Here is a 142,916-nt window from a genome sequence, read left to right on the forward strand (position 1 = left end):
AACCCACCCCGGTTACCAAAAACAGGAAAAACAAAACAATAATAATTACTTCCTTACACAATATCGTAATACTCGATAGCAATTCTGAATATAAGTACATAAATGAAAACATGAGAAGGGAAGGAAGGGAAACCCTTTCTCCCTCATCAAAGGCAAAACAATACCAAAACAAAACAAAACATATCCTAAATACGCACCATGATCATGAACTCAGGTAACAATTATAATAATACCAACAATGGTAATCAATTACCTACGAGGTAAAATAAAACAGAGTATAAACACATGGATACATCTAGGAAAATACCAACAATGGTAATCAGAATACCTACAGGGTAATATTAACAAAATACAATGAATACAACTCACAAAATTAAACCATTTCCGACATATATTGCGATAAAACCTTCTGTTTATAATGTACTTTAAATTGATGAATATTTTTGCTTTGTTTCAGTTCCAGCCCCTATCTGCAGTCTATCTGCACTCTGTGAGTAGCGCCAGTTATGTTGTTGAACCCTCATCTTTATCTCTCTGTCTGCCTGAGCCCTGTGAAGAGAGCCAGCTTCGCTGTTGAATCCTTACTCCTCCCTGTTCATCTGGACTCTGTGAGTAGCGCCAGTTATACTGTTGAACCCTCCCATTTATCTCTCTGTCTGCCTGAGCCCTGTGAAGAGAGCCAGCTTTGCTGTTGAATCCTTACTCCTCCATGTTCTGCTGGATCCTGTGAGTAGAACCAGTTACACTGTTGAATTCTCACCTGTACTCTCTGTCTGCCTGAGCCCTGTGAAGACCGCCAGCTTTGCTGTTGAATCCTTACTCCTCCATGTTCAGTTGGATCCTGTGAGTAGAATCAGTTACACTGTTGAATTCTCACCTGTACTCTCTGTCTGCCTGAGCCCTGTGAAGAGAGCCAGCTTTGCTGTTGAATCCTTACTCCTCCATGTTCTGCTGGATCCTGTGAGTAGAACCAGTTACACTGTTGAATTCTCACATGTACTCTCTGTCTGCATGAGCCCTGTGAAGACCGCCAGCTTTGCTGTTGAATCCTTACTCCTCCATGTTCAGTTGGATCCTGTGAGTAGAACCAGTTACACTGTTGAATTCTCACATGTACTCTCTGTCTGCCTGAGCCCTGTGAAGAGAGCCAGCTTCGCTGTTGAATCCTTACTCCGCCATGTTCATCTGGACTCTGTGAGTAGCGCCAGTTATGCTGTTGAACCCTCATCTTTATCTCTCTGTCTGCCTGAGCCCTGTGACGAGAGCCAGCTTCGCTGTTGAATCCTTACTCCTCCATGTTCAACTGGATCCTGAGACTAGAACCAGTTATGCTGTTGAATCCTCACCTGTCTTCTGTCGGCCTGGGTCCTGAGAAGAGGGCCAGCGTTGCTGTGCATTCCGTTTTCCTCGCCGTCCCTCCGAATCCTGTGAAAAGAGAAACTGTGAATTCGAGAGAACCAGCCCAGCTGTGAACCCTCAACTGCTCTGCCTACCCGAGTCTTGAGAAGAGCCAGCTATACTGCTGAAACTTCACCTTCCTTCAGCTGGCTGGAGGCCGTTTTAATTTAATGTATTCAATAAAGATTCTGCATTTTCTCTAACTGACTTGGCCTCTGTGTCCTCTGTGGTGTTGGCTCCTTGCGGTGGCACGTGTGTCGGGGGTTGGGACGGCCGGTCATCTGGCGTCCGGTTCCCCGCCGACCCCCCGTGACATTATTGACGATCACTGAGAAATGGTCTAGTATTTAAAATGCAAAAAAAAAAAAAAAAACATTATTATTTTCAAGGTGAAAAGGATTATTTTGCCTCGGTCCACGCCGAAGAAAACGTCTAAATGTCACATTTTTAATGAAGCAGCCTAATGAGTAAAATGTCTATTTTCTTGGGTGTCCCCCAGCTCCTCGTTTAAGCAAAAGGTACGCTAAAACAACGTATTACATCGACATTAAACCACGTTAACGGTGTTAACCATAACCTTTTAAATACTCGACCTAGTTCCGTTGCGGGAAGAAACTCCTGTAACTTCAGTGCCCAACCCGTATCACGACAAGACGTGAAATAATCATGTTGGTCCACTTTGGAAAATGTGTAGATGTCACGGTTTAGTTTAAACTCAAAACCATAAATAGGGCTATACTGCACTCTTGTGTCAAATTATATTTCTATATTTATTTTTCCAACAAATAAAACCAAACCCGCAATAAAACCCCATCCAATTCACCCTTGAACTCAACAGATTCAGTGGCTCAGTTGATAAAGCGTTGGGCTTTAATCAAGAAGACCTGAGTTCAATTCCCATTCTTGCTTGTGTTCAATTGTTGTGATTATATCAAAAAAAGTGGCCAAAACAACATTTCTTCAACCCGGGGTGTATTCCAGAAAGCAAGGTTAACTTACCGTCAGATAAACCTTGAACTCTTGGTTGATTAACCCCAAACTTGCTTACTCTGGGTATGTCGGTTCCAAAACACCTGTGAGGAGTTCGTTTAATCAACCTCCTATTGGTAACCCAGAGTTAATGTGCGTGCACGGCGAGTTCATAAAGACATTTTCAATGGATCGCAGATTTCAGGAGTCACCATGGAAACCAAGGGACAAAAAACCGAGCTACATACTTCGGTGAAACTGAGTTGGAGGTTTTAATGCTTGCTTATGAAGACTACAAGCCCATTATAACAAAAAAAAACAAAACAAAAAAAAAACAAAAACAATATTGCTGCATCAGCAAAAGAAAGAGAGTTGGCTTGGCAAAAAATAACGGACAGAGTAAATGCATGAGTTTTATAAATTATTTTAAAAAAAAATTATAAATGGGATATTTCCCCCTGTCATTAGGCAACAATTATCTGGGCATTTAAAAATAGACAAGTAGCCTATTTACTTGTTGGCCTCCATACATTTCTTAATATTACAGTAGTAATGCACATAATTGGCTAGTTATATGTTAGGTTCTTATAAGGTGAAACGTTAATCCTTCTGGAACCAGAAGAAGTGTGAACCAAGTCAAAATGAAACAAAAACATTCCCCAGCAAGGTAATATTTTCTAAACTTACTAAACTAGTTACTGATGCCATGTAATTTAGTATCTAATGTAATTTAGTTTTCTAATAGAAAGAAGGCTGAGGCCTGTAAAACAGGTGTGGTCCCCCTCCACCTCCCCTCACCCCAGCCGAGGAGCTGGCACTGTCCCTGAATAAAGGGCGACCTGTGGGCAATGGGGTACCAGGGGGCAGTTCATTAGACTTATTATTGCCTTATTTTCACTGAAGGATGACGATGAAGAGACCACTTCTGCTGTGACAGAAACACAAAATGTGAAGAGGCCCATAGAGGTATGATGAATACAATGCATTCCCCTTTTTTACAAAAGAGAATAAATAAATTGTCATTTTACAGAAAATGGCAGGAGATTTTATTATCTACCTCCACACAGAATCTTAGCAGTCTAAGAAATGTTCTGCAGTTCTCCTTCCTCATTTAAATATTTGGTCTGTGTTTATATTACAGACTTTTTCAGTCATGTTTAATTATTCTGTCTTTCTAGTTGCCTAAGAGCTGTATAAGGCCCACCTTCAAAAGCAAATCAGAAAAAGTGATTCTCCTCTCAGTGGCAATGTTGTGAAGAACAAGACAAGCAGCAATGATGTCACATGACCTTTCTGGGCCTTCAGGATGCCTATGGTCATTTCCACTTGACCCGTGTTCTGCTGTGGGCCAGGTTGAATTGTGCCTGCGGTCCAGGCTCAGGTTCAGGGTAGGGTGTCATCAAATAGGGCAGACAAAGGTACCCTCTGTACCCCAGCAAGTAACCATTGAAGTGTCCTATAAAGGTAGTTAAAGTGTATAATTGCATTATGTAAGGCAAAACATACCCTGTTGAAATTTGTGGCACTGGCAACATGTACAGACCCTGGCCATTTGGCTTCAACATTAGTGATGAGGTGGGTTGCATCACATATAACCTAGTTAGTGGGGACCAGTAATGAGGGTGATTTAATGGTTTAAACACCCAAAAAATCTATTGTCACCTGCACATTGATGCTATGGATTGACTTCCTATTATCATAGTCTCCTTTATTGACTGAAGGACCTTTAATGCATGAATGTGGGTTCCATCAATGCACCCAATCACATTTGGGAACCCTTAAATTGAGTTATATAATTAGAAACATTTAAAATGATTGTGACTGTAAGTAACCAGTATGAATAGATTAACCCTTTCATGCATAGTGGTCACTACAGTGGACAGCTATTTAAAAAGCATTTTCTTGAATTTGCAAGGGTTTTGATGGGAAAGTTGCACATCAATCTCTTCAGTGGACCCTGGTGCATCATCCTATGCATTGCAACAAAGCTATAAGCCATTGAGTTTTGATTTTTTCCCCCTCCAAACCAAGATGGCCAATGGCCAGTCAAACATGCCAAGGTGCTCCGGAATATCCACCCACTCCTTCTATCCTAGGACACTCTTGTAGGTAAAAAAATATTGCAGCATCAAGTAGTATCTAATGAGTCATATCACAGTAAAATTTTCCAAGTTTTGATTTTAGATTGGGAGAAAAATCTGATAAATCACCTGTCCACTATAGTGGACCTCATGCATCAATGGCTATATTTTAGCTACAATTTATACTTATACTGTGAATATTGTTTTTGAAAATACTTAATCTGCATTAACTTTTTTTGACTGTAAATACATGTAGTTGTATTATTAGAATGTAATTTTCATTGACGTCTAAAAAAGTCATGTAATTACATAATTTGTGACTTGTAATGCATTACTTTACTCATTTCATCAAAAAGTAATCTAATTACGTAATGCATTACTTCTTAGATCAAAAAATATCTGTTTACCTATAATGTTTCTTTACTCGTAACATCAAAAAAAATCTGATAACACAATGCATGTTACTTGTAATGCATTACTTGTTAGATCAAAATTAATCTGATTATGTAATGCATTTTACTTGTAATGCATTATTAGATCAAAAAGTAATCTGATTATGTAATGCATGTTACTTGTTATGCGTTTCTTTATTCGTGACAACAAAATGTAATCTGATTACGTAATGCACATTACTTGTAATTAATTGTTAGATCAAAAAGTAATCTGATTAGGTAATGCATGTTACTTGTAATACATTACTTTACTCGAAACATTAAAACAAATCTGATTATGTAATGCATGTTACTTCTAACACATTACTTTACTTGTAACATCAACCAAGTAATCTGAATGCGTTATGTCTGGCCCAACACTGCTCATTTCAGATGAGATTTAAAAAAATGTATCACTAGGTTTTCTCAGAAGAGGGGCTATGCTAGAAATGTGTCCATCTCTAACATAATCAGAATTATCAGCTAATAAGGGTAAATTGACATACTCTGGCACACTGGAGGGAGCATTCGAGTGTTTCCACAGTTGTACATTGACAGGCTGTAGACATTTCTGATGGAATCACATCATCATGTTCTGATATCCAAGATACAAGAAGTTCAACTTGTATGCAGGTCAATTGCCTTTGCAATATTTCGGATATATATTTTCATATATTTTATAGTTTTCACATGATTTGATGTAATTGTATTGATTAGTTTGTTAAATACACATAAGTTATCTGTTTGATTATTGTATTATGTTTAATACAGTATCTCTTCAATTTAAACTATAAATGCATGCTGTCCACTCAAGTGGACATCTGAAAATCTCTTTGAAAAATTTGTTTAAAAAAAAAAATCAAATCAAATCTTGTTTTTCATGCCCTAAGAGCAATAAAAACACAAAGGAAAAAAAATCCTGACTGAGGATATCATAATTCATGCATGAAAGGGTTAAGTAAATGGTCTGTCATAGAATATCATAGAATGGACAAACCATTATATATATATATATATATATATATATATATATATATATATATACTCTAAAAATGCTGAGTTGTTTAAACCCGATTTTGGGTAAAATATGGATGATCCCAGCCATTGGGTTACATTTTTAAATTGCATTTTTTAACCCAATGGCTGGGCTTGTCCATATTTTACCCAAAATAGGGTTAAAACAAAACAGTTTCGATATCTCAGCTCTGGAAGGGGCTAGAGCCTCCATTTTTGCACTCAGTTCTAAGTCTCATGGCTCTCTATCAGAATCCAGAGTTTTGGGAAGATTGGAGAAACTTAATTTTTTGCCCCCCAAAAAAAAAAAACGTAAGGGGTACCACTGTCGGTTTTTTTTCGGGCCGAATTTTTGAGTTTCGATATCTCAGCTCTGGAAGGGGCTAGAGCCTCCATTTTTGCACTCAGGTCTAAGTCCCATGGCCCTCTATCAGAATCCAGAGTTTTGAGAAGATTGGGGATACTTAATTTTTTGCCCAAAAAAAAAACGTAAGGGGTAACACTGTCGTTTTTTTTTTCGGGTCGAAATTTTGATTTTCGATATCTCAGCTCTGGAAGGGTCTAGAGCCTCCATTGTTGCACTCAGGTCTAAGTCTCATGGCCCTCTATCAGAATCCACAGTTTTGAGAAGATTGGGGATACTAAATTTTTCGCCCAAAAAAAAAAAACGTAAGGGGTAACTGTCGTTTTTTTTTTTCGGGTCGAAATTTTGAATTTTCGATATCTCAGCTCTGGAAGGGTCTAGAGCCTCCATTGTTGCACTCAGGTCTAAGTATCATGGCCCTCTATCAGAATCCAGAGTTTTGAGAAGATTGGGGATACTAAATTTTTCGCCCCAAAAAAAAACGTAAGGGGTAACACTGTCGTTTTTTTTTCTGGTCGAAATTTTGATTTTCGATATCTCAGCTCTGGAAGGGTCTAGAGCCTCCATTTTTGAACTCAGGTTTAAGTCTCATGGCCCTCTATCAGAATCCAGAGTTTTGAGAAGATTGGAGAAACTACATTTCTCGCCCGAAAAAAAAAAACGAAAGGGGTACGTACCACTGTCGTTTTTTTTTCGGGTCGAAATTTTGAGTTTCGATATCTCAGCTCTGGAAGGGTCTAGAGCCTCCATTGTCGCACTCAGGTCTAAGTCTCATGGCCCTCTATCAGACTCCAGAGTTTTGAGAAGATTGGGGATACTAAATTTTTCGCCCAAAAAAAAACAAAAAAACGTAAGGGGTAACACTGTCGTTTTTTTTTCTGGTCGAAATTTTGATTTTCGATATTTCAGCTCTGGAAGGGTCTAGAGCCTCCATTTTTGCACTCAGGTTTAAGTCTCATGGCCCTCTATCAGAATCCAGAGTTTTGAGAAGATTGGGGATACTTAATTTTTCGCCCAAAAAAAAAAAAACGTAAGGGGTAACACTGTCGTTTTTTTTTTTCGGGTCGAAATTTTGATTTTCGATATCTCAGCTCTGGAAGGGTCTAGAGCCTCCATTGATGCACTCAGGTCTAAGTCTCATGGCCCTCTATCAGACTCCAGAGTTTTGAGAAGATTGGGGATACTAAATTTTTCGCCCAAAAAAAAAAACGTGAGGGGTAACACTGTCGTTTTTTTTTTCTGGTCGAAATTTTGATTTTCGATATCTCAGCTCTGGAAGGGTCTAGAGCCTCCATTTTTGCACTCAGGTTTAAGTCTCATGGCCCTCTATCAGAATCCAGAGTTTTGAGAAGATTGGAGAAACTTCATTTTTCGCCCAAAAAAACAACAACGAAAGGGTACCACTGTCGTTTTTTTTTTCGGGTCGAAATTTTGAGTTTCGATATCTCAGCTCTGGAAGGGTCTAGAGCCTCCATTGTTGCACTCAGGTCTAAGTCTCATGGCCCTCTATCAGAATCCAGAGTTTTGAGAAGATTGGGGATACTTAATTTTTCGCCCCAAAAAAAAAAAACGTAAGGGGTAACACTGTCGTTTTTTTTTTTCGAGTCGAAATTTTGATTTTCGATATCTCAGCTCTGGAAGGGTCTAGAGCCTCCATTGTTGCACTCAGGTCTAAGTCTCATGGCCCTCTATCAGAATCCAGAGTTTTGAGAAGATTGGGGATACTAAATTTTTAGCCCCAAAAAAAAAAACGTAAGGGGTAACACTGTCGTTTTTTTTTTCGGGTCGAAATTTTGATTTTCGATATCTCAGGTCTGGAAGGGTCTAGAGCCTCCATTGTTGCACTCAGTTCTAAGTCTCATGGCCCTCTATCAGAATCCAGAGTTTTGGGAAGATTGGAGAAACTTAATTTTTCGCCCCAAAAAAAAAACGGAAGGGGTACCACTGTCGTTTTTTTTTCGGCCGAATTTTTGAGTTTCGATATCTCAGCTCTGGAAGGGGCTAGAGCCTCCATTTTTGCACTCAGGTCTAAGTCTCATGGCCCTCTATCAGAATTTGGGAAGATTGGAGAAACTTAATTTTTCGCCCCCCAAAAAAAAAACGTAAGGGGTACCACTGTCGTTTTTTTTTCGGGCCGAATTTTTGAGTTTCAATATCTCAGCTCTGGAAGGGGCTAGAGCCTCCATTTTTGCACTCAGGTCTAAGTCTCATGGCCCTCTATCAGAATTTGGGGAGATTGGAGAAACTTAATTTTTCGCCCAAAAAAAAAAATGTAAGGGGTACCAATGTCGTTTTTTTTCTGAGTTTCGATATCTCAGCTCTGGAAGGGGCTAGAGCCTCCATTTTTGCACTCAGGTCTAAGTCTCATGGCCCTCTATCAGAATTTGGGAAGATTGGAGAAACTTAATTTTTCGCGGAAAAAAAAAAACGTAAGCGGTACCACTGTCGTTTTTTTTTTCGGGCCGAATTTTTGAGTTTCGATATCTCAGCTCTGGAAGGGGCTAGAGCCTCCATTTTTGCACTCAGGTCTAAGTCTCATGGCCCTCTATCAGAATTTGGGAAGATTGGAGAAACTTAATTTTTCGCCCACCCAAAAAAAAAAACGTAAGGGGTACCACTGTCGTTTTTTTTTCGGGCCGAATTTTTTAGTTTCGATATCTCAGCTCTGGAAGGGGCTAGAGCCTCCATTTTTGCACTCAGGTCTAAGTCTCATGGCCCTCTATCAGAATCCAGAGTTTTGGGAAGATTGGAGAAACTTAATTTTTCGCCCAAAAAAAAAAAACGTAAGGGGTACCACTGTTGTTGTTTTTTTCGGGCCGAATTTTTGAGTTTCGATATCTCAGCTCTGGAAGGGGCTAGAGCCTCCATTTTTGCACTCAGGTCTAAGTCTCATGGCCCTCTATCAGAATTTGGGAAGATTGGAGAAACTTAATTTTTCGCCCAAAAAAAAAAAAACGTAAGGGGTACCACTGTCGTTTTTTTTTCGGGCCAAATTTTTGAGTTTCGATATCTCAGCTCTGGAAGGGGCTAGAGCCTCCATTTTTGCACTCAGGTCTAAGTCTCATGGCCCTCTATCAGAATTTGGGAAGATTGGAGAAACTTAATTTTTCGCCCAAAAAAAAAAAACGTAAGGGGTACCACTGTTGTTTTTTTTTTCGGGCCGAATTTTTGAGTTTCGATATCTCAGCTCTGGAAGGGGCTAGAGCCTCCATTTTTGCACTCAGGTCTAAGTCTCATGGCCCTCTATCAGAATTTGGGAAGATTGGAGAAACTTAATTTTTCGCCCCCCAAAAAAAAACGTAAGGGGTACCACTGTCGTTTTTTTTTCGGGCCGAATTTTTGAGTTTCGATATCTCAGCTCTGGAAGGGGCTAGAGCCTCCATTTTTGCACTCAGGTCTAAGTCTCATGGCCCTCTATCAGAATTTGGGAAGATTGGAGAAACTTAATTTTTCGCCCAAAAAAAAAAAACCGTAAGGGGTACCACTGTCGTTTTTTTTTCGGGCCAAATTTTTGAGTTTCGATATCTCAGCTCTGGAAGGGGCTAGAGCCTCCATTTTTGCACTCAGGTCTAAGTCTCATGGCCCTCTATCAGAATTTGGGAAGATTGGAGAAACTTAATTTTTCGCCCCAAAAAAAAAAAACGTAAGGGGTACCACTGTCGTTTTTTTTAGGGCCGAATTTTTGAGTTTCGATATCTCAGCTCTGGAAGGGGCTAGAGCCTCCATTTTTGCACTCAGGTCTAAGTCTCATGGTCCTCTATCAGAATTTGGGAAGATTGGAGAAACTTAATTTTTCGCCCAAAAAAAAAAACGTAAGGGGTACCACTGTCGTTTTTTTTCGGGCCAAATTTTTGAGTTTCGATATCTCAGCTCTGGAAGGGGCTAGAGCCTCCATTTTTGCACTCAGGTCTAAGTCTCATGGTCCTCTATCAGAAGTTGGGAAGATTGGAGAAACTTAATTTTTCGCCCAAAAAAACAAAACGTAAGGGGTACCACTGTCGTTTTTTTTCGGGCCGAATTTTTGAGATTCGATATCTCAGCTCTGGAAGGGGCTAGAGCCTCCATTTTTGCACTCAGGTCTAAGTCTCATGGCCCTCTATCAGAATTTGGGAAGATTGGAGAAACTTAATTTTTCGCCCAAAAAAAAAAACGTAAGGGGTACCACTGTCGTTTTTTTTTTCGGGCCGAATTTTTGAGTTTCGATATCTCAGCTCTGGAAGGGCCTAGAGCCTCCATTTTTGCACTCAGGTCTAAGTCTCATGGCCCTCTATCAGAATTTGGGAAGATTGGAGAAACTTAATTTTTCTCCCAAAAAAAAAAACGTAAGGGGTACCACTGTCGTTTTTTTTTTTCGGGCCGAATTTTTGAGTTTCGATATCTCAGCTCTGGAAGGGGCTAGAGCCTCCATTTTTGCACTCAGGTCTAAGTCTCATGGCCCTCTATCAGAATCCAGAGTTTTGGGAAGATTGGAGAAACTTAATTTTTCACCCAAAAAAAAAAAAAAAACGTAAGGGGTACCACTGTCGTTTTTTTTTTCGGGCCGAATTTTTGAGTTTCGATATCTAAGCTCTGGAAGGGGCTAGAGCCTCCATTTTTGCACTCAGGTCTAAGTCTCATGGCCCTCTATCAGAATCCAGAGTTTTGGGAAGATTGGAGAAACTTAATTTTTCACCCCCCCAAAAAAAACGTAAGGGGTACCACTGTCGTTTTTTTTTTTCGGGCCAAATTTTTGAGTTTCGATATCTCAGCTCTGGAAGGGGCTAGAGCCTCCATTTTTGCACTCAGGTCTAAGTCTCATGGCCCTCTATCAGAATTTGGGAAGATTGGAGAAACTTAATTTTTCTCTCAAAAAAAAAACGTAAGGGGTACCACTGTCGTTTTTTTTTCGGGCCGAATTTTTGAGTTTCGATATCTCAGCTCTGGAAGGGGCTAGAGCCTCCATTTTTGCACTCAGGTCTAAGTCTCATGGCCCTCTACCAGAATTTGGGAAGATTGGAGAAACTTAATTTTTCGCCCAAAAAAACAAAACGTAAGGCGTACCACTGTCGTTTTTTTTTTCGGGCCGAATTTTTGAGTTTCGATATCTCAGCTCTGGAAGGGGCTAGAGCCTCCATTTTTGCACTCAGGTCTAAGTCTCATGGCCCTCTATCAGAATCCAGAGTTTTGGGAAGATTGGAGAAACTTAATTTTTCACCCAAAAAAAAAAAAACGTAAGGGGTACCACTGTCGTTTTTTTTTTCGGGCCGAATTTTTGAGTTTCGATATCTCAGCTCTGGAAGGGGCTAGAGCCTCCATTTTTGCACTCAGGTCTAAGTCTCATGGCCCTCTACCAGAATTTGGGAAGATTGGAGAAACTTAATTTTTCGCCCAAAAAAAAAAACGTAAGGGGTACCTCTGTCGTTTTTTTTTTCGGGTCGAATTTTTGAGTTTCGATATCTCAGCTCTGGAAGGGGCTAGAGCCTCCATTTTTGCACTCAGGTCTAAGTCTCATGGCCCTCTATCAGAATCCAGAGTTTTGGGAAGATTGGAGAAACTTAATTTTTCACCCAAAAAAAAAAACGTAAGGGGTACCACTGTCGTTTTTTTTTTCGGGCCGAATATTTGAGTTTCGATATCTCAGCTCTGGAAGGGGCTAGAGCCTCCATTTTTGCACTCAGGTCTAAGTCTCATGGCCCTCTATCGGAATCCAGAGTTTTGGGAAGATTGGAGAAACCTAATTTTTCACCCCAAAAAAAAAACGTAAGGGGTACCACTGTCGTTTTTTTTTCGGGCCAAATTTTTGAGTTTCGATATCTCAGCTCTGGAAGGGGCTAGAGCCTCCATTTTTGCACTCAGGTCTAAGTCTCATGGCCCTCTATCAGAATTTGGGAAGATTGGAGAAACTTAATTTTTCGCCCAAAAAAAAAAACGTAAGGGGTACCACTGTCGTTTTTTTTTTTCGGGCCGAATTTTTGAGTTTCGATATCTCAGCTCTGGAAGGGGCTAGAGCCTCCATTTTTGCACTCAGGTCTAAGTCTCATGGCCCTCTATCAGAATTTGGGAAGATTGGAGAAACTTAATTTTTCGCCCAAAAAAAAAAAACGTAAGGGGTACCACTGTCGTTTTTTTTTCGGGCCGAATTTTTGAGTTTCGATATCTCAGCTCTGGAAGGGGCTAGAGCCTCCATTTTTGCACTCAGGTCTAAGTCTCATGGCCCTCTATCAGAATTTGGGAAGATTGGAGAAACTTAATTTTTCTCCCAAAAAAAAAACACGTAAGGGGTACCACTGTCGTTTTTTTTTCGGGCCGAATTTTTGAGTTTCGATATCTCAGCTCTGGAAGGGGCTAGAGCCTCCATTTTTGCACTCAGGTATAAGTCTCATGGCCCTCTATCAGAATTTGGGAAGATTGGAGAAACTTAATTTTTCGCCTAAAAAAAAAACGTAAGGGGTACCACTGTCGGTTTTTTTTCGGGCCGAATTTTTGAGTTTCGATATCTCAGCTCTGGAAGGGGCTAGAGCCTCCATTTTTGCACTCAGGTCTAAGTCTCATGGCCCTCTATCAGAATTTGGGAAGATTGGAGAAACTTAATTTTTCGCCCAAAAAAAAAAACGTAAGGGGTACCACTGTCGTTTTTTTTTTCGGGCCGAATTTTTGAGTTTCGATATCTCAGCTCTGGAAGGGGCTAGAGCCTCCATTTTTGCACTCAGGTCTAAGTCTCATGGTCCTCTATCAGAATTTGGGAAGAATGGAGAAACTTAATTTTTCTCCCAAAAAAAAAACGTAAGGGGTACCACTGTCGTTTTTTTTCGGGCCGAATTTTTGAGTTTCGATATCTCAGCTCTGGAAGGGGCTAGAGCCTCCATTTTTGCACTCAGGTCTAAATCTCATGGCCCTCTACCAGAATTTGGGAAGATTGGAGAAACTTAATTTTTCGCCCAAAAAAAAAAAACGTAAGGGGTACCACTGTCGTTTTTTTTTCGGGCCGAATTTTTGAGTTTCGATATCTCAGCTCTGGAAGGGGCTAGAGCCTCCATTTTTGCACTCAGGTCTAAGTCTCATGGCCCTCTATCAGAATCCAGAGTTTTGGGAAGATTGGAGAAACTTAATTTTTCACCCAAAAAAAAAAAAAACGTAAGGGGTACCACTGTCGTTTTTTTTTTCGGGCCGAATTTTTGAGTTTCGATGTCTCAGCTCTGGAAGGGGCTAGAGCCTCCATTTTTGCACTCAGGTCTAAGTCTCATGGCCCTCTATCAGAATTTGGGAAGATTGGAGAAACTTAATTTTTCGCCTGAAAAAAAAACGTAAGGGGTACCACTGTCGGTTTTTTTTTTCGGGCCGAATTTTTGAGTTTCGATATCTCAGCTCTGGAAGGGGCTAGAGCCTCCATTTTTGCACTCAGGTCTAAGTCTCATGGCCCTCTATCGGAATTTGGGAAGATTGGAGAAACTTAATTTTTCGCCCAAAAAAAAAAACGTAAGGGGTACCACTGTCGTTTTTTTTTTCGGGCCGAATTTTTGAGTTTCGATATCTCAGCTCTGGAAGGGGCTAGAGCCTCCATTTTTGCACTCAGGTCTAAGTCTCATGGCCCTCTACCAGAATTTGGGAAGATTGGAGAAACTTAATTTTTCGCCCAAAAAAAAACCCGTAAGGGGTACCACTGTCGTTTTTTTTTTCGGGCCGAATTTTTGAGTTTCGATATCTCAGCTCTGGAAGGGGCTAGAGCCTCCATTTTTGCACTCAGGTCTAAGTCTCATGGCCCTCTATCAGAATCCAAAGTTTTGGGAAGATTGGAGAAACTTAATTTTTCACCCCTCAAAAAAAAACGTAAGGGGTACCACTGTCGTTTTTTTTTCGGGCCAAATTTTTGAGTTTCGATATCTCAGCTCTGGAAGGGGCTAGAGCCTCCATTTTTGCACTCAGGTCTAAGTCTCATGGCCCTCTATCAGAATTTGGGAAGATTGGAGAAACTTAATTTTTCGCCCAAAAAAAAAACCTAAGGGGTACCACTGTCGTTTTTTTTTTCGGGCCGAATTTTTGAGTTTCGATATCTCAGCTCTGGAAGGGGCTAGAGCCTCCATTTTTGCACTCAGGTCTAAGTCTCATGGCCCTCTATCAGAATTTGGGAAGATTGGAGAAACTTAATTTTTCGCCCAAAAAAAAAAACGTAAGGGGTACCACTGTCGTTTTTTTTTCGGGCCGAAATTTTGAGTTTCGATATCTCAGCTCTGGAAGGGGCTAGAGCCTCCATTTTTCACTCAGGTCTAAGTCTCATGGTCCTCTATCAGAATTTGGGAAGATTGGAGAAACTTAATTTTTCGCCCAAAAAAAAAAACGTAAGGGGTACCACTGTCGTTTTTTTTTTCGGGCCGAATTTTTGAGTTTCGATATCTCAGCTCTGGAAGGGGCTAGAGCCTCCATTTTTGCACTCAGGTCTAAGTCTCAAGGCCCTCTATCAGAATTTGGGAAGATTGGAGAAACTTAATTTTTCGCCCAAAAAAAAAAACGTAAGGGGTACCACTGTCGTTTTTTTTTCGGGCCGAATTTTTGAGTTTCGATATCTCAGCTCTGGAAGGGGCTAGAGCCTCCATTTTTGCACTCAGGTCTAAGTCTCATGGTCCTCTATCAGAATTTGGGAAGAATGGAGAAACTTAATTTTTCGCCCAAAAAAAAACGTAAGGGGTACCACTGTCGTTTTTTTTTTCGGGCCGAATTTTTGAGTTTCGATATCTCAGCTCTGGAAGGGGCTAGAGCCTCCATTTTTGCACTCAGGTCTAAGTCTCATGGCCCTCTATCAGAATTTGGGAAGATTGGAGAAACTTAATTTTTCGCCCAAAAAAAAAACGTAAGGGGTACCACTGTCGTTTTTTTTTCGGGCCGAAATTTTGAGTTTCGATATCTCAGCTCTGGACGGGGCTAGAGCCTCCATTTTTCACTCAGGTCTAAGTCTCATGGTCCTCTATCAGAATTTGGGAAGATTGGAGAAACTTAATTTTTCGCCCAAAAAAAAAATGTAAGGGGTACCACTGTCGTTTTTTTTTTCGGGCCGAATTTTTGAGTTTCGATATCTCAGCTCTGGAAGGGGCTAGAGCCTCCATTTTTGCACTCAGGTCTAAGTCTCATGGCCCTCTATCAGAATTTGGGAAGATTGGAGAAACTTAATTTTTCGCCCCAAAAAAAAAACGTAAGGGGTACCACTGTCGTTTTTTTTTCGGGCCGAATTTTTGAGTTTCGAAATCTCAGCTCTGGAAGGGGCTAGAGCCTCCATTTTTGCACTCAGGTCTAAGTCTCATGGCCCTCTATCAGAATTTGGGAAGATTGGAGAAACTTAATTTTTCGCCCAAAAAAAAAAAACGTAAGGGGTACCACTGTCGTTTTTTTTTTCGGGCCAAATTTTTGAGTTTCGATATCTCAGCTCTGGAAGGGGCTAGAGCCTCCATTTTTGCACTCAGGTCTAAGTCTCATGGCCCTCTATCAGAATTTGGGAAGATTGGAGAAACTTAATTTTTCGCCCAAAAAAAAAACGTAAGGGGTACCACTGTCGTTTTTTTTTTCGGGCCGAATTTTTGAGTTTCGATATCTCAGCTCTGGAAGGGGCTAGAGCCTCCATTTTTGCACTCAGGTCTAAGTCTCATGTCCCTCTATCAGAATTTGGGAAGATTGGAGAAACTTAATTTTTCGCCCAAAAAAAAAAACGTAAGGGGTACCACTGTCGGTTTTTTTTCGGGCCGAATTTTTGAGTTTCGATATCTCAGCTCTGGAAGGGGCTAGAGCCTCCATTTTTGCACTCAGGTCTAAGTCTCATGGCCCTCTATCAGAATCTGGGAAGATTGGAGAAACTTAATTTTTCGCCCAAAAAAAAAACGTAAGGGGTACCACTGTCGTTTTTTTTTTTCGGGCCGAATTTTTGAGTTTCGATATCTCAGCTCTGGAAGGGGCTAGAGCCTCCATTTTTGCACTCAGGTCTAAGTCTCATGGCCCTCTACCAGAATTTGGGAAGATTGGAGAAACTTAATTTTTCGCCCAAAAAAAAAAAAAACGTAAGGGGTACCACTGTCGTTTTTTTTTCGGGCCGAATTTTTGAGTTTCGATATCTCAGCTCTGGAAGGGGCTAGAGCCTCCATTTTTGCACTCAGGTCTAAGTCTCATGGCCCTCTATCAGAATTTGGGAAGATTGGAGAAACTTAATTTTTTCTCCCAAAAAAAAACGTAAGGGGTACCACTGTCGTTTTTTTTTCGGGCCGAATTTTTGAGTTTCGATATCTCAGCTCTGGAAGGGGCTAGAGCCTCCATTTTTGCACTCAGGTCTAAGTCTCATGGCCCTCTACCAGAATTTGGGAAGATTGGAGAAACTTAATTTTTCGCCCAAAAAAAAAAAAACGTAAGGGGTACCAGTGTCGTTTTTTTTTCGGGCCGAATTTTTGAGTTTCGATATCTCAGCTCTGGAAGGGGCTAGAGCCTCCATTTTTGCACTCAGGTCTAAGTCTCATGGCCCTCTATCAGAATCCAGAGTTTTGGGAAGATTGGAGAAACTTAATTTTTCACCCAAAAAAAAAAAACGTAAGGGGTACCACTGTCGTTTTTTTTTTCGGGCCGAATTTTTGAGTTTCGATATCTCAGCTCTGGAAGGGGCTAGAGCCTCCATTTTTGCACTCAGGTCTAAGTCTCATGGCCCTCTACCAGAATTTGGGAAGATTGGAGAAACTTAATTTTTCGCCCAAAAAAAAAACGTAAGGGGTACCTCTGTCGTTTTTTTTTTCGGGCCGAATTTTTGAGTTTCGATATCTCAGCTCTGGAAGGGGCTAGAGCCTCCATTTTTGCACTCAGGTCTAAGTCTCATGGCCCTCTATCAGAATCCAGAGTTTTGGGAAGATTGGAGAAACTTAATTTTTCACCCAAAAAAAAAAAACGTAAGGGGTACCACTGTCGTTTTTTTTTTCGGGCCGAATTTTTGAGTTTCGATATCTCAGCTCTGGAAGGGGCTAGAGCCTCCATTTTTGCACTCAGGTCTAAGTCTCATGGCCCTCTATCAGAATCCAGAGTTTTGGGAAGATTGGAGAAACTTACTTTTTCACCCCCCAAAAAAAAACGTAAGGGGTACCACTGTCGTTTTTTTTTCGGGCCAAATTTTTGAGTTTCGATATCTCAGCTCTGGAAGGGGCTAGAGCCTCCATTTTTGCACTCAGGTCTAAGTCTCATGGCCCTCTATCAGAATTTGGGAAGATTGGAGAAACTTAATTTTTCGCCCAAAAAAAAAAACGTAAGGGGTACCACTGTCGTTTTTTTTTTTCGGGCCAAATTTTTGAGTTTCGATATCTCAGCTCTGGAAGGGGCTAGAGCCTCCATTTTTGCACTCAGGTCTAAGTCTCATGGCCCTCTATCAGAATTTGGGAAGATTGGAGAAACTTAATTTTTCGCCCAAAAAAAAAAAACGTAAGGGGTACCACTGTCGTTTTTTTTTCGGGCCGAATTTTTGAGTTTCGATATCTCAGCTCTGGAAGGGGCTAGAGCCTCCATTTTTGCACTCAGGTCTAAGTCTCATGGCCCTATATCAGAATTTGGGAAGATTGGAGAAACTTAATTTTTCTCCCAAAAAAAAAACGTAAGGGGTACCACTGTCGTTTTTTTTTCGGGCCGAATTTTTGAGTTTTGATATCTCAGCTCTGGAAGGGGCTAGAGCCTCCATTTTTGCACTCAGGTCTAAGTCTCATGGCCCTCTACCAGAATTTGGGAAGATTGGAGAAACTTAATTTTTGGCCGAAAAAAAAAAACCGTAAGGGGTACCACTGTCGTTTTTTTTTCGGGCCGAATTTTTGAGTTTCGATATCTCAGCTCTGGAAGGGCCTAGAGCCTCCATTTTTGCACTCAGGTCTAAGTCTCATGGCCCTCTATCAGAATTTGGGAAGATTGGAGAAACTTATTTTTTCGCCCAAAAAAAAAACGTAAGGGGTACCACTGTCGTTTTTTTTTTCGGGCCGAATATTTGAGTTTCGATATCTCAGCTCTGGAAGGGGCTAGAGCCTCCATTTTTGCACTCAGGTCTAAGTCTCATGGCCCTCTATCAGAATTTGGGAAGATTGGAGAAACTTAATTTTTCGCCCAAAAAAAAAAACGTAAGGGGTACCACTGTCGGTTTTTTTTCGGGCCGAATTTTTGAGTTTCGATATCTCAGCTCTGGAAGGGGCTAGAGCCTCCATTTTTGCACTCAGGTCTAAGTCTCATGGCCCTCTACCAGAATTTGGGAAGATTGGAGAAACTTAATTTTTCGCCCAAAAAAAAAAAACGTAAGGGGTACCACTGTCGTTTTTTTTTTCGGGCCGAATTTTTGAGTTTCGATATCTCAGCTCTGGAAGGGGCTAGAGCCTCCATTTTTGCACTCAGGTCTAAGTCTCATGGCCCTCTATCAGAATTTGGGAAGATTGGAGAAACTTAATTTTTCGCCCAAAAAAAAAAACGTAAGGGGTACCACTGTCGGTTTTTTTTCGGGCCGAATTTTTGAGTTTCGATATCTCAGCTCTGGAAGGGGCTAGAGCCTCCATTTTTGCACTCAGGTCTAAGTCTCATGGCCCTCTACCAGAATTTGGGAAGATTGGAGAAACTTAATTTTTCGCCCAAAAAAAAAAACGTAAGGGGTACCACTGTCGTTTTTTTTTTCGGGCCGAATTTTTGAGTTTCGATATCTCAGCTCTGGAAGGGGCTAGAGCCTCCATTTTTGCACTCAGGTCTAAGTCTCATGGCCCTCTATCAGAATCCAGAGTTTTGGGAAGATTGGAGAAACTTAATTTTTCACCCCCCAAAAAAAAAACGTAAGGGGTACCACTGTCGTTTTTTTTTCGGGCCAAATTTTTGAGTTTCGATATCTCAGCTCTGGAAGGGGCTAGAGCCTCCATTTTTGCACTCAGGTCTAAGTCTCATGGCCCTCTATCAGAATTTGGGAAGATTGGAGAAACTTAATTTTTCGCCCAAAAAAAAAAACGTAAGGGGTACCACTGTCGTTTTTTTTTCGGGCCGAATTTTTGAGTTTCGATATCTCAGCTCTGGAAGGGGCTAGAGCCTCCATTTTTGCACTCAGGTCTAAGTCTCATGGCCCTCTATCAGAATTTGGGAAGATTGGAGAAACTTAATTTTTCGCCCAAAAAAAAAAACGTAAGGGGTACCACTGTCGTTTTTTTTTTCGGGCCGAATTTTTGAGTTTCGATATCTCAGCTCTGGAAGGGGCTAGAGCCTCCATTTTTGCACTCAGGTCTAAGTCTCATGGCCCTCTATCAGAATTTGGGAAGATTGGAGAAACTTAATTTTTCGCCCAAAAAAAAACGTAAGGGGTACCACTGTCGTTTTTTTTTCGGGCCGAAATTTTGAGTTTCGATATCTCAGCTCTGGAAGGGGCTAGAGCAGTGCTATTCAATTGGCGGCCCGCGGGCCAAGTGCGGCCCGCCAATCATCTCCATGCGGCCCGAGAGCACTCCAACCTCCCCCTCCTATTTTCTGGTGGTGCGGCTAAATTTGGTTTGAAACGCGCGTGGCTGCAGTGGCGCGTGCAGCTGGATGACTATACGCACTGTGTGTATGAGCGCTCCGACTGACCTGAGAGAAACGTTTTCAGTCCGAATATTTCAGCAGTTATTATGTGTGTCCCGTATTTCTGTCGACTGAACCAACGATATTAATCATTCGTTGGTTCGATTCCTATTTCCTTTTCATGAATTGGCCAAACGCGCGTGTATAACAGTCAGAAACGATTCGGATTCGTTCGGACCGTTTTGTCACTGAATCATCTGAAGCGGTTTCTCGGTCAGTAAGAACACATAGAGAACAAAATAGCGCTGGGTTCAGTTGTTTCACTAGTTTACTTTGAACTAAGCAGCACGGGCCAGTGGATAACGGAACGCAAGCTTAAAGGAGTTGCGTTTACTCCCGCTCCCGGACACTATTATTAAACAGCGTTGCGACATCCATTGAGAAGCGTTTCAATCGGACACTCCTCTCTGTTACAAACCACAAATCACTCAATGATTTTATCTAGTTTTAAATCGGATGAAACAGCCTTAACATTCCCAACACTACTGATGAGGTAAATAGCAGAAACATGAACAAAGTTAGAATACTATAAATGCCCTAATCACCACCCTTACAAACATTTACCATGAATGTAATAATTTACCATGGTTTGGGCAGAAATGTGTAATATTTATATTGAATACTATGTTATAGTCATTTATTTTGCATTAGATTTATTAGGGGGGTAGAGGAATATATAATTCATTGTGTGTATAATTGTTTACCTGTTTAGGCATTTTTTATACAGTGGTTGTGAGCCACAAGTCTCACTGTCAGAATATTTTAATTTATAATAATTATTAATAAAATAATTCTTACCAATAGCTATGATATTGTATAATTCAATATATTTGTATATAGCTGTAAAAAAAGTTAGGCTATTTATTATGGTCTGCATACTGTTGGGTCCCACATTTCCAAATAAATGCAAAACCTTTTTTTTTTTTTAGCTTACTTATTGATACTGTTATGTGTAAATAAATGAGCTAAACCCATCGGCCCAGCTCAACTTTTCGATTTAATAATGCGGCCCTCGAATGAAGCTAATTGAATAGCCCTGGGCTAGAGCCTCCATTTTTCACTCAGGTCTAAGTCTCATGGTCCTCTATCAGAATTTGGGAAGATTGGAGAAACTTAATTTTTCGCCCCCAAAAAAAACGTAAGGGGTACCACTGTCGTTTTTTTTTTTCGGGCCGAATTTTTGAGTTTCGATATCTCAGCTCTGGAAGGGGCTAGAGCCTCCATTTTTGCACTCAGGTCTAAGTCTCATGGCCCTCTATCAGAATTTGGGAAGATTGGAGAAACTTAATTTTTCGCCCAAAAAAAAAACGTAAGGGGTACCACTGTCGTTTTTTTTTTCGGGCCGAATTTTTGAGATTCGATATCTCAGCTCTGGAAGGGGCTAGAGCCTCCATTTTTGCACTCAGGTCTAAGTCTCATGGCCCTCTACCAGAATTTGGGAAGATTGGAGAAACTTAATTTTTCACCCAAAAAAAAAAAAACGTAAGGGGTACCACTGTCGTTTTTTTTTTCGGGCCGAATTTTTGAGTTTCTATATCTCAGCTCTGGAAGGGGCTAGAGCCTCCATTTTTGCACTCAGGTCTAAGTCTCATGGCCCTCTACCAGAATTTGGGAAGATTGGAGAAACTTAATTTTTCGCCCAAAAAAAAAAAACGTAAGGGGTACCTCTGTCGTTTTTTTTTTCGGGCCGAATTTTTGAGTTTCGATATCTCAGCTCTGGAAGGGGCTAGAGCCTCCATTTTTGCACTCAGGTCTAAGTCTCATGGCCCTCTATCAGAATCCAGAGTTTTGGGAAGATTGGAGAAACTTAATTTTTCACCCAAAAAAAAAAAACGTAAGGGGTACCACTGTCGTTTTTTTTTTCGGGCCGAATTTTTGAGTTTCGATATCTCAGCTCTGGAAGGGGCTAGAGCCTCCATTTTTGCACTCAGGTCTAAGTCTCATGGCCCTCTATCAGAATCCAGAGTTTTGGGAAGATTGGAGAAACTTACTTTTTCACCCCAAAAAAAAAAACGTAAGGGGTACCACTGTCGTTTTTTTTTCGGGCCAAATTTTTGAGTTTCGATATCTCAGCTCTGGAAGGGGCTAGAGCCTCCATTTTTGCACTCAGGTCTAAGTCTCATGGCCCTCTATCAGAATTTGGGAAGATTGGAGAAACTTAATTTTTCGCCCAAAAAAAAAAACGTAAGGGGTACCACTGTCGTTTTTTTTTCGGGCCGAATTTTTGAGTTTCGATATCTCAGCTCTGGAAGGGGCTAGAGCCTCCATTTTTGCACTCAGGTCTAAGTCTCATGGTCCTCTATCAGAATTTGGGAAGAATGGAGAAACTTAATTTTTCGCCCAAAAAAAAACGTAAGGGGTACCACTGTCGTTTTTTTTTTCGGGCCGAATTTTTGAGTTTCGATATCTCAGCTCTGGAAGGGCCTAGAGCCTCCATTTTTGCACTCAGGTCTAAGTTTCATGGCCCTCTATCAGAATTTGGGAAGATTTGAGAAACTTAATTTTTCTCCCAAAAAAAAAACGTAAGGGGTACCACTGTCGTTTTTTTTTCGGGCCGAATTTTTGAGTTTCGATATCTCAGCTCTGGAAGGGGCTAGAGCCTCCATTTTTGCACTCAGGTCTAAGTCTCATGGCCCTCTATCAGAATCCAGAGTTTTGGGAAGATTGGAGAAACTTAATTTTTCACCCAAAAAAAAAAAAAACGTAAGGGGTACCACTGTCGTTTTTTTTTTCGGGCCGAATTTTTGAGTTTCGATATCTCAGCTCTGGAAGGGGCTAGAGCCTCCATTTTTGCACTCAGGTCTAAGTCTCATGGCCCTCTATCAGAATTTGGGAAGATTGGAGAAACTTAATTTTTCGCCTGAAAAAAAAACGTAAGGGGTACCACTGTCGTTTTTTTTTTCGGGCCGAATTTTTGAGTTTCGATATCTCAGCTCTGGAAGGGGCTAGAGCCTCCATTTTTGCACTCAGGTCTAAGTCTCATGGCCCTCTATCAGAATTTGGGAAGATTGGAGAAACTTAATTTTTCGCCCAAAAAAAAAAACGTAAGGGGTACCACTGTCGTTTTTTTTTTCGGGCCGAATTTTTGAGTTTCGATATCTCAGCTCTGGAAGGGGCTAGAGCCTCCATTTTTGCACTCAGGTCTAAGTCTCATGGCCCTCTACCAGAATTTGGGAAGATTGGAGAAACTTAATTTTTCGCCTGAAAAAAAAACGTAAGGGGTACCACTGTCGTTTTTTTTTTTCGGGCCGAATTTTTGAGTTTCGATATCTCAGCTCTGGAAGGGGCTAGAGCCTCCATTTTTGCACTCAGGTCTAAGTCTCATGGCCCTCTATCAGAATTTGGGAAGATTGGAGAAACTTAATTTTTCGCCCAAAAAAAAAAACGTAAGGGGTACCACTGTCGTTTTTTTTTTCGGGCCGAATTTTTGAGTTTCGATATCTCAGCTCTGGAAGGGGCTAGAGCCTCCATTTTTGCACTCAGGTCTAAGTCTCATGGCCCTCTATCAGAATCCAGAGTTTTGGGAAGATTGGAGAAACTTAATTTTTCACCCCCCCAAAAAAAACGTAAGGGGTACCACTGTCGTTTTTTTTTCGGGCCAAATTTTTGAGTTTCGATATCTCAGCTCTGGAAGGGGCTAGAGCCTCCATTTTTGCACTCAGGTCTAAGTCTCATGGCCCTCTATCAGAATTTGGGAAGATTGGAGAAACTTAATTTTTCGCCCAAAAAAAAAAACCTAAGGGGTACCACTGTCGTTTTTTTTTTCGGGCCGAATTTTTGAGTTTCGATATCTCAGCTCTGGAAGGGGCTAGAGCCTCCATTTTTGCACTCAGGTCTAAGTCTCATGGCCCTCTATCAGAATTTGGGAAGATTGGAGAAACTTAATTTTTCGCCCAAAAAAAAAAACGTAAGGGGTACCACTGTCGTTTTTTTTTTCGGGCCGAAATTTTGAGTTTCGATATCTCAGCTCTGGAAGGGGCTAGAGCCTCCATTTTTCACTCAGGTCTAAGTCTCATGGTCCTCTATCAGAATTTGGGAAGATTGGAGAAACTTAATTTTTCGCCCAAAAAAAAAAACGTAAGGGGTACCACTGTCGTTTTTTTTTTCGGGCCGAATTTTTGAGTTTCGATATCTCAGCTCTGGAAGGGGCTAGAGCCTCCATTTTTGCACTCAGGTCTAAGTCTCATGGCCCTCTATCAGAATTTGGGAAGATTGGAGAAACTTAATTTTTCGCCCAAAAAAAAAAACGTAAGGGGTACCACTGTCGTTTTTTTTTCGGGCCGAATTTTTGAGATTCGATATCTCAGCTCTGGAAGGGGCTAGAGCCTCCATTTTTGCACTCAGGTCTAAGTCTCATGGTCCTCTATCAGAATTTGGGAAGAATGGAGAAACTTAATTTTTCGCCCAAAAAAAAACGTAAGGGGTACCACTGTCGTTTTTTTTTTCGGGCCGAATTTTTGAGTTTTGATATCTCAGCTCTGGAAGGGCCTAGAGCCTCCATTTTTGCACTCAGGTCTAAGTCTCATGGCCCTCTACCAGAATTTGGGAAGATTGGAGAAACTTAATTTTTCGCCCCAAAAAAAAAAACGTAAGGGGTACCACTGTCGTTTTTTTTTTCGGGCCGAATTTTTGAGTTTCGATATCTCAGCTCTGGAAGGGGCTAGAGCCTCCATTTTTGCACTCAGGTCTAAGTCTCATGGCCCTCTATCAGAATCCAGAGTTTTGGGAAGATTGGAGAAACTTAATTTTTCGCCCAAAAAAAAAATGTAAGGGGTACCACTGTCGTTTTTTTTTTCGGGCCGAATTTTTGAGTTTCGATATCTCAGCTCTGGAAGGGGCTAGAGCCTCCATTTTTGCACTCAGGTCTAAGTCTCATGGCCCTCTATCAGAATTTGGGAAGATTGGAGAAACTTAATTTTTCGCCCCAAAAAAAAAACGTAAGGGGTACCACTGTCGTTTTTTTTTCGGGCCGAATTTTTGAGTTTCGAAATCTCAGCTCTGGAAGGGGCTAGAGCCTCCATTTTTGCACTCAGGTCTAAGTCTCATGGCCCTCTATCAGAATTTGGGAAGATTGGAGAAACTTAATTTTTCGCCAAAAAAAAAAAACGTAAGGGGTACCACTGTCGTTTTTTTTTTCGGGCCAAATTTTTGAGTTTCGATATCTCAGCTCTGGAAGGGGCTAGAGCCTCCATTTTTGCACTCAGGTCTAAGTCTCATGGCCCTCTATCAGAATTTGGGAAGATTGGAGAAACTTAATTTTTCGCCCAAAAAAAAAACGTAAGGGGTACCACTGTCGTTTTTTTTTTCGGGCCGAATTTTTGAGTTTCGATATCTCAGCTCTGGAAGGGGCTAGAGCCTCCATTTTTGCACTCAGGTCTAAGTCTCATGGCCCTCTATCAGAATTTGGGAAGATTGGAGAAACTTAATTTTTCGCCCCAAAAAAAAAACGTAAGGGGTACCACTGTCGTTTTTTTTTCGGGCCGAATTTTTGAGTTTCGAAATCTCAGCTCTGGAAGGGGCTAGAGCCTCCATTTTTGCACTCAGGTCTAAGTCTCATGGCCCTCTATCAGAATTTGGGAAGATTGGAGAAACTTAATTTTTCGCCAAAAAAAAAAAAACGTAAGGGGTACCACTGTCGTTTTTTTTTTCGGGCCAAATTTTTGAGTTTCGATATCTCAGCTCTGGAAGGGGCTAGAGCCTCCATTTTTGCACTCAGGTCTAAGTCTCATGGCCCTCTATCAGAATTTGGGAAGATTGGAGAAACTTAATTTTTCGCCCAAAAAAAAAACGTAAGGGGTACCACTGTCGTTTTTTTTTTTTTTCGGGCCGAATTTTTGAGTTTCGATATCTCAGCTCTGGAAGGGGCTAGAGCCTCCATTTTTGCACTCAGGTCTAAGTCTCATGTCCCTCTATCAGAATTTGGGAAGATTGGAGAAACTTAATTTTTCGCCCAAAAAAAAAAACGTAAGGGGTACCACTGTCGGTTTTTTTTCGGGCCGAATTTTTGAGTTTCGATATCTCAGCTCTGGAAGGGGCTAGAGCCTCCATTTTTGCACTCAGGTCTAAGTCTCATGGCCCTCTATCAGAATCTGGGAAGATTGGAGAAACTTAATTTTTCGCCCAAAAAAAAAACGTAAGGGGTACCACTGTCGTTTTTTTTTTCGGGCCGAATTTTTGAGTTTCGATATCTCAGCTCTGGAAGGGGCTAGAGCCTCCATTTTTGCACTCAGGTCTAAGTCTCATGGCCCTCTATCAGAATTTGGGAAGATTGGAGAAACTTAATTTTTCACCCCCCAAAAAAAAAACGTAAGGGGTACCACTGTCGTTTTTTTTTCGGGCCAAATTTTTGAGTTTCGATATCTCAGCTCTGGAAGGGGCTAGAGCCTCCATTTTTGCACTCAGGTCTAAGTGTCATGGCCCTCTATCAGAATTTGGGAAGATTGGAGAAACTTAATTTTTCGCCCAAAAAAAAAACGTAAGGGGTACCACTGTCGTTTTTTTTTTTCGGGCCGAATTTTTGAGTTTCGATATCTCAGCTCTGGAAGGGGCTAGAGCCTCCATTTTTGCACTCAGGTCTAAGTCTCATGGCCCTCTACCAGAATTTGGGAAGATTGGAGAAACTTAATTTTTCGCCCAAAAAAAAACAAAACGTAAGGGGTACCACTGTCGTTTTTTTTTCGGGCCGAATTTTTGAGTTTCGATATCTCAGCTCTGGAAGGGGCTAGAGCCTCCATTTTTGCACTCAGGTCTAAGTCTCATGGCCCTCTATCAGAATTTGGGAAGATTGGAGAAACTTAATTTTTTCTCCCAAAAAAAAACGTAAGGGGTACCACTGTCGTTTTTTTTTCGGGCCGAATTTTTGAGTTTCGATATCTCAGCTCTGGAAGGGGCTAGAGCCTCCATTTTTGCACTCAGGTCTAAGTCTCATGGCCCTCTACCAGAATTTGGGAAGATTGGAGAAACTTAATTTTTCGCCCAAAAAAAAAAAACGTAAGGGGTACCACTGTCGTTTTTTTTTTCGGGCCGAATTTTTGAGTTTCGATATCTCAGCTCTGGAAGGGGCTAGAGCCTCCATTTTTGCACTCAGGTCTAAGTCTCATGGCCCTCTATCAGAATCCAGAGTTTTGGGAAGATTGGAGAAACTTAATTTTTCACCCAAAAAAAAAAAACGTAAGGGGTACCACTGTCGTTTTTTTTTTTCGGGCCGAATTTTTGAGTTTCGATATCTCAGCCCTGGAAGGGGCTAGAGCCTCCATTTTTGCACTCAGGTCTAAGTCTCATGGCCCTCTACCAGAATTTGGGAAGATTGGAGAAACTTAATTTTTCGCCCAAAAAAAAACGTAAGGGGTACCTCTGTCGTATTTTTTCGGGCCGAATTTTTGAGTTTCGATATCTCAGCTCTGGAAGGGGCTAGAGCCTCCATTTTTGCACTCAGGTCTAAGTCTCATGGCCCTCTATCAGAATCCAGAGTTTTGGGAAGATTGGAGAAACTTAATTTTTCACCCAAAAAAAAAAAACGTAAGGGGTACCACTGTCGTTTTTTTTTTCGGGCCGAATTTTTGAGTTTCGATATCTCAGCTCTGGAAGGGGCTAGAGCCTCCATTTTTGCACTCAGGTCTAAGTCTCATGGCCCTCTATCAGAATCCAGAGTTTTGGGAAGATTGGAGAAACTTACTTTTTCACCCCCCCAAAAAAAACGTAAGGGGTACCACTGTCGTTTTTTTTTCGGGCCAAATTTTTGAGTTTCGATATCTCAGCTCTGGAAGGGGCTAGAGCCTCCATTTTTGCACTCAGGTCTAAGTCTCATGGCCCTCTATCAGAATTTGGGAAGATTGGAGAAACTTAATTTTTCGCCCAAAAAAAAAAAACGTAAGGGGTACCACTGTCGTTTTTTTTTTCGGGCCGAATTTTTGAGTTTCGATATCTCAGCTCTGGAAGGGGCTAGAGCCTCCATTTTTGCACTCAGGTCTAAGTCTCATGGCCCTCTATCAGAATTTGGGAAGATTGGAGAAACTTAATTTTTCGCCCAAAAAAAAAAACGTAAGGGGTACCACTGTCGTTTTTTTTTCGGGCCGAATTTTTGAGTTTCGATATCTCAGCTCTGGAAGGGGCTAGAGCCTCCATTTTTGCACTCAGGTCTAAGTCTCATGGCCCTATATCAGAATTTGGGAAGATTGGAGAAACTTAATTTTTCTCCCAAAAAAAAAAACGTAAGGGGTACCACTGTCGTTTTTTTTTCGGGCCGAATTTTTGAGTTTTGATATCTCAGCTCTGGAAGGGGCTAGAGCCTCCATTTTTGCACTCAGGTCTAAGTCTCATGGCCCTCTACCAGAATTTGGGAAGATTGGAGAAACTTAATTTTTGGCCGAAAAAAAAAAAACGTAAGGGGTACCACTGTCGTTTTTTTTTTCGGGCCGAATTTTTGAGTTTCGATATCTCAGCTCTGGAAGGGCCTAGAGCCTCCATTTTTGCACTCAGGTCTAAGTCTCATGGCCCTCTATCAGAATTTGGGAAGATTGGAGAAACTTATTTTTTCGCCCAAAAAAAAAACGTAAGGGGTACCACTGTCGTTTTTTTTTTCGGGCCGAATATTTGAGTTTCGATATCTCAGCTCTGGAAGGGGCTAGAGCCTCCATTTTTGCACTCAGGTCTAAGTCTCATGGCCCTCTATCAGAATTTGGGAAGATTGGAGAAACTTAATTTTTCGCCCAAAAAAAAAAACGTAAGGGGTACCACTGTCGGTTTTTTTTCGGGCCGAATTTTTGAGTTTCGATATCTCAGCTCTGGAAGGGGCTAGAGCCTCCATTTTTGCACTCAGGTCTAAGTCTCATGGCCCTCTACCAGAATTTGGGAAGATTGGAGAAACTTAATTTTTCGCCCAAAAAAAAAAAACGTAAGGGGTACCACTGTCGTTTTTTTTTTCGGGCCGAATTTTTGAGTTTCGATATCTCAGCTCTGGAAGGGGCTAGAGCCTCCATTTTTGCACTCAGGTCTAAGTCTCATGGCCCTCTATCAGAATCCAGAGTTTTGGGAAGATTGGAGAAACTTAATTTTTCACCCCCCAAAAAAAAACGTAAGGGGTACCACTGTCGTTTTTTTTTCGGGCCAAATTTTTGAGTTTCGATATCTCAGCTCTGGAAGGGGCTAGAGCCTCCATTTTTGCACTCAGGTCTAAGTCTCATGGCCCTCTATCAGAATTTGGGATGATTGGAGAAACTTAATTTTTCGCCCAAAAAAAAAAAACGTAAGGGGTACCACTGTCGTTTTTTTTTCGGGCCGAATTTTTGAGTTTCGATATCTCAGCTCTGGAAGGGGCTAGAGCCTCCATTTTTGCACTCAGGTCTAAGTCTCATGGCCCTCTATCAGAATTTGGGAAGATTGGAGAAACTTAATTTTTCGCCAAAAAAAAAAAAACGTAAGGGGTACCACTGTCGTTTTTTTTTTCGGGACGAATTTTTGAGTTTCGATATCTCAGCTCTGGAAGGGGCTAGAGCCTCCATTTTTGCACTCAGGTCTAAGTCTCATGGCCCTCTATCAGAATTTGGGAAGATTGGAGAAACTTAATTTTTCGCCCAAAAAAAAAAACGGAAGGGGTACCACTGTCGTTTTTTTTTTCGGGCCGAATTTTTGAGATTCGATATCTCAGCTCTGGAAGGGGCTAGAGCCTCCATTTTTGCACTCAGGTCTAAGTCTCATGGCCCTCTACCAGAATTTGGGAAGATTGGAGAAACTTAATTTTTCACCCCAAAAAAAAAAAACGTAAGGGGTACCACTGTCGTTTTTTTTTTCGGGCCGAATTTTTGAGTTTCGATATCTCAGCTCTGGAAGGGGCTAGAGCCTCCATTTTTGCACTCAGGTCTAAGTCTCATGGCCCTCTACCAGAATTTGGGAAGATTGGAGAAACTTAATTTTTCGCCCAAAAAAAAAAACGTAAGGGGTACCTCTGTCGTTTTTTTTTTCGGGCCGAATTTTTGAGTTTCGATATCTCAGCTCTGGAAGGGGCTAGAGCCTCCATTTTTGCACTCAGGTCTAAGTCTCATGGCCCTCTATCAGAATCCAGAGTTTTGGGAAGATTGGAGAAACTTAATTTTTCACCCAAAAAAAAAAAACGTAAGGGGTACCACTGTCGTTTTTTTTTCGGGCCAAATTTTTGAGTTTCGATATCTCAGCTCTGGAAGGGGCTAGAGCCTCCATTTTTGCACTCAGGTCTAAGTCTCATGGCCCTCTATCAGAATTTGGGAAGATTGGAGAAACTTAATTTTTCGCCCAAAAAAAAAAACGTAAGGGGTACCACTGTCGTTTTTTTTTTTCGGGCCGAATTTTTGAGTTTCGATATCTCAGCTCTGGAAGGGGCTAGAGCCTCCATTTTTGCACTCAGGTCTAAGTCTCATGGCCCTCTATCAGAATTTGGGAAGATTGGAGAAACTTAATTTTTCGCCCCCAAAAAAAAACGTAAGGGGTACCACTGTCGTTTTTTTTTCGTGCCGAATTTTTGAGTTTCGATATCTCAGCTCTGGAAGGGGCTAGAGCCTCCATTTTTGCACTCAGGTCTAAGTCTCATGGCCCTATATCAGAATTTGGGAAGATTGGAGAAACTTAATTTTTCTCCCAAAAAAAAAACGTAAGGGGTACCACTGTCGTTTTTTTTTCGGGCCGAATTTTTGAGTTTTGATATCTCAGCTCTGGAAGGGGCTAGAGCCTCCATTTTTGCACTCAGGTCTAAGTCTCATGGCCCTCTACCAGAATTTGGGAAGATTGGAGAAACTTAATTTTTCGCCCAAAAAAAAAAAAACGTAAGGGGTACCACTGTCGTTTTTTTTTTCGGGCCGAATTTTTGAGTTTCGATATCTCAGCTCTGGAAGGGGCTAGAGCCTCCATTTTTGCACTCAGGTCTAAGTCTCATGGCCCTCTATCAGAATTTGGGAAGATTGGAGAAACTTATTTTTTCGCCCAAAAAAAAAACGTAAGGGGTACCACTGTCGTTTTTTTTTTCGGGCCGAATATTTGAGTTTCGATATCTCAGCTCTGGAAGGGGCTAGAGCCTCCATTTTTGCACTCAGGTCTAAGTCTCATGGCCCTCTATCAGAATTTGGGAAGATTGGAGAAACTTAATTTTTCGCCCAAAAAAAAAAAAACGTAAGGGGTACCACTGTCGTTTTTTTTTTCGGGCCGAATTTTTGAGTTTCGATATCTCAGCTCTGGAAGGGGCTAGAGCCTCCATTTTTGCACTCAGGTCTAAGTCTCATGGCCCTCTACCAGAATTTGGGAAGATTGGAGAAACTTAATTTTTCGCCCAAAAAAAAAAAAACGTAAGGGGTACCACTGTCGTTTTTTTTTTCGGGCCGAATTTTTGAGTTTCGATATCTCAGCTCTGGAAGGGGCTAGAGCCTCCATTTTTGCACTCAGGTCTAAGTATCATGGCCCTCTATCAGAATCCAGAGTTTTGGGAAGATTAGAGAAACTTAATTTTTCACCCAAAAAAAAAAAAAACGTAAGGGGTACCACTGTCGTTTTTTTTTTCGGGCCGAATTTTTGAGTTTCGATATCTCAGCTCTGGAAGGGGCTAGAGCCTCCATTTTTGCACTCAGGTCTAAGTCTCATGGCCCTCTATCAGAATCCAGAGTTTTGGGAAGATTGGAGAAACTTAATTTTTCACCCCCCCAAAAAAAACGTAAGGGGTACCACTGTCGTTTTTTTTTTCGGGCCAAATTTTTGAGTTTCGATATCTCAGCTCTGGAAGGGGCTAGAGCCTCCATTTTTGCACTCAGGTCTAAGTCTCATGGCCCTCTATCAGAATTTGGGAAGATTGGAGAAACTTAATTTTTCACCCAAAAAAAAAACGTAAGTGGTACCACTGTCGTTTTTTTTTTTCGGGACGAATTTTTGAGTTTCGATATCTCAGCTCTGGAAGGGGCTAGAGCCTCCATTTTTGCACTCAGGTCTAAGTCTCTTGGCCCTCTATCAGAATTTGGGAAGATTGGAGAAACTTAATTTTTCGCCCAAAAAAAAAACGTAAGGGGTACCACTGTCGGTTTTTTTTCGGGCCGAATTTTTGAGTTTCGATATCTCAGCTCTGGAAGGGGCTAGAGCCTCCATTTTTGCACTCAGGTCTAAGTCTCATGGCCCTCTATCAGAATTTGGGAAGATTGGAGAAACTTAATTTTTCGCCCAAAAAAAACCGTAAGGGGTACCACTGTCGTTTTTTTTTCGGGCCGAAATTTTGAGTTTCGATATCTCAGCTCTGGAAGGGGCTAGAGCCTCCATTTTTCACTCAGGTCTAAGTCTCATGGTCCTCTATCAGAATTTGGGAAGATTGGAGAAACTTAATTTTTCGCCCAAAAAAAAAAAACGTAAGGGGTACCACTGTCGTTTTTTTTTTCGGGCCGAATTTTTGAGTTTCGATATCTCAGCTCTGGAAGGGGCTAGAGCCTCCATTTTTGCACTCAGGTCTAAGTCTCATGGCCCTCTATCAGAATTTGGGAAGATTGGAGAAACTTAATTTTTCGCCCAAAAAAAAAAACGTAAGGGGTACCACTGTCGTTTTTTTTTTCGGGCCGAATTTTTGAGATTCGATATCTCAGCTCTGGAAGGGGCTAGAGCCTCCATTTTTGCACTCAGGTCTAAGTCTCATGGCCCTCTACCAGAATTTGGGAAGATTGGAGAAACTTAATTTTTCACCCAAAAAAAAAACCGTAAGGGATTCTGATAGAGGGCCATGAGACTTAGACCTGAGTGCAAAAATGGAGGCTCTAGCCCCTTCCAGAGCTGAGATATCGAAACTCAAAAATTCGGCCCGAAAAAAAAAACGACAGTGGTACCCCTTACGTTTTTTTTGGGGGGGCGAAAAATTAAGTTTCTCCAATCTTCCCAAATTCTGATAGAGGGCCATGAGACTTAGACCTGAGTGCAAAAATGGAGGCTCTAGCCCCTTCCAGAGCTGAGATATCGAAACTCAAAAATTCGGCCCGAAAAAAAAAACGACAGTGGTACCCCTTACGTTTTTTTTTTTTGGGCGAAAAATTAAGTTTCTCCAATCTTCCCAAATTCTGATAGAGGGCCATGAGACTTAGACCTGAGTGCAAAAATGGAGGCTCTAGCCCCTTCCAGAGCTGAGATATCGAAACTCAAAAATTTGGCCCGAAAAAAAAAACGACAGTGGTACCCCTTACGTTTTTTTTTTGGGGGTGAAAAATTAAGTTTCTCCAATCTTCCCAAAACTCTGGATTCTGATAGAGGGCCATGAGACTTAGACCTGAGTGCAAAAATGGAGGCTCTAGCCCCTTCCAGAGCTGAGATATCGAAACTCAAAAATTCGGCCCGCAAAAAAAAACGACAGTGGTACCCCTTACGTTTTTTTGGGGGGGGCGAAAAATTAAGTTTCTCCAATCTTCCCAAATTCTGATAGAGGGCGATGAGACTTAGACCTGAGTGCAAAAATGGAGGCTCTAGCCCCTTCCAGAGCTGAGATATCGAAACTCAAAAATTCGGCCCGAAAAAAAACGACAGTGGTACCCCTTACGTTTTTTTTTTTTTGGGCGAAAAATTAAGTTTCTCCAATCTTCCCAAATTCTGATAGAGGGCCATGAGACTTAGACCTGAGTGCAAAAATGGAGGCTCTAGCCCCTTCCAGAGCTGAGATATCGAAACTCAAAAATTTGGCCCGAAAAAAAAACGACAGTGGTACCCCTTCCTTTTTTTTTTTGGGCGAAAAATTAAGTTTCTCCAATCTTCCCAAATTCTGATAGAGGGCCATGAGACTTAGACCTGAGTGCAAAAATGGAGGCTCTAGCCCCTTCCAGAGCTGAGATATCGAAACTCAAAAATTTGGCCCGAAAAAAAAAAACGACAGTGGTACCCCTTACGTTTTTTTTTTTTGGGCGAAAAATTAAGTTTCTCCAATCTTCCCAAATTCTGATAGAGGGCCATGAGACTTAGACCTGAGTGCAAAAATTGAGGCTCTAGCCCCTTCCAGAGCTGAGATATCGAAACTCAAAAATTCGGCCCGAAAAAAAAAACGACAGTCGTACCCCTTATGTTTTTTTTGGGGGGGCGAAAAATTAAGTTTCTCCAATCTTCCCAAATTCTGATAGAGGGCCATGAGACTTAGACCTGAGTGCAAAAATGGAGGCTCTAGCCCCTTCCAGAGCTGAGATATCGAAACTCAAAAATTCGGCCCGAAAAAAAAAACGACAGTGGTACCCCTTACGTTTTTTTTTTTGGGCGAAAAATTAAGTTTCTCCAATCTTCCCAAATTCTGATAGAGGGCCATGAGACTTAGACCTGAGTGCAAAAATGGAGGCTCTAGCCCCTTCCAGAGCTGAGATATCGAAACTCAAAAATTTGGCCCGAAAAAAAAACGACAGTGGTACCCCTTAGGTTTTTTTTTTGGGCGAAAAATTAAGTTTCTCCAATCTTCCCAAATTCTGATAGAGGGCCATGAGACTTAGACCTGAGTGCAAAAATGGAGGCTCTAGCCCCTTCCAGAGCTGAGATATCGAAACTCAAAAATTTGGCCCGAAAAAAAAAAACGACAGTGGTACCCCTTACGTTTTTTTTTTTGGGCGAAAAATTAAGTTTCTCCAATCTTCCCAAATTCTGATAGAGGGCCATGAGACTTAGACCTGAGTGCAAAAATGGAGGCTCTAGCCCCTTCCAGAGCTGAGATATCGAAACTCAAAAATTCGGCCCGAAAAAAAAACGACAATGGTACCCCTTACGATTTTTTTTTTGGGCGAAAAATTAAGTTTCTCCAATCTTCCCAAATTCTGATAGAGGGCCATGAGACTTAGACCTGAGTGCAAAAATGGAGGCTCTAGCCCCTTCCAGAGCTGAGATATCGAAACTCAAAAATTTGGCCCGAAAAAAAAACGACAGTGGTACCCCTTACGTTTTTTTGGGGGGGGTGAAAAATTAAGTTTCTCCAATCTTCCCAAAACTCTGGATTCTGATAGAGGGCCATGAGACTTAGACCTGAGTGCAAAAATGGAGGCTCTAGCCCCTTCCAGAGCTGAGATATCGAAACTCAAAAATTCGGCCCGAAAAAAAAAAACGACAGTGGTACCCCTTACGTTTTTTTTTTTTTGGGTGAAAAATTAAGTTTCTCCAATCTTCCCAAAACTCTGGATTCTGATAGAGGGCCATGAGACTTAGACCTGAGTGCAAAAATGGAGGCTCTAGCCCCTTCCAGAGCTGAGATATCGAAACTCAAAAATTCGGCCCGAAAAAAAAAAAACGACAGTGGTACCCCTTACGTTTTTTTTTTTTGGGAGAAAAATTAAGTTTCTCCAATCTTCCCAAATTCTGATAGAGGGCCATGAGACTTAGACCTGAGTGCAAAAATGGAGGCTCTAGCCCCTTCCAGAGCTGAGATATCGAAACTCAAAAATTCGGCGCGAAAAAAAAACGACAGTGGTACCCCTTACGTTTTTTTTTTTGGGCGAAAAATTAAGTTTCTCCAATCTTCCCAAATTCTGGTAGAGGGCCATGAGACTTAGACCTGAGTGCAAAAATGGAGGCTCTAGCCCCTTCCAGAGCTGAGATATCGAAACTCAAAAATTCGGCCCGAAAAAAAAAACGACAGTGGTACCCCTTACGTTTTTTTTTTGGGAGAAAAATTAAGTTTCTCCAATCTTCCCAAATTCTGATAGAGGGCCATGAGACTTAGACCTGAGTGCAAAAATGGAGGCTCTAGCCCCTTCCAGAGCTGAGATATCGAAACTCAAAAATTCGGCGCGAAAAAAAAACGACAGTGGTACCCCTTACGTTTTTTTTTTGGGCGAAAAATTAAGTTTCTCCAATCTTCCCAAATTCTGATAGAGGGCCATGAGACTTAGACCTGAGTGCAAAAATGGAGGCTCTAGCCCCTTCCAGAGCTGAGATATCGAAACTCAAAAATTCGGCCCGAAAAAAAACCGACAGTGGTACCCCTTATGTTTTTTTTTTGGGCGAAAAATTAAGTTTCTCCAATCTTCCCAAATTCTGATAGAGGGCCATGAGACTTAGACCTGAGTGCAAAAATGGAGGCTCTAGCCCCTTCCAGAGCTGAGATATCGAAACTCAAAAATTCGGCCCGAAAAAAAAACGACAGTGGTACCCCTTACGTTTTTTTTTTGGGCGAAAAATTAAGTTTCTCCAATCTTCTCAAATTCTGATAGAGGGCCATGAGACTTAGACCTGAGTGCAAAAATGGAGGCTCTAGCCCCTTCCAGAGCTGAGATATCGAAACTCAAAAATTCGGCCCGAAAAAAAAAACGACAGTGGTACCCCATACGTTTTTTTTTTGGGGCGAAAAATTAAGTTTCTCCAATCTTCCCAAATTCTGATAGAGGGCCATGAGACTTAGACCTGAGTGCAAAAATGGAGGCTCTAGCCCCTTCCAGAGCTGAGATATCGAAACTCAAAAATTCGGCCCGAAAAAAAAACGACAGTGGTACCCCTTACGTTTTTTTTTTTGGGCGAAAAATTAAGTTTCTCCAATCTTCCCAAATTCTGATAGAGGGCCATGAGACTTAGACCTGAGTGCAAAAATGGAGGCTCTAGCCCCTTCCAGAGCTGAGATATCGAAACTCAAAAATTTGGCCCGAAAAAAAAAAAACGACAGTGGTACCCCTTACGTTTTTTTTTTTTGGGCGAAAAATTAAGTTTCTCCAATCTTCCCAAATTCTGATAGAGGGCCATGAGACTTAGACCTGAGTGCAAAAATGGAGGCTCTAGCCCCTTCCAGAGCTGAGATATCGAAACTCAAAAATTCGGCCCGAAAAAAAACCGACAGTGGTACCCCTTACGTTTTTTTTTTGGGCGAAAAATTAAGTTTCTCCAATCTTCCCAAATTCTGATAGAGGGCCATGAGACTTAGACCTGAGTGCAAAAATGGAGGCTCTAGCCCCTTCCAGAGCTGAGATATCGAAACTCAAAAATTCGGCCCGAAAAAAAAAACGACAGTGGTACCCCTTACGGTTTTTTTTTGGGCGAAAAATTAAGTTTCTCCAATCTTCCCAAATTCTGATAGAGGGCCATGAGACTTAGACCTGAGTGCAAAAATGGAGGCTCTAGCCCCTTCCAGAGCTGAGATATCGAAACTCAAAAATTTGGCCCGAAAAAAAAACGACAGTGGTACCCCTTACGTTTTTTTTGGGGGGTGAAAAATTAAGTTTCTCCAATCTTCCCAAAACTCTGGATTCTGATAGAGGGCCATGAGACTTAGACCTGAGTGCAAAAATGGAGGCTCTAGCCCCTTCCAGAGCTGAGATATCGAAACTCAAAAATTTGGCCCGAAAAAAAAAACGACAGTGGTACCCCTTAGGTTTTTTTTTTGGGCGAAAAATTAAGTTTCTCCAATCTTCCCAAATTCTGATAGAGGGCCATGAGACTTAGACCTGAGTGCAAAAATGGAGGCTCTAGCCCCTTCCAGAGCTGAGATATCGAAACTCAAAAATTTGGCCCGAAAAAAAAAAACGACAGTGGTACCCCTTACGTTTTTTTTTTTTGGGCGAAAAATTAAGTTTCTCCAATCTTCCCAAATTCTGATAGAGGGCCATGAGACTTAGACCTGAGTGCAAAAATGGAGGCTCTAGCCCCTTCCAGAGCTGAGATATCGAAACTCAAAAATTCGGCCCGAAAAAAAACCGACAGTGGTACCCCTTACGTTTTTTTTTTGGGCGAAAAATTAAGTTTCTCCAATCTTCCCAAATTCTGATAGAGGGCCATGAGACTTAGACCTGAGTGCAAAAATGGAGGCTCTAGCCCCTTCCAGAGCTGAGATATCGAAACTCAAAAATTCGGCCCGAAAAAAAAAACGACAGTGGTACCCCTTACGGTTTTTTTTTGGGCGAAAAATTAAGTTTCTCCAATCTTCCCAAATTCTGATAGAGGGCCATGAGACTTAGACCTGAGTGCAAAAATGGAGGCTCTAGTCCCTTCCAGAGCTGAGATATCGAAACTCAAAAATTTGGCCCGAAAAAAAAACGACAGTGGTACCCCTTACGTTTTTTTTGGGGGGTGAAAAATTAAGTTTCTCCAATCTTCCCAAAACTCTGGATTCTGATAGAGGGCCATGAGACTTAGACCTAAGTGCAAAAATGGAGGCTCTAGCCCCTTCCAGAGCTGAGATATCGAAACTCAAAAATTCGGCCCGAAAAAAAAAAAACGACAGTGGTACCCCTTACGTTTTTTTTTTTTGGGCGAAAAATTAAGTTTCTCCAATCTTCCCAAATTCTGATAGAGGGCCATGAGACTTAGACCTGAGTGCAAAAATGGAGGCTCTAGCCCCTTCCAGAGCTGAGATATCGAAACTCAAAAATTCGGCCCGAAAAAAAACCGACAGTGGTACCCCTTACGTTTTTTTTTTGGGCGAAAAATTAAGTTTCTCCAATCTTCCCAAATTCTGATAGAGGGCCATGAGACTTAGACCTGAGTGCAAAAATGGAGGCTCTAGCCCCTTCCAGAGCTGAGATATCGAAACTCAAAAATTCGGCCCGAAAAAAAACCGACAGTGGTACCCCTTACGTTTTTTTTTTGGGCGAAAAATTAAGTTTCTCCAATCTTCCCAAATTCTGATAGAGGGCCATGAGACTTAGACCTGAGTGCAAAAATGGAGGCTCTAGCCCCTTCCAGAGCTGAGATATCGAAACTCAAAAATTCGGCCCGAAAAAAAAACGACAGTGGTACCCCTTACGTTTTTTTTGGGGGGTGAAAAATTAAGTTTCTCCAATCTTCCCAAAACTCTGGATTCTGATAGAGGGCCATGAGACTTAGACCTGAGTGCAAAAATGGAGGCTCTAGCCCCTTCCAGAGCTGAGATATCGAAACTCAAAAATTTGGCCCGAAAAAAAAAACGACAGTGGTACCCCTTAGGTTTTTTTTTTGGGCGAAAAATTAAGTTTCTCCAATCTTCCCAAATTCTGATAGAGGGCCATGAGACTTAGACCTGAGTGCAAAAATGGAGGCTCTAGCCCCTTCCAGAGCTGAGATATCGAAACTCAAAAATTTGGCCCGAAAAAAAAAACGACAGTGGTACCCCTTACGTTTTTTTTTTGGGGGTGAAAAATTAAGTTTCTCCAATCTTCCCAAAACTCTGGATTCTGATAGAGGGCCATGAGACTTAGACCTGAGTGCAAAAATGGAGGCTCTAGCCCCTTCCAGAGCTGAGATATCGAAACTCAAAAATTCGGCCCGAAAAAAAAAAACGACAGTGGTACCCCTTACGTTTTTTTTTTGGGCGAAAAATTAAGTTTCTCCAATCTTCCCAAATTCTGATAGAGGGCCATGAGACTTAGACCTGAGTGCAAAAATGGAGGCTCTAGCCCCTTCCAGAGCTGAGATATCGAAACTCAAAAATTCGGCCCGAAAAAAAACCGACAGTGGTACCCCTTACGTTTTTTTTTTGGGCGAAAAATTAAGTTTCTCCAATCTTCCCAAATTCTGATAGAGGGCCATGAGACTTAGACCTGAGTGCAAAAATGGAGGCTCTAGCCCCTTCCAGAGCTGAGATATCGAAACTCAAAAATTCGGCCCGAAAAAAAAAACGACAGTGGTACCCCTTACGGTTTTTTTTTGGGCGAAAAATTAAGTTTCTCCAATCTTCCCAAATTCTGATAGAGGGCCATGAGACTTAGACCTGAGTGCAAAAATGGAGGCTCTAGCCCCTTCCAGAGCTGAGATATCGAAACTCAAAAATTTGGCCCGAAAAAAAAACGACAGTGGTACCCCTTACGTTTTTTTTGGGGGGTGAAAAATTAAGTTTCTCCAATCTTCCCAAAACTCTGGATTCTGATAGAGGGCCATGAGACTTAGACCTAAGTGCAAAAATGGAGGCTCTAGCCCCTTCCAGAGCTGAGATATCGAAACTCAAAAATTCGGCCCGAAAAAAAAAAAAACGACAGTGGTACCCCTTACGTTTTTTTTTTTGGGCGAAAAATTAAGTTTCTCCAATCTTCCCAAATTCTGATAGAGGGCCATGAGACTTAGACCTGAGTGCAAAAATGGAGGCTCTAGCCCCTTCCAGAGCTGAGATATCGAAACTCAAAAATTTGGCCCGAAAAAAAAAACGACAGTGGTACCCCTTACGTTTTTTTTTTGGGGGTGAAAAATTAAGTTTCTCCAATCTTCCCAAAACTCTGGATTCTGATAGAGGGCCATGAGACTTAGACCTGAGTGCAAAAATGGAGGCTCTAGCCCCTTCCAGAGCTGAGATATCGAAACTCAAAAATTCGGCCCGAAAAAAAAAAACGACAGTGGTACCCCTTACGTTTTTTTTTTTTTTGGGTGAAAAATTAAGTTTCTCCAATCTTCCCAAAACTCTGGATTCTGATAGAGGGCCATGAGACTTAGACCTGAGTGCAAAAATGGAGGCTCTAGCCCCTTCCAGAGCTGAGATATCGAAACTCAAAAATTTGGCCCGAAAAAAAAAACGACAGTGGTACCCCTTACGTTTTTTTTTTTTGGGCGAAAAATTAAGTTTCTCCAATCTTCCCAAATTCTGATAGAGGGCCATGAGACTTAGACCTAAGTGCAAAAATGGAGGCTCTAGCCCCTTCCAGAGCTGAGATATCGAAACTCAAAAATTCGGCCCGAAAAAAAAACGACAGTGGTACCCCTTACGTTTTTTTTTTTGGGCGAAAAATTAAGTTTCTCCAATCTTCCCAAATTCTGGTAGAGGGCCATGAGACTTAGACCTGAGTGCAAAAATGGAGGCTCTAGCCCCTTCCAGAGCTGAGATATCGAAACTCAAAAATTCGGCCCGAAAAAAAAAACGACAGTGGTAACCCTTACGTTTTTTTTTTTGGGAGAAAAATTAAGTTTATCCAATCTTCCCAAAACTCTGGATTCTGATAGAGGGCCATGAGACTTAGACCTGAGTGCAAAAATGGAGGCTCTAGCCCCTTCCAGAGCTAAGATATCGAAACTCAAAAATTCGGCCCGAAAAAAAAACGACAGTGGTACCCCTTACGGTTTTTTTTTTGGGCGAAAAATTAAGTTTCTCCAATCTTCTCAAATTCTGATAGAGGGCCATGAGACTTAGACCTGAGTGCAAAAATGGAGGCTCTAGCCCCTTCCAGAGCTGAGATATCGAAACTCAAAAATTCGGCCCGAAAAAAAAAACGACAGTGGTACCCCATACGTTTTTTTTTTGGGGCGAAAAATTAAGTTTCTCCAATCTTCCCAAATTCTGATAGAGGGCCATGAGACTTAGACCTGAGTGCAAAAATGGAGGCTCTAGCCCCTTCCAGAGCTGAGATATCGAAACTCAAAAATTCGGCCCGAAAAAAAAAAGACAGTGGTACCCCTTACGTTTTTTTTTTTTGGGCGAAAAATTAAGTTTCTCCAATCTTCCCAAATTCTGATAGAGGGCCATGAGACTTAGACCTGAGTGCAAAAATGGAGGCTCTAGCCCCTTCCAGAGCTGAGATATCGAAACTCAAAAATTCGGCCCGAAAAAAAAAACGACAGTGGTACCCCATACGTTTTTTTTTGGGGGCGAAAAATTAAGTTTCTCCAATCTTCCCAAATTCTGATAGAGGGCCATGAGACTTAGACCTGAGTGCAAAAATGGAGGCTCTAGCCCCTTCCAGAGCTGAGATATCGAAACTCAAAAATTCGGCCCGAAAAAAAACCGACAGTGGTACCCCTTACGTTTTTTTTTTTGGGCGAAAAATTAAGTTTCTCCAATCTTCCCAAATTCTGATAGAGGGCCATGAGACTTAGACCTGAGTGTAAAAATGGAGGCTCTAGCCCCTTCCAGAGCTGAGATATCGAAACTCAAAAATTCGGCCCGAAAAAAAACCGACAGTGGTACCCCTTACGTTTTTTTTTTGGGCGAAAAATTAAGTTTCTCCAATCTTCTCAAATTCTGATAGAGGGCCATGAGACTTAGACCTGAGTGCAAAAATGGAGGCTCTAGCCCCTTCCAGAGCTGAGATATCGAAACTCAAAAATTCGGCCCGAAAAAAAAAACGACAGTGGTACCCCTTACGTTTTTTTTTTGAGGCGAAAAATTAAGTTTCTCCAATCTTCCCAAATTCTGATAGAGGGCCATGAGACTTAGACCTGAGTGCAAAAATGGAGGCTCTAGCTCCTTCCAGAGCTGAGATATCGAAACTCAAAAATTCGGCCCGAAAAAAAACCGACAGTGGTACCCCTTACGTTTTTTTTTTGGGCGAAAAATTAAGTTTCTCCAATCTTCCCAAATTCTGATAGAGGGCCATGAGACTTAGACCTGAGTGCAAAAATGGAGGCTCTAGCCCCTTCCAGAGCTGAGATATCGAAACTCAAAAATTCGGCCCGAAAAAAAAAACGACAGTGGTACCCCTTACGTTTTTTTTTTGGGCGAAAAATTAAGTTTCTCCAATCTTCCCAAATTCTGATAGAGGGCCATGAGACTTAGACCTGAGTGCAAAAATGGAGGCTCTAGCCCCTTCCAGAGCTGAGATATCGAAACTCAAAAATTTGGCCCGAAAAAAAAACGACAGTGGTACCCCTTACGTTTTTTTTGGGGGGTGAAAAATTAAGTTTCTCCAATCTTCCCAAAACTCTGGATTCTGATAGAGGGCCATGAGACTTAGACCTAAGTGCAAAAATGGAGGCTCTAGCCCCTTCCAGAGCTGAGATATCGAAACTCAAAAATTCGGCCCGAAAAAAAAAAACGACAGTGGTACCCCTTACGTTTTTTTTTTTGGGCGAAAAATTAAGTTTCTCCAATCTTCCCAAATTCTGATAGAGGGCCATGAGACTTAGACCTGAGTGCAAAAATGGAGGCTCTAGCCCCTTCCAGAGCTGAGATATCGAAACTCAAAAATTCGGCCCGAAAAAAAAAACGACAGTGGTACCCCTTACGTTTTTTTTTTTTTGGGTGAAAAATTAAGTTTCTCCAATCTTCCCAAAACTCTGGATTCTGATAGAGGGCCATGAGACTTAGACCTGAGTGCAAAAATGGAGGCTCTAGCCCCTTCCAGAGCTGAGATATCGAAACTCAAAAATTTGGCCCGAAAAAAAAAACGACAGTGGTACCCCTTACGTTTTTTTTTTTGGGCGAAAAATTAAGTTTCTCCAATCTTCCCAAATTCTGATAGAGGGCCATGAGACTTAGACCTGAGTGCAAAAATGGAGGCTCTAGCCCCTTCCAGAGCTGAGATATCGAAACTCAAAAATTCGGCCCGAAAAAAAAACGACAGTGGTACCCCTTACGTTTTTTTTTTTGGGCGAAAAATTAAGTTTCTCCAATCTTCCCAAATTCTGGTAGAGGGCCATGAGACTTAGACCTGAGTGCAAAAATGGAGGCTCTAGCCCCTTCCAGAGCTGAGATATCGAAACTCAAAAATTCGGCCCGAAAAAAAAAAACGACAGTGGTAACCCTTACGTTTTTTTTTTTGGGAGAAAAATTAAGTTTATCCAATCTTCCCAAAACTCTGGATTCTGATAGAGGGCCATGAGACTTAGACCTGAGTGCAAAAATGGAGGCTCTAGCCCCTTCCAGAGCTGAGATATCGAAACTCAAAAATTCGGCCCGAAAAAAAAAAACGACAGTGGTACCCCTTACGTTTTTTTTTTGGGGGTGAAAAATTAAGTTTCTCCAATCTTCCCAAATTCTGATAGAGAGCCATGAGACTTAGACCTGAGTGCAAAAATGGAGGCTCTAGCCCCTTCCAGAGCTAAGATATCGAAACTCAAAAATTAGGCCCGAAAAAAAAAAACGACAGTGGTACCCCTTACGTTTTTTTTTTTGGGCGAAAAATTAAGTTTCTCCAATCTTCCCAAATTCTGATAGAGGGCCATGAGACTTAGACCTGAGTACAAAAATGGAGGCTCTAGCCCCTTCCAGAGCTGAGATATCGAAACTCAAAAATTCGGCCCGAAAAAAAACCGACAGTGGTACCCCTTACGTTTTTTTTTTGGGCGAAAAATTAAGTTTCTCCAATCTTCCCAAATTCTGATAGAGGGCCATGAGACTTAGACCTGAGTGCAAAAATGGAGGCTCTAGCCCCTTCCAGAGCTGAGATATCGAAACTCAAAAATTTGGCCCGAAAAAAAAAAACGACAGTGGTACCCCTTACGTTTTTTTTTTTGGGCGAAAAATTAAGTTTCTCCAATCTTCCCAAATTCTGATAGAGGGCCATGAGACTTAGACCTGAGTGCAAAAATGGAGGCTCTAGCCCCTTCCAGAGCTGAGATATCGAAACTCAAAAATTTGGCCCGAAAAAAAAACGACAGTGGTACCCCTTACGTTTTTTTTCTGGGGGTGAAAAATTAAGTTTCTCCAATCTTCCCAAAACTCTGGATTCTGATAGAGGGCCATGAGACTTAGACCTGAGTGCAAAAATGGAGGCTCTAGCCCCTTCCAGAGCTGAGATATCGAAACTCAAAAATTCGGCCCGAAAAAAAAACGACAGTGGTACCCCTTACGTTTTTTTTTTGGGCGAAAAATTAAGTTTCTCCAATCTTCTCAAATTCTGATAGAGGGCCATGAGACTTAGACCTGAGTGCAAAAATGGAGGCTCTAGCCCCTTCCAGAGCTGAAATATCGAAACTCAAAAATTTGGACCGAAAAAAAAAACGACAGTGGTACCCCTTACGTTTTTTTTTTTGGGCGAAAAATTAAGTTTCTCCAATCTTCCCAAATTCTGATAGAGGGCCATGAGACTTAGACCTGAGTGCAAAAATGGAGGCTCTAGCCCCTTCCAGAGCTGAGATATCGAAACTCAAAAATTCGGCCCGAAAAAAAAACGACAATGGTACCCCTTACGATTTTTTTTTTGGGCGAAAAATTAAGTTTCTCCAATCTTCCCAAATTCTGATAGAGGGCCATGAGACTTAGACCTGAGTGCAAAAATGGAGGCTCTAGCCCCTTCCAGAGCTAAGATATCGAAACTCAAAAATTCGGCCCGAAAAAAAAAAACGACAGTGGTACCCCTTACGTTTTTTTTTTTGGGCGAAAAATTAAGTTTCTCCAATCTTCCCAAATTCTGATAGAGGGCCATGAGACTTAGACCTGAGTGCAAAAATGGAGGCTCTAGCCCCTTCCAGAGCTGAGATATCGAAACTCAAAAATTCGGCCCGAAAAAAAAACCGACAGTGGTACCCCTTACGTTTTTTTTTTTGGGCGAAAAATTAAGTTTCTCCAATCTTCCCAAATTCTGATAGAGGGCCATGAGACTTAGACCTGAGTGCAAAAATGGAGGCTCTAGCCCCTTCCAGAGCTGAGATATCGAAACTCAAAAATTCGGCCCGAAAAAAAAACGACAGTGGTACCCCTTACGGTTTTTTTTTGGGCGAAAAATTAAGTTTCTCCAATCTTCTCAAATTCTGATAGAGGGCCATGAGACTTAGACCTGAGTGCAAAAATGGAGGCTCTAGCCCCTTCCAGAGCTGAGATATCGAAACTCAAAAATTTGGACCGAAAAAAAAAAACGACAGTGGTACCCCTTACGTTTTTTTTTTTGGGCGAAAAATTAAGTTTCTCCAATCTTCCCAAATTCTGATAGAGGGCCATGAGACTTAGACCTGAGTGCAAAAATGGAGGCTCTAGCCCCTTCCAGAGCTGAGATATCGAAACTCAAAAATTCGGCCCGAAAAAAAAACGACAGTGGTACCCCTTACGTTTTTTTTTTTTGGGCGAAAAATTAAGTTTCTCCAATCTTCCCAAATTCTGATAGAGGGCCATGAGACTTAGACCTGAGTGCAAAAATGGAGGCTCTAGCCCCTTCCAGAGCTAAGATATCGAAACTCAAAAATTCGGCCCGAAAAAAAAAACGACAGTGGTACCCCTTACGTTTTTTTTTTTGGGCGAAAAATTAAGTTTCTCCAATCTTCCCAAATTCTGATAGAGGGCCATGAGACTTAGACCTGAGTGCAAAAATGGAGGCTCTAGCCCCTTCCAGAGCTGAGATATCGAAACTCAAAAATTCGGCCCGAAAAAAAAACCGACAGTGGTACCCCTTACGTTTTTTTTTTTGGGCGAAAAATTAAGTTTCTCCAATCTTCCCAAATTCTGATAGAGGGCCATGAGACTTAGACCTGAGTGCAAAAATGGAGGCTCTAGCCCCTTCCAGAGCTGAGATATCGAAACTCAAAAATTCGGCCCGAAAAAAAAACGACAGTGGTACCCCTTACGTTTTTTTTTTGGGCGAAAAATTAAGTTTCTCCAATCTTCTCAAATTCTGATAGAGGGCCATGAGACTTAGACCTGAGTGCAAAAATGGAGGCTCTAGCCCCTTCCAGAGCTGAGATATCGAAACTCAAAAATTCGGCCCGAAAAAAAAAACGACAGTGGTACCCCTTACGTTTTTTTTTTTGAGGCGAAAAATTAAGTTTCTCCAATCTTCCCAAATTCTGATAGAGGGCCATGAGACTTAGACCTGAGTGCAAAAATGGAGGCTCTAGCCCCTTCCAGAGCTGAGATATCGAAACTCAAAAATTCGGCCCGAAAAAAAACCGACAGTGGTACCCCTTACGTTTTTTTTTTGGGGCGAAAAATTAAGTTTCTCCAATCTTCCCAAATTCTGATAGAGGGCCATGAGACTTAGACCTGAGTGCAAAAATGGAGGCTCTAGCCCCTTCCAGAGCTGAGATATCGAAACTCAAAAATTTGGCCCGAAAAAAAAAACGACAGTGGTACCCCTTACGTTTTTTTTTTGGGCGAAAAATTAAGTTTCTCCAATCTTCCCAAATTCTGATAGAGGGCCATGAGACTTAGACCTGAGTGCAAAAATGGAGGCTCTAGCCCCTTCCAGAGCTGAGATATCGAAACTCAAAAATTCGGCCCGAAAAAAAAAACGACAGTGGTACCCCTTACGGTTTTTTTTGGGCGAAAAATTAAGTTTCTCCAATCTTCCCAAATTCTGATAGAGGGCCATGAGACTTAGACCTGAGTGCAAAAATGGAGGCTCTAGCCCCTTCCAGAGCTGAGATATCGAAACTCAAAAATTTGGCCCGAAAAAAAAACGACAGTGGTACCCCTTACGTTTTTTTTGGGGGGTGAAAAATTAAGTTTCTCCAATCTTCCCAAAACTCTGGATTCTGATAGAGGGCCATGAGACTTAGACCTAAGTGCAAAAATGGAGGCTCTAGCCCCTTCCAGAGCTGAGATATCGAAACTCAAAAATTCGGCCCGAAAAAAAAAAAACGACAGTGGTACCCCTTACGTTTTTTTTTTTGGGCGAAAAATTAAGTTTCTCCAATCTTCCCAAATTCTGATAGAGGGCCATGAGACTTAGACCTGAGTGCAAAAATGGAGGCTCTAGCCCCTTCCAGAGCTGAGATATCGAAACTCAAAAATTTGGCCCGAAAAAAAAACCGACAGTGGTACCCCTTACGTTTTTTTTTGGGGGGTGAAAAATTAAGTTTCTCCAATCTTCCCAAAACTCTGGATTCTGATAGAGGGCCATGAGACTTAGACCTGAGTGCAAAAATGGAGGCTCTAGCCCCTTCCAGAGCTGAGATATCGAAACTCAAAAATTCGGCCCGAAAAAAAAAACGACAGTGGTACCCTTACGTTTTTTTTTTTTGGGTGAAAAATTAAGTTTCTCCAATCTTCCCAAAACTCTGGATTCTGATAGAGGGCCATGAGACTTAGACCTGAGTGCAAAAATGGAGGCTCTAGCCCCTTCCAGAGCTGAGATATCGAAACTCAAAAATTCGGCCCGAAAAAAAAAACGACAGTGGTACCCCATACGTTTTTTTTTTGGGGCGAAAAATTAAGTTTCTCCAATCTTCCCAAATTCTGATAGAGGGCCATGAGACTTAGACCTGAGTGCAAAAATGGAGGCTCTAGCCCCTTCCAGAGCTGAGATATCGAAACTCAAAAATTCGGCCCGAAAAAAAACCGACAGTGGTACCCCTTACGTTTTTTTTTTTGGGCGAAAAATTAAGTTTCTCCAATCTTCCCAAATTCTGATAGAGGGCCATGAGACTTAGACCTGAGTGCAAAAATGGAGGCTCTAGCCCCTTCCAGAGCTGAGATATCGAAACTCAAAAATTCGGCCCGAAAAAAAACCGACAGTGGTACCCCTTACGTTTTTTTTTTGGGCGAAAAATTAAGTTTCTCCAATCTTCTCAAATTCTGATAGAGGGCCATGAGACTTAGACCTGAGTGCAAAAATGGAGGCTCTAGCCCCTTCCAGAGCTGAGATATCGAAACTCAAAAATTCGGCCCGAAAAAAAAAACGACAGTGGTACCCCTTACGTTTTTTTTTTGAGGCGAAAAATTAAGTTTCTCCAATCTTCCCAAATTCTGATAGAGGGCCATGAGACTTAGACCTGAGTGCAAAAATGGAGGCTCTAGCCCCTTCCAGAGCTGAGATATCGAAACTCAAAAATTCGGCCCGAAAAAAAACCGACAGTGGTACCCCTTACGTTTTTTTTTTGGGCGAAAAATTAAGTTTCTCCAATCTTCCCAAATTCTGATAGAGGGCCATGAGACTTAGACCTGAGTGCAAAAATGGAGGCTCTAGCCCCTTCCAGAGCTGAGATATCGAAACTCAAAAATTCGGCCCGAAAAAAAAAACGACAGTGGTACCCCTTACGTTTTTTTTTTGGGCGAAAAATTAAGTTTCTCCAATCTTCCCAAATTCTGATAGAGGGCCATGAGACTTAGACCTGAGTGCAAAAATGGAGGCTCTAGCCCCTTCCAGAGCTGAGATATCGAAACTCAAAAATTTGGCCCGAAAAAAAAACGACAGTGGTACCCCTTACGTTTTTTTTGGGGGGTGAAAAATTAAGTTTCTCCAATCTTCCCAAAACTCTGGATTCTGATAGAGGGCCATGAGACTTAGACCTAAGTGCAAAAATGGAGGCTCTAGCCCCTTCCAGAGCTGAGATATCGAAACTCAAAAATTCGGCCCGAAAAAAAAAAAACGACAGTGGTACCCCTTACGTTTTTTTTTTTTGGGCGAAAAATTAAGTTTCTCCAATCTTCCCAAATTCTGATAGAGGGCCATGAGACTTAGACCTGAGTGCAAAAATGGAGGCTCTAGCCCCTTCCAGAGCTGAGATATCGAAACTCAAAAATTTGGCCCGAAAAAAAAAACGACAGTGGTACCCCTTACGTTTTTTTTTGGGGGGTGAAAAATTAAGTTTCTCCAATCTTCCCAAAACTCTGGATTCTGATAGAGGGCCATGAGACTTAGACCTGAGTGCAAAAATGGAGGCTCTAGCCCCTTCCAGAGCTGAGATATCGAAACTCAAAAATTCGGCCCGAAAAAAAAAACGACAGTGGTACCCCTTACGTTTTTTTTTTTTTGGGTGAAAAATTAAGTTTCTCCAATCTTCCCAAAACTCTGGATTCTGATAGAGGGCCATGAGACTTAGACCTGAGTGCAAAAATGGAGGCTCTAGCCCCTTCCAGAGCTGAGATATCGAAACTCAAAAATTTGGCCCGAAAAAAAAAACGACAGTGGTACCCCTTACGTTTTTTTTTTTGGGCGAAAAATTAAGTTTCTCCAATCTTCCCAAATTCTGATAGAGGGCCATGAGACTTAGACCTGAGTGCAAAAATGGAGGCTCTAGCCCCTTCCAGAGCTGAGATATCGAAACTCAAAAATTCGGCCCGAAAAAAAAACGACAGTGGTACCCCTTACGTTTTTTTTTTTGGGCGAAAAATTAAGTTTCTCCAATCTTCCCAAATTCTGGTAGAGGGCCATGAGACTTAGACCTGAGTGCAAAAATGGAGGCTCTAGCCCCTTCCAGAGCTGAGATATCGAAACTCAAAAATTCGGCCCGAAAAAAAAAACGACAGTGGTAACCCTTACGTTTTTTTTTTTGGGAGAAAAATTAAGTTTATCCAATCTTCCCAAAACTCTGGATTCTGATAGAGGGCCATGAGACTTAGACCTGAGTGCAAAAATGGAGGCTCTAGCCCCTTCCAGAGCTAAGATATCGAAACTCAAAAATTCGGCCCGAAAAAAAAACGACAGTGGTACCCCTTACGTTTTTTTTTTTTGGGCGAAAAATTAAGTTTCTCCAATCTTCTCAAATTCTGATAGAGGGCCATGAGACTTAGACCTGAGTGCAAAAATGGAGGCTCTAGCCCCTTCCAGAGCTGAGATATCGAAACTCAAAAATTCGGCCCGAAAAAAAAAACGACAGTGGTACCCCTTACGTTTTTTTTTTTTTGGGTGAAAAATTAAGTTTCTCCAATCTTCCCAAAACTCTGGATTCTGATAGAGGGCCATGAGACTTAGACCTGAGTGCAAAAATGGAGGCTCTAGCCCCTTCCAGAGCTGAGATATCGAAACTCAAAAATTTGGCCCGAAAAAAAAAACGACAGTGGTACCCCTTACGTTTTTTTTTTTGGGCGAAAAATTAAGTTTCTCCAATCTTCCCAAATTCTGATAGAGGGCCATGAGACTTAGACCTGAGTGCAAAAATGGAGGCTCTAGCCCCTTCCAGAGCTGAGATATCGAAACTCAAAAATTCGGCCCGAAAAAAAAACGACAGTGGTACCCCTTACGTTTTTTTTTTTGGGCGAAAAATTAAGTTTCTCCAATCTTCCCAAATTCTGGTAGAGGGCCATGAGACTTAGACCTGAGTGCAAAAATGGAGGCTCTAGCCCCTTCCAGAGCTGAGATATCGAAACTCAAAAATTCGGCCCGAAAAAAAAAACGACAGTGGTAACCCTTACGTTTTTTTTTTTGGGAGAAAAATTAAGTTTATCCAATCTTCCCAAATTCTGATAGAGGGCCATGAGACTTAGACCTGAGTGCAAAAATGGAGGCTCTAGCCCCTTCCAGAGCTGAGATATCGAAACTCAAAAATTTGGCCCGAAAAAAAAACGACAGTGGTACCCCTTACGTTTTTTTTGGGGGGTGAAAAATTAAGTTTCTCCAATCTTCCCAAAACTCTGGATTCTGATAGAGGGCCATGAGACTTAGACCTAAGTGCAAAAATGGAGGCTCTAGCCCCTTCCAGAGCTGAGATATCGAAACTCAAAAATTCGGCCCGAAAAAAAAAAAACGACAGTGGTACCCCTTACGTTTTTTTTTTTGGGCGAAAAATTAAGTTTCTCCAATCTTCCCAAATTCTGATAGAGGGCCATGAGACTTAGACCTGAGTGCAAAAATGGAGGCTCTAGCCCCTTCCAGAGCTGAGATATCGAAACTCAAAAATTTGGCCCGAAAAAAAAAACGACAGTGGTACCCCTTACGTTTTTTTTTGGGGGGTGAAAAATTAAGTTTCTCCAATCTTCCCAAAACTCTGGATTCTGATAGAGGGCCATGAGACTTAGACCTGAGTGCAAAAATGGAGGCTCTAGCCCCTTCCAGAGCTGAGATATCGAAACTCAAAAATTCGGCCCGAAAAAAAAAACGACAGTGGTACCCCTTACGTTTTTTTTTTTTGGGTGAAAAATTAAGTTTCTCCAATCTTCCCAAAACTCTGGATTCTGATAGAGGGCCATGAGACTTAGACCTGAGTGCAAAAATGGAGGCTCTAGCCCCTTCCAGAGCTGAGATATCGAAACTCAAAAATTTGGCCCGAAAAAAAAAACGACAGTGGTACCCCTTACGTTTTTTTTTTTGGGCGAAAAATTAAGTTTCTCCAATCTTCCCAAATTCTGATAGAGGGCCATGAGACTTAGACCTGAGTGCAAAAATGGAGGCTCTAGCCCCTTCCAGAGCTGAGATATCGAAACTCAAAAATTCGGCCCGAAAAAAAAACGACAGTGGTACCCCTTACGTTTTTTTTTTTGGGCGAAAAATTAAGTTTCTCCAATCTTCCCAAATTCTGGTAGAGGGCCATGAGACTTAGACCTGAGTGCAAAAATGGAGGCTCTAGCCCCTTCCAGAGCTGAGATATCGAAACTCAAAAATTCGGCCCGAAAAAAAAAACGACAGTGGTAACCCTTACGTTTTTTTTTTTGGGAGAAAAATTAAGTTTATCCAATCTTCCCAAAACTCTGGATTCTGATAGAGGGCCATGAGACTTAGACCTGAGTGCAAAAATGGAGGCTCTAGCCCCTTCCAGAGCTAAGATATCGAAACTCAAAAATTCGGCCCGAAAAAAAAAACGACAGTGGTACCCCTTACGTTTTTTTTTTTTGGGCGAAAAATTAAGTTTCTCCAATCTTCTCAAATTCTGATAGAGGGCCATGAGACTTAGACCTGAGTGCAAAAATGGAGGCTCTAGCCCCTTCCAGAGCTGAGATATCGAAACTCAAAAATTCGGCCCGAAAAAAAAAACGACAGTGGTACCCCTTACGTTTTTTTTTTTTTGGGTGAAAAATTAAGTTTCTCCAATCTTCCCAAAACTCTGGATTCTGATAGAGGGCCATGAGACTTAGACCTGAGTGCAAAAATGGAGGCTCTAGCCCCTTCCAGAGCTGAGATATCGAAACTCAAAAATTTGGCCCGAAAAAAAAAACGACAGTGGTACCCCTTACGTTTTTTTTTTTTGGGCGAAAAATTAAGTTTCTCCAATCTTCCCAAATTCTGATAGAGGGCCATGAGACTTAGACCTGAGTGCAAAAATGGAGGCTCTAGCCCCTTCCAGAGCTGAGATATCGAAACTCAAAAATTCGGCCCGAAAAAAAAACGACAGTGGTACCCCTTACGTTTTTTTTTTTGGGCGAAAAATTAAGTTTCTCCAATCTTCCCAAATTCTGGTAGAGGGCCATGAGACTTAGACCTGAGTGCAAAAATGGAGGCTCTAGCCCCTTCCAGAGCTGAGATATCGAAACTCAAAAATTCGGCCCGAAAAAAAAAACGACAGTGGTAACCCTTACGTTTTTTTTTTTGGGAGAAAAATTAAGTTTATCCAATCTTCCCAAAACTCTGGATTCTGATAGAGGGCCATGAGACTTAGACCTGAGTGCAAAAATGGAGGCTCTAGCCCCTTCCAGAGCTGAGATATCGAAACTCAAAAATTCGGCCCGAAAAAAAAAAACGACAGTGGTACCCCTTACGTTTTTTTTTTGGGGGTGAAAAATTAAGTTTCTCCAATCTTCCCAAATTCTGATAGAGAGCCATGAGACTTAGACCTGAGTGCAAAAATGGAGGCTCTAGCCCCTTCCAGAGCTAAGATATCGAAACTCAAAAATTAGGCCCGAAAAAAAAAAACGACAGTGGTACCCCTTACGTTTTTTTTTTTGGGCGAAAAATTAAGTTTCTCCAATCTTCCCAAATTCTGATAGAGGGCCATGAGACTTAGACCTGAGTGCAAAAATGGAGGCTCTAGCCCCTTCCAGAGCTGAGATATCGAAACTCAAAAATTCGGCCCGAAAAAAAACCGACAGTGGTACCCCTTACGTTTTTTTTTTGGGCGAAAAATTAAGTTTCTCCAATCTTCCCAAATTCTGATAGAGGGCCATGAGACTTAGACCTGAGTGCAAAAATGGAGGCTCTAGCCCCTTCCAGAGCTGAGATATCGAAACTCAAAAATTTGGCCCGAAAAAAAAAAACGACAGTGGTACCCCTTACGTTTTTTTTTTTGGGCGAAAAATTAAGTTTCTCCAATCTTCCCAAATTCTGATAGAGGGCCATGAGACTTAGACCTGAGTGCAAAAATGGAGGCTCTAGCCCCTTCCAGAGCTGAGATATCGAAACTCAAAAATTTGGCCCGAAAAAAAAACGACAGTGGTACCCCTTACGTTTTTTTTCTGGGGGTGAAAAATTAAGTTTCTCCAATCTTCCCAAAACTCTGGATTCTGATAGAGGGCCATGAGACTTAGACCTGAGTGCAAAAATGGAGGCTCTAGCCCCTTCCAGAGCTGAGATATCGAAACTCAAAAATTCGGCCCGAAAAAAAAACGACAGTGGTACCCCTTACGTTTTTTTTTTGGGCGAAAAATTAAGTTTCTCCAATCTTCTCAAATTCTGATAGAGGGCCATGAGACTTAGACCTGAGTGCAAAAATGGAGGCTCTAGCCCCTTCCAGAGCTGAAATATCGAAACTCAAAAATTTGGACCGAAAAAAAAAACGACAGTGGTACCCCTTACGTTTTTTTTTTTGGGCGAAAAATTAAGTTTCTCCAATCTTCCCAAATTCTGATAGAGGGCCATGAGACTTAGACCTGAGTGCAAAAATGGAGGCTCTAGCCCCTTCCAGAGCTGAGATATCGAAACTCAAAAATTCGGCCCGAAAAAAAAACGACAATGGTACCCCTTACGATTTTTTTTTTGGGCGAAAAATTAAGTTTCTCCAATCTTCCCAAATTCTGATAGAGGGCCATGAGACTTAGACCTGAGTGCAAAAATGGAGGCTCTAGCCCCTTCCAGAGCTAAGATATCGAAACTCAAAAATTCGGCCCGAAAAAAAAAACGACAGTGGTACCCCTTACGTTTTTTTTTTTGGGCGAAAAATTAAGTTTCTCCAATCTTCCCAAATTCTGATAGAGGGCCATGAGACTTAGACCTGAGTGCAAAAATGGAGGCTCTAGCCCCTTCCAGAGCTGAGATATCGAAACTCAAAAATTCGGCCCGAAAAAAAAACCGACAGTGGTACCCCTTACGTTTTTTTTTTTGGGCGAAAAATTAAGTTTCTCCAATCTTCCCAAATTCTGATAGAGGGCCATGAGACTTAGACCTGAGTGCAAAAATGGAGGCTCTAGCCCCTTCCAGAGCTGAGATATCGAAACTCAAAAATTCGGCCCGAAAAAAAAACGACAGTGGTACCCCTTACGGTTTTTTTTTGGGCGAAAAATTAAGTTTCTCCAATCTTCTCAAATTCTGATAGAGGGCCATGAGACTTAGACCTGAGTGCAAAAATGGAGGCTCTAGCCCCTTCCAGAGCTGAGATATCGAAACTCAAAAATTTGGACCGAAAAAAAAAAACGACAGTGGTACCCCTTACGTTTTTTTTTTTGGGCGAAAAATTAAGTTTCTCCAATCTTCCCAAATTCTGATAGAGGGCCATGAGACTTAGACCTGAGTGCAAAAATGGAGGCTCTAGCCCCTTCCAGAGCTGAGATATCGAAACTCAAAAATTCGGCCCGAAAAAAAAACGACAGTGGTACCCCTTACGTTTTTTTTTTTTGGGCGAAAAATTAAGTTTCTCCAATCTTCCCAAATTCTGATAGAGGGCCATGAGACTTAGACCTGAGTGCAAAAATGGAGGCTCTAGCCCCTTCCAGAGCTAAGATATCGAAACTCAAAAATTCGGCCCGAAAAAAAAAAACGACAGTGGTACCCCTTACGTTTTTTTTTTTGGGCGAAAAATTAAGTTTCTCCAATCTTCCCAAATTCTGATAGAGGGCCATGAGACTTAGACCTGAGTGCAAAAATGGAGGCTCTAGCCCCTTCCAGAGCTGAGATATCGAAACTCAAAAATTCGGCCCGAAAAAAAAACCGACAGTGGTACCCCTTACGTTTTTTTTTTGGGCGAAAAATTAAGTTTCTCCAATCTTCCCAAATTCTGATAGAGGGCCATGAGACTTAGACCTGAGTGCAAAAATGGAGGCTCTAGCCCCTTCCAGAGCTGAGATATCGAAACTCAAAAATTCGGCCCGAAAAAAAAACGACAGTGGTACCCCTTACGTTTTTTTTTTGGGCGAAAAATTAAGTTTCTCCAATCTTCTCAAATTCTGATAGAGGGCCATGAGACTTAGACCTGAGTGCAAAAATGGAGGCTCTAGCCCCTTCCAGAGCTGAGATATCGAAACTCAAAAATTCGGCCCGAAAAAAAAAACGACAGTGGTACCCCTTACGTTTTTTTTTTTGAGGCGAAAAATTAAGTTTCTCCAATCTTCCCAAATTCTGATAGAGGGCCATGAGACTTAGACCTGAGTGCAAAAATGGAGGCTCTAGCCCCTTCCAGAGCTGAGATATCGAAACTCAAAAATTCGGCCCGAAAAAAAACCGACAGTGGTACCCCTTACGTTTTTTTTTTGGGGCGAAAAATTAAGTTTCTCCAATCTTCCCAAATTCTGATAGAGGGCCATGAGACTTAGACCTGAGTGCAAAAATGGAGGCTCTAGCCCCTTCCAGAGCTGAGATATCGAAACTCAAAAATTTGGCCCGAAAAAAAAAACGACAGTGGTACCCCTTACGTTTTTTTTTTTGGGCGAAAAATTAAGTTTCTCCAATCTTCCCAAATTCTGATAGAGGGCCATGAGACTTAGACCTGAGTGCAAAAATGGAGGCTCTAGCCCCTTCCAGAGCTGAGATATCGAAACTCAAAAATTCGGCCCGAAAAAAAAAACGACAGTGGTACCCCTTACGGTTTTTTTTGGGCGAAAAATTAAGTTTCTCCAATCTTCCCAAATTCTGATAGAGGGCCATGAGACTTAGACCTGAGTGCAAAAATGGAGGCTCTAGCCCCTTCCAGAGCTGAGATATCGAAACTCAAAAATTTGGCCCGAAAAAAAAACGACAGTGGTACCCCTTACGTTTTTTTTGGGGGGTGAAAAATTAAGTTTCTCCAATCTTCCCAAAACTCTGGATTCTGATAGAGGGCCATGAGACTTAGACCTAAGTGCAAAAATGGAGGCTCTAGCCCCTTCCAGAGCTGAGATATCGAAACTCAAAAATTCGGCCCGAAAAAAAAAAACGACAGTGGTACCCCTTACGTTTTTTTTTTTGGGCGAAAAATTAAGTTTCTCCAATCTTCCCAAATTCTGATAGAGGGCCATGAGACTTAGACCTGAGTGCAAAAATGGAGGCTCTAGCCCCTTCCAGAGCTGAGATATCGAAACTCAAAAATTTGGCCCGAAAAAAAAACCGACAGTGGTACCCCTTACGTTTTTTTTTGGGGGGTGAAAAATTAAGTTTCTCCAATCTTCCCAAAACTCTGGATTCTGATAGAGGGCCATGAGACTTAGACCTGAGTGCAAAAATGGAGGCTCTAGCCCCTTCCAGAGCTGAGATATCGAAACTCAAAAATTCGGCCCGAAAAAAAAAACGACAGTGGTACCCCTTACGTTTTTTTTTTTTTGGGTGAAAAATTAAGTTTCTCCAATCTTCCCAAAACTCTGGATTCTGATAGAGGGCCATGAGACTTAGACCTGAGTGCAAAAATGGAGGCTCTAGCCCCTTCCAGAGCTGAGATATCGAAACTCAAAAATTCGGCCCGAAAAAAAAAACGACAGTGGTACCCCATACGTTTTTTTTTTGGGGCGAAAAATTAAGTTTCTCCAATCTTCCCAAATTCTGATAGAGGGCCATGAGACTTAGACCTGAGTGCAAAAATGGAGGCTCTAGCCCCTTCCAGAGCTGAGATATCGAAACTAAAAAATTCGGCCCGAAAAAAAACGGACAGTGGTACCCCTTACGTTTTTTTTTTTGGGCGAAAAATTAAGTTTCTCCAATCTTCCCAAATTCTGATAGAGGGCCATGAGACTTAGACCTGAGTGCAAAAATGGAGGCTCTAGCCCCTTCCAGAGCTGAGATATCGAAACTCAAAAATTCGGCCCGAAAAAAAACCGACAGTGGTACCCCTTACGTTTTTTTTTTGGGCGAAAAATTAAGTTTCTCCAATCTTCTCAAATTCTGATAGAGGGCCATGAGACTTAGACCTGAGTGCAAAAATGGAGGCTCTAGCCCCTTCCAGAGCTGAGATATCGAAACTCAAAAATTCGGCCCGAAAAAAAAAACGACAGTGGTACCCCTTACGTTTTTTTTTTGAGGCGAAAAATTAAGTTTCTCCAATCTTCCCAAATTCTGATAGAGGGCCATGAGACTTAGACCTGAGTGCAAAAATGGAGGCTCTAGCCCCTTCCAGAGCTGAGATATCGAAACTCAAAAATTCGGCCCGAAAAAAAACCGACAGTGGTACCCCTTACGTTTTTTTTTTGGGCGAAAAATTAAGTTTCTCCAATCTTCCCAAATTCTGATAGAGGGCCATGAGACTTAGACCTGAGTGCAAAAATGGAGGCTCTAGCCCCTTCCAGAGCTGAGATATCGAAACTCAAAAATTCGGCCCGAAAAAAAAAACGACAGTGGTACCCCTTACGGTTTTTTTTTGGGCGAAAAATTAAGTTTCTCCAATCTTCCCAAATTCTGATAGAGGGCCATGAGACTTAGACCTGAGTGCAAAAATGGAGGCTCTAGCCCCTTCCAGAGCTGAGATATCGAAACTCAAAAATTTGGCCCGAAAAAAAAAACGACAGTGGTACCCCTTACGTTTTTTTTGGGGGGTGAAAAATTAAGTTTCTCCAATCTTCCCAAAACTCTGGATTCTGATAGAGGGCCATGAGACTTAGACCTAAGTGCAAAAATGGAGGCTCTAGCCCCTTCCAGAGCTGAGATATCGAAACTCAAAAATTCGGCCCGAAAAAAAAAAAAACGACAGTGGTACCCCTTACGTTTTTTTTTTTGGGCGAAAAATTAAGTTTCTCCAATCTTCCCAAATTCTGATAGAGGGCCATGAGACTTAGACCTGAGTGCAAAAATGGAGGCTCTAGCCCCTTCCAGAGCTGAGATATCGAAACTCAAAAATTTGGCCCGAAAAAAAAAACGACAGTGGTACCCCTTACGTTTTTTTTTGGGGGGTGAAAAATTAAGTTTCTCCAATCTTCCCAAAACTCTGGATTCTGATAGAGGGCCATGAGACTTAGACCTGAGTGCAAAAATGGAGGCTCTAGCCCCTTCCAGAGCTGAGATATCGAAACTCAAAAATTCGGCCCGAAAAAAAAAACGACAGTGGTACCCCTTACGTTTTTTTTTTTTTGGGTGAAAAATTAAGTTTCTCCAATCTTCCCAAAACTCTGGATTCTGATAGAGGGCCATGAGACTTAGACCTGAGTGCAAAAATGGAGGCTCTAGCCCCTTCCAGAGCTGAGATATCGAAACTCAAAAATTTGGCCCGAAAAAAAAAACGACAGTGGTACCCCTTACGTTTTTTTTTTTGGGCGAAAAATTAAGTTTCTCCAATCTTCCCAAATTCTGATAGAGGGCCATGAGACTTAGACCTGAGTGCAAAAATGGAGGCTCTAGCCCCTTCCAGAGCTGAGATATCGAAACTCAAAAATTCGGCCCGAAAAAAAAACGACAGTGGTACCCCTTACGGTTTTTTTTTTGGGCGAAAAATTAAGTTTCTCCAATCTTCCCAAATTCTGGTAGAGGGCCATGAGACTTAGACCTGAGTGCAAAAATGGAGGCTCTAGCCCCTTCCAGAGCTGAGATATCGAAACTCAAAAATTCGGCCCGAAAAAAAAAAACGACAGTGGTAACCCTTACGTTTTTTTTTTTGGGAGAAAAATTAAGTTTATCCAATCTTCCCAAAACTCTGGATTCTGATAGAGGGCCATGAGACTTAGACCTGAGTGCAAAAATGGAGGCTCTAGCCCCTTCCAGAGCTAAGATATCGAAACTCAAAAATTCGGCCCGAAAAAAAAACGACAGTGGTACCCCTTACGTTTTTTTTTTTGGGCGAAAAATTAAGTTTCTCCAATCTTCTCAAATTCTGATAGAGGGCCATGAGACTTAGACCTGAGTGCAAAAATGGAGGCTCTAGCCCCTTCCAGAGCTGAGATATCGAAACTCAAAAATTCGGCCCGAAAAAAAAAACGACAGTGGTACCCCATACGTTTTTTTTTTGGGGCGAAAAATTAAGTTTCTCCAATCTTCCCAAATTCTGATAGAGGGCCATGAGACTTAGACCTGAGTGCAAAAATGGAGGCTCTAGCCCCTTCCAGAGCTGAGATATCGAAACTCAAAAATTCGGCCCGAAAAAAAAAAACGACAGTGGTACCCCTTACGTTTTTTTTTTGGGCGAAAAATTAAGTTTCTCCAATCTTCCCAAATTCTGATAGAGGGCCATGAGACTTAGACCTGAGTGCAAAAATGGAGGCTCTAGCCCCTTCCAGAGCTGAGATATCGAAACTCAAAAATTTGGCCCGAAAAAAAAACGACAGTGGTACCCCTTACGTTTTTTTTGGGGGGTGAAAAATTAAGTTTCTCCAATCTTCCCAAAACTCTGGATTCTGGTAGAGGGCCATGAGACTTAGACCTGAGTGCAAAAATGGAGGCTCTAGCCCCTTCCAGAGCTGAGATATCGAAACTCAAAAATTCGGCCCGAAAAAAAAAACGACAGTGGTAACCCTTACGTTTTTTTTTTTGGGAGAAAAATTAAGTTTATCCAATCTTCCCAAAACTCTGGATTCTGATAGAGGGCCATGAGACTTAGACCTGAGTGCAAAAATGGAGGCTCTAGCCCCTTCCAGAGCTGAGATATCGAAACTCAAAAATTCGGCCCGAAAAAAAAAAACGACAGTGGTACCCCTTACGTTTTTTTTTTGGGGGGTGAAAAATTAAGTTTCTCCAATCTTCCCAAATTCTGATAGAGAGCCATGAGACTTAGACCTGAGTGCAAAAATGGAGGCTCTAGCCCCTTCCAGAGCTAAGATATCGAAACTCAAAAATTCGGCCCGAAAAAAAAAAACGACAGTGGTACCCCTTACGTTTTTTTTTTTGGGCGAAAAATTAAGTTTCTCCAATCTTCCCAAATTCTGATAGAGGGCCATGAGACTTAGACCTGAGTGCAAAAATGGAGGCTCTAGCCCCTTCCAGAGCTGAGATATCGAAACTCAAAAATTCGGCCCGAAAAAAAAACGACAGTGGTACCCCTTACGTTTTTTTTTTGGGCGAAAAATTAAGTTTCTCCAATCTTCCCAAATTCTGATAGAGGGCCATGAGACTTAGACCTGAGTGCAAAAATGGAGGCTCTAGCCCCTTCCAGAGCTGAGATATCGAAACTCAAAAATTTGGCCCGAAAAAAAAAAAACGACAGTGGTACCCCTTACGTTTTTTTTTTTGGGCGAAAAATTAAGTTTCTCCAATCTTCCCAAATTCTGATAGAGGGCCATGAGACTTAGACCTGAGTGCAAAAATGGAGGCTCTAGCCCCTTCCAGAGCTGAGATATCGAAACTCAAAAATTTGGCCCGAAAAAAAAACGACAGTGGTACCCCTTACGTTTTTTTTCTGGGGGTGAAAAATTAAGTTTCTCCAATCTTCCCAAAACTCTGGATTCTGATAGAGGGCCATGAGACTTAGACCTGAGTGCAAAAATGGAGGCTCTAGCCCCTTCCAGAGCTGAGATATCGAAACTCAAAAATTCGGCCCGAAAAAAAAACGACAGTGGTACCCCTTACGTTTTTTTTTTGGGCTAAAAATTAAGTTTCTCCAATCTTCTCAAATTCTGATAGAGGGCCATGAGACTTAGACCTGAGTGCAAAAATGGAGGCTCTAGCCCCTTCCAGAGCTGAGATATCGAAACTCAAAAATTTGGACCGAAAAAAAAAAACGACAGTGGTACCCCTTACGTTTTTTTTTTTGGGCGAAAAATTAAGTTTCTCCAATCTTCCCAAATTCTGATAGAGGGCCATGAGACTTAGACCTGAGTGCAAAAATGGAGGCTCTAGCCCCTTCCAGAGCTGAGATATCGAAACTCAAAAATTCGGCCCGAAAAAAAAACGACAATGGTACCCCTTACGATTTTTTTTTTGGGCGAAAAATTAAGTTTCTCCAATCTTCCCAAATTCTGATAGAGGGCCATGAGACTTAGACCTGAGTGCAAAAATGGAGGCTCTAGCCCCTTCCAGAGCTAAGATATCGAAACTCAAAAATTCGGCCCGAAAAAAAAAAACGACAGTGGTACCCCTTACGTTTTTTTTTTTGGGCGAAAAATTAAGTTTCTCCAATCTTCCCAAATTCTGATAGAGGGCCATGAGACTTAGACCTGAGTGCAAAAATGGAGGCTCTAGCCCCTTCCAGAGCTGAGATATCGAAACTCAAAAATTCGGCCCGAAAAAAAAACCGACAGTGGTACCCCTTACGTTTTTTTTTTTTGGGCGAAAAATTAAGTTTCTCCAATCTTCCCAAATTCTGATAGAGGGCCATGAGACTTAGACCTGAGTGCAAAAATGGAGGCTCTAGCCCCTTCCAGAGCTGAGATATCGAAACTCAAAAATTCGGCCCGAAAAAAAAACGACAGTGGTACCCCTTACGTTTTTTTTTTGGGCGAAAAATTAAGTTTCTCCAATCTTCTCAAATTCTGATAGAGGGCCATGAGACTTAGACCTGAGTGCAAAAATGGAGGCTCTAGCCCCTTCCAGAGCTGAGATATCGAAACTCAAAAATTTGGACCGAAAAAAAAAAACGACAGTGGTACCCCTTACGTTTTTTTTTTTGGGCGAAAAATTAAGTTTCTCCAATCTTCCCAAATTCTGATAGAGGGCCATGAGACTTAGACCTGAGTGCAAAAATGGAGGCTCTAGCCCCTTCCAGAGCTGAGATATCGAAACTCAAAAATTCGGCCCGAAAAAAAAACGACAATGGTACCCCTTACGATTTTTTTTTTGGGCGAAAAATTAAGTTTCTCCAATCTTCCCAAATTCTGATAGAGGGCCATGAGACTTAGACCTGAGTGCAAAAATGGAGGCTCTAGCCCCTTCCAGAGCTGAGATATCGAAACTCAAAAATTTGGCCCGAAAAAAAAAACGACAGTGGTACCCCTTACGTTTTTTTTTTGGGCGAAAAATTAAGTTTCTCCAATCTTCCCAAATTCTGATAGAGGGCCATGAGACTTAGACCTGAGTGCAAAAATGGAGGCTCTAGCCCCTTCCAGAGCTGAGATATCGAAACTCAAAAATTCGGCCCGAAAAAAAAACGACAGTGGTACCCCTTACGTTTTTTTTTTGGGCGAAAAATTAAGTTTCTCCAATCTTCTCAAATTCTGATAGAGGGCCATGAGACTTAGACCTGAGTGCAAAAATGGAGGCTCTAGCCCCTTCCAGAGCTGAGATATCGAAACTCAAAAATTTGGCCCGAAAATAAAAACGACAGTGGTACCCCTTACGTTTTTTTTTTGGGCGAAAAATTAAGTTTCTCCAATCTTCCCAAATTCTGATAGAGGGCCATGAGACTTAGACCTGAGTGCAAAAATGGAGGCTCTAGCCCCTTCCAGAGCTGAGATATCGAAACTCAAAAATTCGGCCCGAAAAAAAAACGACAGTGGTACCCCTTACGTTTTTTTTTTTGGGCGAAAAATTAAGTTTCTCCAATCTTCCCAAATTCTGGTAGAGGGCCATGAGACTTAGACCTGAGTGCAAAAATGGAGGCTCTAGCCCCTTCCAGAGCTGAGATATCGAAACTCAAAAATTCGGCCCGAAAAAAAAAACGACAGTGGTAACCCTTACGTTTTTTTTTTGGGAGAAAAATTAAGTTTATCCAATCTTCCCAAAACTCTGGATTCTGATAGAGGGCCATGAGACTTAGACCTGAGTGCAAAAATGGAGGCTCTAGCCCCTTCCAGAGCTGAGATATCGAAACTCAAAAATTCGGCCCGAAAAAAAAAAAACGACAGTGGTACCCCTTACGTTTTTTTTTTTGGGGGTGAAAAATTAAGTTTCTCCAATCTTCCCAAATTCTGATAGAGAGCCATGAGACTTAGACCTGAGTGCAAAAATGGAGGCTCTAGCCCCTTCCAGAGCTAAGATATCGAAACTCAAAAATTCGGCCCGAAAAAAAAAAACGACAGTGGTACCCCTTACGTTTTTTTTTTTGGGCGAAAAATTAAGTTTCTCCAATCTTCCCAAATTCTGATAGAGGGCCATGAGACTTAGACCTGAGTGCAAAAATGGAGGCTCTAGCCCCTTCCAGAGCTGAGATATCGAAACTCAAAAATTCGGCCCGAAAAAAAAACGACAGTGGTACCCCTTACGTTTTTTTTTTGGGCGAAAAATTAAGTTTCTCCAATCTTCCCAAATTCTGATAGAGGGCCATGAGACTTAAACCTGAGTGCAAAAATGGAGGCTCTAGCCCCTTCCAGAGCTGAGATATCGAAACTCAAAAATTTGGCCCGAAAAAAAAAAAACGACAGTGGTACCCCTTACGTTTTTTTTTTTGGGCGAAAAATTAAGTTTCTCCAATCTTCCCAAATTCTGATAGAGGGCCATGAGACTTAGACCTGAGTGCAAAAATGGAGGCTCTAGCCCCTTCCAGAGCTGAGATATCGAAACTCAAAAATTTGGCCCGAAAAAAAAACGACAGTGGTACCCCTTACGTTTTTTTTCTGGGGGTGAAAAATTAAGTTTCTCCAATCTTCCCAAAACTCTGGATTCTGATAGAGGGCCATGAGACTTAGACCTGAGTGCAAAAATGGAGGCTCTAGCCCCTTCCAGAGCTGAGATATCGAAACTCAAAAATTCGGCCCGAAAAAAAAACGACAGTGGTACCCCTTACGTTTTTTTTTTGGGCGAAAAATTAAGTTTCTCCAATCTTCTCAAATTCTGATAGAGGGCTATGAGACTTAGACCTGAGTGCAAAAATGGAGGCTCTAGCCCCTTCCAGAGCTGAGATATCGAAACTCAAAAATTTGGACCGAAAAAAAAAAACGACAGTGGTACCCCTTACGTTTTTTTTTTTGGGCGAAAAATTAAGTTTCTCCAATCTTCCCAAATTCTGATAGAGGGCCATGAGACTTAGACCTGAGTGCAAAAATGGAGGCTCTAGCCCCTTCCAGAGCTGAGATATCGAAACTCAAAAATTCGGCCCGAAAAAAAAACGACAATGGTACCCCTTACGATTTTTTTTTTTGGGCGAAAAATTAAGTTTCTCCAATCTTCCCAAATTCTGATAGAGGGCCATGAGACTTAGACCTGAGTGCAAAAATGGAGGCTCTAGCCCCTTCCAGAGCTAAGATATCGAAACTCAAAAATTCGGCCCGAAAAAAAAAAACGACAGTGGTACCCCTTACGTTTTTTTTTTTGGGCGAAAAATTAAGTTTCTCCAATCTTCCCAAATTCTGATAGAGGGCCATGAGACTTAGACCTGAGTGCAAAAATGGAGGCTCTAGCCCCTTCCAGAGCTGAGATATCGAAACTCAAAAATTCAGCCCGAAAAAAAAACCGACAGTGGTACCCCTTACGTTTTTTTTTTTGGGCGAAAAATTAAGTTTCTCCAATCTTCCCAAATTCTGATAGAGGGCCATGAGACTTAGACCTGAGTGCAAAAATGGAGGCTCTAGCCCATTCCAGAGCTGAGATATCGAAACTCAAAAATTCGGCCCGAAAAAAAAACGACAGTGGTACCCCTTACGTTTTTTTTTTGGGCGAAAAATTAAGTTTCTCCAATCTTCTCAAATTCTGATAGAGGGCCATGAGACTTAGACCTGAGTGCAAAAATGGAGGCTCTAGCCCCTTCCAGAGCTGAGATATCGAAACTCAAAAATTTGGACCGAAAAAAAAAAACGACAGTGGTACCCCTTACGTTTTTTTTTTTGGGCGAAAAATTAAGTTTCTCCAATCTTCCCAAATTCTGATAGAGGGCCAAGAGACTTAGACCTGAGTGCAAAAATGGAGGCTCTAGCCCCTTCCAGAGCTGAGATATCGAAACTCAAAAATTCGGCCCGAAAAAAAAACGACAATGGTACCCCTTACGATTTTTTTTTTGGGCGAAAAATTAAGTTTCTCCAATCTTCCCAAATTCTGATAGAGGGCCATGAGACTTAGACCTGAGTGCAAAAATGGAGGCTCTAGCCCCTTCCAGAGCTGAGATATCGAAACTCAAAAATTCGGCCCGAAAAAAAAACGACAGTGGTACCCCTTACGTTTTTTTTTTTTGGGCGAAAAATTAAGTTTCTCCAATCTTCCCAAATTCTGATAGAGGGCCATGAGACTTAGACCTGAGTGCAAAAATGGAGGCTCTAGCCCCTTCCAGAGCTGAGATATCGAAACTCAAAAATTCGGCCCGAAAAAAAAACCGACAGTGGTACCCCTTACGTTTTTTTTTTTGGGCGAAAAATTAAGTTTCTCCAATCTTCCCAAATTCTGATAGAGGGCCATGAGACTTAGACCTGAGTGCAAAAATGGAGGCTCTAGCCCCTTCCAGAGCTGAGATATCGAAACTCAAAAATTCGGCCCGAAAAAAAAACGACAGTGGTACCCCTTACGTTTTTTTTTTGGGCGAAAAATTAAGTTTCTCCAATCTTCTCAAATTCTGATAGAGGGCCATGAGACTTAGACCTGAGTGCAAAAATGGAGGCTCTAGCCCCTTCCAGAGCTGAGATATCGAAACTCAAAAATTCGGCCCGAAAAAAAAAACGACAGTGGTACCCCTTACGTTTTTTTTTTGAGGCGAAAAATTAAGTTTCTCCAATCTTCCCAAATTCTGATAGAGGGCCATGAGACTTAGACCTGAGTGCAAAAATGGAGGCTCTAGCCCCTTCCAGAGCTGAGATATCGAAACTCAAAAATTTGGCCCGAAAAAAAAACGACAGTGGTACCCCTTACGTTTTTTTTTTGGGCGAAAAATTAAGTTTCTCCAATCTTCTCAAATTCTGATAGAGGGCCATGAGACTTAGACCTGAGTGCAAAAATGGAGGCTCTAGCCCCTTCCAGAGCTGAGATATCGAAACTCAAAAATTTGGACCGAAAAAAAAAACCGACAGTGGTACCCCTTACGTTTTTTTTTTTGGGCGAAAAATTAAGTTTCTCCAATCTTCCCAAATTCTGATAGAGGGCCATGAGACTTAGACCTGAGTGCAAAAATGGAGGCTCTAGCCCCTTCCAGAGCTGAGAAACTCAAAAATTTGGCCCGAAAAAAAAAAAACGACAGTGGTACCCCTTACGTTTTTTTTTTTGGGCGAAAAATTAAGTTTCTCCAATCTTCCCAAATTCTGATAGAGGGCCATGAGACTTAGACCTGAGTGCAAAAATGGAGGCTCTAGCCCCTTCCAGAGCTGAGATATCGAAACTCAAAAATTCGGCCCGAAAAAAAAAAACGACAGTGGTACCCCTTACGTTTTTTTTTTTTTGGGCGAAAAATTAAGTTTCTCCAATCTTCCCAAATTCTGGTAGAGGGCCATGAGACTTAGACCTGAGTGCAAAAATGGAGGCTCTAGCCCCTTCCAGAGCTGAGATATCGAAACTCAAAAATTCGGCCCGAAAAAAAAAACGACAGTGGTACCCCTTACGTTTTTTTTTTGGGCGAAAAATTAAGTTTCTCCAATCTTCTCAAATTCTGATAGAGGGCCATGAGACTTAGACCTGAGTGCAAAAATGGAGGCTCTAGCCCCTTCCAGAGCTGAGATATCGAAACTCAAAAATTCGGCCCGAAAAAAAAAACGACAGTGGTACCCGATACGTTTTTTTTTTGGGGCGAAAAATTAAGTTTCTCCAATCTTCCCAAATTCTGATAGAGGGCCATGAGACTTAGACCTGAGTGCAAAAATGGAGGCTCTAGCCCCTTCCAGAGCTGAGATATCGAAACTCAAAAATTCGGCCCGAAAAAAAAACGACAGTGGTACCCCTTACGTTTTTTTTTTTTGGGCGAAAAATTAAGTTTCTCCAATCTTCCCAAATTCTGATAGAGGGCCATGAGACTTAGACCTGAGTGCAAAAATGGAGGCTCTAGCCCCTTCCAGAGCTAAGATATCGAAACTCAAAAATTCGGCCCGAAAAAAAAAAACGACAGTGGTACCCCTTACGTTTTTTTTTTTTGGGCGAAAAATTAAGTTTCTCCAATCTTCCCAAATTCTGATAGAGGGCCATGAGACTTAGACCTGAGTGCAAAAATGGAGGCTCTAGCCCCTTCCAGAGCTGAGATATCGAAACTCAAAAATTCGGCCCGAAAAAAAAACCGACAGTGGTACCCCTTACGTTTTTTTTTTTGGGCGAAAAATTAAGTTTCTCCAATCTTCCCAAATTCTGATAGAGGGCCATGAGACTTAGACCTGAGTGCAAAAATGGAGGCTCTAGCCCCTTCCAGAGCTGAGATATCGAAACTCAAAAATTCGGCCCGAAAAAAAAACGACAGTGGTACCCCTTACGTTTTTTTTTTGGGCGAAAAATTAAGTTTCTCCAATCTTCTCAAATTCTGATAGAGGGCCATGAGACTTAGACCTGAGTGCAAAAATGGAGGCTCTAGCCCCTTCCAGAGCTGAGATATCGAAACTCAAAAATTTGGACCGAAAAAAAAAAACGACAGTGGTACGTACCCCTTACGTTTTTTTTTTGGGCGAAAAATTAAGTTTCTCCAATCTTCCCAAATTCTGATAGAGGGCCATGAGACTTAGACCTGAGTGCAAAAATGGAGGCTCTAGCCCCTTCCAGAGCTGAGATATCGAAACTCAAAAATTCGGCCCGAAAAAAAAAACGACAATGGTACCCCTTACGATTTTTTTTTTGGGCGAAAAATTAAGTTTCTCCAATCTTCCCAAATTCTGATAGAGGGCCATGAGACTTAGACCTGAGTGCAAAAATGGAGGCTCTAGCCCCTTCCAGAGCTGAGATATCGAAACTCAAAAATTCGGCCCGAAAAAAAAACGACAGTGGTACCCCTTACGTTTTTTTTTTTGGGCGAAAAATTAAGTTTCTCCAATCTTCCCAAATTCTGATAGAGGGCCATGAGACTTAGACCTGAGTGCAAAAATGGAGGCTCTAGCCCCTTCCAGAGCTAAGATATCGAAACTCAAAAATTCGGCCCGAAAAAAAAAACGACAGTGGTACCCCTTACGTTTTTTTTTTTGGGCGAAAAATTAAGTTTCTCCAATCTTCCCAAATTCTGATAGAGGGCCATGAGACTTAGACCTGAGTGCAAAAATGGAGGCTCTAGCCCCTTCCAGAGCTGAGATATCGAAACTCAAAAATTCGGCCCGAAAAAAAAACCGACAGTGGTACCCCTTACGTTTTTTTTTTTTGGGCGAAAAATTAAGTTTCTCCAATCTTCCCAAATTCTGATAGAGGGCCATGAGACTTAGACCTGAGTGCAAAAATGGAGGCTCTAGCCCCTTCCAGAGCTGAGATATCGAAACTCAAAAATTCGGCCCGAAAAAAAAACGACAGTGGTACCCCTTACGTTTTTTTTTTGGGCGAAAAATTAAGTTTCTCCAATCTTCTCAAATTCTGATAGAGGGCCATGAGACTTAGACCTGAGTGCAAAAATGGAGGCTCTAGCCCCTTCCAGAGCTGAGATATCGAAACTCAAAAATTCGGCCCGAAAAAAAAAACGACAGTGGTACCCCTTACGTTTTTTTTTTGAGGCGAAAAATTAAGTTTCTCCAATCTTCCCAAATTCTGATAGAGGGCCATGAGACTTAGACCTGAGTGCAAAAATGGAGGCTCTAGCCCCTTCCAGAGCTGAGATATCGAAACTCAAAAATTCGGCCCGAAAAAAAAACCGACAGTGGTACCCCTTACGTTTTTTTTTTGGGCGAAAAATTAAGTTTCTCCAATCTTCCCAAATTCTGATAGAGGGCCATGAGACTTAGACCTGAGTGCAAAAATGGAGGCTCTAGCCCCTTCCAGAGCTGAGATATCGAAACTCAAAAATTTGGCCCGAAAAAAAAAACGACAGTGGTACCCCTTACGTTTTTTTTTTTGGGCGAAAAATTAAGTTTCTCCAATCTTCCCAAATTCTGATAGAGGGCCATGAGACTTAGACCTGAGTGCAAAAATGGAGGCTCTAGCCCCTTCCAGAGCTGAGATATCGAAACTCAAAAATTTGGCCCGAAAAAAAAACGACAGTGGTACCCCTTACGTTTTTTTTTTTGGGCGAAAAATTAAGTTTCTCCAATCTTCCCAAAACTCTGGATTCTGATAGAGGGCCATGAGACTTAGACCTGAGTGCAAAAATGGAGGCTCTAGCCCCTTCCAGAGCTGAGATATCGAAACTCAAAAATTCGGCCCGAAAAAAAAAAACGACAGTGGTACCCCTTACGTTTTTTTTGGGGGGGCGAAAAATTAAGTTTCTCCAATCTTCCCAAATTCTGATAGAGGGCCATGAGACTTAGACCTGAGTGCAAAAATGGAGGCTCTAGCCCCTTCCAGAGCTGAGATATCGAAACTCAAAAATTCGGCCCGAAAAAAAAAACGACAGTGGTACCCCTTACGTTTTTTTTTTGAGGCGAAAAATTAAGTTTCTCCAATCTTCCCAAATTCTGATAGAGGGCCATGAGACTTAGACCTGAGTGCAAAAATGGAGGCTCTAGCCCCTTCCAGAGCTGAGATATCGAAACTCAAAAATTTGGCCCGAAAAAAAAACGACAGTGGTACCCCTTACGTTTTTTTTTTGGGCGAAAAATTAAGTTTCTCCAATCTTCTCAAATTCTGATAGAGGGCCATGAGACTTAGACCTGAGTGCAAAAATGGAGGCTCTAGCCCCTTCCAGAGCTGAGATATCGAAACTCAAAAATTTGGACCGAAAAAAAAAACCGACAGTGGTACCCCTTACGTTTTTTTTTTTGGGCGAAAAATTAAGTTTCTCCAATCTTCCCAAATTCTGATAGAGGGCCATGAGACTTAGACCTGAGTGCAAAAATGGAGGCTCTAGCCCCTTCCAGAGCTGAGAAACTCAAAAATTTGGCCCGAAAAAAAAAAACGACAGTGGTACCCCTTACGTTTTTTTTTTTGGGCGAAAAATTAAGTTTCTCCAATCTTCCCAAATTCTGATAGAGGGCCATGAGACTTAGACCTGAGTGCAAAAATGGAGGCTCTAGCCCCTTCCAGAGCTGAGATATCGAAACTCAAAAATTCGGCCCGAAAAAAAAAAACGACAGTGGTACCCCTTACGTTTTTTTTTTTTTGGGCGAAAAATTAAGTTTCTCCAATCTTCCCAAATTCTGGTAGAGGGCCATGAGACTTAGACCTGAGTGCAAAAATGGAGGCTCTAGCCCCTTCCAGAGCTGAGATATCGAAACTCAAAAATTCGGCCCGAAAAAAAAAACGACAGTGGTACCCCTTACGTTTTTTTTTTGGGCGAAAAATTAAGTTTCTCCAATCTTCTCAAATTCTGATAGAGGGCCATGAGACTTAGACCTGAGTGCAAAAATGGAGGCTCTAGCCCCTTCCAGAGCTGAGATATCGAAACTCAAAAATTCGGCCCGAAAAAAAAAACGACAGTGGTACCCGATACGTTTTTTTTTTGGGGCGAAAAATTAAGTTTCTCCAATCTTCCCAAATTCTGATAGAGGGCCATGAGACTTAGACCTGAGTGCAAAAATGGAGGCTCTAGCCCCTTCCAGAGCTGAGATATCGAAACTCAAAAATTCGGCCCGAAAAAAAAACGACAGTGGTACCCCTTACGTTTTTTTTTTTGGGCGAAAAATTAAGTTTCTCCAATCTTCCCAAATTCTGATAGAGGGCCATGAGACTTAGACCTGAGTGCAAAAATGGAGGCTCTAGCCCCTTCCAGAGCTAAGATATCGAAACTCAAAAATTCGGCCCGAAAAAAAAAAACGACAGTGGTACCCCTTACGTTTTTTTTTTTTGGGCGAAAAATTAAGTTTCTCCAATCTTCCCAAATTCTGATAGAGGGCCATGAGACTTAGACCTGAGTGCAAAAATGGAGGCTCTAGCCCCTTCCAGAGCTGAGATATCGAAACTCAAAAATTCGGCCCGAAAAAAAAACCGACAGTGGTACCCCTTACGTTTTTTTTTTTGGGCGAAAAATTAAGTTTCTCCAATCTTCCCAAATTCTGATAGAGGGCCATGAGACTTAGACCTGAGTGCAAAAATGGAGGCTCTAGCCCCTTCCAGAGCTGAGATATCGAAACTCAAAAATTCGGCCCGAAAAAAAAACGACAGTGGTACCCCTTACGTTTTTTTTTTGGGCGAAAAATTAAGTTTCTCCAATCTTCTCAAATTCTGATAGAGGGCCATGAGACTTAGACCTGAGTGCAAAAATGGAGGCTCTAGCCCCTTCCAGAGCTGAGATATCGAAACTCAAAAATTTGGACCGAAAAAAAAAAACGACAGTGGTACGTACCCCTTACGTTTTTTTTTTGGGCGAAAAATTAAGTTTCTCCAATCTTCCCAAATTCTGATAGAGGGCCATGAGACTTAGACCTGAGTGCAAAAATGGAGGCTCTAGCCCCTTCCAGAGCTGAGATATCGAAACTCAAAAATTCGGCCCGAAAAAAAAAACGACAATGGTACCCCTTACGATTTTTTTTTTGGGCGAAAAATTAAGTTTCTCCAATCTTCCCAAATTCTGATAGAGGGCCATGAGACTTAGACCTGAGTGCAAAAATGGAGGCTCTAGCCCCTTCCAGAGCTGAGATATCGAAACTCAAAAATTCGGCCCGAAAAAAAAACGACAGTGGTACCCCTTACGTTTTTTTTTTTGGGCGAAAAATTAAGTTTCTCCAATCTTCCCAAATTCTGATAGAGGGCCATGAGACTTAGACCTGAGTGCAAAAATGGAGGCTCTAGCCCCTTCCAGAGCTAAGATATCGAAACTCAAAAATTCGGCCCGAAAAAAAAAACGACAGTGGTACCCCTTACGTTTTTTTTTTTGGGCGAAAAATTAAGTTTCTCCAATCTTCCCAAATTCTGATAGAGGGCCATGAGACTTAGACCTGAGTGCAAAAATGGAGGCTCTAGCCCCTTCCAGAGCTGAGATATCGAAACTCAAAAATTCGGCCCGAAAAAAAAACCGACAGTGGTACCCCTTACGTTTTTTTTTTTTGGGCGAAAAATTAAGTTTCTCCAATCTTCCCAAATTCTGATAGAGGGCCATGAGACTTAGACCTGAGTGCAAAAATGGAGGCTCTAGCCCCTTCCAGAGCTGAGATATCGAAACTCAAAAATTCGGCCCGAAAAAAAAACGACAGTGGTACCCCTTACGTTTTTTTTTTGGGCGAAAAATTAAGTTTCTCCAATCTTCTCAAATTCTGATAGAGGGCCATGAGACTTAGACCTGAGTGCAAAAATGGAGGCTCTAGCCCCTTCCAGAGCTGAGATATCGAAACTCAAAAATTCGGCCCGAAAAAAAAAACGACAGTGGTACCCCTTACGTTTTTTTTTTGAGGCGAAAAATTAAGTTTCTCCAATCTTCCCAAATTCTGATAGAGGGCCATGAGACTTAGACCTGAGTGCAAAAATGGAGGCTCTAGCCCCTTCCAGAGCTGAGATATCGAAACTCAAAAATTCGGCCCGAAAAAAAAACCGACAGTGGTACCCCTTACGTTTTTTTTTTGGGCGAAAAATTAAGTTTCTCCAATCTTCCCAAATTCTGATAGAGGGCCATGAGACTTAGACCTGAGTGCAAAAATGGAGGCTCTAGCCCCTTCCAGAGCTGAGATATCGAAACTCAAAAATTTGGCCCGAAAAAAAAAACGACAGTGGTACCCCTTACGTTTTTTTTTTTGGGCGAAAAATTAAGTTTCTCCAATCTTCCCAAATTCTGATAGAGGGCCATGAGACTTAGACCTGAGTGCAAAAATGGAGGCTCTAGCCCCTTCCAGAGCTGAGATATCGAAACTCAAAAATTTGGCCCGAAAAAAAAACGACAGTGGTACCCCTTACGTTTTTTTTTTTGGGCGAAAAATTAAGTTTCTCCAATCTTCCCAAAACTCTGGATTCTGATAGAGGGCCATGAGACTTAGACCTGAGTGCAAAAATGGAGGCTCTAGCCCCTTCCAGAGCTGAGATATCGAAACTCAAAAATTCGGCCCGAAAAAAAAAAACGACAGTGGTACCCCTTACGTTTTTTTTGGGGGGGCGAAAAATTAAGTTTCTCCAATCTTCCCAAATTCTGATAGAGGGCCATGAGACTTAGACCTGAGTGCAAAAATGGAGGCTCTAGCCCCTTCCAGAGCTGAGATATCGAAACTCAAAAATTTGGCCCGAAAAAAAAACGACAGTGGTACCCCTTACGTTTTTTTTTTGGGCGAAAAATTAAGTTTCTCCAATCTTCCCAAATTCTGATAGAGGGCCATGAGACTTAGACCTGAGTGCAAAAATGGAGGCTCTAGCCCCTTCCAGAGCTGAGATATCGAAACTCAAAAATTTGGACCGAAAAAAAAAAACGACAGTGGTACCCCTTACGTTTTTTTTTTTTGGGCGAAAAATTAAGTTTCTCCAATCTTCCCAAATTCTGATAGAGGGCCATGAGACTTAGACCTGAGTGCAAAAATGGAGGCTCTAGCCCCTTCCAGAGCTGAGATATCGAAACTCAAAAATTCGGCCCGAAAAAAAAACGACAATGGTACCCCTTACGATTTTTTTTTTGGGCGAAAAATTAAGTTTCTCCAATCTTCCCAAATTCTGATAGAGGGCCATGAGACTTAGACCTGAGTGCAAAAATGGAGGCTCTAGCCCCTTCCAGAGCTGAGATATCGAAACTCAAAAATTTGGCCCGAAAAAAAAACGACAGTGGTACCCCTTACGTTTTTTTTGGGGGGGTGAAAAATTAAGTTTCTCCAATCTTCCCAAAACTCTGGATTCTGATAGAGGGCCATGAGACTTAGACCTGAGTGCAAAAATGGAGGCTCTAGCCCCTTCCAGAGCTGAGATATCGAAACTCAAAAATTCGGCCCGAAAAAAAAAACGACAGTGGTACCCCTTACGTTTTTTTTTTTTGGGTGAAAAATTAAGTTTCTCCAATCTTCCCAAAACTCTGGATTCTGATAGAGGGCCATGAGACTTAGACCTGAGTGCAAAAATGGAGGCTCTAGCCCCTTCCAGAGCTGAGATATCGAAACTCAAAAATTCGGCACGAAAAAAAAAAACGACAGTGGTACCCCTTACGTTTTTTTTTTTTTGGGCGAAAAATTAAGTTTCTCCAATCTTCCCAAATTCTGGTAGAGGGCCATGAGACTTAGACCTGAGTGCAAAAATGGAGGCTCTAGCCCCTTCCAGAGCTGAGATATCGAAACTCAAAAATTCGGCCCGAAAAAAAAAATGACAGTGGTACCCCTTACGTTTTTTTTTTTGGGAGAAAAATTAAGTTTCTCCAATCTTCCCAAATTCTGATAGAGGGCCATGAGACTTAGACCTGAGTGCAAAAATGGAGGCTCTAGCCCCTTCCAGAGCTGAGATATCGAAACTCAAAAATTCGGCCCGAAAAAAAACCGACAGTGGTACCCCTTACGTTTTTTTTTTGGGCGAAAAATTAAGTTTCTCCAATCTTCCCAAATTCTGATAGAGGGCCATGAGACTTAGACCTGAGTGCAAAAATGGAGGCTCTAGCCCCTTCCAGAGCTGAGATATCGAAACTCAAAAATTCGGCCCGAAAAAAAACGACAGTGGTACCCCTTACGTTTTTTTTTTTGGGCGAAAAATTAAGTTTCTCCAATCTTCTCAAATTCTGATAGAGGGCCATGAGACTTAGACCTGAGTGCAAAAATGGAGGCTCTAGCCCCTTCCAGAGCTGAGATATCGAAACTCAAAAATTCGGCCCGAAAAAAAAAACGACAGTGGTACCCCATACGTTTTTTTTTTGGGGCGAAAAATTAAGTTTCTCCAATCTTCCCAAATTCTGATAGAGGGCCATGAGACTTAGACCTGAGTGCAAAAATGGAGGCTCTAGCCCCTTCCAGAGCTGAGATATCGAAACTCAAAAATTCGGCCCGAAAAAAAAACGACAGTGGTACCCCTTACGTTTTTTTTTTTGGGCGAAAAATTAAGTTTCTCCAATCTTCCCAAATTCTGATAGAGGGCCATGAGACTTAGACCTGAGTGCAAAAATGGAGGCTCTAGCCCCTTCCAGAGCTGAGATATCGAAACTCAAAAATTCGGCCCGAAAAAAAAAAACGACAGTGGTACCCCTTACGTTTTTTTTTTGGGCGAAAAATTAAGTTTCTCCAATCTTCTCAAATTCTGATAGAGGGCCATGAGACTTAGACCTGAGTGCAAAAATGGAGGCTCTAGCCCCTTCCAGAGCTGAGATATCGAAACTCAAAAATTTGGCCCGAAAAAAAAAACGACAGTGGTACCCCTTACGTTTTTTTTGGGGGGTGAAAAATTAAGTTTCTCCAATCTTCCCAAAACTCTGGATTCTGATAGAGGGCCATGAGACTTAGACCTGATTGCAAAAATGGAGGCTCTAGCCCCTTCCAGAGCTGAGATATCGAAACTCAAAAATTCGGCCCGAAAAAAAAAAAACGACAGTGGTACCCCTTACGTTTTTTTTTTTGGGCGAAAAATTAAGTTTCTCCAATCTTCCCAAATTCTGATAGAGGGCCATGAGACTTAGACCTGAGTGCAAAAATGGAGGCTCTAGCCCCTTCCAGAGCTGAGATATCGAAACTCAAAAATTTGGCCCGAAAAAAAAAACGACAGTGGTACCCCTTACGTTTTTTTTTGGGGGGTGAAAAATTAAGTTTCTCCAATCTTCCCAAAACTCTGGATTCTGATAGAGGGCCATGAGACTTAGACCTGAGTGCAAAAATGGAGGCTCTAGCCCCTTCCAGAGCTGAGATATCGAAACTCAAAAATTTGGCCCGAAAAAAAAACGACAGTGGTACCCCTTACGTTTTTTTTTTTTTGGGTGAAAAATTAAGTTTCTCCAATCTTCCCAAAACTCTGGATTCTGATAGAGGGCCATGAGACTTAGACCTGAGTGCAAAAATGGAGGCTCTAGCCCCTTCCAGAGCTGAGATATCGAAACTCAAAAATTCGGCCCGAAAAAAAAAACGACAGTGGTACCCCTTACGTTTTTTTTTGGGGGGCGAAAAATTAAGTTTCTCCAATCTTCCCAAATTCTGATAGAGGGCCATGAGACTTAGACCTGAGTGCAAAAATGGAGGCTCTAGCCCCTTCCAGAGCTGAGATATCGAAACTCAAAAATTCGGCCCGAAAAAAAAACGACAGTGGTACCCCTTACGTTTTTTTTTTGGGGCGAAAAATTAAGTTTCTCCAATCTTCCCAAATTCTCATAGAGGGCCATGAGACTTAGACCTGAGTGCAAAAATGGAGGCTCTAGCCCCTTCCAGAGCTGAGATATCGAAACTCAAAAATTTGGCCCGAAAAAAAAACGACAGTGGTACCCCTTACGTTTTTTTTTTGGGGGGTGAAAAATTAAGTTTATCCAATCTTCCCAAAACTCTGGATTCTGATAGAGGGCCATGAGACTTAGACCTGAGTGCAAAAATGGAGGCTCTAGCCCCTTCCAGAGCTGAGATATCGAAACTCAAAAATTTGGCCCGAAAAAAAAACGACAGTGGTACCCCTTACGTTTTTTTTTTTTGGGCGAAAAATTAAGTTTCTCCAATCTTCCCAAATTCTGATAGAGGGCCATGAGACTTAGACCTGAGTGCAAAAATGGAGGCTCTAGCCCCTTCCAGAGCTAAGATATCGAAACTCAAAAATTCGGCCCGAAAAAAAAAAACGACAGTGGTACCCCTTACGTTTTTTTTTTTGGGCGAAAAATTAAGTTTCTCCAATCTTCCCAAATTCTGATAGAGGGCCATGAGACTTAGACCTGAGTGCAAAAATGGAGGCTCTAGCCCCTTCCAGAGCTGAGATATCGAAACTCAAAAATTTGGCCCGAAAAAAAAAACGACAGTGGTACCCCTTACGTTTTTTTTTTTTGGGCGAAAAATTAAGTTTCTCCAATCTTCCCAAATTCTGATAGAGGGCCATGAGACTTAGACCTGAGTGCAAAAATGGAGGCTCTAGCCCCTTCCAGAGCTGAGATATCGAAACTCAAAAATTCGGCCCGAAAAAAAAACGACAGTGGTACCCCTTACGTTTTTTTTTTTTGGGCGAAAAATTAAGTTTCTCCAATCTTCCCAAATTCTGATAGAGGGCCATGAGACTTAGACCTGAGTGCAAAAATGGAGGCTCTAGCCCCTTCCAGAGCTGAGATATCGAAACTCAAAAATTTGGCCCGAAAAAAAAAACGACAGTGGTACCCCTTACGTTTTTTTTTTTGGGCGAAAAATTAAGTTTCTCCAATCTTCCCAAATTCTGATAGAGGGCCATGAGACTTAGACCTGAGTGCAAAAATGGAGGCTCTAGCCCCTTCCAGAGCTGAGATATCGAAACTCAAAAATTTGGCCCGAAAAAAAAACGACAGTGGTACCCCTTACGTTTTTTTTTTGGGGGTGAAAAATTAAGTTTCTCCAATCTTCCCAAAACTCTGGATTCTGATAGAGGGCCATGAGACTTAGACCTGAGTGCAAAATTGGAGGCTCTAGCCCCTTCCAGAGCTGAGATATCGAAACTCAAAAATTCGGCCCGAAAAAAAAAACGACAGTGGTACCCCTTACGTTTTTTTTTTTTTGGGTGAAAAATTAAGTTTCTCCAATCTTCCCAAAACTCTGGATTCTGATAGAGGGCCATGAGACTTAGACCTGAGTGCAAAAATGGAGGCTCTAGCCCCTTCCAGAGCTGAGATATCGAAACTCAAAAATTTGGCCCGAAAAAAAAAACGACAGTGGTACCCCTTACGTTTTTTTTTTTTGGGCGAAAAATTAAGTTTCTCCAATCTTCCCAAATTCTGATAGAGGGCCATGAGACTTAGACCTGAGTGCAAAAATGGAGGCTCTAGCCCCTTCCAGAGCTGAGATATCGAAACTCAAAAATTCGGCCCGAAAAAAAAAACGACAGTGGTACCCCTTACGTTTTTTTTTTTGGGCGAAAAATTAAGTTTCTCCAATCTTCCCAAATTCTGATAGAGGGCCATGAGACTTAGACCTGAGTGCAAAAATGGAGGCTCTAGCCCCTTCCAGAGCTGAGATATCGAAACTCAAAAATTTGGCCCGAAAAAAAAACGACAGTGGTACCCCTTACGTTTTTTTTTGGGGGGTGAAAAATTAAGTTTCTCCAATCTTCCCAAAACTCTGGATTCTGATAGAGGGCCATGAGACTTAGACCTGAGTGCAAAAATGGAGGCTCTAGCCCCTTCCAGAGCTGAGATATCGAAACTCAAAAATTCGTCCCGAAAAAAAAAAACGACAGTGGTACCCCTTACGTTTTTTTTTGGGGGCGAAAAATTAAGTTTCTCCAATCTTCCCAAATTCTGATAGAGGGCCATGAGACTTAGACCTGAGTGCAAAAATGGAGGCTCTAGCCCCTTCCAGAGCTGAGATATCGAAACTCAAAAGTTCGGCCCGAAAAAAAAAACGACAGTGGTACCCCTTACGTTTTTTTTTTTGGGCGAAAAATTAAGTTTCTCCAATCTTCCCAAATTCTGATAGAGGGCCATGAGACTTAGACCTGAGTGCAAAAATGGAGGCTCTAGCCCCTTCCAGAGCTGAGATATCGAAACTCAAAAATTTGGCCCGAAAAAAAAAACGACAGTGGTACCCCTTACGTTTTTTTTTTGGGCGAAAAATTAAGTTTCTCCAATCTTCCCAAATTCTGATAGAGGGCCATGAGACTTAGACCTGAGTGCAAAAATGGAGGCTCTAGCCCCTTCCAGAGCTGAGATATCGAAACTCAAAAATTTGGCCCGAAAAAAAAAACGACAGTGGTACCCCTTACGTTTTTTTTTTGGGGGTGAAAAATTAAGTTTCTCCAATCTTCCCAAAACTCTGGATTCTGATAGAGGGCCATGAGACTTAGACCTGAGTGCAAAAATGGAGGCTCTAGCCCCTTCCAGAGCTGAGATATCGAAACTCAAAAATTCGGCCCGAAAAAAAAAAACGACAGTGGTACCCCTTACGTTTTTTTTTTTTTGGGCGAAAAATTAAGTTTCTCCAATCTTCCCAAATTCTGATAGAGGGCCATGAGACTTAGACCTGAGTGCAAAAATGGAGGCTCTAGCCCCTTCCAGAGCTGAGATATCGAAACTCAAAAATTTGGCCCGAAAAAAAAACGACAGTGGTACCCCTTACGTTTTTTTTTGGGGGTGAAAAATTAAGTTTCTCCAATCTTCCCAAAACTCTGGATTCTGATAGAGGGCCATGAGACTTAGACCTGAGTGCAAAAATGGAGGCTCTAGCCCCTTCCAGAGCTGAGATATCGAAACTCAAAAATTCGGCCCGAAAAAAAAAAACGACAGTGGTACCCCTTACTTTTTTTTTTTTTGGGTGAAAAATTAAGTTTCTCCAATCTTCCAAAAACTCTGGATTCTGATAGAGGGCCATGAGACTTAGACCTGAGTGCAAAAATGGAGGCTCTAGCCCCTTCCAGAGCTGAGATATCGAAACTCAAAAATTTGGCCCGAAAAAAAAAAACGACAGTGGTACCCCTTACGTTTTTTTTTTGGGCGAAAAATTAAGTTTCTCCAATCTTCCCAAATTCTGATAGAGGGCCATGAGACTTAGACCTGAGTGCAAAAATGGAGGCTCTAGCCCCTTCCAGAGCTGAGATATCGAAACTCAAAAATTCGGCCCGAAAAAAAAACGACAGTGGTACCCCTTACGTTTTTTTTTTTGGGCGAAAAATTAAGTTTCTCCAATCTTCCCAAATTCTGATAGAGGGCCATGAGACTTAGACCTGAGTGCAAAAATGGAGGCTCTAGCCCCTTCCAGAGCTGAGATATCGAAACTCAAAAATTTGGCCCGAAAAAAAAACGACAGTGGTACCCCTTACGTTTTTTTTTTGGGGGTGAAAAATTAAGTTTCTCCAATCTTCCCAAAACTCTGGATTCTGATAGAGGGCCATGAGACTTAGACCTGAGTGCAAAAATGGAGGCTCTAGCCCCTTCCAGAGCTAAGATATCGAAACTCAAAAATTCGTCCCGAAAAAAAAAAACGACAGTGGTACCCCTTACGTTTTTTTGGGGGGGTGAAAAATTAAGTTTCTCCAATCTTCCCAAATTCTGATAGAGGGCCATGAGACTTAGACCTGAGTGCAAAAATGGAGGCTCTAGCCCCTTCCAGAGCTGAGATATCGAAACTCAAAAATTCGGCCCGAAAAAAAAAACGACAGTGGTACCCCTTACGTTTTTTTTTTTTGGGCGAAAAATTAAGTTTCTCCAATCTTCCCAAATTCTGATAGAGGGCCATGAGACTTAGACCTGAGTGCAAAAATGGAGGCTCTAGCCCCTTCCAGAGCTGAGATATCGAAACTCAAAAATTTGGCCCGAAAAAAAAACGACAGTGGTACCCCTTACGTTTTTTTTTTGGGCGAAAAATTAAGTTTCTCCAATCTTCCCAAATTCTGATAGAGGGCCATGAGACTTAGACCTGAGTGCAAAAATGGAGGCTCTAGCCCCTTCCAGAGCTGAGATATCGAAACTCAAAAATTTAGCCCGAAAAAAAAACGACAGTGGTACCCCTTACGTTTTTTTTTTGGGGGTGAAAAATTAAGTTTCTCCAATCTTCCCAAAACTCTGGATTCTGATAGAGGGCCATGAGACTTAGACCTGAGTGCAAAAATGGAGGCTCTAGCCCCTTCCAGAGCTGAGATATCGAAACTCAAAAATTCGGCCCGAAAAAAAAAACGACAGTGGTACCCCTTACGTTTTTTTTGGGGGGGCGAAAAATTAAGTTTCTCCAATCTTCCCAAATTCTGATAGAGGGCCATGAGACTTAGACCTGAGTGCAAAAATGGAGGCTCTAGCCCCTTCCAGAGCTGAGATATCGAAACTCAAAAATTCGGCCCGAAAAAAAAACGACAGTGGTACCCCTTACGTTTTTTTTTTTGGGCGAAAAATTAAGTTTCTCCAATCTTCCCAAATTCTGATAGAGGGCCATGAGACTTAGACCTGAGTGCAAAAATGGAGGCTCTAGCCCCTTCCAGAGCTGAGATATCGAAACTCAAAAATTTGGCCCGAAAAAAAAAACGACAGTGGTACCCCTTACGTTTTTTTTTTTTTGGGCGAAAAATTAAGTTTCTCCAATCTTCCCAAATTCTGATAGAGGGCCATGAGACTTAGACCTGAGTGCAAAAATGGAGGCTCTAGCCCCTTCTAGAGCTGAGATATCGAAACTCAAAAATTCGGCCCGAAAAAAAAACGACAGTGGTACCCCTTACGTTTTTTTTTTTGGGCGAAAAATTAAGTTTCTCCAATCTTCCCAAATTCTGATAGAGGGCCATGAGACTTAGACCTGAGTGCAAAAATGGAGGCTCTAGCCCCTTCCAGAGCTGAGATATCGAAACTCAAAAATTCGGCCCGAAAAAAAAAACGACAGTGGTACCCCTTACGTTTTTTTTTTTTTGGGTGAAAAATTAAGTTTCTCCAATCTTCCCAAAACTCTGGATTCTGATAGAGGGCCATGAGACTTAGACCTGAGTGCAAAAATGGAGGCTCTAGCCCCTTCCAGAGCTGAGATATCGAAACTCAAAAATTCGGCCCGAAAAAAAAAAGACAGTGGTACCCCTTACGTTTTTTTTTTGGGGGTGAAAAATTAAGTTTCTCCAATCTTCCCAAAACTCTGGATTCTGATAGAGGGCCATGAGACTTATACCTGAGTGCAAAAATGGAGGCTCTAGCCCCTTCCAGAGCTGAGATATCGAAACTCAAAAATTCGGCCCGAAAAAAAAAACGACAGTGGTACCCCTTACGTTTTTTTTTTTTTGGGTGAAAAATTAAGTTTCTCCAATCTTCCCAAAACTCTGGATTCTGATAGAGGGCCATGAGACTTAGACCTGAGTGCAAAAATGGAGGCTCTAGCCCCTTCCAGAGCTGAGATATCGAAACTCAAAAATTCGGCCCGAAAAAAAAAACGACAGTGGTACCCCTTACGTTTTTTTTTTTTTGGGTGAAAAATTAAGTTTCTCCAATCTTCCCAAAACTCTGGATTCTGATAGAGGGCCATGAGACTTATACCTGAGTGCAAAAATGGAGGCTCTAGCCCCTTCCAGGGCTGAGATATCGAAACTCAAAAATTCGGCCCGAAAAAAAAAACGACAGTGGTACCCCTTACGTTTTTTTTGGGGGGGTGAAAAATTAAGTTTCTCCAATCTTCCCAAAACTCTGGATTCTGATAGAGGGCCATGAGACTTAGACCTGAGTGCAAAAATGGAGGCTCTAGCCCCTTCCAGAGCTGAGATATCGAAACTCAAAAATTCGGCCCGAAAAAAAAAAGACAGTGGTACCCCTTACGTTTTTTTTTGGGGGGCGAAAAATTAAGTTTCTCCAATCTTCCCAAATTCTGATAGAGGGCCATGAGACTTAGACCTGAGTGCAAAAATGGAGGCTCTAGCCCCTTCCAGAGCTGAGATATCGAAACTCAAAAATTCGGCCCGAAAAAAAAACGACAGTGGTACCCCTTACGTTTTTTTTTTTGGGCGAAAAATTAAGTTTCTCCAATCTTCCCAAATTCTGATAGAGGGCAATGAGACTTAGACCTGAGTGCAAAAATGGAGGCTCTAGCCCCTTCCAGAGCTGAGATATCGAAACTCAAAAATTTGGCCCGAAAAAAAAACGACAGTGGTACCCCTTACGTTTTTTTTTGGGCGAAAAATTAAGTTTCTCCAATCTTCCCAAATTCTGATAGAGGGCCATGAGACTTAGACCTGAGTGCAAAAATGGAGGCTCTAGCCCCTTCCAGAGCTGAGATATCGAAACTCAAAAATTTGGCCCGAAAAAAAAAACCGACAGTGGTACCCCTTACGTTTTTTTTTGGGGCGAAAAATTAAGTTTCTCCAATCTTCCCAAATTCTGATAGAGGGCCATGAGACTTAGACCTGAGTGCAAAAATGGAGGCTCTAGCCCCTTCCAGAGCTGAGATATCGAAACTCAAAAATTCGGCCCGAAAAAAAAACGACAATGGTACCCCTTACGATTTTTTTTTTGGGCGAAAAATTAAGTTTCTCCAATCTTCCCAAAACTATCGATTCTGATAGAGGGCCATGAGACTTAGACCTGAGTGCAAAAATGGAGGCTCTAGCCCCTTCCAGAGCTGAGATATCGAAACTCAAAAATTCGGCCCGAAAAAAAAAAACGACAGTGGTACCCCTTACGTTTTTTTTGGGGGCGAAAAATTAAGTTTCTCCAATCTTCCCAAATTCTGATAGAGGGCCATGAGACTTAGACCTGAGTGCAAAAATGGAGGCTCTAGCCCCTTCCAGAGCTGAGATATCGAAACTCAAAAATTTGGCCCGAAAAAAAAAACGACAGTCGTACCCCTTACGTTTTTTTTGGGGGGGTGAAAAATTAAGTTTCGCCAATCTTCCCAAAACTCTGGATTCTGATAGAGGGCCATGAGACTTAGACCTGAGTGCAAAAGTGGAGGCTCTAGCCCCTTCCAGAGCTGAGATATCGAAACTCAAAAATTCGGCCCGAAAAAAAAAACGACAGTGGTACCCCTTACGTTTTTTTTTTTTTGGGTGAAAAATTAAGTTTCTCCAATCTTCCCAAAACTCTGGATTCTGATAGAGGGCCATGAGACTTAGACCTGAGTGCAAAAATGGAGGCTCTAGCCCCTTCCAGAGCTGAGATATCGAAACTCAAAAATTCGGCCCGAAAAAAAAAACGACAGTGGTACCCCTTACGTTTTTTTTTTGGGCGAAAAATTAAGTTTCTCCAATCTTCCCAAATTCTGATAGAGGACCATGAGACTTAGACCTGAGTGCAAAAATGGAGGCTCTAGCCCCTTCCAGAGCTGAGATATCGAAACTCAAAAATTCGGCCCGAAAAAAAAACGACAGTGGTACCCCTTACGTTTTTTTTGGGGGGCGAAAAATTAAGTTTCTCCAATCTTCCCAAATTCTGATAGAGGGCCATGAGACTTAGACCTGAGTGCAAAAATGGAGGCTCTAGCCCCTTCCAGAGCTGAGATATCGAAACTCAAAAATTTGGCCCGAAAAAAAAAACGACAGTGGTACCCCTTACGTTTTTTTTGGGGGGGTGAAAAATTAAGTTTCGCCAATCTTCCCAAAACTCTGGATTCTGATAGAGGGCCATGAGACTTAGACCTGAGTGCAAAAGTGGAGGCTCTAGCCCCTTCCAGAGCTGAGATATCGAAACTCAAAAATTCGGCCCGAAAAAAAAAACGACAGTGGTACCCCTTACGTTTTTTTTTTTTTTGGGTGAAAAATTAAGTTTCTCCAATCTTCCCAAAACTCTGGATTCTGATAGAGGGCCATGAGACTTAGACCTGAGTGCAAAAATGGAGGCTCTAGCCCCTTCCAGAGCTGAGATATCGAAACTCAAAAATTCGGCCCGAAAAAAAAAACGACAGTGGTACCCCTTACGTTTTTTTTTTGGGCGAAAAATTAAGTTTCTCCAATCTTCCCAAATTCTGATAGAGGACCATGAGACTTAGACCTGAGTGCAAAAATGGAGGCTCTAGCCCCTTCCAGAGCTGAGATATCGAAACTCAAAAATTCGGCCCGAAAAAAAAACGACAGTGGTACCCCTTACGTTTTTTTTGGGGGGCGAAAAATTAAGTTTCTCCAATCTTCCCAAATTCTGATAGAGGGCCATGAGACTTAGACCTGAGTGCAAAAATGGAGGCTCTAGCCCCTTCCAGAGCTGAGATATCGAAACTCAAAAATTCGGCCCGAAAAAAAACCGACAGTGGTACCCCTTACGTTTTTTTTTGGGCAAAAAATTAAGTTTCTCCAATCTTCCCAAATTCTGATAGAGGGCCATGAGACTTAGACCTGAGTGCAAAAATGGAGGCTCTAGCCCCTTCCAGAGCTGAGATATCGAAACTCAAAAATTCGGCCCGAAAAAAAAAACGACAGTGGTACCCCTTACGTTTTTTTTTTTTGGGCGAAAAATTAAGTTTCTCCAATCTTCCCAAATTCTGATAGAGGGCCATGAGACTTAGACCTGAGTGCAAAAATGGAGGCTCTAGCCCCTTCCAGAGCTGAGATATCGAAACTCAAAAATTTGGCCCGAAAAAAAAACGACAGTGGTACCCCTTACGTTTTTTTTTTGGGCGAAAAATTAAGTTTCTCCAATCTTCCCAAATTCTGATAGAGGGCCATGAGACTTAGACCTGAGTGCAAAAATGGAGGCTCTAGCCCCTTCCAGAGCTGAGATATCGAAACTCAAAAATTCGGCCCGAAAAAAAAACGACAGTGGTACCCCTTACGTTTTTTTTTTTGGGGCGAAAAATTAAGTTTCACCAATCTTCCCAAATTCTGATAGAGGGCCATGAGACTTAGACCTGAGTGCAAAAATGGAGGCTCTAGCCCCTTCCAGAGCTGAGATATCGAAACTCAAAAATTCGGCCCGAAAAAAAAAACGACAGTGGTACCCCTTACGTTTTTTTTTTTTTGGGCGAAAAATTAAGTTTCTCCAATCTTCCCAAATTCTGATAGAGGGCCATGAGACTTAGACCTGAGTGCAAAAATGGAGGCTCTAGCCCCTTCCAGAGCTGAGATATCGAAACTCAAAAATTCGGCCCGAAAAAAAACCGACAGTGGTACCCCTTACGTTTTTTTTTTTTGGGCGAAAAATTAAGTTTCTCCAATCTTCCCAAATTCTGATAGAGGGCCATGAGACTTAGACCTGAGTGCAAAAATGGAGGTTCTAGCCCCTTCCAGAGCTGAGATATCGAAACTCAAAAATTCGGCCCGAAAAAAAAAACCACAGTGGTACCCCTTACGTTTTTTTTTTGGGCGAAAAATTAAGTTTCTCCAATCTTCCCAAATTCTGATAGAGGGCCATGAGACTTAGACCTGAGTGCAAAAATGGAGGCTCTAGCCCCTTCCAGAGCTGAGATATCGAAACTCAAAAATTCGGCCCGAAAAAAAAACGACAGTGGTACCCCTTACGTTTTTTTTGGGGGGCGAAAAATTAAGTTTCTCCAATCTTCCCAAATTCCGTTAGAGGGCCATGAGACTTAGACCTGAGTGAAAAAATGGAGGCTCTAGCCCCTTCCAGAGCTGAGATATCGAATCTCAAAAATTCGGCCCGAAAAAAAAACGACAGTGGTACCCCTTACGTTTTTTTTTTTGGGCGAAAAATTAAGTTTCTCCAATCTTCCCAAATTCTGATAGAGGACCATGAGACTTAGACCTGAGTGCAAAAATGGAGGCTCTAGCCCCTTCCAGAGCTGAGATATCGAAACTCAAAAATTCGGCCCGAAAAAAAAAACCACAGTGGTACCCCTTACGTTTTTTTTTTGGGCGAAAAATTAAGTTTCTCCAATCTTCCCAAATTCTGATAGAGGGCCATGAGACTTAGACCTGAGTGCAAAAATGGAGGCTCTAGCCCCTTCCAGAGCTGAGATATCGAAACTCAAAAATTCGGCCCGAAAAAAAAACGACAGTGGTACCCCTTACGTTTTTTTTGGGGGGCGAAAAATTAAGTTTCTCCAATCTTCCCAAATTCCGTTAGAGGGCCATGAGACTTAGACCTGAGTGAAAAAATGGAGGCTCTAGCCCCTTCCAGAGCTGAGATATCGAATCTCAAAAATTCGGCCCGAAAAAAAAACGACAGTGGTACCCCTTACGTTTTTTTTTTTTGGGCGAAAAATTAAGTTTCTCCAATCTTCCCAAATTCTGATAGAGGACCATGAGACTTAGACCTGAGTGCAAAAATGGAGGCTCTAGCCCCTTCCAGAGCTGAGATATCGAAACTCAAAAATTCGGCCCGAAAAAAAAACGACAGTGGTACCCCTTACGTTTTTTTTTTGGGCGAAAAATTAAGTTTCTCCAATCTTCCCAAATTCTGATAGAGGGCCATGAGACTTAGACCTGAGTGCAAAAATGGAGGCTCTAGCCCCTTCCAGAGCTGAGATTTCGAAACTCAAAAATTTGGCCCGAAAAAAAAAAACGACAGTGGTACCCCTTACGTTTTTTTTGGGGGGCGAAAAATTAAGTTTCTCCAATCTTCCCAAATTCTGATAGAGGGCCATGAGACTTAGACCTGAGTGCAAAAATGGAGGCTCTAGCCCCTTCCAGAGCTGAGATATCGAAACTCAAAAATTTGGCCCGAAAAAAAAACGACAGTGGTACCCCTTACGTTTTTTTTTTTTGGGCGAAAAATTAAGTTTCTCCAATCTTCCCAAATTCTGATAGAGGGCCATGAGACTTAGACCTGAGTGCAAAAATGGAGGCTCTAGCCCCTTCCAGAGCTGAGATATCGAAACTCAAAAATTCGGCCCGAAAAAAAAACGACAGTGGTACCCCTTACGTTTTTTTTTTTTGGGCGAAAAATTAAGTTTCTCCAATCTTCCCAAATTCTGATAGAGGGCCATGAGACTTAGACCTGAGTGCAAAAATGGAGGCTCTAGCCCCTTCCAGAGCTGAGATATCGAAACTCAAAAATTTGGCCCGAAAAAAAAACGACAGTGGTACCCCTTACGTTTTTTTTGGGGGGGTGAAAAATTAAGTTTCTCCAATCTTCCCAAAACTCTGGATTCTGATAGAGGGCCATGAGACTTAGACCTGAGTGCAAAAATGGAGGCTCTAGCCCCTTCCAGAGCTGAGATATCGAAACTCAAAAATTCGGCCCGAAAAAAAAAAACGACAGTGGTACCCCTTACGTTTTTTTTTTTTTGGGTGAAAAATTAAGTTTCTCCAATCTTCCCAAAACTCTGGATTCTGATAGAGGGCCATGAGACTTAGACCTGAGTGCAAAAATGGAGGCTCTAGCCCCTTCCAGAGCTGAGATATCGAAACTCAAAAATTTGGCCCGAAAAAAAAAACGACAGTGGTACCCCTTACGTTTTTTTTTTTGGGCGAAAAATTAAGTTTCTCCAATCTTCCCAAATTCTTATAGAGGGCCATGAGACTTAGACCTGAGTGCAAAAATGGAGGCTCTAGCCCCTTCCAGAGCTGAGATATCGAAACTCAAAAATTCGGCCCGAAAAAAAAACGACAGTGGTACCCCTTACGTTTTTTTTTTTGGGCGAAAAATTAAGTTTCTCCAATCTTCCCAAATTCTGATAGAGGGCCATGAGACTTAGACCTGAGTGCAAAAATGGAGGCTCTAGCCCCTTCCAGAGCTGAGATATCGAAACTCAAAAATTTGGCCCGAAAAAAAAAACGACAGTGGTACCCCTTACGTTTTTTTTTGGGGGGTGAAAAATTAAGTTTCTCCAATCTTCCCAAAACTCTGGATTCTGATAGAGGGCCATGAGACTTAGACCTGAGTGCAAAAATGGAGGCTCTAGCCCCTTCCAGAGCTGAGATATCGAAACTCAAAAATTCGGCCCGAAAAAAAAAAACGACAGTGGTACCCCTTACGTTTTTTTTTTTTGGGCGAAAAATTAAGTTTCTCCAATCTTCCCAAATTCTGATAGAGGGCCATGAGACTTAGACCTGAGTGCAAAAATGGAGGCTCTAGCCCCTTCCAGAGCTGAGATATCGAAACTCAAAAATTTGGCCCGAAAAAAAAACGACAGTGGTACCCCTTACGTTTTTTTTTTGGGGGTGAAAAATTAAGTTTCTCCAATCTTCCCAAAACTCTGGATTCTGATAGAGGGCCATGAGACTTAGACCTGAGTGCAAAAATGGAGGCTCTAGCCCCTTCCAGAGCTGAGATATCGAAACTCAAAAATTCGGCCCGAAAAAAAAACGACAGTTGTACCCCTTACGTTTTTTTTTTTTGGGTGAAAAATTAAGTTTCTCCAATCTTCCAAAAACTCTGGATTCTGATAGAGGGCCATGAGACTTAGACCTGAGTGCAAAAATGGAGGCTCTAGCCCCTTCCAGAGCTGAGATATCGAAACTCAAAAATTTGGCCCGAAAAAAAAAAAACGACAGTGGTACCCCTTACGTTTTTTTTTTGGGCGAAAAATTAAGTTTCTCCAATCTTCCCAAATTCTGATAGAGGGCCATGAGACTTAGACCTGAGTGCAAAAATGGAGGCTCTAGCCCCTTCCAGAGCTGAGATATCGAAACTCAAAAATTTGGCCCGAAAAAAAAAACGACAGTGGTACCCCTTACGTTTTTTTTTTTGGGGGTGAAAAATTAAGTTTCTCCAATCTTCCCAAAACTCTGGATTCTGATAGAGGGCCATGAGACTTAGACCTGAGTGCAAAAATGGAGGCTCTAGCCCCTTCCAGAGCTAAGATATCGAAACTCAAAAATTCGGCCCGAAAAAAAAACGACAGTGGTACCCCTTACGTTTTTTTTTTTTTGGGTGAAAAATTAAGTTTCTCCAATCTTCCAAAAACTCTGGATTCTGATAGAGGGCCATGAGACTTAGACCTGAGTGCAAAAATGGAGGCTCTAGCCCCTTCCAGAGCTGAGATATCGAAACTCAAAAATTTGGCCCGAAAAAAAAAAAACGACAGTGGTACCCCTTACGTTTTTTTTTTGGGCGAAAAATTAAGTTTCTCCAATCTTCCCAAATTCTGATAGAGGGCCATGAGACTTAGACCTGAGTGCAAAAATGGAGGCTCTAGCCCCTTCCAGAGCTGAGATATCGAAACTCAAAAATTCGGCCCGAAAAAAAAACGACAGTGGTACCCCTTACGGTTTTTTTTTTGGGCGAAAAATTAAGTTTCTCCAATCTTCCCAAATTCTGATAGAGGGCCATGAGACTTAGACCTGAGTGCAAAAATGGAGGCTCTAGCCCCTTCCAGAGCTGAGATATCGAAACTCAAAAATTTGGCCCGAAAAAAAAACGACAGTGGTACCCCTTACGTTTTTTTTTTGGGGGTGAAAAATTAAGTTTCTCCAATCTTCCCAAAACTCTGGATTCTGATAGAGGGCCATGAGACTTAGACCTGAGTGCAAAAATGGAGGCTCTAGCCCCTTCCAGAGCTGAGATATCGAAACTCAAAAATTCGTCCCGAAAAAAAAAAACGACAGTGGTACCCCTTACGTTTTTTTGGGGGGGTGAAAAATTAAATTTCTCCAATCTTCCCAAATTCTGATAGAGGGCCATGAGACTTAGACCTGAGTGCAAAAATGGAGGCTCTAGCCCCTTCCAGAGCTGAGATATCGAAACTCAAAAATTCGGCCCGAAAAAAAAAACGACAGTGGTACCCCTTACGTTTGTTTTTTTTTGGGCGAAAAATTAAGTTTCTCCAATCTTCCCAAATTCTGATAGAGGGCCATGAGACTTAGACCTGAGTGCAAAAATGGAGGCTCTAGCCCCTTCCAGAGCTGAGATATCGAAACTCAAAAATTTGGCCCGAAAAAAAAACGACAGTGGTACCCCTTACGTTTTTTTTTTGGGCGAAAAATTAAGTTTCTCCAATCTTCCCAAATTCTGATAGAGGGCCATGAGACTTAGACCTGAGTGCAAAAAATGGAGGCTCTAGCCCCTTCCAGAGCTGAGATATCAAAACTCAAAAATTTGGCCCGAAAAAAAAAACGACAGTGGTACCCCTTACGTTTTTTTTTTGGGGGTGAAAAATTAAGTTTCTCCAATCTTCCCAAAACTCTGGATTCTGATAAAGGGCCATGAGACTTAGACCTGAGTGCAAAAATGGAGGCTCTAGCCCCTTCCAGAGCTGAGATATCGAAACTCAAAAATTCGGCCCGAAAAAAAAAACGACAGTGGTACCCCTTACGTTTTTTTTTGGGGGGCGAAAAATTAAGTTTCTCCAATCTTCCCAAATTCTGATAGAGGGCCATGAGACTTAGACCTGAGTGCAAAAATGGAGGCTCTAGCCCCTTCCAGAGCTGAGATATCGAAACTCAAAAATTCGGCCCGAAAAAAAACCGACAGTGGTACCCCTTACGTTTTTTTTTGGGCAAAAAATTAAGTTTCTCCAATCTTCCCAAATTCTGATAGAGGGCCATGAGACTTAGACCTGAGTGCAAAAATGGAGGCTCTAGCCCCTTCCAGAGCTGAGATATCGAAACTCAAAAATTCGGCCCGAAAAAAAAAACGACAGTGGTACCCCTTACGTTTTTTTTTTTTGGGCGAAAAATTAAGTTTCTCCAATCTTCCCAAATTCTGATAGAGGGCCATGAGACTTAGACCTGAGTGCAAAAATGGAGGCTCTAGCCCCTTCCAGAGCTGAGATATCGAAACTCAAAAATTTGGCCCGAAAAAAAAACGACAGTGGTACCCCTTACGTTTTTTTTTTGGGCGAAAAATTAAGTTTCTCCAATCTTCCCAAATTCTGATAGAGGGCCATGAGACTTAGACCTGAGTGCAAAAATGGAGGCTCTAGCCCCTTCCAGAGCTGAGATATCGAAACTCAAAAATTCGGCCCGAAAAAAAAACGACAGTGGTACCCCTTACGTTTTTTTTTTTGGGGCGAAAAATTAAGTTTCACCAATCTTCCCAAATTCTGATAGAGGGCCATGAGACTTAGACCTGAGTGCAAAAATGGAGGCTCTAGCCCCTTCCAGAGCTGAGATATCGAAACTCAAAAATTCGGCCCGAAAAAAAAAACGACAGTGGTACCCCTTACGTTTTTTTTTTTTTGGGCGAAAAATTAAGTTTCTCCAATCTTCCCAAATTCTGATAGAGGGCCATGAGACTTAGACCTGAGTGCAAAAATGGAGGCTCTAGCCCCTTCCAGAGCTGAGATATCGAAACTCAAAAATTCGGCCCGAAAAAAAACCGACAGTGGTACCCCTTACGTTTTTTTTTTTTGGGCGAAAAATTAAGTTTCTCCAATCTTCCCAAATTCTGATAGAGGGCCATGAGACTTAGACCTGAGTGCAAAAATGGAGGTTCTAGCCCCTTCCAGAGCTGAGATATCGAAACTCAAAAATTCGGCCCGAAAAAAAAAACCACAGTGGTACCCCTTACGTTTTTTTTTTGGGCGAAAAATTAAGTTTCTCCAATCTTCCCAAATTCTGATAGAGGGCCATGAGACTTAGACCTGAGTGCAAAAATGGAGGCTCTAGCCCCTTCCAGAGCTGAGATATCGAAACTCAAAAATTCGGCCCGAAAAAAAAACGACAGTGGTACCCCTTACGTTTTTTTTGGGGGGCGAAAAATTAAGTTTCTCCAATCTTCCCAAATTCCGTTAGAGGGCCATGAGACTTAGACCTGAGTGAAAAAATGGAGGCTCTAGCCCCTTCCAGAGCTGAGATATCGAATCTCAAAAATTCGGCCCGAAAAAAAAACGACAGTGGTACCCCTTACGTTTTTTTTTTTGGGCGAAAAATTAAGTTTCTCCAATCTTCCCAAATTCTGATAGAGGACCATGAGACTTAGACCTGAGTGCAAAAATGGAGGCTCTAGCCCCTTCCAGAGCTGAGATATCGAAACTCAAAAATTCGGCCCGAAAAAAAAAACCACAGTGGTACCCCTTACGTTTTTTTTTTGGGCGAAAAATTAAGTTTCTCCAATCTTCCCAAATTCTGATAGAGGGCCATGAGACTTAGACCTGAGTGCAAAAATGGAGGCTCTAGCCCCTTCCAGAGCTGAGATATCGAAACTCAAAAATTCGGCCCGAAAAAAAAACGACAGTGGTACCCCTTACGTTTTTTTTGGGGGGCGAAAAATTAAGTTTCTCCAATCTTCCCAAATTCCGTTAGAGGGCCATGAGACTTAGACCTGAGTGAAAAAATGGAGGCTCTAGCCCCTTCCAGAGCTGAGATATCGAATCTCAAAAATTCGGCCCGAAAAAAAAACGACAGTGGTACCCCTTACGTTTTTTTTTTTTGGGCGAAAAATTAAGTTTCTCCAATCTTCCCAAATTCTGATAGAGGACCATGAGACTTAGACCTGAGTGCAAAAATGGAGGCTCTAGCCCCTTCCAGAGCTGAGATATCGAAACTCAAAAATTCGGCCCGAAAAAAAAACGACAGTGGTACCCCTTACGTTTTTTTTTTGGGCGAAAAATTAAGTTTCTCCAATCTTCCCAAATTCTGATAGAGGGCCATGAGACTTAGACCTGAGTGCAAAAATGGAGGCTCTAGCCCCTTCCAGAGCTGAGATTTCGAAACTCAAAAATTTGGCCCGAAAAAAAAAAACGACAGTGGTACCCCTTACGTTTTTTTTGGGGGGCGAAAAATTAAGTTTCTCCAATCTTCCCAAATTCTGATAGAGGGCCATGAGACTTAGACCTGAGTGCAAAAATGGAGGCTCTAGCCCCTTCCAGAGCTGAGATATCGAAACTCAAAAATTTGGCCCGAAAAAAAAACGACAGTGGTACCCCTTACGTTTTTTTTTTTTGGGCGAAAAATTAAGTTTCTCCAATCTTCCCAAATTCTGATAGAGGGCCATGAGACTTAGACCTGAGTGCAAAAATGGAGGCTCTAGCCCCTTCCAGAGCTGAGATATCGAAACTCAAAAATTCGGCCCGAAAAAAAAACGACAGTGGTACCCCTTACGTTTTTTTTTTTTGGGCGAAAAATTAAGTTTCTCCAATCTTCCCAAATTCTGATAGAGGGCCATGAGACTTAGACCTGAGTGCAAAAATGGAGGCTCTAGCCCCTTCCAGAGCTGAGATATCGAAACTCAAAAATTTGGCCCGAAAAAAAAACGACAGTGGTACCCCTTACGTTTTTTTTTGGGGGGTGAAAAATTAAGTTTCTCCAATCTTCCCAAAACTCTGGATTCTGATAGAGGGCCATGAGACTTAGACCTGAGTGCAAAAATGGAGGCTCTAGCCCCTTCCAGAGCTGAGATATCGAAACTCAAAAATTCGGCCCGAAAAAAAAAAACGACAGTGGTACCCCTTACGTTTTTTTTTTTTTGGGTGAAAAATTAAGTTTCTCCAATCTTCCCAAAACTCTGGATTCTGATAGAGGGCCATGAGACTTAGACCTGAGTGCAAAAATGGAGGCTCTAGCCCCTTCCAGAGCTGAGATATCGAAACTCAAAAATTTGGCCCGAAAAAAAAAACGACAGTGGTACCCCTTACGTTTTTTTTTTTGGGCGAAAAATTAAGTTTCTCCAATCTTCCCAAATTCTTATAGAGGGCCATGAGACTTAGACCTGAGTGCAAAAATGGAGGCTCTAGCCCCTTCCAGAGCTGAGATATCGAAACTCAAAAATTCGGCCCGAAAAAAAAACGACAGTGGTACCCCTTACGTTTTTTTTTTTGGGCGAAAAATTAAGTTTCTCCAATCTTCCCAAATTCTGATAGAGGGCCATGAGACTTAGACCTGAGTGCAAAAATGGAGGCTCTAGCCCCTTCCAGAGCTGAGATATCGAAACTCAAAAATTTGGCCCGAAAAAAAAAACGACAGTGGTACCCCTTACGTTTTTTTTTGGGGGGTGAAAAATTAAGTTTCTCCAATCTTCCCAAAACTCTGGATTCTGATAGAGGGCCATGAGACTTAGACCTGAGTGCAAAAATGGAGGCTCTAGCCCCTTCCAGAGCTGAGATATCGAAACTCAAAAATTCGGCCCGAAAAAAAAAAACGACAGTGGTACCCCTTACGTTTTTTTTTTTTGGGCGAAAAATTAAGTTTCTCCAATCTTCCCAAATTCTGATAGAGGGCCATGAGACTTAGACCTGAGTGCAAAAATGGAGGCTCTAGCCCCTTCCAGAGCTGAGATATCGAAACTCAAAAATTTGGCCCGAAAAAAAAACGACAGTGGTACCCCTTACGTTTTTTTTTTGGGGGTGAAAAATTAAGTTTCTCCAATCTTCCCAAAACTCTGGATTCTGATAGAGGGCCATGAGACTTAGACCTGAGTGCAAAAATGGAGGCTCTAGCCCCTTCCAGAGCTGAGATATCGAAACTCAAAAATTCGGCCCGAAAAAAAAACGACAGTTGTACCCCTTACGTTTTTTTTTTTTGGGTGAAAAATTAAGTTTCTCCAATCTTCCAAAAACTCTGGATTCTGATAGAGGGCCATGAGACTTAGACCTGAGTGCAAAAATGGAGGCTCTAGCCCCTTCCAGAGCTGAGATATCGAAACTCAAAAATTTGGCCCGAAAAAAAAAAACGACAGTGGTACCCCTTACGTTTTTTTTTTGGGCGAAAAATTAAGTTTCTCCAATCTTCCCAAATTCTGATAGAGGGCCATGAGACTTAGACCTGAGTGCAAAAATGGAGGCTCTAGCCCCTTCCAGAGCTGAGATATCGAAACTCAAAAATTTGGCCCGAAAAAAAAAACGACAGTGGTACCCCTTACGTTTTTTTTTTTGGGGGTGAAAAATTAAGTTTCTCCAATCTTCCCAAAACTCTGGATTCTGATAGAGGGCCATGAGACTTAGACCTGAGTGCAAAAATGGAGGCTCTAGCCCCTTCCAGAGCTAAGATATCGAAACTCAAAAATTCGGCCCGAAAAAAAAACGACAGTGGTACCCCTTACGTTTTTTTTTTTTTGGGTGAAAAATTAAGTTTCTCCAATCTTCCAAAAACTCTGGATTCTGATAGAGGGCCATGAGACTTAGACCTGAGTGCAAAAATGGAGGCTCTAGCCCCTTCCAGAGCTGAGATATCGAAACTCAAAAATTTGGCCCGAAAAAAAAAAAACGACAGTGGTACCCCTTACGTTTTTTTTTTGGGCGAAAAATTAAGTTTCTCCAATCTTCCCAAATTCTGATAGAGGGCCATGAGACTTAGACCTGAGTGCAAAAATGGAGGCTCTAGCCCCTTCCAGAGCTGAGATATCGAAACTCAAAAATTCGGCCCGAAAAAAAAACGACAGTGGTACCCCTTACGGTTTTTTTTTTGGGCGAAAAATTAAGTTTCTCCAATCTTCCCAAATTCTGATAGAGGGCCATGAGACTTAGACCTGAGTGCAAAAATGGAGGCTCTAGCCCCTTCCAGAGCTGAGATATCGAAACTCAAAAATTTGGCCCGAAAAAAAAACGACAGTGGTACCCCTTACGTTTTTTTTTTGGGGGTGAAAAATTAAGTTTCTCCAATCTTCCCAAAACTCTGGATTCTGATAGAGGGCCATGAGACTTAGACCTGAGTGCAAAAATGGAGGCTCTAGCCCCTTCCAGAGCTGAGATATCGAAACTCAAAAATTCGTCCCGAAAAAAAAAAACGACAGTGGTACCCCTTACGTTTTTTTGGGGGGGTGAAAAATTAAATTTCTCCAATCTTCCCAAATTCTGATAGAGGGCCATGAGACTTAGACCTGAGTGCAAAAATGGAGGCTCTAGCCCCTTCCAGAGCTGAGATATCGAAACTCAAAAATTCGGCCCGAAAAAAAAAACGACAGTGGTACCCCTTACGTTTGTTTTTTTTTGGGCGAAAAATTAAGTTTCTCCAATCTTCCCAAATTCTGATAGAGGGCCATGAGACTTAGACCTGAGTGCAAAAATGGAGGCTCTAGCCCCTTCCAGAGCTGAGATATCGAAACTCAAAAATTTGGCCCGAAAAAAAAACGACAGTGGTACCCCTTACGTTTTTTTTTTGGGCGAAAAATTAAGTTTCTCCAATCTTCCCAAATTCTGATAGAGGGCCATGAGACTTAGACCTGAGTGCAAAAAATGGAGGCTCTAGCCCCTTCCAGAGCTGAGATATCAAAACTCAAAAATTTGGCCCGAAAAAAAAAACGACAGTGGTACCCCTTACGTTTTTTTTTTGGGGGTGAAAAATTAAGTTTCTCCAATCTTCCCAAAACTCTGGATTCTGATAAAGGGCCATGAGACTTAGACCTGAGTGCAAAAATGGAGGCTCTAGCCCCTTCCAGAGCTGAGATATCGAAACTCAAAAATTCGGCCCGAAAAAAAAAACGACAGTGGTACCCCTTACGTTTTTTTTTGGGGGGCGAAAAATTAAGTTTCTCCAATCTTCCCAAATTCTGATAGAGGGCCATGAGACTTAGACCTGAGTGCAAAAATGGAGGCTCTAGCCCCTTCCAGAGCTGAGATATCGAAACTCAAAAATTCGGCCCGAAAAAAAAACGACAGTGGTACCCCTTACGTTTTTTTTTTTGGGCGAAAAATTAAGTTTCTCCAATCTTCCCAAATTCTGATAGAGGGCCATGAGACTTAGACCTGAGTGCAAAAATGGAGGCTCTAGCCCCTTCCAGAGCTGAGATATCGAAACTCAAAAATTTGGCCCGAAAAAAAAACGACAGTGGTACCCCTTACGTTTTTTTTGGGGGGGTGAAAAATTAAGTTTATCCAATCTTCCCAAAACTATGGATTCTGATAGAGGGCCATGAGACTTAGACCTGAGTGCAAAAATGGAGGCTCTAGCCCCTTCCAGAGCTGAGATATCGAAACTCAAAAATTTGGCCCGAAAAAAAAACGACAGTGGTACCCCTTACGTTTTTTTTTTTGGGCGAAAAATTAAGTTTCTCCAATCTTCCCAAATTCTGATAGAGGGCCATGAGACTTAGACCTGAGTGCAAAAATGGAGGCTCTAGCCCCTTCCAGAGCTAGGATATCGAAACTCAAAAATTCGGCCCGAAAAAAAAAAAACGACAGTGGTACCCCTTACGTTTTTTTTTTGGGCGAAAAATTAAGTATCTCCAATCTTCCCAAATTCTGATAGAGGGCCATGAGACTTAGACCTGAGTGCAAAAATGGAGGCTCTAGCCCCTTCCAGAGCTGAGATATCGAAACTCAAAAATTTGGCCCGAAAAAAAAACGACAGTGGTACCCCTTACGTTTTTTTTTTTTGGGCGAAAAATTAAGTTTCTCCAATTTTCACAAATTCTGATAGAGGGCCATGAGACTTAGACCTGAGTGCAAAAATGGAGGCTCTAGCCCCTTCCAGAGCTGAGATATCGAAACTCAAAAATTCGGCCCAAAAAAAAACGACAGTGGTACCCCTTACGTTTTTTTTTTTTGGGCGAAAAATTAAGTTTCTCCAATCTTCCCAAATTCTGATAGAGGGCCATGAGACTTAGACCTGAGTGCAAAAATGGAGGCTCTAGCCCCTTCCAGAGCTGAGATATCGAAACTCAAAAATTTGGCCCGAAAAAAAAAACGACAGTGGTACCCCTTACGTTTTTTTTTTTGGGCGAAAAATTAAGTTTCTCCAATCTTCCCAAATTCTGATAGAGGGCCATGAGACTTAGACCTGAGTGCAAAAATGGAGGCTCTAGCCCCTTCCAGAGCTGAGATATCGAAACTCAAAAATTTGGCCCGAAAAAAAAACGACAGTGGTACCCCTTACGTTTTTTTTGGGGGGGTGAAAAATTAAGTTTCTCCAATCTTCCCAAAACTCTGGATTCTGATAGAGGGCCATGAGACTTATACCTGAGTGCAAAAATGGAGGCTCTAGCCCCTTCCAGAGCTGAGATATCGAAACTCAAAAATTCGGCCCGAAAAAAAAAACGACAGTGGTACCCCTTACGTTTTTTTTTTTTTTGGGTGAAAAATTAAGTTTCTCCAATCTTCCCAAAACTCTGGATTCTGATAGAGGGCCATGAGACTTAGACCTGAGTGCAAAAATGGAGGCTCTAGCCCCTTCCAGAGCTGAGATATCGAAACTCAAAAATTCGGCTCGAAAAAAAAAACGACAGTGGTACCCCTTACGTTTTTTTTGGGGGGGCGAAAAATTAAGTTTCTCCAATCTTCCCAAATTCTGATAGCTCTGGAAGGGGCTAGAGCCTCCATTTTTGCACTCAGGTCTAAGTCTCATGGCCCTCTATCAGAATTTGGGAAGATTGGAGAAACTTAATTTTTCGCCCAAAAAAAAAACGTAAGGGGTACCACTGTCGTTTTTTTTTCGGGCCGAATTTTTGAGTTTCGATATCTCAGCTCTGGAAGGGGCTAGAGCCTCCATTTTTGCACTCAGGTCTAAGTCTCATGGCCCTCTGAGATATCGAAACTCAAAAATTCGGCCCGAAAAAAAAACGACAGTGGTACCCCTTACGTTTTTTTTTTTTGGGCGAAAAATTAAGTTTCTCCAATCTTCCCAAATTCTGATAGAGGGCCATGAGACTTAGACCTGAGTGCAAAAATGGAGGCTCTAGCCCCTTCCAGAGCTGAGATATCGAAACTCAAAAATTTGGCCCGAAAAAAAAAACGACAGTGGTACCCCTTACGTTTTTTTTGGGGGGGTGAAAAATTAAGTTTCTCCAATCTTCCCAAAACTCTGGATTCTGATAGAGGGCCATGAGACTTAGACCTGAGTGCAAAAATGGAGGCTCTAGCCCCTTCCAGAGCTGAGATATCGAAACTCAAAAATTCGGCCCGAAAAAAAAAAGACAGTGGTACCCCTTACGTTTTTTTTTGGGGGGGCGAAAAATTAAGTTTCTCCAATCTTCCCAAATTCTGATAGAGGGCCATGAGACTTAGACCTGAGTGCAAAAATGGAGGCTCTAGCCCCTTCCAGAGCTGAGATATCGAAACTCAAAAATTCGGCCCGAAAAAAAAAACGACAGTGGTACCCCTTACGTTTTTTTTTTTGGGCGAAAAATTAAGTTTCTCCAATCTTCCCAAATTCTGATAGAGGGCAATGAGACTTAGACCTGAGTGCAAAAATGGAGGCTCTAGCCCCTTCCAGAGCTGAGATATCGAAACTCAAAAATTTGGCCCGAAAAAAAAAACGACAGTGGTACCCCTTACGTTTTTTTTTTGGGCGAAAAATTAAGTTTCTCCAATCTTCCCAAATTCTGATAGAGGGCCATGAGACTTAGACCTGAGTGCAAAAATGGAGGCTCTAGCCCCTTCCAGAGCTGAGATATCGAAACTCAAAAATTTGGCCCGAAAAAAAAAACCGACAGTGGTACCCCTTACGTTTTTTTTTTTGGGCGAAAAATTAAGTTTCTCCAATCTTCCCAAATTCTGATAGAGGGCCATGAGACTTAGACCTGAGTGCAAAAATGGAGGCTCTAGCCCCTTCCAGAGCTGAGATATCGAAACTCAAAAATTCGGCCCGGAAAAAAAACGACAATGGTACCCCTTACGATTTTTTTTTTGGGCGAAAAATTAAGTTTCTCCAATCTTCCCAAATTCTGATAGAGGGCCATGAGACTTAGACCTGAGTGCAAAAATGGAGGCTCTAGCCCCTTCCAGAGCTGAGATATCGAAACTCAAAAATTTGGCCCGAAAAAAAAACGACAGTGGTACCCCTTACGTTTTTTTTGGGGGGGTGAAAAATTAAGTTTCGCCAATCTTCCCAAAACTCTGGATTCTGATAGAGGGCCATGAGACTTAGACCTGAGTGCAAAAATGGAGGCTCTAGCCCCTTCCAGAGCTGAGATATCAAAACTCAAAAATTCGGCCCGAAAAAAAAAACGACAGTGGTACCCCTTACGTTTTTTTTTTTTTTGGGTGAAAAATTAAGTTTCTCCAATCTTCCCAAAACTCTGGATTCTGATAGAGGGCCATGAGACTTAGACCTGAGTGCAAAAATGGAGGCTCTAGCCCCTTCCAGAGCTGAGATATCGAAACTCAAAAATTCGGCCCGAAAAAAAAAACGACAGTGGTACCCCTTACGTTTTTTTTTTGGGCGAAAAATTAAGTTTCTCCAATCTTCCCAAATTCTGATAGAGGACCATGAGACTAAGACCTGAGTGCAAAAATGGAGGCTCTAGCCCCTTCCAGAGCTGAGATATCGAAACTCAAAAATTCGGCCCGAAAAAAAAACGACAGTGGTACCCCTTACGTTTTTTTTGGGGGGCGAAAAATTAAGTTTCTCCAATCTTCCCAAATTCTGATAGAGGGCAATGAGACTTAGACCTGAGTGCAAAAATGGAAGCTCTAGCCCCTTCCAGAGCTGAGATATCGAAACTCAAAAATTTGGCCCGAAAAAAAAAACGACAGTGGTACCCCTTACATTTTTTTTTTGGGCGAAAAATTAAGTTTCTCCAATCTTCCCAAATTCTGATAGAGGGCCATGAGACTTAGACCTGAGTGCAAAAATGGAGGCTCTAGCCCCTTCCAGAGCTGAGATATCGAAACTCAAAAATTTGGCCCGAAAAAAAAACCCGACAGTGGTACCCCTTACGTTTTTTTTTTTGGGCGAAAAATTAAGTTTCTCCAATCTTCCCAAATTCTGATAGAGGGCCATGAGACTTAGACCTGAGTGCAAAAATGGAGGCTCTAGCCCCTTCCAGAGCAAAGATATCGAAACTCAAAAATTCGGCCCGGAAAAAAAACGACAATGGTACCCCTTACGATTTTTTTTTTGGGCGAAAAATTAAGTTTCTCCAATCTTCCCAAAACTATCGATTCTGATAGAGGGCCATGAGACTTAGACCTGAGTGCAAAAATGGAGGCTCTAGCCCCTTCCAGAGCTGAGATATCGAAACTCAAAAATTCGGCCCGAAAAAAAAAACGACAGTGGTACCCCTTACGTTTTTTTTTTTGGGCGAAAAATTAAGTTTCTCCAATCTTCCCAAATTCTGATAGAGGGCCATGAGACTTAGACCTGAGTGCAAAAATGGAGGCTCTAGCCCCTTCCAGAGCTGAGATATCGAAACTCAAAAATTTGGCCCGAAAAAAAAACGACAGTGGTACCCCTTACGTTTTTTTGGGGGGGGTGAAAAATTAAGTTTCGCCAATCTTCCCAAAACTCTGGATTCTGATAGAGGGCCATGAGACTTAGACCTGAGTGCAAAAATGGAGGCTCTAGCCCCTTCCAGAGCTGAGATATCGAAACTCAAAAATTCGGCCCGAAAAAAAAAACGACAGTGGTACCCCTTACGTTTTTTTTTTTTTGGGTGAAAAATTAAGTTTCTCCAATCTTCCCAAAACTCTGGATTCTGATAGAGGGCCATGAGACTTAGACCTGAGTGCAAAAATGGAGGCTCTAGCCCCTTCCAGAGCTGAGATATCGAAACTCAAAAATTCGGCCCGAAAAAAAAAACGACAGTGGTACCCCTTACGTTTTTTTTTTGGGCGAAAAATTAAGTTTCTCCAATCTTCCCAAATTCTGATAGAGGACCATGAGACTTAGACCTGAGTGCAAAAATGGAGGCTCTAGCCCCTTCCAGAGCTGAGATATCGAAACTCAAAAATTCGGCCCGAAAAAAAAAAAACGACAGTGGTACCCCTTACGTTTTTTTTTTGGGCGAAAAATTAAGTTTCTCCAATCTTCTCAAATTCTGATAGAGGGCCATGAGACTTAGACCTGAGTGCAAAAATGGAGGCTCTAGCCCCTTCCAGAGCTGAGATATCGAAACTCAAAAATTTGGCCCGAAAAAAAAAACGACAGTGGTACCCCTTACGTTTTTTTTGGGGGGTGAAAAATTAAGTTTCTCCAATCTTCCCAAAACTCTGGATTCTGATAGAGGGCCATGAGACTTAGACCTGATTGCAAAAATGGAGGCTCTAGCCCCTTCCAGAGCTGAGATATCGAAACTCAAAAATTCGGCCCGAAAAAAAAAAAACGACAGTGGTACCCCTTACGTTTTTTTTTTTGGGCGAAAAATTAAGTTTCTCCAATCTTCCCAAATTCTGATAGAGGGCCATGAGACTTAGACCTGAGTGCAAAAATGGAGGCTCTAGCCCCTTCCAGAGCTGAGATATCGAAACTCAAAAATTTGGCCCGAAAAAAAAAACGACAGTGGTACCCCTTACGTTTTTTTTTGGGGGGTGAAAAATTAAGTTTCTCCAATCTTCCCAAAACTCTGGATTCTGATAGAGGGCCATGAGACTTAGACCTGAGTGCAAAAATGGAGGCTCTAGCCCCTTCCAGAGCTGAGATATCGAAACTCAAAAATTTGGCCCGAAAAAAAAACGACAGTGGTACCCCTTACGTTTTTTTTTTTTTGGGTGAAAAATTAAGTTTCTCCAATCTTCCCAAAACTCTGGATTCTGATAGAGGGCCATGAGACTTAGACCTGAGTGCAAAAATGGAGGCTCTAGCCCCTTCCAGAGCTGAGATATCGAAACTCAAAAATTCGGCCCGAAAAAAAAAACGACAGTGGTACCCCTTACGTTTTTTTTTGGGGGGCGAAAAATTAAGTTTCTCCAATCTTCCCAAATTCTGATAGAGGGCCATGAGACTTAGACCTGAGTGCAAAAATGGAGGCTCTAGCCCCTTCCAGAGCTAAGATATCGAAACTCAAAAATTCGGCCCGAAAAAAAAACGACAGTGGTACCCCTTACGTTTTTTTTTTTGGGCGAAAAATTAAGTTTCTCCAATCTTCCCAAATTCTGATAGAGGGCCATGAGACTTAGACCTGAGTGCAAAAATGGAGGCTCTAGCCCCTTCCAGAGCTGAGATATCGAAACTCAAAAATTTGGCCCGAAAAAAAAACGACAGTGGTACCCCTTACGTTTTTTTTTGGGGGGTGAAAAATTAAGTTTATCCAATCTTCCCAAAACTCTGGATTCTGATAGAGGGCCATGAGACTTAGACCTGAGTGCAAAAATGGAGGCTCTAGCCCCTTCCAGAGCTGAGATATCGAAACTCAAAAATTTGGCACGAAAAAAAAACGACAGTGGTACCCCTTACGTTTTTTTTTTTGGGCGAAAAATTAAGTTTCTCCAATCTTCCCAAATTCTGATAGAGGGCCATGAGACTTAGACCTGAGTGCAAAAATGGAGGCTCTAGCCCCTTCCAGAGCTAAGATATCGAAACTCAAAAATTCGGCCCGAAAAAAAAAAACGACAGTGGTACCCCTTACGTTTTTTTTTTTGGGCGAAAAATTAAGTTTCTCCAATCTTCCCAAATTCTGATAGAGGGCCATGAGACTTAGACCTGAGTGCAAAAATGGAGGCTCTAGCCCCTTCCAGAGCTGAGATATCGAAACTCAAAAATTTGGCCCGAAAAAAAAAAACGACAGTGGTACCCCTTACGTTTTTTTTTTTTTGGGCGAAAAATTAAGTTTCTCCAATCTTCCCAAATTCTGATAGAGGGCCATGAGACTTAGACCTGAGTGCAAAAATGGAGGCTCTAGCCCCTTCCAGAGCTGAGATATCGAAACTCAAAAATTCGGCCCGAAAAAAAAACGACAGTGGTACCCCTTACGTTTTTTTTTTTTGGGCGAAAAATTAAGTTTCTCCAATCTTCCCAAATTCTGATAGAGGGCCATGAGACTTAGACCTGAGTGCAAAAATGGAGGCTCTAGCCCCTTCCAGAGCTGAGATATCGAAACTCAAAAATTTGGCCCGAAAAAAAAAACGACAGTGGTACCCCTTACGTTTTTTTTTTTGGGCGAAAAATTAAGTTTCTCCAATCTTCCCAAATTCTGATAGAGGGCCATGAGACTTAGACCTGAGTGCAAAAATGGAGGCTCTAGCCCCTTCCAGAGCTGAGATATCGAAACTCAAAAATTTGGCCCGAAAAAAAAACGACAGTGGTACCCCTTACGTTTTTTTTTTGGGGGTGAAAAATTAAGTTTCTCCAATCTTCCCAAAACTCTGGATTCTGATAGAGGGCCATGAGACTTAGACCTGAGTGCAAAAATGGAGGCTCTAGCCCCTTCCAGAGCTGAGATATCGAAACTCAAAAATTCGGCCCGAAAAAAAAAACGACAGTGGTACCCCTTACGTTTTTTTTTTTTGGGTGAAAAATTAAGTTTCTCCAATCTTCCCAAAACTCTGGATTCTGATAGAGGGCCATGAGACTTAGACCTGAGTGCAAAAATGGAGGCTCTAGCCCCTTCCAGAGCTGAGATATCGAAACTCAAAAATTTGGCCCGAAAAAAAAAACGACAGTGGTACCCCTTACGTTTTTTTTTTTTGGGCGAAAAATTAAGTTTCTCCAATCTTCCCAAATTCTGATAGAGGGCCATGAGACTTAGACCTGAGTGCAAAAATGGAGGCTCTAGCCCCTTCCAGAGCTGAGATATCGAAACTCAAAAATTCGGCCCGAAAAAAAAAACGACAGTGGTACCCCTTACGTTTTTTTTTTTGGGCGAAAAATTAAGTTTCTCCAATCTTCCCAAATTCTGATAGAGGGCCATGAGACTTAGACCTGAGTGCAAAAATGGAGGCTCTAGCCCCTTCCAGAGCTGAGATATCGAAACTCAAAAATTTGGCCCGAAAAAAAAACGACAGTGGTACCCCTTACGTTTTTTTTTTTGGGGGTGAAAAATTAAGTTTCTCCAATCTTCCCAAAACTCTGGATTCTGATAGAGGGCCATGAGACTTAGACCTGAGTGCAAAAATGGAGGCTCTAGCCCCTTCCAGAGCTGAGATATCGAAACTCAAAAATTCGTCCCGAAAAAAAAAACGACAGTGGTACCCCTTACGTTTTTTTTTGGGGGCGAAAAATTAAGTTTCTCCAATCTTCCCAAATTCTGATAGAGGGCCATGAGACTTAGACCTGAGTGCAAAAATGGAGGCTCTAGCCCCTTCCAGAGCTGAGATATCGAAACTCAAAAATTCGGCCCGAAAAAAAAAAAACGACAGTGGTACCCCTTACGTTTTTTTTTTGGGCGAAAAATTAAGTTTCTCCAATCTTCCCAAATTCTGATAGAGGGCCATGAGACTTAGACCTGAGTGCAAAAATGGAGGCTCTAGCCCCTTCCAGAGCTGAGATATCGAAACTCAAAAATTCGGCCCGAAAAAAAAACGACAGTGGTACCCCTTACGTTTTTTTTTTGGGCGAAAAATTAAGTTTCTCCAATCTTCTCAAATTCTGATAGAGGGCCATGAGACTTAGACCTGAGTGCAAAAATGGAGGCTCTAGCCCCTTCCAGAGCTGAGATATCGAAACTCAAAAATTTGGCCCGAAAAAAAAAACGACAGTGGTACCCCTTACGTTTTTTTTGGGGGGTGAAAAATTAAGTTTCTCCAATCTTCCCAAAACTCTGGATTCTGATAGAGGGCCATGAGACTTAGACCTGATTGCAAAAATGGAGGCTCTAGCCCCTTCCAGAGCTGAGATATCGAAACTCAAAAATTCGGCCCGAAAAAAAAAAAAACGACAGTGGTACCCCTTACGTTTTTTTTTTTGGGCGAAAAATTAAGTTTCTCCAATCTTCCCAAATTCTGATAGAGGGCCATGAGACTTAGACCTGAGTGCAAAAATGGAGGCTCTAGCCCCTTCCAGAGCTGAGATATCGAAACTCAAAAATTTGGCCCGAAAAAAAAAACGACAGTGGTACCCCTTACGTTTTTTTTTGGGGGGTGAAAAATTAAGTTTCTCCAATCTTCCCAAAACTCTGGATTCTGATAGAGGGCCATGAGACTTAGACCTGAGTGCAAAAATGGAGGCTCTAGCCCCTTCCAGAGCTGAGATATCGAAACTCAAAAATTTGGCCCGAAAAAAAAACGACAGTGGTACCCCTTACGTTTTTTTTTTTTGGGTGAAAAATTAAGTTTCTCCAATCTTCCCAAAACTCTGGATTCTGATAGAGGGCCATGAGACTTAGACCTGAGTGCAAAAATGGAGGCTCTAGCCCCTTCCAGAGCTGAGATATCGAAACTCAAAAATTCGGCCCGAAAAAAAAAACGACAGTGGTACCCCTTACGTTTTTTTTGGGGGGGCGAAAAATTAAGTTTCTCCAATCTTCCCAAATTCTGATAGAGGGCCATGAGACTTAGACCTGAGTGCAAAAATGGAGGCTCTAGCCCCTTCCAGAGCTGAGATATCGAAACTCAAAAATTCGGCCCGAAAAAAAAACGACAGTGGTACCCCTTACGTTTTTTTTTTTGGGCGAAAAATTAAGTTTCTCCAATCTTCCCAAATTCTGATAGAGGGCCATGAGACTTAGACCTGAGTGCAAAAATGGAGGCTCTAGCCCCTTCCAGAGCTGAGATATCGAAACTCAAAAATTTGGCCCGAAAAAAAAACGACAGTGGTACCCCTTACGTTTTTTTTTGGGGGGTGAAAAATTAAGTTTATCCAATCTTCCCAAAACTCTGGATTCTGATAGAGGGCCATGAGACTTAGACCTGAGTGCAAAAATGGAGGCTCTAGCCCCTTCCAGAGCTGAGATATCGAAACTCAAAAATTTGGCCCGAAAAAAAAACGACAGTGGTACCCCTTACGTTTTTTTTTTTTGGGCGAAAAATTAAGTTTCTCCAATCTTCCCAAATTCTGATAGAGGGCCATGAGACTTAGACCTGAGTGCAAAAATGGAGGCTCTAGCCCCTTCCAGAGCTAAGATATCGAAACTCAAAAATTCGGCCCGAAAAAAAAAAACGACAGTGGTACCCCTTACGTTTTTTTTTTTGGGCGAAAAATTAAGTTTCTCCAATCTTCCCAAATTCTGATAGAGGGCCATGAGACTTAGACCTGAGTGCAAAAATGGAGGCTCTAGCCCCTTCCAGAGCTGAGATATCGAAACTCAAAAATTTGGCCCGAAAAAAAAAACGACAGTGGTACCCCTTACGTTTTTTTTTTTTTGGGCGAAAAATTAAGTTTCTCCAATCTTCCCAAATTCTGATAGAGGGCCATGAGACTTAGACCTGAGTGCAAAAATGGAGGCTCTAGCCCCTTCCAGAGCTGAGATATCGAAACTCAAAAATTCGGCCCGAAAAAAAAACGACAGTGGTACCCCTTACGTTTTTTTTTTTTGGGCGAAAAATTAAGTTTCTCCAATCTTCCCAAATTCTGATAGAGGGCCATGAGACTTAGACCTGAGTGCAAAAATGGAGGCTCTAGCCCCTTCCAGAGCTGAGATATCGAAACTCAAAAATTTGGCCCGAAAAAAAAAACGACAGTGGTACCCCTTACGTTTTTTTTTTTGGGCGAAAAATTAAGTTTCTCCAATCTTCCCAAATTCTGATAGAGGGCCATGAGACTTAGACCTGAGTGCAAAAATGGAGGCTCTAGCCCCTTCCAGAGCTGAGATATCGAAACTCAAAAATTTGGCCCGAAAAAAAAACGACAGTGGTACCCCTTACGTTTTTTTTTTGGGGGTGAAAAATTAAGTTTCTCCAATCTTCCCAAAACTCTGGATTCTGATAGAGGGCCATAAGACTTAGACCTGAGTGCAAAAATGGAGGCTCTAGCCCCTTCCAGAGCTGAGATATCGAAACTCAAAAATTCGGCCCGAAAAAAAAAACGACAGTGGTACCCCTTACGTTTTTTTTTTTTGGGTGAAAAATTAAGTTTCTCCAATCTTCCCAAAACTCTGGATTCTGATAGAGGGCCATGAGACTTAGACCTGAGTGCAAAAATGGAGGCTCTAGCCCCTTCCAGAGCTGAGATATCGAAACTCAAAAATTCGGCCCGAAAAAAAAAACGACAGTGGTACCCCTTACGTTTTTTTTTTTTTGGGTGAAAAATTAAGTTTCTCCAATCTTCCCAAAACTCTGGATTCTGATAGAGGGCCATGAGACTTAGACCTGAGTGCAAAAATGGAGGCTCTAGCCCCTTCCAGAGCTGAGATATCGAAACTCAAAAATTTGGCCCGAAAAAAAAAACGACAGTGGTACCCCTTACGTTTTTTTTTTTTGGGCGAAAAATTAAGTTTCTCCAATCTTCCCAAATTCTGATAGAGGGCCATGAGACTTAGACCTGAGTGCAAAAATGGAGGCTCTAGCCCCTTCCAGAGCTGAGATATCGAAACTCAAAAATTCGGCCCGAAAAAAAAAACGACAGTGGTACCCCTTACGTTTTTTTTTTTGGGCGAAAAATTAAGTTTCTCCAATCTTCCCAAATTCTGATAGAGGGCCATGAGACTTAGACCTGAGTGCAAAAATGGAGGCTCTAGCCCCTTCCAGAGCTGAGATATCGAAACTCAAAAATTTGGCCCGAAAAAAAAACGACAGTGGTACCCCTTACGTTTTTTTTTGGGGGGTGAAAAATTAAGTTTCTCCAATCTTCCCAAAACTCTGGATTCTGATAGAGGGCCATGAGACTTAGACCTGAGTGCAAAAATGGAGGCTCTAGCCCCTTCCAGAGCTGAGATATCGAAACTCAAAAATTCGTCCCGAAAAAAAAAACGACAGTGGTACCCCTTACGTTTTTTTTTGGGGGCGAAAAATTAAGTTTCTCCAATCTTCCCAAATTCTGATAGAGGGCCATGAGACTTAGACCTGAGTGCAAAAATGGAGGCTCTAGCCCCTTCCAGAGCTGAGATATCGAAACTCAAAAATTCGGCCCGAAAAAAAAAACGACAGTGGTACCCCTTACGTTTTTTTTTGGGGGGCGAAAAATTAAGTTTCTCCAATCTTCCCAAATTCTGATAGAGGGCCATGAGACTTAGACCTGAGTGCAAAAATGGAGGCTCTAGCCCCTTCCAGAGCTGAGATATCGAAACTCAAAAATTCGGCCCGAAAAAAAAACGACAGTGGTACCCCTTACGTTTTTTTTTTTGGGCGAAAAATTAAGTTTCTCCAATCTTCCCAAATTCTGATAGAGGGCCATGAGACTTAGACCTGAGTGCAAAAATGGAGGCTCTAGCCCCTTCCAGAGCTGAGATATCGAAACTCAAAAATTTGGCCCGAAAAAAAAACGACAGTGGTACCCCTTACGTTTTTTTTGGGGGGGTGAAAAATTAAGTTTATCCAATCTTCCCAAAACTATGGATTCTGATAGAGGGCCATGAGACTTAGACCTGAGTGCAAAAATGGAGGCTCTAGCCCCTTCCAGAGCTGAGATATCGAAACTCAAAAATTTGGCCCGAAAAAAAAACGACAGTGGTACCCCTTACGTTTTTTTTTTTGGGCGAAAAATTAAGTTTCTCCAATCTTCCCAAATTCTGATAGAGGGCCATGAGACTTAGACCTGAGTGCAAAAATGGAGGCTCTAGCCCCTTCCAGAGCTAAGATATCGAAACTCAAAAATTCGGCCCGAAAAAAAAAAACGACAGTGGTACCCCTTACGTTTTTTTTTTGGGCGAAAAATTAAGTATCTCCAATCTTCCCAAATTCTGATAGAGGGCCATGAGACTTAGACCTGAGTGCAAAAATGGAGGCTCTAGCCCCTTCCAGAGCTGAGATATCGAAACTCAAAAATTTGGCCCGAAAAAAAAACGACAGTGGTACCCCTTACGTTTTTTTTTTTTGGGCGAAAAATTAAGTTTCTCCAATTTTCACAAATTCTGATAGAGGGCCATGAGACTTAGACCTGAGTGCAAAAATGGAGGCTCTAGCCCCTTCCAGAGCTGAGATATCGAAACTCAAAAATTCGGCCCAAAAAAAAACGACAGTGGTACCCCTTACGTTTTTTTTTTTTGGGCGAAAAATTAAGTTTCTCCAATCTTCCCAAATTCTGATAGAGGGCCATGAGACTTAGACCTGAGTGCAAAAATGGAGGCTCTAGCCCCTTCCAGAGCTGAGATATCGAAACTCAAAAATTTGGCCCGAAAAAAAAAACGACAGTGGTACCCCTTACGTTTTTTTTTTTGGGCGAAAAATTAAGTTTCTCCAATCTTCCCAAATTCTGATAGAGGGCCATGAGACTTAGACCTGAGTGCAAAAATGGAGGCTCTAGCCCCTTCCAGAGCTGAGATATCGAAACTCAAAAATTTGGCCCGAAAAAAAAACGACAGTGGTACCCCTTACGTTTTTTTTTGGGGGGTGAAAAATTAAGTTTCTCCAATCTTCCCAAAACTCTGGATTCTGATAGAGGGCCATGAGACTTATACCTGAGTGCAAAAATGGAGGCTCTAGCCCCTTCCAGAGCTGAGATATCGAAACTCAAAAATTCTGCCCGAAAAAAAAAACGACAGTGGTACCCCTTACGTTTTTTTTTTTTTTGGGTGAAAAATTAAGTTTCTCCAATCTTCCCAAAACTCTGGATTCTGATAGAGGGCCATGAGACTTAGACCTGAGTGCAAAAATGGAGGCTCTAGCCCCTTCCAGAGCTGAGATATCGAAACTCAAAAATTCGGCTCGAAAAAAAAAACGACAGTGGTACCCCTTACGTTTTTTTTGGGGGGGCGAAAAATTAAGTTTCTCCAATCTTCCCAAATTCTGATAGCTCTGGAAGGGGCTAGAGCCTCCATTTTTGCACTCAGGTCTAAGTCTCATGGCCCTCTATCAGAATTTGGGAAGATTGGAGAAACTTAATTTTTCGCCCAAAAAAAAAACGTAAGGGGTACCACTGTCGTTTTTTTTTCGGGCCGAATTTTTGAGTTTCGATATCTCAGCTCTGGAAGGGGCTAGAGCCTCCATTTTTGCACTCAGGTCTAAGTCTCATGGCCCTCTGAGATATCGAAACTCAAAAATTCGGCCCGAAAAAAAAACGACAGTGGTACCCCTTACGTTTTTTTTTTTTGGGCGAAAAATTAAGTTTCTCCAATCTTCCCAAATTCTGATAGAGGGCCATGAGACTTAGACCTGAGTGCAAAAATGGAGGCTCTAGCCCCTTCCAGAGCTGAGATATCGAAACTAAAAAATTTGGCCCGAAAAAAAAAACGACAGTGGTACCCCTTACGTTTTTTTTGGGGGGGTGAAAAATTAAGTTTCTCCAATCTTCCCAAAACTCTGGATTCTGATAGAGGGCCATGAGACTTAGACCTGAGTGCAAAAATGGAGGCTCTAGCCCCTTCCAGAGCTGAGATATCGAAACTCAAAAATTCGGCCCGAAAAAAAAAAGACAGTGGTACCCCTTACGTTTTTTTTTGGGGGGGCGAAAAATTAAGTTTCTCCAATCTTCCCAAATTCTGATAGAGGGCCATGAGACTTAGACCTGAGTGCAAAAATGGAGGCTCTAGCCCCTTCCAGAGCTGAGATATCGAAACTCAAAAATTCGGCCCGAAAAAAAAAACGACAGTGGTACCCCTTACGTTTTTTTTTTTGGGCGAAAAATTAAGTTTCTCCAATCTTCCCAAATTCTGATAGAGGGCAATGAGACTTAGACCTGAGTGCAAAAATGGAGGCTCTAGCCCCTTCCAGAGCTGAGATATCGAAACTCAAAAATTTGGCCCGAAAAAAAAAACGACAGTGGTACCCCTTACGTTTTTTTTTTGGGCGAAAAATTAAGTTTCTCCAATCTTCCCAAATTCTGATAGAGGGCCATGAGACTTAGACCTGAGTGCAAAAATGGAGGCTCTAGCCCCTTCCAGAGCTGAGATATCGAAACTCAAAAATTTGGCCCGAAAAAAAAAACCGACAGTGGTACCCCTTACGTTTTTTTTTTTGGGCGAAAAATTAAGTTTCTCCAATCTTCCCAAATTCTGATAGAGGGCCATGAGACTTAGACCTGAGTGCAAAAATGGAGGCTCTAGCCCCTTCCAGAGCTGAGATATCGAAACTCAAAAATTCGGCCCGGAAAAAAAACGACAATGGTACCCCTTACGATTTTTTTTTTGGGCGAAAAATTAAGTTTCTCCAATCTTCCCAAAACTATCGATTCTGATAGAGGGCCATGAGACTTAGACCTGAGTGCAAAAATGGAGGCTCTAGCCCCTTCCAGAGCTGAGATATCGAAACTCAAAAATTCGGCCCGAAAAAAAAAACGACAGTGGTACCCCTTACGTTTTTTTTTTGGGCGAAAAATTAAGTTTCTCCAATCTTCCCAAATTCTGATAGAGGGCCATGAGACTTAGACCTGAGTGCAAAAATGGAGGCTCTAGCCCCTTCCAGAGCTGAGATATCGAAACTCAAAAATTTGGCCCGAAAAAAAAACGACAGTGGTACCCCTTACGTTTTTTTTGGGGGGGTGAAAAATTAAGTTTCGCCAATCTTCCCAAAACTCTGGATTCTGATAGAGGGCCATGAGACTTAGACCTGAGTGCAAAAATGGAGGCTCTAGCCCCTTCCAGAGCTGAGATATCGAAACTCAAAAATTCGGCCCGAAAAAAAAAACGACAGTGGTACCCCTTACGTTTTTTTTTTTTTGGGTGAAAAATTAAGTTTCTCCAATCTTCCCAAAACTCTGGATTCTGATAGAGGGCCATGAGACTTAGACCTGAGTGCAAAAATGGAGGCTCTAGCCCCTTCCAGAGCTGAGATATCGAAACTCAAAAATTCGGCCCGAAAAAAAAAACGACAGTGGTACCCCTTACGTTTTTTTTTTGGGCGAAAAATTAAGTTTCTCCAATCTTCCCAAATTCTGATAGAGGACCATGAGACTTAGACCTGAGTGCAAAAATGGAGGCTCTAGCCCCTTCCAGAGCTGAGATATCGAAACTCAAAAATTCGGCCCGAAAAAAAAACGACAGTGGTACCCCTTACGTTTTTTTTGGGGGGCGAAAAATTAAGTTTCTCCAATCTTCCCAAATTCTGATAGAGGGCAATGAGACTTAGACCTGAGTGCAAAAATGGAGGCTCTAGCCCCTTCCAGAGCTGAGATATCGAAACTCAAAAATTTGGCCCGAAAAAAAAAACGACAGTGGTACCCCTTACGTTTTTTTTTTGGGCGAAAAATTAAGTTTCTCCAATCTTCCCAAATTCTGATAGAGGGCCATGAGACTTAGACCTGAGTGCAAAAATGGAGGCTCTAGCCCCTTCCAGAGCTGAGATATCGAAACTCAAAAATTTGGCCCGAAAAAAAAAACCGACAGTGGTACCCCTTACGTTTTTTTTTTGGGCGAAAAATTAAGTTTCTCCAATCTTCCCAAATTCTGATAGAGGGCCATGAGACTTAGACCTGAGTGCAAAAATGGAGGCTCTAGCCCCTTCCAGAGCTGAGATATCGAAACTCAAAAATTCGGCCCGGAAAAAAAACGACAATGGTACCCCTTACGATTTTTTTTTTGGGCGAAAAATTAAGTTTCTCCAATCTTCACAAAACTATCGATTCTGATAGAGGGCCATGAGACTTAGACCTGAGTGCAAAAATGGAGGCTCTAGCCCCTTCCAGAGCTGAGATATCGAAACTCAAAAATTCGGCCCGAAAAAAAAAAACGACAGTGGTACCCCTTACGTTTTTTTTTTTGGGCGAAAAATTAAGTTTCTCCAATCTTCCCAAATTCTGATAGAGGGCCATGAGACTTAGACCTGAGTGCAAAAATGGAGGCTCTAGCCCCTTCCAGAGCTGAGATATCGAAACTCAAAAATTTGGCCCGAAAAAAAAACGACAGTGGTACCCCTTACGTTTTTTTTGGGGGGGTGAAAAATTAAGTTTCGCCAATCTTCCCAAAACTCTGGATTCTGATAGAGGGCCATGAGACTTAGACCTGAGTGCAAAAATGGAGGCTCTAGCCCCTTCCAGAGCTGAGATATCGAAACTCAAAAATTCGGCCCGAAAAAAAAAACGACAGTGGTACCCCTTACGTTTTTTTTTTTTTGGGTGAAAAATTAAGTTTCTCCAATCTTCCCAAAACTCTGGATTCTGATAGAGGGCCATGAGACTTAGACCTGAGTGCAAAAATGGAGGCTCTAGCCCCTTCCAGAGCTGAGATATCGAAACTCAAAAATTCGGCCCGAAAAAAAAAACGACAGTGGTACCCCTTACGTTTTTTTTTTGGGCGAAAAATTAAGTTTCTCCAATCTTCCCAAATTCTGATAGAGGACCATGAGACTTAGACCTGAGTGCAAAAATGGAGGCTCTAGCCCCTTCCAGAGCTGAGATATCGAAACTCAAAAATTCGGCCCGAAAAAAAAAACGACAGTGGTACCCCTTACGTTTTTCTTTTTGGGCGAAAAATTAAGTTTCTCCAATCTTCTCAAATTCTGATAGAGGGCCATGAGACTTAGACCTGAGTGCAAAAATGGAGGCTCTAGCCCCTTCCAGAGCTGAGATATCGAAACTCAAAAATTTGGCCCGAAAAAAAAAACGACAGTGGTACCCCTTACGTTTTTTTTGGGGGGTGAAAAATTAAGTTTCTCCAATCTTCCCAAAACTCTGGATTCTGATAGAGGGCCATGAGACTTAGACCTGATTGCAAAAATGGAGGCTCTAGCCCCTTCCAGAGCTGAGATATCGAAACTCAAAAATTCGGCCCGAAAAAAAAAAAACGACAGTGGTACCCCTTACGTTTTTTTTTTTGGGCGAAAAATTAAGTTTCTCCAATCTTCCCAAATTCTGATAGAGGGCCATGAGACTTAGACCTGAGTGCAAAAATGGAGGCTCTAGCCCCTTCCAGAGCTGAGATATCGAAACTCAAAAATTTGGCCCGAAAAAAAAAACGACAGTGGTACCCCTTACGTTTTTTTTTGGGGGGTGAAAAATTAAGTTTCTCCAATCTTCCCAAAACTCTGGATTCTGATAGAGGGCCATGAGACTTAGACCTGAGTGCAAAAATGGAGGCTCTAGCCCCTTCCAGAGCTGAGATATCGAAACTCAAAAATTTGGCCCGAAAAAAAAACGACAGTGGTACCCCTTACGTTTTTTTTTTTTTGGGTGAAAAATTAAGTTTCTCCAATCTTCCCAAAACTCTGGATTCTGATAGAGGGCCATGAGACTTAGACCTGAGTGCAAAAATGGAGGCTCTAGCCCCTTCCAGAGCTGAGATATCGAAACTCAAAAATTCGGCCCGAAAAAAAAAACGACAGTGGTACCCCTTACGTTTTTTTTTGGGGGGCGAAAAATTAAGTTTCTCCAATCTTCCCAAATTCTGATAGAGGGCCATGAGACTTAGACCTGAGTGCAAAAATGGAGGCTCTAGCCCCTTCCAGAGCTGAGATATCGAAACTCAAAAATTCGGCCCGAAAAAAAAACGACAGTGGTACCCCTTACGTTTTTTTTTTGGGCGAAAAATTAAGTTTCTCCAATCTTCTCAAATTCTGATAGAGGGCCATGAGACTTAGACCTGAGTGCAAAAATGGAGGCTCTAGCCCCTTCCAGAGCTGAGATATCGAAACTCAAAAATTTGGCCCGAAAAAAAAACGACAGTGGTACCCCTTACGTTTTTTTTTGGGGGGTGAAAAATTAAGTTTATCCAATCTTCCCAAAACTCTGGATTCTGATAGAGGGCCATGAGACTTAGACCTGAGTGCAAAAATGGAGGCTCTAGCCCCTTCCAGAGCTGAGATATCGAAACTCAAAAATTTGGCCCGAAAAAAAAACGACAGTGGTACCCCTTACGTTTTTTTTTTTGGGCGAAAAATTAAGTTTCTCCAATCTTCCCAAATTCTGATAGAGGGCCATGAGACTTAGACCTGAGTGCAAAAATGGAGGCTCTAGCCCCTTCCAGAGCTAAGATATCGAAACTCAAAAATTCGGCCCGAAAAAAAAAAACGACAGTGGTACCCCTTACGTTTTTTTTTTTGGGCGAAAAATTAAGTTTCTCCAATCTTCCCAAATTCTGATAGAGGGCCATGAGACTTAGACCTGAGTGCAAAAATGGAGGCTCTAGCCCCTTCCAGAGCTGAGATATCGAAACTCAAAAATTTGGCCCGAAAAAAAAAACGACAGTGGTACCCCTTACGTTTTTTTTTTTTTGGGCGAAAAATTAAGTTTCTCCAATCTTCCCAAATTCTGATAGAGGGCCATGAGACTTAGACCTGAGTGCAAAAATGGAGGCTCTAGCCCCTTCCAGAGCTGAGATATCGAAACTCAAAAATTCGGCCCGAAAAAAAAACGACAGTGGTACCCCTTACGTTTTTTTTTTTTGGGCGAAAAATTAAGTTTCTCCAATCTTCCCAAATTCTGATAGAGGGCCATGAGACTTAGACCTGAGTGCAAAAATGGAGGCTCTAGCCCCTTCCAGAGCTGAGATATCGAAACTCAAAAATTTGGCCCGAAAAAAAAAACGACAGTGGTACCCCTTACGTTTTTTTTTTGGGCGAAAAATTAAGTTTCTCCAATCTTCCCAAATTCTGATAGAGGGCCATGAGACTTAGACCTGAGTGCAAAAATGGAGGCTCTAGCCCCTTCCAGAGCTGAGATATCGAAACTCAAAAATTCGGCCCGAAAAAAAAAACGACAGTGGTACCCCTTACGTTTTTTTTTTTGGGCGAAAAATTAAGTTTCTCCAATCTTCCCAAATTCTGATAGAGGGCCATGAGACTTAGACCTGAGTGCAAAAATGGAGGCTCTAGCCCCTTCCAGAGCTGAGATATCGAAACTCAAAAATTTGGCCCGAAAAAAAAACGACAGTGGTACCCCTTACGTTTTTTTTTTGGGGGTGAAAAATTAAGTTTCTCCAATCTTCCCAAAACTCTGGATTCTGATAGAGGGCCATGAGACTTAGACCTGAGTGCAAAAATGGAGGCTCTAGCCCCTTCCAGAGCTGAGATATCGAAACTCAAAAATTCGTCCCGAAAAAAAAAACGACAGTGGTACCCCTTACGTTTTTTTTTGGGGGCGAAAAATTAAGTTTCTCCAATCTTCCCAAATTCTGATAGAGGGCCATGAGACTTAGACCTGAGTGCAAAAATGGAGGCTCTAGCCCCTTCCAGAGCTGAGATATCGAAACTCAAAAGTTCGGCCCGAAAAAAAAAACGACAGTGGTACCCCTTACGTTTTTTTTTTTGGGCGAAAAATTAAGTTTCTCCAATCTTCCCAAATTCTGATAGAGGGCCATGAGACTTAGACCTGAGTGCAAAAATGGAGGCTCTAGCCCCTTCCAGAGCTGAGATATCGAAACTCAAAAATTTGGCCCGAAAAAAAAAACGACAGTGGTACCCCTTACGTTTTTTTTTTGGGCGAAAAATTAAGTTTGTCCAATCTTCCCAAATTCTGATAGAGGGCCATGAGACTTAGACCTGAGTGCAAAAATGGAGGCTCTAGCCCCTTCCAGAGCTGAGATATCGAAACTCAAAAATTTGGCCCGAAAAAAAAAACGACAGTGGTACCCCTTACGTTTTTTTTTGGGGGGTGAAAAATTAAGTTTCTCCAATCTTCCCAAAACTCTGGATTCTGATAGAGGGCCATGAGACTTAGACCTGAGTGCAAAAATGGAGGCTCTAGCCCCTTCCAGAGCTGAGATATCGAAACTCAAAAATTCGGCCCGAAAAAAAAAAACGACAGTGGTACCCCTTACGTTTTTTTTTTTTTGGGCGAAAAATTAAGTTTCTCCAATCTTCCCAAATTCTGATAGAGGGCCATGAGACTTAGACCTGAGTGCAAAAATGGAGGCTCTAGCCCCTTCCAGAGCTGAGATATCGAAACTCAAAAATTTGGCCCGAAAAAAAAACGACAGTGGTACCCCTTACGTTTTTTTTTTGGGGGTGAAAAATTAAGTTTCTCCAATCTTCCCAAAACTCTGGATTCTGATAGAGGGCCATGAGACTTAGACCTGAGTGCAAAAATGGAGGCTCTAGCCCCTTCCAGAGCTGAGATATCGAAACTCAAAAATTCGGCCCGAAAAAAAAAAACGACAGTGGTACCCCTTACTTTTTTTTTTTTTTGGGTGAAAAATTAAGTTTCTCCAATCTTCCAAAAACTCTGGATTCTGATAGAGGGCCATGAGACTTAGACCTGAGTGCAAAAATGGAGGCTCTAGCCCCTTCCAGAGCTGAGATATCGAAACTCAAAAATTTGGCCCGAAAAAAAAAAAACGACAGTGGTACCCCTTACGTTTTTTTTTTGGGCGAAAAATTAAGTTTCTCCAATCTTCCCAAATTCTGATAGAGGGCCATGAGACTTAGACCTGAGTGCAAAAATGGAGGCTCTAGCCCCTTCCAGAGCTGAGATATCGAAACTCAAAAATTCGGCCCGAAAAAAAAACGACAGTGGTACCCCTTACGTTTTTTTTTTTGGGCGAAAAATTAAGTTTCTCCAATCTTCCCAAATTCTGATAGAGGGCCATGAGACTTAGACCTGAGTGCAAAAATGGAGGCTCTAGCCCCTTCCAGAGCTGAGATATCGAAACTCAAAAATTTGGCCCGAAAAAAAAAACGACAGTGGTACCCCTTACGTTTTTTTTTTTTGGGCGAAAAATTAAGTTTCTCCAATCTTCCCAAATTCTGATAGAGGGCCATGAGACTTAGACCTGAGTGCAAAAATGGAGGCTCTAGCCCCTTCCAGAGCTGAGATATCGAAACTCAAAAATTCGGCCCGAAAAAAAAACGACAGTGGTACCCCTTACGTTTTTTTTTTTGGGCGAAAAATTAAGTTTCTCCAATCTTCCCAAATTCTGATAGAGGGCCATGAGACTTAGACCTGAGTGCAAAAATGGAGGCTCTAGCCCCTTCCAGAGCTGAGATATCGAAACTCAAAAATTTGGCCCGAAAAAAAAACGACAGTGGTACCCCTTACGTTTTTTTTGGGGGGGTGAAAAATTAAGTTTCTCCAATCTTCCCAAAACTCTGGATTCTGATAGAGGGCCATGAGACTTATACCTGAGTGCAAAAATGGAGGCTCTAGCCCCTTCCAGAGCTGAGATATCGAAACTCAAAAATTCGGCCCGAAAAAAAAACGACAGTGGTACCCCTTACGTTTTTTTTTTTGGGCGAAAAATTAAGTTTCTCCAATCTTCCCAAATTCTGATAGAGGGCCATGAGACTTAGACCTGAGTGCAAAAATGGAGGCTCTAGCCCCTTCCAGAGCTGAGATATCGAAACTCAAAAATTTGGCCCGAAAAAAAAACGACAGTGGTACCCCTTACGTTTTTTTTTGGGGGGTGAAAAATTAAGTTTCTCCAATCTTCCCAAAACTCTGGATTCTGATAGAGGGCCATGAGACTTATACCTGAGTGCAAAAATGGAGGCTCTAGCCCCTTCCAGAGCTGAGATATCGAAACTCAAAAATTCGGCCCGAAAAAAAAAACGACAGTGGTACCCCTTACGTTTTTTTTTTTTTTGGGTGAAAAATTAAGTTTCTCCAATCTTCCCAAAACTCTGGATTCTGATAGAGGGCCATGAGACTTAGACCTGAGTGCAAAAATGGAGGCTCTAGCCCCTTCCAGAGCTGAGATATCGAAACTCAAAAATTCGGCCCGAAAAAAAAAACGACAGTGGTACCCCTTACGTTTTTTTGGGGGGGGTGAAAAATTAAGTTTCTCCAATCTTCCCAAAACTCTGGATTCTGATAGAGGGCCATGAGACTTAGACCTGAGTGCAAAAATGGAGGCTCTAGCCCCTTCCAGAGCTGAGATATCGAAACTCAAAAATTCGGCCCGAAAAAAAAAGACAGTGGTACCCCTTACGTTTTTTTTTGGGGGGCGAAAAATTAAGTTTCTCCAATCTTCCCAAATTCTGATAGAGGGCCATGAGACTTAGACCTGAGTGCAAAAATGGAGGCTCTAGCCCCTTCCAGAGCTGAGATATCGAAACTCAAAAATTCGGCCCGAAAAAAAAACGACAGTGGTACCCCTTACGTTTTTTTTTTTGGGCGAAAAATTAAGTTTCTCCAATCTTCCCAAATTCTGATAGAGGGCCATGAGACTTAGACCTGAGTGCAAAAATGGAGGCTCTAGCCCCTTCCAGAGCTGAGATATCGAAACTCAAAAATTTGGCCCGAAAAAAAAACGACAGTGGTACCCCTTACGTTTTTTTTTGGGCGAAAAATTAAGTTTCTCCAATCTTCCCAAATTCTGATAGAGGGCCATGAGACTTAGACCTGAGTGCAAAAATGGAGGCTCTAGCCCCTTCCAGAGCTGAGATATCGAAACTCAAAAATTTGGCCCGAAAAAAAAAACCGACAGTGGTACCCCTTACGTTTTTTTTTGGGGCGAAAAATTAAGTTTCTCCAATCTTCCCAAATTCTGATAGAGGGCCATGAGACTTAGACCTGAGTGCAAAAATGGAGGCTCTAGCCCCTTCCAGAGCTGAGATATCGAAACTCAAAAATTCGGCCCGAAAAAAAAACGACAATGGTACCCCTTACGATTTTTTTTTGGGCGAAAAATTAAGTTTCTCCAATCTTCCCAAAACTATCGATTCTGATAGAGGGCCATGAGACTTAGACCTGAGTGCAAAAATGGAGGCTCTAGCCCCTTCCAGAGCTGAGATATCGAAACTCAAAAATTCGGCCCGAAAAAAAAAAACGACAGTGGTACCCCTTACGTTTTTTTTTTGGGCGAAAAATTAAGTTTCTCCAATCTTCCCAAATTCTGATAGAGGGCCATGAGACTTAGACCTGAGTGCAAAAATGGAGGCTCTAGCCCCTTCCAGAGCTGAGATATCGAAACTCAAAAATTTGGCCCGAAAAAAAAAACGACAGTGGTACCCCTTACGTTTTTTTGGGGGGGGTGAAAAATTAAGTTTCGCCAATCTTCCCAAAACTCTGGATTCTGATAGAGGGCCATGAGACTTAGACCTGAGTGCAAAAGTGGAGGCTCTAGCCCCTTCCAGAGCTGAGATATCGAAACTCAAAAATTCGGCCCGAAAAAAAAAACGACAGTGGTACCCCTTACGTTTTTTTTTTTTTTGGGTGAAAAATTAAGTTTCTCCAATCTTCCCAAAACTCTGGATTCTGATAGAGGGCCATGAGACTTAGACCTGAGTGCAAAAATGGAGGCTCTAGCCCCTTCCAGAGCTGAGATATCGAAACTCAAAAATTCGGCCCGAAAAAAAAAACGACAGTGGTACCCCTTACGTTTTTTTTTTGGGCGAAAAATTAAGTTTCTCCAATCTTCCCAAATTCTGATAGAGGACCATGAGACTTAGACCTGAGTGCAAAAATGGAGGCTCTAGCCCCTTCCAGAGCTGAGATATCGAAACTCAAAAATTCGGCCCGAAAAAAAAACGACAGTGGTACCCCTTACGTTTTTTTTGGGGGGCGAAAAATTAAGTTTCTCCAATCTTCCCAAATTCTGATAGAGGGCCATGAGACTTAGACCTGAGTGCAAAAATGGAGGCTCTAGCCCCTTCCAGAGCTGAGATATCGAAACTCAAAAATTCGGCCCGAAAAAAAACCGACAGTGGTACCCCTTACGTTTTTTTTTGGGCAAAAAATTAAGTTTCTCCAATCTTCCCAAATTCTGATAGAGGGCCATGAGACTTAGACCTGAGTGCAAAAATGGAGGCTCTAGCCCCTTCCAGAGCTGAGATATCGAAACTCAAAAATTCGGCCCGAAAAAAAAAACGACAGTGGTACCCCTTACGTTTTTTTTTTTTGGGCGAAAAATTAAGTTTCTCCAATCTTCCCAAATTCTGATAGAGGGCCATGAGACTTAGACCTGAGTGCAAAAATGGAGGCTCTAGCCCCTTCCAGAGCTGAGATATCGAAACTCAAAAATTTGGCCCGAAAAAAAAACGACAGTGGTACCCCTTACGTTTTTTTTTTTGGGCGAAAAATTAAGTTTCTCCAATCTTCCCAAATTCTGATAGAGGGCCATGAGACTTAGACCTGAGTGCAAAAATGGAGGCTCTAGCCCCTTCCAGAGCTGAGATATCGAAACTCAAAAATTCGGCCCGAAAAAAAAACGACAGTGGTACCCCTTACGTTTTTTTTTTTGGGGCGAAAAATTAAGTTTCACCAATCTTCCCAAATTCTGATAGAGGGCCATGAGACTTAGACCTGAGTGCAAAAATGGAGGCTCTAGCCCCTTCCAGAGCTGAGATATCGAAACTCAAAAATTCGGCCCGAAAAAAAAAACGACAGTGGTACCCCTTACGTTTTTTTTTTTTTTGGGCGAAAAATTAAGTTTCTCCAATCTTCCCAAATTCTGATAGAGGGCCATGAGACTTAGACCTGAGTGCAAAAATGGAGGCTCTAGCCCCTTCCAGAGCTGAGATATCGAAACTCAAAAATTCGGCCCGAAAAAAAACCGACAGTGGTACCCCTTACGTTTTTTTTTTTTGGGCGAAAAATTAAGTTTCTCCAATCTTCCCAAATTCTGATAGAGGGCCATGAGACTTAGACCTGAGTGCAAAAATGGAGGCTCTAGCCCCTTCCAGAGCTGAGATATCGAAACTCAAAAATTCGGCCCGAAAAAAAAAACCACAGTGGTACCCCTTACGTTTTTTTTTTGGGCGAAAAATTAAGTTTCTCCAATCTTCCCAAATTCTGATAGAGGGCCATGAGACTTAGACCTGAGTGCAAAAATGGAGGCTCTAGCCCCTTCCAGAGCTGAGATATCGAAACTCAAAAATTCGGCCCGAAAAAAAAAACGACAGTGGTACCCCTTACGTTTTTTTTGGGGGGCGAAAAATTAAGTTTCTCCAATCTTCCCAAATTCCGTTAGAGGGCCATGAGACTTAGACCTGAGTGAAAAAATGGAGTTTCTAGCCCCTTCCAGAGCTGAGATATCGAATCTCAAAAATTCGGCCCGAAAAAAAAACGACAGTGGTACCCCTTACGTTTTTTTTTTTGGGCGAAAAATTAAGTTTCTCCAATCTTCCCAAATTCTGATAGAGGACCATGAGACTTAGACCTGAGTGCAAAAATGGAGGCTCTAGCCCCTTCCAGAGCTGAGATATCGAAACTCAAAAATTCGGCCCGAAAAAAAAACGACAGTGGTACCCCTTACGTTTTTTTTTTGGGCGAAAAATTAAGTTTCTCCAATCTTCCCAAATTCTGATAGAGGGCCATGAGACTTAGACCTGAGTGCAAAAATGGAGGCTCTAGCCCCTTCCAGAGCTGAGATTTCGAAACTCAAAAATTTGGCCCGAAAAAAAAAACGACAGTGGTACCCCTTACGTTTTTTTTGGGGGGGCGAAAAATTAAGTTTCTCCAATCTTCCCAAATTCTGATAGAGGGCCATGAGACTTAGACCTGAGTGCAAAAATGGAGGCTCTAGCCCCTTCCAGAGCTGAGATATCGAAACTCAAAAATTTGGCCCGAAAAAAAAACGACAGTGGTACCCCTTACGTTTTTTTTTTTTGGGCGAAAAATTAAGTTTCTCCAATCTTCCCAAATTCTGATAGAGGGCCATGAGACTTAGACCTGAGTGCAAAAATGGAGGCTCTAGCCCCTTCCAGAGCTGAGATATCGAAACTCAAAAATTCGGCCCGAAAAAAAAACGACAGTGGTACCCCTTACGTTTTTTTTTTTTGGGCGAAAAATTAAGTTTCTCCAATCTTCCCAAATTCTGATAGAGGGCCATGAGACTTAGACCTGAGTGCAAAAATGGAGGCTCTAGCCCCTTCCAGAGCTGAGATATCGAAACTCAAAAATTTGGCCCAAAAAAAAAACGACAGTGGTACCCCTTACGTTTTTTTTTGGGGGGTGAAAAATTAAGTTTCTCCAATCTTCCCAAAACTCTGGATTCTGATAGAGGGCCATGAGACTTAGACCTGAGTGCAAAAATGGAGGCTCTAGCCCCTTCCAGAGCTGAGATATCGAAACTCAAAAATTCGGCCCGAAAAAAAAAACGACAGTGGTACCCCTTACGTTTTTTTTTTTTTGGGTGAAAAATTAAGTTTCTCCAATCTTCCCAAAACTCTGGATTCTGATAGAGGGCCATGAGACTTAGACCTGAGTGCAAAAATGGAGGCTCTAGCCCCTTCCAGAGCTGAGATATCGAAACTCAAAAATTTGGCCCGAAAAAAAAAAACGACAGTGGTACCCCTTACGTTTTTTTTTTTGGGCGAAAAATTAAGTTTCTCCAATCTTCCCAAATTCTTATAGAGGGCCATGAGACTTAGACCTGAGTGCAAAAATGGAGGCTCTAGCCCCTTCCAGAGCTGAGATATCGAAACTCAAAAATTCGGCCCGAAAAAAAAACGACAGTGGTACCCCTTACGTTTTTTTTTTGGGCGAAAAATTAAGTTTCTCCAATCTTCCCAAATTCTGATAGAGGGCCATGAGACTTAGACCTGAGTGCAAAAATGGAGGCTCTAGCCCCTTCCAGAGCTGAGATATCGAAACTCAAAAATTTGGCCCGAAAAAAAAACGACAGTGGTACCCCTTACGTTTTTTTTTTGGGGGTGAAAAATTAAGTTTCTCCAATCTTCCCAAAACTCTGGATTCTGATAGAGGGCCATGAGACTTAGACCTGAGTGCAAAAATGGAGGCTCTAGCCCCTTCCAGAGCTGAGATATCGAAACTCAAAAATTCGTCCCGAAAAAAAAAACGACAGTGGTACCCCTTACGTTTTTTTTTTTGGGGGCGAAAAATTAAGTTTCTCCAATCTTCCCAAATTCTGATAGAGGGCCATGAGACTTAGACCTGAGTGCAAAAATGGAGGCTCTAGCCCCTTCCAGAGCTGAGATATCGAAACTCAAAAGTTCGGCCCGAAAAAAAAAACGACAGTGGTACCCCTTACGTTTTTTTTTTTGGGCAAAAAATTAAGTTTCTCCAATCTTCCCAAATTCTGATAGAGGGCCATGAGACTTAGACCTGAGTGCAAAAATGGAGGCTCTAGCCCCTTCCAGAGCTGAGATATCGAAACTCAAAAATTTGGCCCGAAAAAAAAACGACAGTGGTACCCCTTACGTTTTTTTTTTTGGGTGAAAAATTAAGTTTCTCCAATCTTCCCAAATTCTGATAGAGGGCCATGAGACTTAGACCTGAGTGCAAAAATGGAGGCTCTAGCCCCTTCCAGAGCTGAGATATCGAAACTCAAAAATTTGGCCCGAAAAAAAAAACGACAGTGGTACCCCTTACGTTTTTTTTTTTTGGGCGAAAAATTAAGTTTCTCCAATCTTCCCAAATTCTGATAGAGGGCCATGAGACTTAGACCTGAGTGCAAAAATGGAGGCTCTAGCCCCTTCCAGAGCTGAGATATCGAAACTCAAAAATTTGGCCCGAAAAAAAAACGACAGTGGTACCCCTTACGTTTTTTTTTTTGGGCGAAAAATTAAGTTTCTCCAATCTTCCCAAATTCTGATAGAGGGCCATGAGACTTAGACCTGAGTGCAAAAATGGAGGCTCTAGCCCCTTCCAGAGCTGAGATATCGAAACTCAAAAATTCGGCCCGAAAAAAAAACGACAGTGGTACCCCTTACGTTTTTTTTTTTGGGGCGAAAAATTAAGTTTCACCAATCTTCCCAAATTCTGATAGAGGGCCATGAGACTTAGACCTGAGTGCAAAAATGGAGGCTCTAGCCCCTTCCAGAGCTGAGATATCGAAACTCAAAAATTCGGCCCGAAAAAAAAAACGACAGTGGTACCCCTTACGTTTTTTTTTTTTTTGGGCGAAAAATTAAGTTTCTCCAATCTTCCCAAATTCTGATAGAGGGCCATGAGACTTAGACCTGAGTGCAAAAATGGAGGCTCTAGCCCCTTCCAGAGCTGAGATATCGAAACTCAAAAATTCGGCCCGAAAAAAAACCGACAGTGGTACCCCTTACGTTTTTTTTTTTTGGGCGAAAAATTAAGTTTCTCCAATCTTCCCAAATTCTGATAGAGGGCCATGAGACTTAGACCTGAGTGCAAAAATGGAGGCTCTAGCCCCTTCCAGAGCTGAGATATCGAAACTCAAAAATTCGGCCCGAAAAAAAAAACCACAGTGGTACCCCTTACGTTTTTTTTTTGGGCGAAAAATTAAGTTTCTCCAATCTTCCCAAATTCTGATAGAGGGCCATGAGACTTAGACCTGAGTGCAAAAATGGAGGCTCTAGCCCCTTCCAGAGCTGAGATATCGAAACTCAAAAATTCGGCCCGAAAAAAAAAACGACAGTGGTACCCCTTACGTTTTTTTTGGGGGGCGAAAAATTAAGTTTCTCCAATCTTCCCAAATTCCGTTAGAGGGCCATGAGACTTAGACCTGAGTGAAAAAATGGAGTTTCTAGCCCCTTCCAGAGCTGAGATATCGAATCTCAAAAATTCGGCCCGAAAAAAAAACGACAGTGGTACCCCTTACGTTTTTTTTTTTGGGCGAAAAATTAAGTTTCTCCAATCTTCCCAAATTCTGATAGAGGACCATGAGACTTAGACCTGAGTGCAAAAATGGAGGCTCTAGCCCCTTCCAGAGCTGAGATATCGAAACTCAAAAATTCGGCCCGAAAAAAAAACGACAGTGGTACCCCTTACGTTTTTTTTTTGGGCGAAAAATTAAGTTTCTCCAATCTTCCCAAATTCTGATAGAGGGCCATGAGACTTAGACCTGAGTGCAAAAATGGAGGCTCTAGCCCCTTCCAGAGCTGAGATTTCGAAACTCAAAAATTTGGCCCGAAAAAAAAAAACGACAGTGGTACCCCTTACGTTTTTTTTGGGGGGGCGAAAAATTAAGTTTCTCCAATCTTCCCAAATTCTGATAGAGGGCCATGAGACTTAGACCTGAGTGCAAAAATGGAGGCTCTAGCCCCTTCCAGAGCTGAGATATCGAAACTCAAAAATTTGGCCCGAAAAAAAAACGACAGTGGTACCCCTTACGTTTTTTTTTTTTGGGCGAAAAATTAAGTTTCTCCAATCTTCCCAAATTCTGATAGAGGGCCATGAGACTTAGACCTGAGTGCAAAAATGGAGGCTCTAGCCCCTTCCAGAGCTGAGATATCGAAACTCAAAAATTCGGCCCGAAAAAAAAACGACAGTGGTACCCCTTACGTTTTTTTTTTTTGGGCGAAAAATTAAGTTTCTCCAATCTTCCCAAATTCTGATAGAGGGCCATGAGACTTAGACCTGAGTGCAAAAATGGAGGCTCTAGCCCCTTCCAGAGCTGAGATATCGAAACTCAAAAATTTGGCCCAAAAAAAAAACGACAGTGGTACCCCTTACGTTTTTTTTTGGGGGGTGAAAAATTAAGTTTCTCCAATCTTCCCAAAACTCTGGATTCTGATAGAGGGCCATGAGACTTAGACCTGAGTGCAAAAATGGAGGCTCTAGCCCCTTCCAGAGCTGAGATATCGAAACTCAAAAATTCGGCCCGAAAAAAAAAACGACAGTGGTACCCCTTACGTTTTTTTTTTTTTGGGTGAAAAATTAAGTTTCTCCAATCTTCCCAAAACTCTGGATTCTGATAGAGGGCCATGAGACTTAGACCTGAGTGCAAAAATGGAGGCTCTAGCCCCTTCCAGAGCTGAGATATCGAAACTCAAAAATTTGGCCCGAAAAAAAAAACGACAGTGGTACCCCTTACGTTTTTTTTTTTGGGCGAAAAATTAAGTTTCTCCAATCTTCCCAAATTCTTATAGAGGGCCATGAGACTTAGACCTGAGTGCAAAAATGGAGGCTCTAGCCCCTTCCAGAGCTGAGATATCGAAACTCAAAAATTCGGCCCGAAAAAAAAACGACAGTGGTACCCCTTACGTTTTTTTTTTGGGCGAAAAATTAAGTTTCTCCAATCTTCCCAAATTCTGATAGAGGGCCATGAGACTTAGACCTGAGTGCAAAAATGGAGGCTCTAGCCCCTTCCAGAGCTGAGATATCGAAACTCAAAAATTTGGCCCGAAAAAAAAAACGACAGTGGTACCCCTTACGTTTTTTTTTTGGGGGTGAAAAATTAAGTTTCTCCAATCTTCCCAAAACTCTGGATTCTGATAGAGGGCCATGAGACTTAGACCTGAGTGCAAAAATGGAGGCTCTAGCCCCTTCCAGAGCTGAGATATCGAAACTCAAAAATTCGTCCCGAAAAAAAAAACGACAGTGGTACCCCTTACGTTTTTTTTTTTGGGGGCGAAAAATTAAGTTTCTCCAATCTTCCCAAATTCTGATAGAGGGCCATGAGACTTAGACCTGAGTGCAAAAATGGAGGCTCTAGCCCCTTCCAGAGCTGAGATATCGAAACTCAAAAGTTCGGCCCGAAAAAAAAAACGACAGTGGTACCCCTTACGTTTTTTTTTTTGGGCAAAAAATTAAGTTTCTCCAATCTTCCCAAATTCTGATAGAGGGCCATGAGACTTAGACCTGAGTGCAAAAATGGAGGCTCTAGCCCCTTCCAGAGCTGAGATATCGAAACTCAAAAATTTGGCCCGAAAAAAAAACGACAGTGGTACCCCTTACGTTTTTTTTTTTGGGTGAAAAATTAAGTTTCTCCAATCTTCCCAAATTCTGATAGAGGGCCATGAGACTTAGACCTGAGTGCAAAAATGGAGGCTCTAGCCCCTTCCAGAGCTGAGATATCGAAACTCAAAAATTTGGCCCGAAAAAAAAAACGACAGTGGTACCCCTTACGTTTTTTTTTTTGGGCGAAAAATTAAGTTTCTCCAATCTTCCCAAATTCTGATAGAGGGCCATGAGACTTAGACCTGAGTGCAAAAATGGAGGCTCTAGCCCCTTCCAGAGCTGAGATATCGAAACTCAAAAATTTGGCCCGAAAAAAAAACGACAGTGGTACCCCTTACGTTTTTTTTTTTGGGCGAAAAATTAAGTTTCTCCAATCTTCCCAAATTCTGATAGAGGGCCATGAGACTTAGACCTGAGTGCAAAAATGGAGGCTCTAGCCCCTTCCAGAGCTGAGATATCGAAACTCAAAAATTCGGCCCGAAAAAAAAACGACAGTGGTACCCCTTACGTTTTTTTTTTTGGGGCGAAAAATTAAGTTTCACCAATCTTCCCAAATTCTGATAGAGGGCCATGAGACTTAGACCTGAGTGCAAAAATGGAGGCTCTAGCCCCTTCCAGAGCTGAGATATCGAAACTCAAAAATTCGGCCCGAAAAAAAAAACGACAGTGGTACCCCTTACGTTTTTTTTTTTTTTGGGCGAAAAATTAAGTTTCTCCAATCTTCCCAAATTCTGATAGAGGGCCATGAGACTTAGACCTGAGTGCAAAAATGGAGGCTCTAGCCCCTTCCAGAGCTGAGATATCGAAACTCAAAAATTCGGCCCGAAAAAAAACCGACAGTGGTACCCCTTACGTTTTTTTTTTTTGGGCGAAAAATTAAGTTTCTCCAATCTTCCCAAATTCTGATAGAGGGCCATGAGACTTAGACCTGAGTGCAAAAATGGAGGCTCTAGCCCCTTCCAGAGCTGAGATATCGAAACTCAAAAATTCGGCCCGAAAAAAAAAACCACAGTGGTACCCCTTACGTTTTTTTTTTGGGCGAAAAATTAAGTTTCTCCAATCTTCCCAAATTCTGATAGAGGGCCATGAGACTTAGACCTGAGTGCAAAAATGGAGGCTCTAGCCCCTTCCAGAGCTGAGATATCGAAACTCAAAAATTCGGCCCGAAAAAAAAAACGACAGTTGTACCCCTTACGTTTTTTTTTTTGGGTGAAAAATTAAGTTTCTCCAATCTTCCAAAAACTCTGGATTCTGATAGAGGGCCATGAGACTTAGACCTGAGTGCAAAAATGGAGGCTCTAGCCCCTTCCAGAGCTGAGATATCGAAACTCAAAAATTTGGCCCGAAAAAAAAAAACGACAGTGGTACCCCTTACGGTTTTTTTTTGGGCGAAAAATTAAGTTTCTCCAATCTTCCCAAATTCTGATAGAGGGCCATGAGACTTAGACCTGAGTGCAAAAATGGAGGCTCTAGCCCCTTCCAGAGCTGAGATATCGAAACTCAAAAATTTGGCCCGAAAAAAAAAACGACAGTGGTACCCCTTACGTTTTTTTTTTGGGGGTGAAAAATTAAGTTTCTCCAATCTTCCCAAAACTCTGGATTCTGATAGAGGGCCATGAGACTTAGACCTGAGTGCAAAAATGGAGGCTCTAGCCCCTTCCAGAGCTAAGATATCGAAACTCAAAAATTCGGCCCGAAAAAAAAACGACAGTGGTACCCCTTACGTTTTTTTTTTTTTGGGTGAAAAATTAAGTTTCTCCAATCTTCCAAAAACTCTGGATTCTGATAGAGGGCCATGAGACTTAGACCTGAGTGCAAAAATGGAGGCTCTAGCCCCTTCCAGAGCTGAGATATCGAAACTCAAAAATTTGGCCCGAAAAAAAAAAACGACAGTGGTACCCCTTACGTTTTTTTTTTGGGCGAAAAATTAAGTTTCTCCAATCTTCCCAAATTCTGATAGAGGGCCATGAGACTTAGACCTGAGTGCAAAAATGGAGGCTCTAGCCCCTTCCAGAGCTGAGATATCGAAACTCAAAAATTCGGCCCGAAAAAAAAACGACAGTGGTACCCCTTACGGTTTTTTTTTTGGGCGAAAAATTAAGTTTCTCCAATCTTCCCAAATTCTGATAGAGGGCCATGAGACTTAGACCTGAGTGCAAAAATGGAGGCTCTAGCCCCTTCCAGAGCTGAGATATCGAAACTCAAAAATTTGGCCCGAAAAAAAAACGACAGTGGTACCCCTTACGTTTTTTTTTTGGGGGTGAAAAATTAAGTTTCTCCAATCTTCCCAAAACTCTGGATTCTGATAGAGGGCCATGAGACTTAGACCTGAGTGCAAAAATGGAGGCTCTAGCCCCTTCCAGAGCTGAGATATCGAAACTCAAAAATTCGTCCCGAAAAAAAAAAACGACAGTGGTACCCCTTACGTTTTTTTGGGGGGGTGAAAAATTAAATTTCTCCAATCTTCCCAAATTCTGATAGAGGGCCATGAGACTTAGACCTGAGTGCAAAAATGGAGGCTCTAGCCCCTTCCAGAGCTGAGATATCGAAACTCAAAAATTCGGCCCGAAAAAAAAAACGACAGTGGTACCCCTTACGTTTGTTTTTTTTTGGGCGAAAAATTAAGTTTCTCCAATCTTCCCAAATTCTGATAGAGGGCAATGAGACTTAGACCTGAGTGCAAAAATGGAGGCTCTAGCCCCTTCCAGAGCTGAGATATCGAAACTCAAAAATTTGGCCCGAAAAAAAAACGACAGTGGTACCCCTTACGTTTTTTTTTTGGGCGAAAAATTAAGTTTCTCCAATCTTCCCAAATTCTGATAGAGGGCCATGAGACTTAGACCTGAGTGCAAAAATGGAGGCTCTAGCCCCTTCCAGAGCTGAGATATCAAAACTCAAAAATTTGGCCCGAAAAAAAAACGACAGTGGTACCCCTTACGTTTTTTTTTTGGGGGTGAAAAATTAAGTTTCTCCAATCTTCCCAAAACTCTGGATTCTGATAGAGGGCCATGAGACTTAGACCTGAGTGCAAAAATGGAGGCTCTAGCCCCTTCCAGAGCTGAGATATCGAAACTCAAAAATTCGGCCCGAAAAAAAAAACGACAGTGGTACCCCTTACGTTTTTTTTTGGGGGGCGAAAAATTAAGTTTCTCCAATCTTCCCAAATTCTGATAGAGGGCCATGAGACTTAGACCTGAGTGCAAAAATGGAGGCTCTAGCCCCTTCCAGAGCTGAGATATCGAAACTCAAAAATTCGGCCCGAAAAAAAAACGACAGTGGTACCCCTTACGTTTTTTTTTTTTGGGCGAAAAATTAAGTTTCTCCAATCTTCCCAAATTCTGATAGAGGGCCATGAGACTTAGACCTGAGTGCAAAAATGGAGGCTCTAGCCCCTTCCAGAGCTGAGATATCGAAACTCAAAAATTTGGCCCAAAAAAAAAACGACAGTGGTACCCCTTACGTTTTTTTTTGGGGGGTGAAAAATTAAGTTTCTCCAATCTTCCCAAAACTCTGGATTCTGATAGAGGGCCATGAGACTTAGACCTGAGTGCAAAAATGGAGGCTCTAGCCCCTTCCAGAGCTGAGATATCGAAACTCAAAAATTCGGCCCGAAAAAAAAACGACAGTGGTACCCCTTACGTTTTTTTTTTGGGCGAAAAATTAAGTTTCTCCAATCTTCCCAAATTCTGATAGAGGGCCATGAGACTTAGACCTGAGTGCAAAAATGGAGGCTCTAGCCCCTTCCAGAGCTGAGATATCGAAACTCAAAAATTTGGCCCGAAAAAAAAACGACAGTGGTACCCCTTACGTTTTTTTTGGGGGGGTGAAAAATTAAGTTTATCCAATCTTCCCAAAACTATGGATTCTGATAGAGGGCCATGAGACTTAGACCTGAGTGCAAAAATGGAGGCTCTAGCCCCTTCCAGAGCTGAGATATCGAAACTCAAAAATTTGGCCCGAAAAAAAAACGACAGTGGTACCCCTTACGTTTTTTTTTTTGGGCGAAAAATTAAGTTTCTCCAATCTTCCCAAATTCTGATAGAGGGCCATGAGACTTAGACCTGAGTGCAAAAATGGAGGCTCTAGCCCCTTCCAGAGCTAAGATATCGAAACTCAAAAATTCGGCCCAAAAAAAAACGACAGTGGTACCCCTTACGTTTTTTTTTTGGGCGAAAAATTAAGTATCTCCAATCTTCCCAAATTCTGATAGAGGGCCATGAGACTTAGACCTGAGTGCAAAAATGGAGGCTCTAGCCCCTTCCAGAGCTGAGATATCGAAACTCAAAAATTTGGCCCGAAAAAAAAACGACAGTGGTACCCCTTACGTTTTTTTTTTTTGGGCGAAAAATTAAGTTTCTCCAATTTTCACAAATTCTGATAGAGGGCCATGAGACTTAGACCTGAGTGCAAAAATGGAGGCTCTAGCCCCTTCCAGAGCTGAGATATCGAAACTCAAAAATTCGGCCCAAAAAAAAACGACAGTGGTACCCCTTACGTTTTTTTTTTTTTGGGCGAAAAATTAAGTTTCTCCAATCTTCCCAAATTCTGATAGAGGGCCATGAGACTTAGACCTGAGTGCAAAAATGGAGGCTCTAGCCCCTTCCAGAGCTGAGATATCGAAACTCAAAAATTTGGCCCGAAAAAAAAAACGACAGTGGTACCCCTTACGTTTTTTTTTTTGGGCGAAAAATTAAGTTTCTCCAATCTTCCCAAATTCTGATAGAGGGCCATGAGACTTAGACCTGAGTGCAAAAATGGAGGCTCTAGCCCCTTCCAGAGCTGAGATATCGAAACTCAAAAATTCGGCCCGAAAAAAAAAACGACAGTGGTACCCCTTACGTTTTTTTTTTTTTTGGGTGAAAAATTAAGTTTCTCCAATCTTCCCAAAACTCTGGATTCTGATAGAGGGCCATGAGACTTAGACCTGAGTGCAAAAATGGAGGCTCTAGCCCCTTCCAGAGCTGAGATATCGAAACTCAAAAATTCGGCTCGAAAAAAAAAACGACAGTGGTACCCCTTACGTTTTTTTTGGGGGGGCGAAAAATTAAGTTTCTCCAATCTTCCCAAATTCTGATAGCTCTGGAAGGGGCTAGAGCCTCCATTTTTGCACTCAGGTCTAAGTCTCATGGCCCTCTATCAGAATTTGGGAAGATTGGAGAAACTTAATTTTTCGCCCAAAAAAAAACCGTAAGGGGTACCACTGTCGTTTTTTTTTTCGGGCCGAATTTTTGAGTTTCGATATCTCAGCTCTGGAAGGGGCTAGAGCCTCCATTTTTGCACTCAGGTCTAAGTCTCATGGCCCTCTGAGATATCGAAACTCAAAAATTCGGCCCGAAAAAAAAACGACAGTGGTACCCCTTACGTTTTTTTTTTTTTGGGCGAAAAATTAAGTTTCTCCAATCTTCCCAAATTCTGATAGAGGGCCATGAGACTTAGACCTGAGTGCAAAAATGGAGGCTCTAGCCCCTTCCAGAGCTGAGATATCGAAACTCAAAAATTTGGCCCGAAAAAAAAAACGACAGTGGTACCCCTTACGTTTTTTTTGGGGGGGTGAAAAATTAAGTTTCTCCAATCTTCCCAAAACTCTGGATTCTGATAGAGGGCCATGAGACTTAGACCTGAGTGCAAAAATGGAGGCTCTAGCCCCTTCCAGAGCTGAGATATCGAAACTCAAAAATTCGGCCCGAAAAAAAAAAGACAGTGGTACCCCTTACGTTTTTTTTTGGGGGGGCGAAAAATTAAGTTTCTCCAATCTTCCCAAATTCTGATAGAGGGCCATGAGACTTAGACCTGAGTGCAAAAATGGAGGCTCTAGCCCCTTCCAGAGCTGAGATATCGAAACTCAAAAATTCGGCCCGAAAAAAAAAACGACAGTGGTACCCCTTACGTTTTTTTTTTTGGGCGAAAAATTAAGTTTCTCCAATCTTCCCAAATTCTGATAGAGGGCAATGAGACTTAGACCTGAGTGCAAAAATGGAGGCTCTAGCCCCTTCCAGAGCTGAGATATCGAAACTCAAAAATTTGGCCCGAAAAAAAAAACGACAGTGGTACCCCTTACGTTTTTTTTTGGGGCGAAAAATTAAGTTTCTCCAATCTTCCCAAATTCTGATAGAGGGCCATGAGACTTAGACCTGAGTGCAAAAATGGAGGCTCTAGCCCCTTCCAGAGCTGAGATATCGAAACTCAAAAATTTGGCCCGAAAAAAAAAACCGACAGTGGTACCCCTTACGTTTTTTTTTTTGGGCGAAAAATTAAGTTTCTCCAATCTTCCCAAATTCTGATAGAGGGCCATGAGACTTAGACCTGAGTGCAAAAATGGAGGCTCTAGCCCCTTCCAGAGCTGAGATATCGAAACTCAAAAATTTGGCCCGAAAAAAAAAACGACAGTGGTACCCCTTACGTTTTTTTTGGGGGGGTGAAAAATTAAGTTTCGCCAATCTTCCCAAAACTCTGGATTCTGATAGAGGGCCATGAGACTTAGACCTGAGTGCAAAAATGGAGGCTCTAGCCCCTTCCAGAGCTGAGATATCGAAACTCAAAAATTCGGCCCGAAAAAAAAAACGACAGTGGTACCCCTTACGTTTTTTTTTTTTTGGGTGAAAAATTAAGTTTCTCCAATCTTCCCAAAACTCTGGATTCTGATAGAGGGCCATGAGACTTAGACCTGAGTGCAAAAATGGAGGCTCTAGCCCCTTCCAGAGCTGAGATATCGAAACTCAAAAATTCGGCCCGAAAAAAAAAACGACAGTGGTACCCCTTACGTTTTTTTTTTGGGCGAAAAATTAAGTTTCTCCAATCTTCCCAAATTCTGATAGAGGACCATGAGACTTAGACCTGAGTGCAAAAATGGAGGCTCTAGCCCCTTCCAGAGCTGAGATATCGAAACTCAAAAATTCGGCCCGAAAAAAAAACGACAGTGGTACCCCTTACGTTTTTTTTGGGGGGCGAAAAATTAAGTTTCTCCAATCTTCCCAAATTCTGATAGAGGGCCATGAGACTTAGACCTGAGTGCAAAAATGGAGGCTCTAGCCCCTTCCAGAGCTGAGATATCGAAACTCAAAAATTCGGCCCGAAAAAAAAAAACGACAGTGGTACCCCTTACGTTTTTTTTTGGGGCGAAAAATTAAGTTTCTCCAATCTTCCCAAATTCTGATAGAGGGCAATGAGACTTAGACCTGAGTGCAAAAATGGAGGCTCTAGCCCCTTCCAGAGCTGAGATATCGAAACTCAAAAATTTGGCCCGAAAAAAAAAACGACAGTGGTACCCCTTACGTTTTTTTTTGGGCAAAAAATATAGTTTCTCCAATCTTCCCAAATTCTGATAGAGGGCCATGAGACTTAGACCTGAGTGCAAAAATGGAGGCTCTAGCCCCTTCCAGAGCTGAGATATCGAAACTCAAAAATTTGGCCCGAAAAAAAAAACCGACAGTGGTACCCCTTACGTTTTTTTTTTTGGGCGAAAAATTAAGTTTCTCCAATCTTCCCAAATTCTGATAGAGGGCCATGAGACTTAGACCTGAGTGCAAAAATGGAGGCTCTAGCCCCTTCCAGAGCTGAGATATCGAAACTCAAAAATTCGGCCCAGAAAAAAAACGACAATGGTACCCCTTACGATTTTTTTTTTGGGCGAAAAATTAAGTTTCTCCAATCTTCCCAAAACTATCGATTCTGATAGAGGGCCATGAGACTTAGACCTGAGTGCAAAAATGGAGGCTCTAGCCCCTTCCAGAGCTGAGATATCGAAACTCAAAAATTCGGCCCGAAAAAAAAAACCGACAGTGGTACCCCTTACGTTTTTTTTTTTGGGCGAAAAATTAAGTTTCTCCAATCTTCCCAAATTCTGATAGAGGGCCATGAGACTTAGACCTGAGTGCAAAAATGGAGGCTCTAGCCCCTTCCAGAGCTGAGATATCGAAACTCAAAAATTTGGCCCGAAAAAAAAACGACAGTGGTACCCCTTACGTTTTTTTTGGGGGGGTGAAAAATTAAGTTTAGCCAATCTTCCCAAAACTCTGGATTCTGATAGAGGGCCATGAGACTTAGACCTGAGTGCAAAAATGGAGGCTCTAGCCCCTTCCAGAGCTGAGATATCGAAACTCAAAAATTCGGCCCGAAAAAAAAAACGACAGTGGTACCCCTTACGTTTTTTTTTTTTTGGGTGAAAAATTAAGTTTCTCCAATCTTCCCAAAACTCTGGATTCTGATAGAGGGCCATGAGACTTAGACCTGAGTGCAAAAATGGAGGCTCTAGCCCCTTCCAGAGCTGAGATATCGAAACTCAAAAATTCGGCCCGAAAAAAAAAACGACAGTGGTACCCCTTACGTTTTTTTTTTTGGGCGAAAAATTAAGTTTCTCCAATCTTCCCAAATTCTGATAGAGGACCATGAGACTTAGACCTGAGTGCAAAAATGGAGGCTCTAGCCCCTTCCAGAGCTGAGATATCGAAACTCAAAAATTCGGCCCGAAAAAAAAACGACAGTGGTACCCCTTACGTTTTTTTTGGGGGGCGAAAAATTAAGTTTCTCCAATCTTCCCAAATTCTGATAGAGGGCCATGAGACTTAGACCTGAGTGCAAAAATGGAGGCTCTAGCCCCTTCCAGAGCTGAGATATCGAAACTCAAAAATTCGGCCCGAAAAAAAAAACGACAGTGGTACCCCTTACGTTTTTTTTTTTGGGCGAAAAATTAAGTTTCTCCAATCTTCCCAAATTCTGATAGAGGGCAATGAGACTTAGACCTGAGTGCAAAAATGGAGGCTCTAGCCCCTTCCAGAGCTGAGATATCGAAACTCAAAAATTTGGCCCGAAAAAAAAAACGACAGTGGTACCCCTTACGTTTTTTTTTTGGGCGAAAAATTAAGTTTCTCCAATCTTCCCAAATTCTGATAGAGGGCCATGAGACTTAGACCTGAGTGCAAAAATGGAGGCTCTAGCCCCTTCCAGAGCTGAGATATCGAAACTCAAAAATTTGGCCCGAAAAAAAAAACCGACAGTGGTACCCCTTACGTTTTTTTTTTTGGGCGAAAAATTAAGTTTCTCCAATCTTCCCAAATTCTGATAGAGGGCCATGAGACTTAGACCTGAGTGCAAAAATGGAGGCTCTAGCCCCTTCCAGAGCTGAGATATCGAAACTCAAAAATTCGGCCCGGAAAAAAAACGACAATGGTACCCCTTACGATTTTTTTTTTGGGCGAAAAATTAAGTTTCTCCAATCTTCCCAAAACTATCGATTCTGATAGAGGGCCATGAGACTTAGACCTGAGTGCAAAAATGGAGGCTCTAGCCCCTTCCAGAGCTGAGATATCGAAACTCAAAAATTCGGCCCGAAAAAAAAAAACGACAGTGGTACCCCTTACGTTTTTTTTTTGGGCGAAAAATTAAGTTTCTCCAATCTTCCCAAATTCTGATAGAGGGCCATGAGACTTAGACCTGAGTGCAAAAATGGAGGCTCTAGCCCCTTCCAGAGCTGAGATATCGAAACTCAAAAATTTGGCCCGAAAAAAAAACGACAGTGGTACCCCTTACGTTTTTTTTGGGGGGGTGAAAAATTAAGTTTCGCCAATCTTCCCAAAACTCTGGATTCTGATAGAGGGCCATGAGACTTAGACCTGAGTGCAAAAATGGAGGCTCTAGCCCCTTCCAGAGCTGAGATATCGAAACTCAAAAATTCGGCCCGAAAAAAAAAACGACAGTGGTACCCCTTACGTTTTTTTTTTTTTGGGTGAAAAATTAAGTTTCTCCAATCTTCCCAAAACTCTGGATTCTGATAGAGGGCCATGAGACTTAGACCTGAGTGCAAAAATGGAGGCTCTAGCCCCTTCCAGAGCTGAGATATCGAAACTCAAAAATTCGGCCCGAAAAAAAAAACGACAGTGGTACCCCTTACGTTTTTTTTTTGGGCGAAAAATTAAGTTTCTCCAATCTTCCCAAATTCTGATAGAGGACCATGAGACTTAGACCTGAGTGCAAAAATGGAGGCTCTAGCCCCTTCCAGAGCTGAGATATCGAAACTCAAAAATTCGGCCCGAAAAAAAAACGACAGTGGTACCCCTTACGTTTTTTTTGGGGGGCGAAAAATTAAGTTTCTCCAATCTTCCCAAATTCTGATAGAGGGCCATGAGACTTAGACCTGAGTGCAAAAATGGAGGCTCTAGCCCCTTCCAGAGCTGAGATATCGAAACTCAAAAATTCGGCCCGAAAAAAAACCGACAGTGGTACCCCTTACGTTTTTTTTTTGGGCGAAAAATTAAGTTTCTCCAATCTTCCCAAATTCTGATAGAGGGCCATGAGACTTAGACCTGAGTGCAAAAATGGAGGCTCTAGCCCCTTCCAGAGCTGAGATATCGAAACTCAAAAATTCGGCCCGAAAAAAAAAACGACAGTGGTACCCCTTACGTTTTTTTTTTTTGGGCGAAAAATTAAGTTTCTCCAATCTTCCCAAATTCTGATAGAGGGCCATGAGACTTAGACCTGAGTGCAAAAATGGAGGCTCTAGCCCCTTCCAGAGCTGATATATCGAAACTCAAAAATTCGGCCCGAAAAAAAAAACGACAGTGGTACCCCTTACGTTTTTTTTGGGGGGGCGAAAAATTAAGTTTCTCCAATCTTCCCAAATTCTGATAGAGGGCCATGAGACTTAGACCTGAGTGCAAAAATGAAGGCTCTAGCCCCTTCCAGAGCTGAGATATCGAAACTCAAAAATTCGGCCCGAAAAAAAAACGACAGTGGTACCCCTTACGTTTTTTTATTTGGGCGAAAAATTAAGTTTCTCCAATCTTCCCAAATTCTGATAGAGGGCCATGAGACTTAGACCTGAGTGCAAAAATGGAGGCTCTAGCCCCTTCCAGAGCTGAGATATCGAAACTCAAAAATTTGGCCCGAAAAAAAACGACAGTGGTACCCCTTACGTTTTTTTTTTTTTTTGGGTGAAAAATTAAGTTTCTCCAATCTTCCCAAAACTCTGGATTCTGATAGAGGGCCATGAGACTTAGACCTGAGTGCAAAAATGGAGGCTCTAGCCCCTTCCAGAGCTGAGATATCGAAACTCAAAAATTCGGCTCGAAAAAAAAAACGACAGTGGTACCCCTTACGTTTTTTTTGGGGGGGCGAAAAATTAAGTTTCTCCAATCTTCCCAAATTCTGATAGCTCTGGAAGGGGCTAGAGCCTCCATTTTTGCACTCAGGTCTAAGTCTCATGGCCCTCTATCAGAATTTGGGAAGATTGGAGAAACTTAATTTTTCGCCCAAAAAAAAACCGTAAGGGGTACCACTGTCGTTTTTTTTTCGGGCCGAATTTTTGAGTTTCGATATCTCAGCTCTGGAAGGGGCTAGAGCCTCCATTTTTGCACTCAGGTCTAAGTCTCATGGCCCTCTGAGATATCGAAACTCAAAAATTCGGCCCGAAAAAAAAACGACAGTGGTACCCCTTACGTTTTTTTTTTTTTGGGCGAAAAATTAAGTTTCTCCAATCTTCCCAAATTCTGATAGAGGGCCATGAGACTTAGACCTGAGTGCAAAAATGGAGGCTCTAGCCCCTTCCAGAGCTGAGATATCGAAACTCAAAAATTTGGCCCGAAAAAAAAAACGACAGTGGTACCCCTTACGTTTTTTTTGGGGGGGTGAAAAATTAAGTTTCTCCAATCTTCCCAAAACTCTGGATTCTGATAGAGGGCCATGAGACTTAGACCTGAGTGCAAAAATGGAGGCTCTAGCCCCTTCCAGAGCTGAGATATCGAAACTCAAAAATTCGGCCCGAAAAAAAAAAGACAGTGGTACCCCTTACGTTTTTTTTTGGGGGGGCGAAAAATTAAGTTTCTCCAATCTTCCCAAATTCTGATAGAGGGCCATGAGACTTAGACCTGAGTGCAAAAATGGAGGCTCTAGCCCCTTCCAGAGCTGAGATATCGAAACTCAAAAATTCGGCCCGAAAAAAAAAACGACAGTGGTACCCCTTACGTTTTTTTTTTTGGGCGAAAAATTAAGTTTCTCCAATCTTCCCAAATTCTGATAGAGGGCAATGAGACTTAGACCTGAGTGCAAAAATGGAGGCTCTAGCCCCTTCCAGAGCTGAGATATCGAAACTCAAAAATTTGGCCCGAAAAAAAAAACGACAGTGGTACCCCTTACGTTTTTTTTTGGGGCGAAAAATTAAGTTTCTCCAATCTTCCCAAATTCTGATAGAGGGCCATGAGACTTAGACCTGAGTGCAAAAATGGAGGCTCTAGCCCCTTCCAGAGCTGAGATATCGAAACTCAAAAATTTGGCCCGAAAAAAAAAACCGACAGTGGTACCCCTTACGTTTTTTTTTTTGGGCGAAAAATTAAGTTTCTCCAATCTTCCCAAATTCTGATAGAGGGCCATGAGACTTAGACCTGAGTGCAAAAATGGAGGCTCTAGCCCCTTCCAGAGCTGAGATATCGAAACTCAAAAATTTGGCCCGAAAAAAAAACGACAGTGGTACCCCTTACGTTTTTTTTGGGGGGGTGAAAAATTAAGTTTCGCCAATCTTCCCAAAACTCTGGATTCTGATAGAGGGCCATGAGACTTAGACCTGAGTGCAAAAATGGAGGCTCTAGCCCCTTCCAGAGCTGAGATATCGAAACTCAAAAATTCGGCCCGAAAAAAAAAACGACAGTGGTACCCCTTACGTTTTTTTTTTTTTGGGTGAAAAATTAAGTTTCTCCAATCTTCCCAAAACTCTGGATTCTGATAGAGGGCCATGAGACTTAGACCTGAGTGCAAAAATGGAGGCTCTAGCCCCTTCCAGAGCTGAGATATCGAAACTCAAAAATTCGGCCCGAAAAAAAAAACGACAGTGGTACCCCTTACGTTTTTTTTTTGGGCGAAAAATTAAGTTTCTCCAATCTTCCCAAATTCTGATAGAGGACCATGAGACTTAGACCTGAGTGCAAAAATGGAGGCTCTAGCCCCTTCCAGAGCTGAGATATCGAAACTCAAAAATTCGGCCCGAAAAAAAAACGACAGTGGTACCCCTTACGTTTTTTTTGGGGGGCGAAAAATTAAGTTTCTCCAATCTTCCCAAATTCTGATAGAGGGCCATGAGACTTAGACCTGAGTGCAAAAATGGAGGCTCTAGCCCCTTCCAGAGCTGAGATATCGAAACTCAAAAATTCGGCCCGAAAAAAAAAAACGACAGTGGTACCCCTTACGTTTTTTTTTGGGGCGAAAAATTAAGTTTCTCCAATCTTCCCAAATTCTGATAGAGGGCAATGAGACTTAGACCTGAGTGCAAAAATGGAGGCTCTAGCCCCTTCCAGAGCTGAGATATCGAAACTCAAAAATTTGGCCCGAAAAAAAAAACGACAGTGGTACCCCTTACGTTTTTTTTTGGGCAAAAAATATAGTTTCTCCAATCTTCCCAAATTCTGATAGAGGGCCATGAGACTTAGACCTGAGTGCAAAAATGGAGGCTCTAGCCCCTTCCAGAGCTGAGATATCGAAACTCAAAAATTTGGCCCGAAAAAAAAAACCGACAGTGGTACCCCTTACGTTTTTTTTTTTGGGCGAAAAATTAAGTTTCTCCAATCTTCCCAAATTCTGATAGAGGGCCATGAGACTTAGACCTGAGTGCAAAAATGGAGGCTCTAGCCCCTTCCAGAGCTGAGATATCGAAACTCAAAAATTCGGCCCAGAAAAAAAACGACAATGGTACCCCTTACGATTTTTTTTTTGGGCGAAAAATTAAGTTTCTCCAATCTTCCCAAAACTATCGATTCTGATAGAGGGCCATGAGACTTAGACCTGAGTGCAAAAATGGAGGCTCTAGCCCCTTCCAGAGCTGAGATATCGAAACTCAAAAATTCGGCCCGAAAAAAAAAACCGACAGTGGTACCCCTTACGTTTTTTTTTTTGGGCGAAAAATTAAGTTTCTCCAATCTTCCCAAATTCTGATAGAGGGCCATGAGACTTAGACCTGAGTGCAAAAATGGAGGCTCTAGCCCCTTCCAGAGCTGAGATATCGAAACTCAAAAATTTGGCCCGAAAAAAAAACGACAGTGGTACCCCTTACGTTTTTTTTGGGGGGGTGAAAAATTAAGTTTAGCCAATCTTCCCAAAACTCTGGATTCTGATAGAGGGCCATGAGACTTAGACCTGAGTGCAAAAATGGAGGCTCTAGCCCCTTCCAGAGCTGAGATATCGAAACTCAAAAATTCGGCCCGAAAAAAAAAACGACAGTGGTACCCCTTACGTTTTTTTTTTTTTGGGTGAAAAATTAAGTTTCTCCAATCTTCCCAAAACTCTGGATTCTGATAGAGGGCCATGAGACTTAGACCTGAGTGCAAAAATGGAGGCTCTAGCCCCTTCCAGAGCTGAGATATCGAAACTCAAAAATTCGGCCCGAAAAAAAAAACGACAGTGGTACCCCTTACGTTTTTTTTTTTGGGCGAAAAATTAAGTTTCTCCAATCTTCCCAAATTCTGATAGAGGACCATGAGACTTAGACCTGAGTGCAAAAATGGAGGCTCTAGCCCCTTCCAGAGCTGAGATATCGAAACTCAAAAATTCGGCCCGAAAAAAAAAC

This window comes from Pimephales promelas, chromosome 20 (assembly GCF_988280905.1).
Source record: "Pimephales promelas chromosome 20, fPimPro1.hap1.1, whole genome shotgun sequence".
Lineage (NCBI taxonomy): Eukaryota > Metazoa > Chordata > Actinopteri > Cypriniformes > Leuciscidae > Pimephales > Pimephales promelas.